Source organism: Marmota monax, unplaced genomic scaffold, assembly GCF_021218885.2.
Source record: "Marmota monax isolate L192 unplaced genomic scaffold, Marmota_monax_Labrador192_F-V1.1 WCK01_AAM20220418_F8-fsc00002, whole genome shotgun sequence".
Lineage (NCBI taxonomy): Eukaryota > Metazoa > Chordata > Mammalia > Rodentia > Sciuridae > Marmota > Marmota monax.
Window position 1 is genome coordinate 35,119,014 of NW_026693571.1, and position 144,179 is coordinate 35,263,192.

The following is a 144,179-nucleotide window of genomic DNA, read 5'->3' on the forward strand; positions in this document are numbered from 1 at the left end:
TTTTCCTATTGTTTAAGCCTGAGATAAAGATTTTTAAACCCTGCAGGATTCTAGGACATGTAACAGTGTCTGAATGTTACATATAGACTCATAATCTATAACCTATAGTTATATCAGAAATATTGGCCATGTAAGTTGAGGATATTTAAACGTTGAGGACTGAATGTGCAAGTAGAATGTTCGGTATGAATAAGAGGTTCCCCTCTCTCCCTCAGCAGGCTCTAAACTAAAGTTTCATGCAGAAAGTAGACCATGACCCAATAGTTTCAGAAATGGTGGACATCAGTTCCATCACTTCCATATTTATATGCAATAACTCAGTTAATAAATTTCCCCAGAGGATACAGAAAACTCTGGTCCTAATGTCTCACATTAGGACAGAATTTTAAAAAATTATATAAAAGAATTTCAATGCTATGATGGCTCCAAATTCAGTGCAATCTGGACTTCAGTTCTGCTTCACTTTCCTGACTGTCTTGGCCCTGTCTTCTGCTATTTTGTGTTGTTTCTAGATAACATTTTTTAATGCTATCTGTGCACCAGCCATAGTTAAAGTGCCCTAGATTTTCATTCATGCAGTCATCAAATAGCTTGATGAGATTGACTTCCTATTATTTAAATTTTTTACAACTAGGGAACTTTAGGTCCATATTAATTATTTTTCTTCTAAATATTCTGTAAAACATTGTCCATTTTATAAAGAATGGAAAGAAAGCACAGAGATTAGCTTACTAATGCAAGACCACAAGTTTTAGAAATGGCAGAGTTGGAAGCTAAAGCTAGTATTTTGAGTCTAGAGCTCATATTCTTATGCATTAGATCATCCAAGTTCAGTCCCAAGATGGAAGCACAGCAGCCGAAATTCCCTTCATGTGTGACAGGGCCTAAAGCAACAGAGGAACACATTGCATTTTTTTTTATTGGTTGTTCATAACATTACAAAGCTCATGACATATCATCTTTCATACATTTGATTCAAGTGGGTTATGAACTCCCATTTTTACCCCAAATAGAAATTGCAGAATCACATCGGTTACACATTCACATTTTTACATAATGCCATATTAGTGACTGTTGTATTCTGCTACCTTTCCTATCCCCTACAATCCCCCCTCCCCTCCCCTCCCATCTTCCCTCTCTACCTCATCTTCTGTTGTTCAATTCTCTCCCTTGTTTCCCCGCCCCTTTCCCCTCACAACCTCTTATATGTAATTTTGTGTAACATTGAGGGTCTCCTTCCATTTCCATACAATTTCCCTTCTCTCTCCTTTTCCCTCCCACCACTCATCTCTGTTTAATGTTAAGCTCTTGCTCTTGCAGGCCTTCACTTGGGGTTCACTTGCCAGAGCTGTCATACTTGCTCATCTGGACATTCCTTAGCCAGTGGGACAGGAACTGTGATAAGCTCATACTATCAGAACTTACCCCATGTGAATAGGATGCAACCAAGCTCCCCTGGAATAGGAAGACCAGGACAATATTACTGATCAGCCAGTAAGAAAACAGGGCAAAAAGCCTGTGGTTTCAGTAACCAACAGAGTGTGCTGTGAACATCCACTGTAAAGTTTAAGTTCAAAGAATATGGAAAAGTCAACTGAATATATAAAATCAACAGTCCTTAACATTGGCCCTCCATTAGGCACCAACCATGAAATCATTATGTCAGATATACATTAGAAAAGAACAATGCCTGGAGCAATCTCATTCCATCTTGAATAGTTACTGTGCTAGAAATCCTATTTTTCTTTAATATTTGCTGAAAACCTTATTTTGTACTATTTTTATGGTGCCAGAGATAGAGTGGTGAACCAGCACATATACTCAGATTTTGTATAATTTACCTTATACCAGAGGAAAATCTTCATATGTAAGTAAAAATATGATATCAGCAGCATACAGGACTGGAGAGAAATGGGAGTGACTTGGGAAATATTGTAGATAGAATGGTCAACAAAGATTTTCTAAGATGACATTTGGATAAAGGCTTAAATGATACATAGGTTATTGGGGGTCAAGGCTCTGAAGAGGGACTACATCAATTCAAATCCCAGCTCTGCCACACACATGCACGTCACATCGTGGCTTTATGCCTCAGCACAAAATGAGAAAATCCAGGCATGGGAATGTTTGTGGTATCCTGCCTATTTCCTCTCTCAACAACTCCTAGGTCTGTTGGGAACATTAAATAATACATTTCACAAGGCATGTGTGATACAATGCCTGGGGCATTGCAAGGGCTTGGCACTTGTCAACTATTGTTTACTATCTCAGAAAAAGTAGTTCAGACACAGGTACCAGCAAGTTATCCTTGCAAGAAATTGTGCTTTGGGGCAACCAAAGTCATGGGCAAGGAAGGGAGTGGATAGGTGTCAGGAGATGAATGAACATCAGATAATGCAATGGGAAATAGGGTCTAGAATGGGAGGCAGGAGCCAGATCACTCTGCTCACAAAGTATCAGCACTGCTGGTGCATGAGGATTACCTCGAGATGAAATAAATCAGAATTTGGGGGGTTGAAGTTCAAGCATTAGATTTTGAACTTCAGGCATGAGATTCTGACATTCAGCCAAACAGGAAAATCACTGATGTGGGCCTTGTATGCTAAAGAAAAAAGTTTGAATTTGATTCTAAGAGAAGAGCCAAGCCACTGGAATGTTTGTGGTATGGTGCCCACTTCCTCCCTTGACATCTTTTCTGCATATCAAATTCTGAGCTATCTTTCAATATGTCATATTCTCTGTGATTAGAGGAATCCTATGACAACCTCTGCTTCCTCTGGGCTTTCCAACACTTTTTCTTACCTCGTGATAGCACAGCACTTCCTGGAGAGCATTGTGATGTGGACATGCCCATTACCCACAAGAAGGTAAATTCCTTAACAGCGGGAACCGCAGTTCCTCCATCAGTGTCTTGCACATTAAGATCCAAAGAGGTATTTTAAAAGAACAAGTTTAAGGGTTTTGCTTAGAAACAATTGCTTAAACTGAAAACTAATGTTAAAACAAATATCATCCCCCATTACTTTGGAACAATAGACCACTCAAAAAGTGCCAAATGTTAAGTACCAAAGATGGTTTCATCAGGTTACAGCTCTTCATTTGAATTGAGAATAAAGACCTAGAATGTCAGGAAAAAATTAGAGACAGAATGACAAAATAGAAATATATGCTACATGTTCTAAACATAATTTCATCCAGCAAGTTAAGTAAAGTAAGTCATATGAAAAAAAAAGTTCTTGATTTTATATTTCTGTTTAAAATAATATCTAATGGTGATAGATTTAATTTTGGAAAAGCATTCAGAAAAATCATGCAAAAATATTCTCCTTATATAAACAGTTTCTTTTTTCTCTTTCTCTATTTTGTATTGGTTCAGTATAGCTATGCACAATGATAGGATTGGTTGTTACATATTCATACATACATACAATATAACTTGGTCAAGATATAAAGCAATTCTTAAATGTACACTCTACAGAATTGATGAAACTGCATCTAGAGTGTATACTGTATATTTATTTGTCAAGTACCTGATTTTGATGGCTGTGTTGAACATCCAGATTGCCATAGATTTACCCATGAATGAATATTAAAGGAAAAAGAAGACAAAATTACTTGCATGGGCTTCTAAAATATTTTGCAATGTAACATTCGAAAAAACAATAGATTGTTTGCTTAATAAATAGAAACGAAGTCTACATAGAACAAAGGCTGTCACTTTACAGGGGAACTTACCTTGAACAGCAGTCTACAAACAAAATAAAAGTTAAAAATTGCCTTGTGAGTTCAGGGCTAGAGGAGCATTTAAATGTCTGGCCAACTCTAGTTCACATGGTGATATATTGTTCTCTAGGGTACAGACTGTCAAACTGAGTTAGTGTCAATGAAAGAAAATGGGAGATGGACTTTCAGATGTTCTCATTCAGCTAAAAAGAAAAATACAGTTCAAAAAGCTTTTACCCGCTGAGCTTTTCAAATAACCACTCAGTAGAATGGATATATTGCTTGAAAGGGGAGGTTCATAAGAATACTAAAAGACACAATAGATATCACCATTTTAAAATGTGAATCCAGAGTATTGCATAGGTCCTTTCACTTCAAAGTGTGAACAGATGCTAATGATAATGTCATCAGCCCACTGCAATGTCACTTAATTGGTGATGTGCATTTAAAATAGGTGTTCTTAAAAACCTTACATTCCAATCAAGTCTCTGCATTAAGCAATCCACAATCTCTATTCTCTTCCAATACATACAATGATAGCCACAGTCTTTGGACTTCCAATTAATTCAGCAGACACATATGACCCTTAATGCTGATACCTTGAGACTCAAGGTCATCCAGGTGATATCTCTGTAACTTCTTTTTTTTGGGGGGGGGGTACACCACAAAGTCTGGACTTATTTGGGGGAAATGCAAGTTTAAAACTTAGACTGAAAATTTTTAACTTGTATAAACATGATAATTATATCTATTATTCATTGGCAGCCCTAAATCACCTTCCATTTGTCAAATTCAGATGTCTATAAAGCATCTGACAGAAAATATTTTGATCTAGCTCATTTTGGATGCCCTTCTGATCAATAACTAAATTTCAGAACATCACCAATTTTGTCAACAAAGCAAGGTCTTCATAATTATTTGAACGTTTTCTTGCCCTTTGACTTTTATAGCACATTTGCTCTGTGCTTTAGAAGTATAAAATAGAGCTGGGCATTGTGGCTCCACATCTATGACCCTTGAGACTCAGGAGGCTGAGACAGGAGCATGACAAATTTGAGACCAGCCTCAGCAACTGAGTAAGGCCCAGAGCAATTTATTAAGACCTTGTCTCAAAAAAGAAAAAAAAAAAATATACATATATATATATATATATATATATATATATATAGAGAGAGAGAGAGAGAGAGAGAGAGAGAGTGCTTGAGGATGTATCTCAAGTGATAAAATATTCCTGAGTTCAATTAATCCCTGGTATCTGGAAAAAAGAAAAAAAAAAAAATATATATATATATATATATATATATATATATGAATGAATGTGTATACAGATAGATAGATGGATAAATGGTAGAAAAAAGAACTAATGCTTATTATGAGAAACACAGTCTCAAAACCCTAATGAAGATGGACAAGATTAAGTCATCTTCCTTACTCAGCCCCCTCCTCTGGCCTCCAGTTATTCAGCCATGGGTTGAATTTGGAAAGCAAAGATCAAATATGAGGCCTCTATGGCAGGCTAGAAATAAATCTTCAAAAGTTGTGTCTTGAGACTTCCACATGTAGTTAAAGATTCTATTTATCTTTTCTCCCCTTTCTTCCTGGTGTCAAGTACAGAAAGTACATGAACTACACTTCTAGATTTTTGTTTATTAAATTATTAGGGTCTATATAGAACCCTTATTTTGTCTTATTCATGTTTTTTCTCCTATTCACTCAGAGATACTTCCTATATATGGATGAGAGACTAATGCTTTGCCTTCTGCTCTGAGACCAGATATTTACTGGTAGTAATGAGTCCCAAATCATTTAAATTGTTGTAGCATGCAAATGGAAAAAATGTTCCAAATAGATATAAAAGTTAAGACTAAATGCAAATAAAGTCTCAAGTATTAAATTATCAAGTATCTGTAGTGTAAGAAGAAGATTGGCTCCAAAGAGGAAAGCATTGAAAGATATAATAAAGACATTTGATGATAGTCAGTCTTAGCTCTAATGATAAAACTAAAAACTTAGGTAGACTCAGGGCAAACATAAATGCACTACAAGGATTTAATAAAATACTGAGCACAGAGTCAAATATGAATTCTCCAAATTGGCTGATCATCAATTTAGGGGATCTATATAAATATAAGAAAATTTAATCTGTATTTTTAGAAACTTGGAATTCTTAAGATGGGGAAATAGGGATAAACCACTCAGTAGGTTCTTGCTTTCAGAGTTGGTCTACTAAAATCTCCAACATAAAAAAAAAATTAAAAAAAAAAGATTTCTGTCCATTCTTTTTCTCCTCCTCCCATCATTCACTATTCAAAACAGAAATGGAAACATGACTTCAGAAATCTGAACCAGAAGCTCACAAAGAGGATACTAGTCATTCAGAATGAAAACGTATCAAGAGAGAAGGTTTGAGTCAAGTCCAGATGGCAATGTGCCGTGAAATACTAACAGAACTCTTCATTTTCAGCAGACAGCAAGAACAGGCAGTGTTGGTAATGACATGGTTACATCTGTCTGCAGATATCATCTCCATGGCACCAGCGCACACCACCCAAACAAAGGAAATTCACAGCAAGGCAAGACTGTGCCTTTTTCTTAAATAGGGAATTAGTGTTTGAAATGACAAAGAATCATCATCTATACTTGACAAGTCTAAACACCATACCTGAAGGATTAATTTCATACTAGATGAGAGGTGAAAAGCAAAGACAACACTAAGGAAGTTGTAGTAAAGAATCTGACAGTCCATCTCAGCTGGTGGCCGGATAATGCAAGTAGAATAGGCACTGGCTTGGTCATTATAGTTGCCTAAGTTTTATCCCATATCCATCATTCATATTGCTGTGCATCCTTGAGCAAGTGACTTAAAGTCTTTCAGCTTCAGTCTTTCTGTCTAAAGGAGAAGAGTAATGAATTATTGTAAGAATTATATGATATAGTAGGCAGACTCTTGGCAAACTACTTACCTATCAATGTGTACTCAATAAATGTTAGGTTCTTTTCTGCTTCCCTTGTAAAATAGCTTCTTCTGCTTTGATCTAACTTTATAATTGTTCATTCATTATAAAAGTTGTTTATTAGTATTATAAAAATGAAATGACTTTATATTTTTTTTCAGTCACTATTTTTAGTTATACTTATTTGAATCTCCTCACCCATCCCCGGATGTCATCTTGGACAATTTTCAAAACTGTATAAGCATTTTTTGTTATTGTTAGAATTCAGTCCAGTGCAAATTAAAATCACATTCTCATATCAAATTTCAATCTTTCCTTTCTGCCATCTCTGACTATGCTTGAGAAATGACCTAAGGAAGGGATGGATCTCTCTCTCTCTCTCTCTCTCTCTCTCTCTCTCTCTCTCTCTCTCTCACACACACACACACACACACACACACATATACACAAGCACCTCTCCTTGCCCTTGTAAGTTTAAGCCCCCGCTAAGCATGATGAAGAGATGGACTGAGGGAAGAGACAGATGTCACTGTGTAACATCTCTAGCTAATGCTGACTGGCTGTCAGACCCTCTGTGAGGCAGACACCTTGCACTGACTGTCCTTGAGCACATGTGTGAGATTCTTAAAAAGCCCTCCAGATGCTCCTGTGCATACTTCTCTGAAACAAGAAACCTGAATTGGTCCCCTGCAACTCCAGCCCCTGGTAGTCCACACTGAGCCCACTGCTCCCAAGGTCCCATCACAAAGGAAAATTCCTTCTAGAGGTCTCTGATGAACCCATGAGGAACACACAGTCTCCCTCAACATGGTAGGTGTAGCCTGCCCCATTTCTCTCCCATATTCTTCCCCTACGCAAGGAGCAAAAGGCAGAAAAGAGCAGTGTCGCCTAAGAGGCAACCACGTGTGGGACAGAACACCAGGCTTCCTTTTTTTTTTCTTTTCAGCCAACCCTCTCCATCTTTTATCTTCTCCATTAACCCTCACTGTTTTCAATAAGCTTGAGGTTTGGAACTGGTGTGCTGCTTCCTTCCCTGAGGATGAAGTGATTCACTGCTCACAGCTCACCCTGTACTTCCCTGTAGGCTGAGAACTCCCTCTTCCCTCCTTGGGCACCTCCTCAGTCTCCACAGGTTCTCACTTTCATGGTGCTGATTCTGAAGGTATCTGGCTGCTATCATACATAAACTTTCTAAATTGTGGGGCAATGCTACTGTTAGGTTTTAGGCAGGGAAACAGGGCATGGAATTTAAAAGGAAAAGTCCTAATCAGTGTTGGATTACAGCAACAGCACACTAGAAAGGATGAGAACAGAAAGTCTGAGAAACAGTAGACTTCAATAAATGGCAAGAAACACACATATTTGGTGTGCACAAATTGGCTTCACCCTGCATATTGCGCTCAAAATTTAATCCAGTTTCACGTGCATAAATCATTTTGTCTCACCTCAAGAACCTAAATGAGATGGTTGGAAGTCAAAAACATTATTATTTTTTTATTATTGTTCCCAAAGCCCTGTACTTCCCCTCTCTCTTCCCTTGATACCCTTGCTCTACTTTACCCATCTTCCTTCTCTTTATTTTTATATATTTTTTTAAATTTTGGCGTTATAATTATACATAAAAGTGGAAATCTTGAGATGCATTCATATGCACATGCAGCATAGGCTGGTCAATTTCATTGCCTGGTTGCTCCTCTTATTGACTCCTCCTCACTTCTCTGGATCCCCTTTCTCTGATTCACTAATCCCCCTTTTATTTTTGTGATATTCCCCCGCCCACATTTTTTTCCTTGTTTGTCTCTAGCTACCACAAATGAGGGAAAAAAAATCAGCCCTTGACTTTCTGAGTTTGGCTCATTTCATTTAGCATTAGGTTCTCCAGTCCTTCAATTTACCAGCAAATGACATAATTTCATTTTCTTTACGGCTGAGAAAACTCCATTGTCACTTTTTTTTAATCCATTCATCTGTTCAGGGCACCTTGGATGGTTTCATGACTTGATTATTGTGAGTTGTGCTTCCATAAACATCGTTATGCTTGTATCATTATAGCTTGCCAATTTTACTTCTCTCGATTAAATACCAAAGAGTGGGATATCTGCATCATGTGGTGGTTCTATTCTCAGTCTTTTGAGGAATCTCCATACTACTTTCCAAAGTGATTGAAGTAATGTACTGTCCCCAACAATAAGTAAGTGGAACTTTTCCCCAACACCCTCACCACCAATTATTTGTATTCTCGACTATTGCCATTCTAACTGAAGTGAGATGAAATCTCAGTCTAGTTTTATTTGCATTTCCCTGTTTTCTAGGGATGTTGAAATGTTTTTTTTTAATATATTTGTTGTCTATTTGAATTTCTTCTTTAGACAAACCTATTTAGCATAGTTATTAATTGGGTTAGGGAATTTTTATTAATTAGATTTTTTGGTGGTTTTTAAAATTATTTTCATATTCTGTATATTAATCTGCTGTCAGAAGAACAACTGGCAGAATATCTCCCATACTGAAGGCTCTCTCTTCTTGTTCTTGTTTCCTTTGCTGTGAAGAAGCTTTTTAATTTGATGCCTTTTTACTTGTTGATTTTTGGTTTATTCTTTGAGCTTTAGGAGTCTTCTTAAGAAAGGTGGTCCTGGCACTCAGATGTTAGGGGGTTGATTCTGTTTCCTTCTATTGGTTGAAGTGTATCTGGTCTTCCACCCACTCTGAGTTGATTTTGATGCAGAGTGAAAGATTGGAATCTAGTTTCTTGTTCCATATATGGATATTCAGTTTTCCCAGCACCATGTGTTAAAAAGGCAATTTTTCTTCAACATATGTTTTTGGCACTTTTGTTAAGGATTCTTTGTATTCTATTCTATTTCATTGGTACTCATGTTTGCTTTTATGCCAAGACCATGCTGATTTTGTTATAATAGCTCCATAGTAGTATTATTGTCACTGGTAATTTGATGGGGATTGTATTGAATCTGTAGATCACTTTTGGTAATATGTCTACTTTTTGACAATATTAATTCTGGTTACATAAGAACATGGTAGGTCTTCTCATCTTCTAAGTTCTTCCTCAGTTTTTAAAAACTTTTTTTTATTCAGTCTTCTATAATTTTTACTGTAGAGATCTTTTACTTCCTTGGTTAAATTTAAACCCAATTTTTTGTTTGTTTGTTTGTTTTTAGCCTATTGTGAATGGAATTGTTTTTCTGATTTCTTTCTGAACATATTCATTATTGGAATATAAGAAAGCTATGTAATATTGCATATTGACCTGTATCCTGATAATTTGCTGAATTTATTTTATCAACTCTAGACATCTTCTGGTGGAACTTTTTGGATCTACTAAGTATAGGATCATGTCATCAGCCAAGAAACATAATTTGATTTCTTTTCGTATTTATTCGCCTTTAATTTCCTTCTACTGCCTGGTTTATCTGCCTAAATTTTCAAGAACTATGTTGACTAGGGGTGGTAAGAGTGGATGTCCTTTCCTTGTTCCTGATTTTGAAGGAAATGCTTTCAGTTTTTCTCCATTCAATGTGATGTTGACGTTGGTTTGTCTTACATAGCTTTCATGATATTGGGATAAATTATTTCTATCTTTATATTCTGCAGTGTTTTTTAAAATAAATGAGTATTAGAGTTTGTTGAAGAATTTTTCTGCATCTGTTGAGATAATCATAGGATGTTTGTCCTTAAGTTTATTTATGTGATAAATTATATTTATTGAATTGTATATGTTGAACCAAACTTGCATCTCTAGGATGAAACCAACTTGATCATGGTGTTCAGTCTTCTTAATGTGTTTTGAATGTAGATTGCTATATTTCATTAAGAATTTTTGCACCTATATTCATCAAAGATATTGGTCTGCAGTTTTCATGATTTGTCTTTCTCTGGTTTAGGCATTAGGGTGATACTGGATTCATAGAATGAATTTGGGAATGTTCCCTCTCTTTCTATATCATGGAATAATTTGAGGAAAATTGGAATTCGTTCTTTAAATGTCTGGAAGAACTCCGCTGAGAATCCATCTGTTCATGGGCTTTTCTTTCTTGGAAGACTTTAATTGTTGCTTCAACCTCATTGCTTGATATTGGTCTGTTCAGGTTTTATTTATCTTTCTGGTTCGAATTGATCAGGTCATATTTGTCTAGAAATGTGTCAATATCTTTTAGAAATATTTTGGATAAAGAAAGAGGGATAAGAGAATATTATCAAAATTGAGAACAGTAGCATGAGTATCTCTAATTAACATATATATAGCATTATATATAAAGGGCCATAAGAATAAAACAAGGAATGTTATTTCCAATAGAATGGGGGAAATCTATCACAATCTTTACATACAATTATACCAATAAAATAATAATTTCAAAAGAGGCCAACATAAAAGCATCAGAATTTATTCTTTGCCAAAGTTTTGGAGATGGAGGGAGTTCTTAGTGAGACTTTCTTCTTTGGATTATGCCTGGTAAGGGGAGGTATAGTAGATATTTCAGACCGCCAAGGTATAATCTCAGGGTGTTTCTGAGTGTGGCAGCAGCAACTGCACTGTTCCACTTAGCTGCATGTGATTTCTAGATCAGATTTCTTTGTTCAAGTTCTTGTACTTCTCAATGATGGTCTCCACCTGTATGCCTTTATGTGAGCTTATGTGACTACAGAATTTTTATGATATTCCCTAACACCTAAAGCTCTGAGGATGGTTTGATAAAGTCTCTTAAGTGTCTTCAGTTTGTGGGCTTCTCTTTTCCCCTCCTGGAAGAGCAGATTTGTGTTCTGAATGAAATGCTGTATTCCAGGGGCTAACTGCAGATTGTTCCCTGTTCCCCTCTTGGGATGGTTCTGTTGGTTTGCAGGACCTGGGAGTTGAACCTCCTCAGTTGAACAGGGTCCTCTGTCCTGGAGGAGGGGTCAGAGGATGGATGACTTGGCAAGACCTGGTGAATCCCAACAGGTGCAACAGGTGCTCATTTGCTAGTTTCCCCATGGTAAACAGCCAGCCAGCCAATATGCATTGTTAGCTTCATGTGCTAATTCTCTGCAGTTGCCACTAGGTAGCTGCTCTGCTCTACTTTGGGCTTAAAAATGGATCTGAGCATCTCCCATGCTTAACCCCCTCTGCTGCAGTAGGTGTCCCATGGTAGTAGCTCTTAGAATCCCACACTATGCATTACCCCCAGCTTGATTGTAGTAGCACTTATGGTCTCTGTCTCTCAATCTCTCTCTCTCTTCCCCTACTCCTGCATAGGCAGCAGGGCTCTGAGTGTCCTGTTACAATTCCCCCTACTCAGAACTCTGGAGAGTTCAAACTGGGCCAGCCAGGCTGTGGCACAAAACCACCCAAGTCACGGGTCTTGCCTTCAACCTTTCAGCCTGTCAGATTGCAGAGTTCCCAGTGGGACTGCGCCACAGACTTAGTTCTGTTCCTGGATGAATTTGGCGGGGATCAGATACCTGTTGTTCCTGTGAGAGAGAAAGAACAGAAGGGAAGGGAATTATTGGAGTCTGCAGATTCTTGGAGATGTTAAAAATAGAATATTAAAAACATAGACAGAAAAAAAAGTATGATGAGCTCTGATCTTGCACACGTACAAAGGTATCCTTTCAAAGATGGATCCTGGACCCAGATCTTAGAGTCTCTAGGAGGGAGTACAGATCTGGTCCTGAGTCACTCTGGTTTGTTACACAGTATTTAAATCTCCTTCCTACTCAAACTGTCTATCTGTCTGATGGCGAAGTTTGAAGTTTTTCAGATACTTATGATTCTTCTTTTCTCTTTTTTAATTTTTTCCCTAGAATTCTGGAAGAGAATTTCCCCTCTCCCTCCAAACATCCATGTGACTGGCATTGCTGTATAATATTCTCCACCACCCGCCCCCTATCAAATGCTTTATTTTTCTTTAAAAAACAAATGTTCCTGTGTTTCTGCTGATCACTGCTTCTCTGAGTTAGAATTTAGCTCTGCTCCTAGATGTGAACAATTGTTAATCCAATTCACACAGTGGCCAACCAGAATGAAAGTGTCTGTTACATATCTACCATCTATCCTTTGTCTCTCCAATCTATTATTTCTCCTCTCCAGCCCATCTTTATGTTCCTTTCTAGATAGTGTTGAACATGAGAACACATGACACTCACAGAATCTTGAAGAAGCAAAGGAAATGGGTCCTCAGATCCATTTTATGTTCCTGATATCCATTTGCTTTCCGTAGGAACAAAGTGGGATTGGAAGTGAAGGATTTGAAGCCTCAGAACTAATACTTGAAAATTGCAGCTGGAGTAGATTTAAACCCATCTATGGCCTAAACTCTCTTTGAAATCATTTTCATGTATCTCACTGATTTATTTTAATATTACTTGAAATTTTAGGTTTGTGATAGTTATGCTACATAAAAACCAAAACTCTCAGTTATTAAAGTGTGACATAAACATATTCATTAAACCCATCACATAAAAATGTCTCAGAAACTGGATTGTCTGGCTAATCAGAAGAATAAAATAGTTTTCCCTTGATTCTGGTTCTTGTTTCTTTTGTGTAGTTTCTCATGTACCAACGAGAGTGTTCCTTCAATGTGTGATGCCTATTTATTACTCGTTTTAAATAGCAATGTTCACTTCTTCTCAAAGAATGATTATTAGCTGGAAACAAAGATGGGATTCATTCAGACAAAGAGTCTTTGGCCAGGTCTGTGGCAGCAATGAGAAGTGGTGAACAGAGGCAATTAGCAGCAATTCCTTAAGCCTCACTTCCACAAACCCTTCTAGAATGTCCTGTGGCTAGCTTTAAAGAGAGCAACAGTCTCAGCCATCATGTGTTGAAAATTAAAAGGAACAGCACTGATTCACATGAGGAACAATGCTAGCATTTTAGAAACAGACAAATGGAGAAGTCACAGTTTTTGTTTGTAGCACAACGGCTTTTGGAGATGAGAATATTGGTGCAATTATTTTCTTGTTTGGAACAGACCATCTAGTAAAAAAAAAAAATTGAGTGCAAAAAATACAAGGTCTTTGTATTTAATACAGAGGAATAATAACAGACTTCCAACATCTGAGGAATCAACAGTTTCCTGTATAATCTGTACATGGAACAAATGGCTTATCAAATTGGTAATACTATGCTCTTCTAAAGAGCTCATAAAATCCAATTCCATGATCACAATGCACAGGTTCCAGTGTCTTGTACAAGCTTATTGATCCGCCCTTTCCTGAAATAGAATCTTGCCCCAGGATCGCTTTCTGCATAAGAAAATGATACAATGCCTATAAGGCCAGAGTTATTCCTATCCAACCTGGGTTGTTTTAGGTATTGTTATGGGTAAATTATTATAGTCATCCTGTGGATACCTAGCCAGCCATTTAAACCAAATAATAATGATATCTTTATTTGTTTTGTTTTGTATTTCTGCAGTGCTGAGGTTTGAACCAAGGGCCTTGCACATGCTAGGCATGCTCTCTACCATGGAGTTACATCCCCAACCTCATGATAGCATTTTTGCTAATTACATCAGATATTATTTTCAACTGTTACAAGCATTTTTTGTTAATTGTTTTATCTTCAATAAAGGTATGATGTTGCTAATGGTACTATATCAATAGCTAAATAAATTAGGCTTCTGCTGTAATCATGCTATATAACAAATACCCATCATGTTTTGATGGATTTTGCCAGCCATCATTTTTTTTTTTTCACTAGGCTTGGTTAGTTTGGGTCTGCATTTAAGGATCCAGGCTGAAGGCTCCCTGAGGCATTTCAGGAGCACTGGCTGCAACTTTCAAAGCTTTTAAAACTTTGGTTTAGAACAGGAATATCATTATTTCTGATCACTGTTTCATTAGTCAAAGGAGATAACACTTGGCCAAGCCAATGGGGAGACCAAATGCCAGCTCTAGGGAAATTATATTCAGTAGGAGAGAGAAGAAAGAATTATGAATTTTTAATACAATATACCCCAATGATGCAAGTAAAGAGACAGAAGATAAAACCTAGTATCATGTAATAATATGCAAAAATCATGCTAAGAACATTGCAATTGCAAAAGAGTTTAGGATGCAGCCATTCAAATTGCTTAAAAAATATAAATGGAGCTTGTGTCCAGATCAGGAGCAGCTCTGTTCCCATGCAGTCAATCCTTCCAAGAATGGATGTGGATTCCTCCCTGACTCAGGTACATGCACTTTCCTTACCTTCATTGAACTTAGTATTTTGGCGATAATGTGACAAACAGCAGCTTTTCTCCTGGGCTTATTGCTAGCTTTTGCTTCACATATTCATTTTTGCCAAATCCCTTATTTTCACTCATTCACTCTGGGTCAGGCATTTCCAACATCCAAGGTCTCACCATCAGCATTTGGACTTAGAACACACAACTATGACCCCTGAGGCTGTGTTCTTTACCTTTAAATGATCCGACTTTTTTTTTTTTTGTACTGAGAATGGAATCCAGGAGTGCCTTATTTTTAATTTTGAAAAAAGATTAACATTAAACAGGGACAAGAGGTGGGAGGGAATGGGAGAGAGAAGGGAAATTGCATGGAAATGGAAGGAGACCCTCATTGTTATACAAAATTACATATAAGAGGATGTGAGGGGAAAGGGAAAAAAAACAAGGGAGAGAAATGAATTACAGTAGATGGGGTAGAGAGAGAAGATGGGAAGGGAGGGGAGGGGGGATAGTAGAGAACAGGAAAGGTAGCAGAATACAACATACACTAGTATGGCAATATGTAAAAACGTGGATGTGTAACCGATGTGATTCTGCAATCTGTATACGGGGTAAAAATGGGAGTTCATAACCCACTTGAATCAAATGTATGACATATGATATGTCAAGAGCTTTGTAATGTTTTGAACAACCAATAATAAAAAAAAAAAGAGATAGGGAGGGGGCAAGGGATTAGCAAAGATGGTGGAATGTGATGGACATCATTATACAAAGTACATGTATGAAGACTTGAATTGGGTGTCAACATAGTTTATATACAGAGATATGAAAAATTGTGGTATATATGTGTATTAAGAATTGTGATGCAAGAAAGGTACATGTATAAAGGCATGAATTAGCATAAACATACTTTATATAGAGATATGAATAATTGTACTCTACACGTGTAATAAGAATTGTAATGCATTCCACTGCTGTCATGTATTTAAAAAAATAAAATCAATAAAAGATAAAAAAGTAAAAGGCTAAAAAAAAAAAAAAGAAAGAAAAGAAAAAAGGTCTCACTAAAATTGCCCAGACTGGCCTCAAACTTGGGATCCTTCTGTGTAAATGATCCCAACATCCTGTGGAGAATAATAATTAACCTTGAAATATAGCAGTTATAAGTCAGCGAAAATGTTATGAATTTAGACAATTTATTGTACATAAAATTATGATGATTTTACTACATTGTATTTTTTAAAAAGTAAATATAAGTTGTGGGATATCCTAAATACCAAAGAATTCATGAGACATAGTAGAAAAAAGACAATGTATGCTTTTATCTTAAAATCTGTCATTCAGATTTACAAATTCTTTCTAGTACAGTGGTAGTTGGCTGTAATCCTACAGATTTAAGAAGCTGAGGCAGGAGGATCACGAGTGTGAAAACTTTTTTAAAAAATTTTAAAAGGAGATGGGGGTGTAGCCAGTGGTAAAATGTCCCTACATTTAGTCTCCAGTACCAAAAAATAAAAATAAAAATAATTTGCAGATTTGCAATCTCTCTTCATATGGTATATGTCCCATATTTGATTTCTTGGTAACCACATTCAAATGATGGCAAAGTGTGAGCTTTAAAGGGTCTATATAATCCTACTCAACTGATATTAAATATCAGAGACATGATATTGAAAGTCTCTTTTTTTAGTTTAAGACATATGTATCTTTTATTCAAAACTAATCCAAATATCATGCATATGCAAATCTTCCAATTTAAAAGTTTAGAAAATCCATACAAATCTAACAAATTTGTATTTCATAATAAAAACAGTTTCCAAGTTAGAAAATACTTAAATAACTACTTTATCTTTATTATTCAGATCTAACCATATTTTTAGATGTTTGGCTTCCAGTATGGGTGCTGCTTCAAATAAGGAGTTCAAAAAAGACATGGGACCTGAAATCTCAAGGAAGAAAAGGAGAAAGAGCCACAAATGTGGAGATGGTGGAGAAGAGCATTTTCAAGTTTAGTGATAAATAAAAGATAGACCTTCCTGGATGGATGAGCTTGAGGTCTTCATGAGACATGGGTAAGAAAAGGCAGGGTGCTGATGACAGTGAGCAGTCAGGAGCTCTGGACCCTGGACTCAGGTGGGCAGGGGACTGTTCACCTAGTGTGAGTTTTGACATGAATGACCATGACTTCCAGGGTTAGCGTGTATGCAGACCATCAAGGGCAAGTAGTTTGCCTCTGAATAAATAGTCAGGACTCAGTTTCTACTAATCACTCTCCCATTCATTAACTATGTAAACTTATTGAATAAAACACTGATGTGGATTTCATTTTTATAACTTGGTAAATGTGGGAGTCTATATCCTCTCAAGGTATTATAGATTTTAATTTTTTTATAGATTTTAATGGATCAAATTAAACGAAAACCTCTTGATTTAACATATGGATGAAACACTAACATTTGTATCAAGCCTCTTTATTTTAGGTCAATCATACTTGGAATCTGTTTTGTCCTTTGGCCTAAAATTATAATATGTATAGCTTTGTGGCTGGACCAAGTGGTATCCTAGCAACAAAATAATAAGCACTTTCTTTGCAGTAAGTTAATAACCTCAACAGGCTCATACATAGAGAGAAGGAAAAAATGCTGTCACTCTGAAAGAAACAAATTCTTTCACAGGATAACTGATAAAATTTATGTTTTCACTCATTCAACGCGTATCTGTTAAATACCTAATAAATGCCCACCACAATGATAATAATTGAGGATTCAAGGTTGGTGTCTAGCATGAACCTGGGCTTCTGTATTGAGCAGATTATTTTCAATTTATAAATTGTTGGACCAAGGATGCTCTGATTTCAAATGAAAATTCATTGAAGAGATATGTGCCTGTATTAGAATTCTCCAGAGAAACAGAACCAAGAGGATATATATATATATATATATATATATAGAGAGAGAGAGAGAGAGAGAGAGAGAGATTTATTAGGAGGAACAGGCTCATACAATTAGAGAGGCTGGCTAGTCCCAGGATCTGCAGGGTGAGTCAGCAAACAGGAGGCCCCCATGATTTTGTTTGTATGAGTCTGAAGGCCTAACAACAAGGAAAGCTGCTGCTGGGTAGTTCTAAAAGTAAGGCCAGCAGGTCGAAGACTCGGGGGAAACTAATGGATCCATTTGAGTCTAAAGGCAGAAAAAATGCCAGTGTCCCAGTACAAAGGCAAGCAGGCAGGAGGAATCCTCTCACCCAGGGAGGGTTAGTCTTTAGCTTTATTCAGGCCTTTATTGATTGGATGAGTCTTTCCAACATTACAGAGGGCAATTGTCTTCATGCAGTCTAAAAATTCAAATATCTTATCCAAAGTAGCTATCCAGAAATGTCTAGAATATTATTTGGACAATTATCTGTGTACCTCATGGCCCAGTCAAGTTGACACATAAACTATGTAATTAACTATGTAAATTTGTTGAATAAAACATTATTCAGCATAGTTTCCATTTCCAAGGCTAATGCAGTAATAGAGATGAGACAAAATGATGGACTAGGAGAAGAAAAGGATGACAAAGATTTGAAAGATATTAAGGAGGCAGAAGGAAACGGAGGACTGGATTTCTAGAGAAAACATGCCATTGACCTATACTTCCTAATAAGTGTTTATTGGGGAAGTTTGGGAAAGGAAAGTGCATGAGGAAAACTAGTAAAATTAAATCAATCCCCTGCCCCAAGTCCTCCCACTATGGAGCTACCATTTGTGAGTAGGTATTTGCATGATTCTGTTGCATATGTGGTTATATATAAATGCCATGTACCTGGAATTGGGAGACTGAGAAAAGGAGATTCAAAAATAAAACTGGGAAATTTCCAGGCAAAACCAACATGTGCCCTTCCATTGCTGCTGCTCCCTGGACACAGTGCTGCAGTTCTGAGACAAGTCACAAACACATGGTTGTGAGCAAAATATTAATGAAAACCTTGAGAAGTCACACAGTTCACTCTCCTGCCTTCAAGTGCACATTTAAGTCTTTTCACAAATGAGATTCTTTGTGTTTTTCTACTTTTCCAAAAAGGACCATTTCAGAGGCTCATTCATTATCAGTAATATTCAATTTCCTCCCAAACATCTTCCCACAAAATATTAACATATAATAAAAATAATCTTCTAAAATAGCTAGGTGCTTCGATAATGTAATTATTATTGCTACTCTTAATGTCAAATGTTCTTTGTTCTACCTTCAAAAGACATCAATTGAGTGACTGGACTTGCTAATTGGCCTCCTTGGAACTCCATTCCTTCAACTGGTAAGTGAAAATTTGGATAAGAGGATCATTATGGAGCCTTTAGTTTTAATTTTGTATCCATGATTCTTAATGGCTTTAAAACAATTTTTTTCTTCCAGCTGTATGCCTTATCATAAAAGGTACCATATTGCCCCCATGTGGTCAGAACTTAAATAGCACACAAATGATTAGTTAAACTAGCAAATATATATTTTGTTTTGTTTGAATGAACTGAACGTTAAGTGAAATCCTACACCTACTAGAGTAAATCCTGCACTAAAATTCAAAAAACGTCAATAACAGAATTAATTTGAAACACCCATTCACAAAAAGTGTCAAGATTTTACGGAATCAGTATTGCAAATTTTTCATATAGGAATAATAATCCAAATACAAATATTAATATTAGTCAAAATTAATGAGCACTACAAGTATTTTATATATTTCATCTCATTTGATTCTTTTTCCCTAATTCATCATTTTTCAGATGAGAACATTAAAACCCAGTGGGGAAATGGGCCAAAATGTCACAATAAACAAATGGTAAGGCCAGCATCGAATCCAAGTTGTCTGACCCCAAAGACCAAATCTTTCACCACTTAATTCTCACTCAACAATTATATATTTACAAAGTCTAGTTCTCTAACATTGATTTCTTACTGAGATGTTCATAAGAAAACAGACAAAATGCTTGAAAATGTAGGATAGTACATGCATAAACACAAGGACTATTATGAAAATTTGAGCTCAAAGAATGTTCACATTTTTTAATTATATATCATCTTGTTAGTCATATATTCTTCATTTGGTAATTACCATCTTTATCAATCATGATATGATTCAATAGATAAAATATCTTATGCAATTAATGAGTTAACAGTTTGGGGGCACCTCAAACTTTATCACTGGTAAGTGTGAAAATATGTATTTGATTTTTTTCTTTTCCTTTTGCAATACTGGATAGAACTGAAGGCATCATACATGCTAGGGACATGTTCTACCACTGAGCTATAAAATTTCATAATCAAGGTGAACTTTTTAAAGTTATATAGCTCTATGGAATGACTTCGTGAAATAGATGAGCAGTAGCAGTGTTTTAAGTTGTATAAAGAAAAAAATAAAGTCAGCTTTAGTTTTATAAGCAAGAAGGGCCTATCTACCTGCAAGATGCAACATATGACCTTGAAAGAAGGATGAAAGTGAGAGATGATACCAGGTAAAATTCATACTCTCCAAGCAATAGCTGGATGCCTTTAGGTGCTCTTTATTTCATCAGGAAAATTCTCATCTGCAAACTAAAGAGACAAGACTAAGGGTTTGTATGTGCACTGCTAGCTTCCACACTCCATTTTTGCAATGATTTTAAAATTGTCCACCTTATTTTTTGGCCCACTTTCATTGTGTCATAGCCCCCTCCATGGACCTGTGGGTTAGGTTTCAAAGGAAAACTCCCTTGGCAGGATGATGTTTGGTTAAGCTGCAGGGAACTCACTTTGCTATTTGTCAGCCAGTTCTGTAAGACTTGAGGCTACTGATCTTATCTCTGCCCATAATAACTTAATGCCACAGTACATTCCATCTGAGCTTCTTAAAGGATCATGCAGATACGGAGGGACAGGGGTTCAAAGTCTCTCTCCCCAAATCTCACAGCTGAAATCATGCTTCCCACTCTGCCATCCATACTATGTCTCATAACACCTCTTACTGTATATGTGTAATCTCAATGTCATCATAAAAAAATTCTCTAGGTTGCAGAGTCAGTGAGAATATAAGAGGAAATTATGACTGGGAAGGAATGACTATATGTATAAAACCTAAACAAGTTAAGGTCATTAGAAAATTACTTTATTTCCCTGGTGTTAATGAAAGTTGGCTCAGATACTACACAATTACAAATACAGCATTGATATTAGCAAAGATGATGATTAAGAAATAGTAAAAGAAGTCCCCCCCCATATTTAACCAACTCCTTGAAAAAGATGGAGGGGAAAAGAAAAGCTGTCAAGCGTTCATTTGGGAGGCAGAACAAACAAGTCCCCTGAGAGCTCCACTTAGTTCACAGGATAAAATCCCACAGCAGAACTTGGAGTCAGCAATGGCTAAACTCCAGGTGATTGTGGCTCCTGTGTTAATGTCTAAACTGTCTGTGAACGCCCCTGAATTTTAGACTTTAGGTTATTCTTCTAATTATACAGAATCCTACAAGGATGGTTGTGAGGATTATCCCACTCTATGTTCAGGATTTTTTGAATCATCTTACAGAGCAGCCTGGCAATTTTGAAACTGAAGTTGAATAGTTTGCAGAGACCCCAATGGCTGAGTTACAATAGATGATGCTTTGCAAGACCTGGTGGAACTCATCTACCAACAGGCTACTTCTATTCCAAATTTCTCTTATATGGGAGCTGGCCTAAGTAATTACCTGCCCCATCATGTGACAATAAGCCCACAGCATGGCAACTTCCGCCAATTGCTACTTCAAAGATGAAGTTAAAGATCAGGCTGCAAAAGGAGATGAAGCGACTCCAAAATGATTTCATGTGTTTGTTCTCTTTCTGGGAGAACTTGATCTTAATTCGGAAATCAAGGGAACAAATGGACAGGTTACAAGAGCAGATATCCTTCAGGTTGGTCTGTGGGAATTGCTGACTGCCCTCTTCTCTAATCTGATGGATGACAAGTTAATTTGTGCAGTGAAATTACTGAAGTTGACAGGGTCAGTTTTGGAAGATGCCTGGAAGGAAAAAGGAAAGGCTTATATGGAAGAAATTATTCAGAGAATTGAAAATGTTGTGTTAGATGCAAACTGCAGCAGAGATGTAAAACAGATGCTTTTGAAGCTTGTAGAACTGTGGTCATGTGACTGGGTTAGAGTCCATGCAACTTCAACATACAGAGGAGCAACACCTGAAATGATCCAAACACTTTATGAATGAACCGACATTTTATACATGTGATGGTGTTGCTTTCACTGCAGCAGCTGAACCAGATGACCCAGAGAAATATCAAGAACTACTTGAAATAGAGGACTCGTCTCCAGATTATGAAGAAAATGGAAGAGATTTATCAGGGAGTGGTGATCTATATTTGGATGATGAGATGGACCCAGAGATTGAGGAAACTTATGAAAAGTTTTTGTTTGAAATCAGAGCATAAGAAAAAACAGTAAAGTTAAATTTCAGCATATCAGTTTTATAAAACAGTTTAGGTATGGTGATTTAGCAGAATATAGGAAAGCAAGAAAAATGTGTCCCACTTATACCAAATTAAGGATGTTGAGTTATGTTACTAATGTATGCAATTTTAATGTTGTTTAACACTATCTAACAAAATCAACTTTTTTCCTATAACTTAAAATGTGTATATATGAAATAGTTTATTATGTACAGTTAATTCCACTGTTTTGGCTACAATAAAATTGATTTTGAAATTAAAAAAATGAAATAGAAATAGAAGGGATACAATCTTCAAGTATGAAATTATTTTTGTCTAAGGACTTAAACAAAGAATAAAATAATAGGCAGGGGTTTTGGCGCAGTAGTAGAGTACTTGCCTAGCATATATGAGGCACTGGGTTCAATTTTCGGGATCACATATAAACAAATGAATAAAATAAGGGTTCATCAAGAACTAAAATATATATATGTGTGTGTGTGTATATATATATAAAGTTGAGTACTGGTTCTGAATCTTTCCCCAAAAGGAAACTTTATTGCCAAACAATTATAGCTACCATTATGAATCAACTCCTATGATCCAAGCACTGTTTACTCATTATTTCTAATCTTCATAACAACTCCAGAACTAGAAATTAGTATTTCTAATTTATACATGATGACATTAAGGCTCACGAAGGATAAATAACTTTCCTAAGGTCACAAAGCCAGTAAACAAACAAGTGCAAAAACCCATGTTTATTCAAATACAAGAACGTGTTGCATCCACTCCATTATGTCATTTGGCATTACCTAGGGTCTTAGCTCAAGAACTGCCTTAGAGACTCTGTTGTAAACAAATGTGATATTGAGAGTGCTAATCAAATCAAATCATTTAAATCAAGTATTCCCTCAAAGCAATACTACCAAATTATTCTGCAGTTCACAGCCTGTGATCTGATTGCAAGTCAAATCTCTTCATCATATCTTGCTTGAGATAAAGGTTTTCCTATTATTTTTAAGGATAGGGTATGATTTACAGTCAGTATGGGTCACCCTTGTTTTCACAAGTTTCATCTAATTCTAGTTTTTCTGTTCGTCCCTTTGCTGTCAGCCTTTCTTTTTCTTATATCTCTCCCTTGGGATAAAGTGATATTTGTACAGGAAAGAGAAGTCCTAGGCATGTAATTCTTGCAGGATCCATCTAACTGGAGGGAAACAGATAGCTATTAAAGCAGAATGTGGCCTTGGCATAAATGATATTCACAGAATAAAAGACACCAGAATTACTTTCTTAGACTATGAAAATGTCAATTATCTGCTATTTGGAATTATTACAAGAATGAGAAAAAGGAGTTTTAGCCTCCTACAATATGTTCTAGTCATGTTAGAAGTACTGTTTTTGTCGACTGATCCCAGATTCTTTGGAAGAAAGGAGGAGTGTGGAATTGTGCGTGAAGACAGAATGACACTCTTTTGCTGCTGTGGTTAATAATGATTCTAAGGTAAACCCATTAGTGCCATCTCCACTGTGTGTGCACGCAGCAAAGCTAAAGCATTGGTCTATTCACATTTATTCAAATGTCATCAGAACAGAAATGGATGGAGGTTTCCATAGAAACCACTCATGGTTTCAGGTGATTCTCGGGGCATTTGTTCCATTAACTGTTTGGAGAAAGGTACATGCTGTGGCTTTTCATGGGTGCAGTTTTCTTTCATCATCAGAGCTTAGCTGGTGGATTTCTGCCTTCCCCTTTGATATTCTGCATTTCTCACAGCTTTTCTTCTGTGGCTAAGAAAATTGACAGAGCCAACTCGACAATTGCTACTAATACTGATAGCTGATCACACATTTCTTCTCTTTTGGCCAGAAAGAAAGTTTGAAAGTCTCTTACCTAGAAATTTATGTAACATAATTTCTTGTTCAGAATTTATATCATCTGTAAAGAATGTTGCCAATATAAAGGGCAAGGAAATGGCAATGATTTAGGTATAAAAACATTTAGGTATAAAATTCGAGGTTAAAAACAATAATTATTAAAAGAAAAAAAAAAAAACTTCAACACAGACACTAGGCAACTAATTGCCTAGAAAGTCCCTGGCCATAATAAAGAAAAAAAAAATGGAGGTGGGGAGTTACCAGAGATTGAACCTAGGGATGCTTAACAACTGAGCCACATTCCCAGGTCTTTTTATTTTTTGTTTTGAGACAGGGTTTTGCCAAGTTGCTTAGGGCCCTAATACATTCCTGAGGCTGGCTTTGAACTCATGGTCCTCCTGCCTCAGCCTCCCAAGTCCCTGGGATTTCAGGCAAGCACCACCATGCCTGGCGCTAAGGGAGAAAAATTTTAAAGATAAAAACCAAATCAACTCAAAAAGAACCCAGTGACTCCCATGAGTAATTGAATATCATGCTTTCCTGTAAGCTTTATGGGAACACAGAAACCCAGACTGCACTACAAAGACATGCTTCATAAAAGAAAGAAAGAAAATGCACAGCAAGAATTGCAGTAAGAAATAACAAGATAGGTCTTGGAGTACCAGAGGGCAGCCTGATGTAGGTGAAAGAACCCATATGGGCTCTGAGGCCTGAGGACTCAATAAATACCTCACCACGTCCACTTACTATTGGAGATCTTGAATGAGTTCCTTAATCACCTTACCTGTTAGTCTCCACATGTGTAATGTGAGGATAATGATTCCACCTTGGGCAATTATTGTAAGGATTAGAGATAATGGAGAAGTTCCTTCCTATCTGTGTATTTGTTATCTGAAACCCTGTAATCCTGAGGTTCTGCCCAGATGCAAAATTCCTCATAGCATGAGAACACTCACTGGAGAACTCATCTCTTATAAAATGGGTATTTATTCAAACTGTCCCCAGATTAACCCTTGCATCTTTCTCAAAGTACTTGACAATTTTTAGCTGATTCTGTTTGGACTCTCTAATGTAACTTGAGTACTCATGAATTAAAAGGAATGCCTTGAGAAAGTGCAGGATTCTATGAAACATATGATAGTATAAAGAACTGCAGAGGACACATTGTGCTGACTAGTGTCAGAGTCCACTAGAGTCAAATATTAGACCCAGCAGTTACTAGATGCATCACCTTGAGCAAGTAGCTTTTAACTTTTCTGTTTGTCAGTTTATTCATCTATAAAACGGAATGATGATACTATCTATTGTAAGGATCGGACAAAGTTGACAATAAATGATGGCAAGGATGTGGGGGAAAAGGTACACTCATCCATTGCTGGTGGGACAGCAAATTGGTGCAACCACTTGGAAAACAGTATGGAGACTGAAGGGAAAGCAAGGAATGAGAGACAAGTAAGTGAGAAATGAAAGACAGAGACCAGGCAGAGGTACACCAGGAGAGTTTATAGTCAAGCTGACAAATAAAGGCCATCTCTCTCTATGGCGGAGAGAGGCAAAACAGGCTTGGGTTCCAAGACTTTTATGGGACAGCCTCAGGAATCACAGCCCAGGGGGTCCGAATGCAGGCAGTTAGGGGTTGGGTTGGTATGAGGGAGTGGTGAAAGGCTCTTGGGTGGGAAAGCGAAACTTTTTCTTAAATTGGCAGCTGTCACTGAAGATGGCCATCCAGATGCTAAGCAAGGACCTTATGGAGATGCCCCAGAAAATTTGGAATGAAACTACCATTTGACCCACTATCCCACTCCTTGGTATATACCTAAAGGACTTAAAATCAGAATACTATAGTGACACAGATACAACAAAGTTTATAACAGCTCAATTCACAATAGGAACGCTACGGAACTTACCTAGGTACCCTTCAAAAGATGAATGGATAATGAAAATGTGGTATATATACACAATGGTGCCACAGTCTGGCTAGGCACAAATTACAAGCCACTCAAGCAGGAACAAACTTTATTTCCTAACTCCCACGAACAACACCCACGCGGCCTTCTCCGGGACACACCACACACCAACTGGAACTCCCTCTACTGGAACTTCACCAACCAATGCTAACTCTCCAGGAATCCCTGCTAGAGCTCAACTGGAACTCAAAAGTACTGGCAAAATGCTAGGCGCCATCCCAACTCGGCTGTGGCTCTCAACACAATGGAATGTTACTCAGCCATAAAGAAGAATAAAACTATGGCTGGTAAATGGATGGAACTGGAGAGTATCATGCTAAGTGAAATAAGCCAATCCCCAAAAACTGAAGGCTGAATGCTGTCTCTGATATGTGGATGCTTGCACAGGATAAGGAGTGGGGGAGAATAGAAGTTCTTTGGATTAGACAAAGGGGAATGAAGGGAAGGGGTCAGGAATAGGAAAGACAGTAGAATGAATCAGACATGACTTTTCTATGTTCATATGGGAATATACGACCAGTGTAACTCTACATCATGTACAACCACAAGAGTGGGAAGTTATACTCCATGTTTGTATAATATGTGAAAACACACTCTACTGTTATGTATATCTAAAAAGAACAAATTAAAAAATTGGTAAACTGATTAGAAGGCATGATGCTTGGCAATTTATTATAAACATGAAAATTTATTAAGTAAATCTGAAAGCAGACAGCCTAACAGCAAAAGCATTTAGGAATGAAGTAAAATGATTAAAAACTCAGAAAAACCTGGAAGGTTCAGGAGATGACATAAATTATAATATGTAATATATAACTATCAGAAAGTCTGAGAGGGATTTATGAGAATGGAATAAGTTCTGGAGTATTTTCCCAAACACACACAAAAAAATGACCATGTCTGTTACTGGGCCACAAACATCAAATATAAGGCTGTGGTAGCTGCCTCCAAGATGGTGCCCAATGGTGCCCACTTACTGGTATTCACACCCCCCATAATCTCCACCTCTCACGTTGTGTAACAGTAGTCCACTTATGTTTTTAATACAGCCCTTGCTTCCCTACCATTGCAATTTATTTTTAAAAAGATATGTTTCTCTTCCTCTTTTTCTCCTCCTTCTTAATCTCTCCCCCTCCCTAATCTCAGGGGAAATAGGATTGCATTTCTTCCTCTTCCTGGGCAGAGTTCTGTGCTTGAGCACACACTCACCACAGGAATGAAATAGTTCAGACTTTGGGGATGGTGCCAGAAGATCTCAGAAATGACTATCTCCCAAATTGAATCACAACTCCAGACAGAGGACATGTGGAATGTTGTCTTTGAATCACTTCTTAAAAAACACTCTGTTCTCCCAGAAGGGCAGAACACAGCCTCTGGGACAGGACTTCTCTGTGTCTTTTGCTAGTAAAACAATGAAACTTATTTTTTCTTTTTTTCTCAAAACTGTGTCCCAGTTATTGGATTGGCACTGATTGGGGACAAGAAGTGAGTTTTCAGTGACAATTGTACCAGGCTAAGTCTGAGTAACCAACTCCAGAAGAAATGATATGTTCAGGATTCAGTTAAGAACACACTCCTATTTAGTCATGCCCCCTCTCTTAATCTCTAATCACCCAGTCGGGAGGAAGATAGCTGTCATGGTCCAAGCAGCCCTCAAGAGAAGCCCGGGTGATGAGATTCTGGGGGCTTTGTCCAAAAGCCTCAGAAGAACTGAGAACCCTTGTCTACAGCTTGAATAGAATCCTCTAAACTGAAACTTCCAGGTCACAGCAGCCCTATCCAAGAGCTCATCTATAACCTCATGTGAGACTCTGAGATGAAAACACCCAGCCATTGCTCAGACCCAGGTCCTCAGCCCACAGAAACCATGTGGGATAATAATAACAATAAATATTTTGAAGTTGCTAGATTAGGAGCTTATTTTTTTATGGAGCAAAAGATAACTAATTCAAGGTCAAAGGAATTACCATGTGCTATTTTGCAAATGTGATGGGAAAACTATATCCTACCATATGTTCCTTAAAGTATTTACTCTAAGAATTAGCAGATATTTCTCATTTCTACTTTCCCAGATGAAAACTTTTGCAAGCCACTGAAAATTTGTTTTTAGTTTACTATTTAATAGATACTTCTGATCTCCTTCTTAAATGATCTATAAAGACCTATGTAATCTGTGTGCTTATATTTATCTCATCTACCACTTTCCTTCTTTTTTTTCTTCACATCATCCACATTAACTTTCTTTATGTGTCTGGAACATTCCAAATACTTCTATCTTCAAGGTCCTCGCAAATATTAGTCTTTTTATTGTCACTTCTCTTCCCCTATTTATCTGAATAGCCATGTGGCTCACTTTCTCTTCCTTCAAGTCTTTGCTCAAATATCTCCTCATGAGCAGGGCCTGTCTTGGAACATCATACTAAAAATTATAACCACACCCCTTCACACTCCGGACTCTCCTTATCTTGTTTTATTGCCCCTTACCAGTTGTAATGATTTTATTGAATGCTGCTTCTTACTGGAATGTCAGATCCAAAAGGTCAAAGATTTTTGTCTCAGTAGCCCCTTATCCACTAATGTATCCTCATTGCCTAATACAATGACTGACACTGAGTAGGTGCTCAATAAATATTTGTTATTATGTAAGTAAGAAAAGTTCTTTTTTTCTTTCTTTATTTTTTACAATAGCTATTACCCTGGAGAAAGGGTGACTGCCTATATTTAAATTTCCTAAGAGGACTGCCCACAAACAGAAACTTTGCTCCAAAAGCAAACCTTAGGGTTTTTTTTTTTTTTTAAAGTATGCATTTGAATGAGTTTCAAGAAAGGGTTAAGGTGCAAAAGAACTGCTGAGGTTAACATCAACATTGACCTGTGAACTTATTATCTCAATTAAAATTTTTATCACCATACTTTCCAAGAGCAATGTGACTTAGCAGAGATGCACACAAAAAGACTCCCAGGTTTTCCCTCTCAATACCCAGAACAGATGTACATAATTTTTATTACCAATTTTGCATCAGAGAATGTTACTCACTGTACCTAGTAAAAACGAAAGATGTAAAGCAGATGTTCGTTCTAAAAAATCTAAGAGAGCTAAGACAATCAATTGTGAATACATCTGGAAGCCTTATTTAAAAGAGATTATAATGAAATGAAAGGCCCAGGAGAACCAGCTTCATGGATATGTGCTGTGTGACAGGTGCAGGAGCCTGTGCTTAGAAGGGCCCGTCACTTTTACTGTTGCCATCTTGAATTTCTTAATACTTTCTGAACATGGAATCTCCATTGTCATTTTACACTGATCACTACAAATTATGTAGCCAACCCTAAAGCCCATGAGGATTGTATGTTTTACTCTTTCACTGTCACTTACTGCCTAAGGGGGTAGGTAGAGATGGAATGCTCAGAAAGTCAAACAGGAATTTCTCTCAGATTGATAATCCAGGTGTATTAGCAAACTTTCCATTACTATAACAAAATACCTGAGACAGTTCACTTATAAAGATAAAAGGTGAAGTTTGGTTCATAGATCTATAGGTTCTAATCCAAGACAGGATAGTTCTACTCCTTTGGACATTTGATAAGGACAGCACATCATGATGTTAGGGAACAGACAGATGGGAATGGCAGGAACATGAGGTTAAGAGAATAATTATGTAAAATGGGCCCACTGTGCTGACCCTCACATGCTTTCTTTTCCAAGAAGCAATTTACCTGCAGCCCTGCCTGGCCTAAGTGGACAGGATATATCACATTCCTCAGCAAATCACCTGTTGTCTTCAGGAGAAATGCAGGCCCAAAATGATGTCAATAAGAGGAACTCAAGTTACCCTGGTGGTGAGTGGGGGGACTTTTGCATGCCCTTTCATAGATGAGATCCCCAAACTCAGAGAGATAAGGATAATTCTTCCTAACCATACAATCTGCAAAAATTTATGGTTCTAATTATAACTGGCCAGCATTAGAGCCAGGCGTGGAAGCCACTCTGGAGGCCCAGACAGGAGGATCACGAGTTAAAAGCCAGCTTCAGCAAGGGCAAGGTGTTAGCCAACTCAGTGAGACCTTGTCTCTAATAAAATACAAAATTGGGCTGGGGAGGTGACTCAGAGGTTGAGTGCCCCTGAGTTGGATCCTGTTACCCAAAACAGAAAGAAAGCCATTACAATTGGTCAGCATGGGCTAAGGTGACCTTGAGTTGTCGTAGCAGTGGGTACTTGCAAGCCTGACTTCATCATGTTGTCACTCAAAAGTCAAGAGGTGGACCTAGGCAGGACTCTCTGAAACTTCTCTGGGATCCCCAATAAAGCCGGTATGAAGAAGAAGCATGCTCTCTCCTTCCGGAGGAGACAGCTAACAGCTCTTAAAACGTATCAGGTAACTTATAAAGCACTTGACATGATTAACTTAAGTAAAATTTCATTACAAACTTAAGAAGTAGGTGCCATCTCTGTCCTTTGTAAAAAGGAAGGTCCACAACATTATACATGAACACTTGTTTATTTTCGCACAACCGTAAAATTTTGTCACGTGTTTATAAAAATTGGCTTCATGGATGCCTCCGTGTAAGTTCACGCACTATATTTCAGGTCTTGAATATTAGCAAAGCATCATGGAAAGAAATGAAAATGGGGCCAAGTTAAGTTATGTAATGTTTTGAACAACCAATAAAAAAAAAACAAAAAAAAACAAATTGATATCCTTATTTCTGCAAAAAAATTATATCTATAAAATGCAGTGCAATATGTAACATCACCTAAGAGGAATTCATATTATATTTGTGTTATTTGCTAAAAATATTATTTAAAAACCAAATTAAGTTTCCTAGGTTCTGAGTATGTATGTAACTATTATACAGAATCAATTCCCACTAAAGTAATAAAAAGATTTTCTGCTATTAAAAAAAAAAAAAATTCAACAAACAGCCAGAATCATCAATCAGAGATAAAGGGAAGAGAGATAAAGGGTCTCCGTCTAGAAGTGCGGGAAAGGCAGTTGTCCTTTCCTGTTACTGTATACAACGTGCTCCCAGGGGAAACCCTGACACTCAAAAGCGCGTGGTCAAGTCCTTGAGTATCTTTAAGATTTACAAATAAAATAAAAACCCCAGCAAGAATCCCAACAGCTTCCAGCTCTCTGGAGTCCCAGGTAGGAGCCATGGGGACGCCCACGGAGGGTCACCTCCCCGGGACCCGGGACCGCGCTGGCCCCTCCCGCTGGCCGAGCCCACGGATGGGGAGGAGCCGCGAAAGCGAAAGCCGCCGCGAGGGCAGCGGCCGAGCTCCGCGCGGGATGGGGCCGCGGGCGCCGCGGTGGCTCTGGACTCTGAGCTTCTGGTGCCTCCTGGGCCGCGGCGAAGCGGGTCCCCGCGCCAACGCCATCCGCACCTGGCCGCGGAGCCGCGAGCAAGAGGCAGCCGCTTTCCGGGTATCGCGCCTGTTTCCTTCTGTCGCCTTCCTGTCCCGGATCTGGGCGGGGAAGATGGACCCCCGCGGGTGGACGCTCCCAGAGGGTTCGCGGTTGCGTGATGCGCCCGGGGCTTAGGAGCCGCGTGTTCCGGGGGGGTTCTGGGTGGCCCACGCGCCAGGGTCTCTAACATGCATTTCTAACCAAAAGATCTTTCACCATGGACTTGTCAACCCAAGGTAATCGATGGATATAGCTACAAAATGTTGATGGACAAAAGCACCCCCGACCCCTTTTAGCCGTCTCCTTTTTGCTCCCTCTGGCTTCCAAAGGGATAGACTGCACGTTTACAAGAACCAGAAATGGGGGCTGCCTGTCGGCGGAAGAAGCGTGTCAGCTTTCTTCCCGAAGGGGGCGCTAGTGTCCTCCTGTAATCCAAGTTGATATAAACACAAAGTGCAGACTCCTGCTGGTTAATGATTGTCCTGCGCTGGGGACTTTTTGCTCTGAAAATAAATAAAAACATACATTTTATTTTCGGATTATTTAGGCAATTTTCGTAATAATGCTGTGATTTTACTGTAGCATCACAACTCTCAAAAGGACCAGTTTTCTGAGTAAAGATAAAAGATTTTCACGAAACTGAGGAAACTGCAAGGGGTACGGCTTTAGAGTTTTCCTTGCTGTTTCTATATTTGATATTATTTAACTCATTCTTAAAGATCTTAAAATATGTCATTATTATGATGTAATTTGTTATATAAAAGAAAATTTACTCGTTCTGAATCAAATAAGTCTGAATGCAGTGATGCTGCTTATTGGAAGTGTATGTATACTTTCCCCTAATATTTGCAGGACTTTTCTGTTTTGTGTTCTAGCCTTGTCATGAGCTTGGTTGCATTTCCTGGTGAACCAAGTCCCCAGGAGGAAAATAGTCAACCTCACCTATACTGGCAGTGTATTCATAAGCTAAAAGGGTACTGGGTTTGAGTGGAGATAGATACCTTAATAGTGCTTGTATCCATGTGGCTTGTCTGGACCTGGGCTAGAGAGCTGGACACAGATGGATGGAAAGGGCCTAGTCTCTTTGGTAACCATGAGTATTAGGAAGAATTCTTCTGACCTTGCAGGATGAGTTAAAATATGTGGCAAATAAAATTCAGAATAACTTATGAATTGAGTTGAGAATTCATGGTGTTTATCTGCCAGTTTAATTATATATAATGAAGAGAATTTTTTAATAATCAAATTTTAAAAGTAGAGTAACAAAGCACTCTTTGTCGTGCTAGAGAAAACCTATAAGTTATATCTTGAAAAAGTGGAGATAGCAGATAGATCCCCTCATATTTGTAGGCTAATGGATCCACAGCGACTTTCTGAAATGTGCAGCATTGAAAATATTTGGAGATCCCAACTGGAGACCAGAGTCGGAGAAAGGGCCTACTCCATTAGTGATGTCTTTCATGACCATGGGTTTAGAGAAGGATGGAGGTTTTTGTCATCACAGCTGCTGTTGTGAGCAGTGAAAGTCCTGAAGGTATTAGGGGAAAATACACATACACATGTCTCAAAGACACGTGGCCTAAAGTCTTGGTCACCAGCCTGTGGTGCTCTTGGGACTTAGTAGAACCTTTAGGAGATGGGGCCTAGAGTAAGGAAGTTAGGTTTGGGTGGGAGAGAATGCCTTTGAAGAAGATATTGGGACTCTCGCCCCTTTCTATGTCTTTCTGTGCTTCTTGGCAGCCATGAGATGAGCAGGCCACCTCTGCTGTGTGTTCCCACCCTGATATACTCTGCTACCACAGGCCCAAAACAACAACAACAAAAAACCCCACATGATCTTACAAAGAACATTATGCTTCTCTAACAACTTCAATATATAACTTACCCCTGTATGCATGGATTCATCATAGAGGAATACTACAATATTTTATGTATTTAATGAAAAATAAATCACCATTAATAGAAGAAAACCTAGATACCAATGAGGAAAAGAGATAAAATCCCCCAGTGCCTTTTCAGTAAATAAAAGAAACATAAAGTCCCTTAAAGTCTTTAGTTCTTCTGAGGATTCCCTACAGGCAGAATGGCCACATCCCTCCACCAAACACCCCTTGTGTGACTTTAGGCAGATTGTATATCTGCACCTCAGCTGATTCTTCTGTGAAGGAGAAGTAATATTATCAATTGCTTCATTCAGGGCTAAATTAATTTATATGAAGCAGGTAAAACAAATACTTGCATTAAATTTAACAATCCCTCCAAACACTTCCACTCTATATTAGTGTTATTGATGACTGAGAACTTTCTTTTTCAAAAACAAAAAAGACCAACAATTGGTGTTAAAGGATTTGTTTACTCCCCTAAGAGACAGTTGAATAAATGCAAGAAAAATGCATTATTTAATTTACTTTTATTTAGAGACAGTCTGTGAGAAAGACTGAGTTGATATTTCTCCCCCAGCCTGTGGGTTCAGGACCACCAAATAGCTCCAAATCCTCCTACTCACCTCCACAGGTTTCTAATTTTAGAAGTAGCCATTTCCCATTTCTCTCTCAACTTATCCTAATCAAAGCAACTTCTAAGACTGTTGTTATCATAGTTGGAAAGTTTGTTGGGGCTCAGGATGCCTGAGATGAAATTAAGGGCTTTCTGATTGTTTTAGAAAAATGTTGCTCTCTAAAGAATTTTAAAACTTGAGTCTAATCTCCATATTCCACTGCTTCTGTTCTCTTATCAGTGGAGTATCTTTTTTTTTTTTTAATCATTACTAAACTGAAGGGTTCCTGTTTCTTATTTTACTCTTCCTTTGTGATTGTGGGTGGGTAAGAACTTCAGAGCATTAATGAAACAGTTTAGGTAGATCTGCAAAGCAGCAAATTAGAAAACTGAAGAGGTTGCTTGGGGATATCTCACAGTTAAATTTTATTTCAAATATGTGATCAATTCAACCACATGAGCACACTTCTAAATACACATGCACACATACACAGAGACAACTTGAAATTCCAGTTCTTAGAATCTCTATAAAGGTAGCTTTATCATCAGTATTTTAAAGGATCAGAGTGTAGTGTTGATTAAGATTTAGGAAAGAGGATATGTATTACCATCTGGAGGACATGTTTTCACTAGTTTTATAATAATGGGTTAAGTTACTCAAGTTATTCAACCAACCCTGAGTCACCTTCCAGGAAGAAATCTGGCATCTCTGCTTGTAAATCAATTAATCCCTTTTACATCAAAATAAAACAAAAAGTATATGAAGGTAGCTGTTTTAACACTTCTATTTAAAGGCTGTTGTGGTTTATCAGCTTTAATTTTTCACATGTAAGAGCTATCTGATTTTCAAACTTTTGCACCTTTTACAACTACTAATGAGAAGTTTCCTGTATGTTCCTCAAATCTTTCCATCTTTCCCTCTTAGATGATATTAAAGTTCAGATCTGAGGGTGTAGCTCAGTGGTAGAGCATGTGCCTAGCATGTTCAAGGCCTTCAGTTCCATCCCCAGCACTAAAAACAAATTAAAAAAATAATAAAAGAAAAAGGTTCAGGTCTTTCAGTTTAATATCTTTAAGACTTTAGAGATAGTAACTCTATAGTAGCTCACTGTTATGTCCTCTATTGCCCTATGTTAAGACATATGTTAATTAATCACTTTCTACACTTGATCCTATGATGTAAGTGGTTGATATGAGGGGCATGAAGCTAATATACACTCACAGTTGGTGATGCTTTTGTGCAGTCTGCTTTAACAGCCAGAATCCAAGTCAACCAGGAAAATCACTTGAATGAACAGATAATTCAAGAAATGAAATAAAGGACTTTTTAAAATTTAAATAATGTGAACCCCATGTTGGATGGATTTGATGTGGGTCCTACTGTTACAGCAAAGAGGAGAATAAATGTTGTTGGATATACTTTACTGATAATATGATTTTCTTACGAAAGTAACAGATTGCTTTTATTCAATAATTACTCCTCGTTTCTAATACCATGAGAAAAATTTGCTCCACTTTAACCCAAATAAAACTGAAAGAATGATCTTTGAATGATATTTTCTATAATCCAAATGTTTAAACCCAAGGAAGATCTAGCATGAGGATATTTAAATTGAACTTTTACTCTGCCAGCCACTGTACTGTTTTCCAAACATTATTTTATTTAACCCCTACATTCTGTCAGGTTAGAATTACCTCATTTGTCAATGAAAAAGATAAAACTCAGAGAAAATGAGCAGATAGCCAAAGATTGTATTGCAACAGTAAGACATTTCAATTTGCCGGCTAAGAAGGGTTTTGAGAATTCCATCCATAAATGGATGTGTGTGTGTGTGGGTGGGGGGGGTGTAGGTAGATGTGTAAGAGAATTATGCTTTGTTCAGAAGCTTCCAAGGAATTACATTTAATGTTATTAGTGGCCTGATAGAATCAAAAGTGGGTAGAGATTGGTAGTAGGGAGAAGGAGAAGCACCACACTTTGGGGTTCAGAATATTTTGCTCTTGGCAAAAAGTCAACAATTATAAATACTGAGTAGCCCTGAAATGGACCATGAGAGATCTGAAGTGACAGGAGTAATTGCACTGAAATGACATTCAAGTCTAACAAATGCAATTCTTTTAGAAGCTGACCTCTACTTAAACAAGTGGCAGAGAGTGACATTTCCACAGGCCCTGAAAATATGGGTGCTGCTGACATAAATCAAAGAACTATATATAAAGTGGCAGTACAAAGAAAGTGTCCATATGGAGAGACAGTTGTATAGCCAGAGAAATGAGAAGCTGTGCTCCATTTGTGAACAATAAGTAGTTGAAATGCATTCTGCTGTCATGTATTGGGGGCCACAGACAAGTCAAGATGGCACCTGGCACTTTGCCAAGAGGAGTGGTTTGAGAAGTAACACCAGCGAGCCATTAAGATGATGGAGATTCCTTAGTGACTGACTACTGTGTCTAGATTATGTCAATTAAGTTAAGCTGTGTATAATTATTAAGATGATGAGGATTCCTTAATGACTGATTGCTGTAACTGGATGATGCTAAATTGAGTCAAGCTGTGTATTCAGTTATGTATAAATACCTCTGCTGTCCTACAATAAAGCGGCTCCTGCTGTATCAACCTTGACAAGTTGCTTGTCACCCCCCGGTTATTTTGCCCAGCCAGAGTGCGGCAGTCATGTATAACTAATTAGAACAAATAAAAAATAAAATAAAATACCAAAAATAGGTAACTGTTTTTAAAATCATTGTAGAAAATTAGGGACATGAATATTTAAAACAAGCCAATACTATTTCATTTCTTTCATTGTTATTTTGGTGTTGTTGTAGCTGCTTCACAAGCAGGATGACTAAAAACTGGATGATAAAATGACATTCCTAAGGCAAGGAGATTAAGAGAGGTACTTGGGAATTCACTGGGAGCAAGATGATGTGTGAATTTGTTGATTTTTAAGTTTTTTGGCTTTAGCATGACATTAGTAACTCAGTGATAATATGTTCTTTTTATCATAGGATAACAAAAATGATCTAGAAAAGATATTGCATTATGTCTCAAATGGAACATCAAGAGTGGGGCCAGACTCCTGCCTCCCCTTCCCAATTGCACATTCATATGAATGCCCACAAATACATCCATTGAATGCTTGGAGTTACAACACTTCCCACACCCATGAATCTAAAATAAAGTTCTAGGCTGGGGTGTAGCTCAGAGATAGAGTGCTTCCCTAGGGTATGTGAGGCCCTGGGTTCCATCCCCAGCACTGCAAAATAATAATAATGATAATAGTAATAATAATAAAATAAATTACAATATTCAGACTTCCTTGGTTAAACAATTTGTGCAGTTTTAAGGATTTTGCAAGGCTGTACTAACTTACAACTTATATGTGTGTGGTATATTCTAGTGTCCTATGACTGAAGAATGTGTCTTATTTTTTGATCAATTTGCAAATTTCATAACCAGAAATAAGATGCTATTATTGTTTTATTTAGCATCATTTTACTACTGAAATTGAAGAAATTATGTATTTACTAATCAATAGTTTTTCTATTTTTGATGATATTTATTATATTTTCATTCTATTGGTATTTTATTTTTTTCTTATTCATTAGAAGAGGCACTTGAATGATAATATTCTTAATTTTTACTCATGGGCCATTTGCATAAACTTGCTTTTCCTTTTCAGTTTTATTTATGGTTTTTGTGGTATGCTGAAGTTTTTATTTTATTTTATTTTTCAGTCAATTCTGTTGATTTTGACATTGTTTTTCCTTTGGTATCAAACTGTAAAAACCCTTGCCAAGTGATCAGTTTCTTTAAAAAAAAATTAAGATTTTAATTGGAATGGCATTGAATATGTAAATCTTTTCAGGGAAGATCGCTGTCATAGACAATATCGAGCCTTTGAAACCATGAACATGGTATGGATAACCATTAATTTGGATCTCTTAATTTTTTTTTGTAATAGTTTGTAGATTTCAATGTCCAAATCTTACAACTTTATTAAATTTGCTCATTTTAAAAAATACTTAAAAAATTCATTTCATTTTTCATATTAATAAAAATCATTAAATTTTAAAGTCTTATTTTTCAATAGCTTGTTGCTAGTATAAACAATGCAGGCCTGGGGATGTGGCTCAAGCGGTAGCGTGCTCGCCTGGCATGCATGTGGCCCGGGTTCGATTCTCAGCACCACATACAAACAAAGATGTTGTGTCCGCTGAAAACTGAAAAATAAATATTAAAAAAAATTATCTCTCTCTCTCTTTCTCACTCTCTCTTTAAACAAAAAAAAAACCAATGCAATTAGTCTTTTACATTGACCTTTCATCTTATCACGTTGCAAAAATTTATTTTAATAAATAAATAGCATTTTTGCATATTTTCTTGGATTTCTACTTATATTACCCTGTTTCCTAGAAAAACAGACAGTTTTACTTATTTATTAAAATGTTTTTATTTTACTTATTCCTCCTTTTTATCAAATAGAACAGGATTTCCAGTACCTTTGTAAAATAAAAAAAGTAATGAGAATAGGCATTCTTCCTCTTTTTTCTGTTTTGAGAAACGAAGTTTTGGGTCTTTCATTATGAGATAAGATATAAATTTTTCATGAATCTCTTCAATCATGAAATGTTGTCATTTTTGGTTTTGGCTGAGAATTTTTTTTTTTTAATCAGGAAACAGCTTTTAGAACTTCTTATGCAATTGAAAACATTCCATTTTTGTTACTCCCTTAGTTTGTTAATATAGTATATTAATTGATTTTTAAATGTTAAACAACCAACCATTTTTAATAAGCCTCACTTGATCATGATGTGTTGTCATTTAGATATATTATTGGACTTTATTTGCTAATATTTTATCGGGTTTTCCACCTATAATTATGAGAGCTATTGGTATGTAGTTCTGTTTTCTTGAGATTTTTTTTCTGGTTCAGAATTAAGATTGCATTGGTCTTGTGTAAATTGTATAGTAGTCTCTTCTCCTTTATATTCTGTGAAGTGAGTGTTATTTCTTTCTTAATTGCATAGATTCACCAATAAAGCCATCTGGGCCTGGAATTTTCTTCATGGGTACATTTGCAGTTGTGAATTCAATTTCTTTAGTTGATTAAGGGCTGTTCAACTTTTCTATTTATCTTACTTTCAGCTTTCTGTGTTTTTCAGGGAGTGTGTCTTATTTTATACAGGTCAAAACTTATTGGTATAAAGTTCTCAAAATACTATTTTTCTAATGCCTGAATCATCTGTAATCATGGTTCTTTCATTCCTAATATTGGTCATTTATATCTTCTTTTTATCTCTCTATTTTTTTTCTTTCTTTTTTTGGGGGGGGTTAAGTCACAGGAGCAGTGCCTGGGAGAGACTGGGGAGTGGGCCAGAGGGAGCTCTCTGGCTGCGTTGTAACTCCAACCCTGAGTGAAGGCAAGGAGGTTGGGGAAGCATCCTGTACTCTGTTCAGTACAAGGGATGTTTGAAGCTTTGGCAAAGCCATCTGGGCATCATTAAGAATCAGCTGTCGGGAGAGAGTTCCATGTTTCCCCCAGCCAGTCAGCCTCAGTGCTCAGTCACTAGCTATGTGCAGGCTGTGGGGACTGTGGCTTCCCTTTGTTCCATCATAAAAATTCAGTGAGCAGCAGGGGAGACCTCTGTGGTCTGTGAGGTGCATCCTCATGGCTGCCATGTTCTTACCTGTGCCTTCTCAACATCTTGCATTCTGAGGTGGACACCTGTGGCTCACAAAAGATGGTCAATCCTTGTTGATTGAATGAATCCTCAGAATTCCTTAGTAGTCTGTGGGTCTGTGGTTTCTGCCTGCTATCTTCCACATACAGAATTGCTTTGCATTTTAGTTCTGTGTTTACATGAATGGATCCAGATTATCTTCAGAGTTCTACTTCATCAGTATTATTTTACATACCTGAAACTCAAAAACTATATTAATTCATTGATTAACAATCTTTCTTGGCATTAAAAAAAGAAAAAAAAATGGTTGTGATAACTCCTAGAAATAGTTTCCTTAAAAATAAGTAACTTAACATGATTAAGGGCATGACATATGGGAAATACCATTTATCTGATTATGAAGTATTGAATTCTTATTGAGGATCTGTTGTGTTCCTGGTCTGTGTCAGTGTGGGTAACACAGTGGTGAGTAACATTGATAAGCTTGCCTTTTTTTTTTTTTTTTTTGCTTTTTGTTTTTGAAACACATACAATAAACACATAAGTACGTAAGCCAATACATAGAAGAACTAGAATCAGAGACATATTTAATGATGGTTGTGTTAGTGATACCCTTTGTATCACTGTGACCAAAATACCTGACAAGAACACGTTCGAGGAAGAAAAGTTTATTTTGGATTCATGGTTTCAGTGAGTCCATTGCTTTGGGCCTGAGGTGAGGCAGAACATCATGGCAGAAGAGTATGGTAGAGAAAAGCTGTCAGCTTATAGTAGCCAGGAAGCAGAGAGAAACACAGCAAGAAGGCAGAGACAAGATAATAGTCCAAGACTGTGCCCTTAGTGACCTGCTACCGCCAGCCATGCGCAACCTGCCCACAGTTACCACCCAGTAGTCCATTCATATTATTAACCCATCAAATGGGTTATCCACTGATGAGGTTACAGTCCCCATAATCTAATTAATTGCCTAAGAGTCCCACATCTGAACCTTGCTGATTGGTAACCAGGCTTTCAAACCATGAACTTTACAGTGGCAACTAGAGGTCCAAATCTTAACAGTAGTCTTCTGAGGTCTCATTTATCCCATATCATATGTTGGTGTTAAGAAATTAAAGGACCTTCATAGAAACAGCAAGTCTAAAATAAATCATAGCAAAATTCAGAGTTTATGAATCTATAAATAATGATCACATATTTTCCTCCAGATAGAAAACCCTGGCTAATCTTCCAGGAACATTTTCAAGTTTGCATCCCTTTCACAAAACTTTTTGCTCCAAATGAGACAGAGCTCTCTCTAACTTTAATTAGAATTAGACTTATTCATTCATTTATTTTCTTAATCCTTGTTACACTCTTCACTACTCAGCCACTGAGGAAAACAAAGATGAAGAGGGCACTTGCCATATTCATAATTGTTTAATCACCGGTAACAGTCCCTCAGTGACATCTTGCCATTATTGTCTCACCAAGCAATTCTTTTTTTCTTCTATGTCAGGAATTTTCCAAATATGTTTGTAATGCTCTTAATGTGTGGTGAAGAGGAACTGTTAAGGGATAAGACATACATTGCCCAGCTTCAAAAAAAATTTTTTTAAGTCTGTAATTACATACAAAATGTTCATAAATCTGATGTAGATGTCATGTAAAAATTTTCACTATAATCTGCAGGAAATAAATCAAGCGTTAGCTTTTGCACCTGCAAAATGTATCTAAGTTAGCTATCAACAGATTGCTTTGGAGAGTTGATATAATAGATATAAAATGGCTTATTTTCTCCCTTTTAGGAAAGCCTTAATAGACATCAATACTTGAATTCTTTTTTTCCTCATGAAAACTCCTCTGCCTTCTATGGAGTCAATCAGTTTTCTTATTTGCTTCCTGAAGAATTTAAAGGTATGATCTGATGGTACTATTTGTTGATTTATTTACCGATTTTAATTTCTTTGCTTGATTTTTGAGGAATTGTTTAATTGTAAATTGAATAAATAATAGTTGACATTTATTAAATAATTACTGTCAAACATGTGCCGTGAGCTAACCGTAAGATAAATAAATTAATGGCTATTGTCTGTTAATTGAAGCTTAAGAACTAAATATTATATGTATGTCTATGTTATTATAAAGGAAAATTTTTAAGTACCATTTACATTCAGAATACCTTGATTTCTTGGATTATGGCAAGAAATGATTTCAATTATACTCATTTTTGTTATTGACCAGTTTCTATCAAACAAGTCATTTTATGTGTCAGCTCCAAACTTATTATAGGAATTCTCTTCTGTAGCCTTCAGAAGAATGCATTTCATATTATAAAAAAAGAGAGAGGGGAGGGGGAAACCCAAGTGGCAGGTTTACCAAAAATCTATTTTTGCTTGAAAAGATGCTCCAGAAAGAATCCCAAGGGCCCTCCTTATAATAGACTATTGGTTGACTTTTTTTTGTTTCCTGTTTCTATCAGCCATATATTTAAGAAGCGCATCTACCAGGTTTCCCAGATACCCAGCAGAAGTACAGACGCCCATTCCCAATGTGTCATTGCCACTAAGATTCGACTGGAGGGACGAACATGTTGTCACACAAGTGAGAAACCAGGAGATGGTAAGTTTTATATTTTCCTTGTCTTCATTAGTTAAAGGTTGGAAAGTGCCTTGAAGGTCAAGTTCAAACTTATGGTGGATCCATTTATGTGAGTAAAATCGTACCTCCATCATCCAAAAATGACAAAGAAGGGGATCTTTGAGACGTGAGAGGAAGATGTCAATCCCAAGCTTTCCTTCCTGAAGGTAAATCTTCCTTGGTATATTTGCTCATTAATTGCCATTGTCACTAGCATACTATCTCAGTAACTACCCATATTTCACATTTGTTCACCTGTTATAGACTCACAAGTGAAAGGCTGGAGAAGGCAGACCTGGCCACTAACTGAGAGATTCGAAAGGGAGTACAGTATGATCTGAAGAAGTAAAATGAGACTGAATACATTTATCAACAGTCTAGCCAGATCTTCTGGGTTCTCAGCTTCTTCCTATGAGCTCAGATCACACAGCTGTTCATCAGTGCTCTTTACAAGTACAGTCAGTTCATCCATAAGGTGACACATACGTTGCTAAAAATCACCATCTGTGCAAAATTGTCCAACAAAATTGCAGGGATTATGAGAGAAATTAGGTTAGGTTGTGGTGCTTCAAAACTTAGTGCTACATTTTTAAAGCAGATCAGAAACTAATAAACGTGGTAGCACAATTTTATATTTGTTGAATTATCAAGAAATGTATAAGTATTATAATAAATAACCAAGTTACCTTGAAAAAGACCCCACGTGTGTTTGAGGAAATGAGAGTTGGAAGGTCTGCAGCTGTGGGTTATTGTGAAGTGGTAGAAGGAGGGTGATCCCAAATGAGAAGGGAAATGGTAACACTGGCTGTGCATGGGCATGACCTGCAATGCAGGTAGCAATCCACCTTATGCTCCCTGAGTGTGTATGTGTGCTTGGCATTCCTTACACCTGTGCACCCCACCAAAGACACAGGGAATGCAGGCCACCAGGGAAAGTGAAGCCCCAACCACACGGGATATTCTGTTTGTTTACAATGGAAACCTCAACAGGTCATTCAGCCATCCCTTGTGTAAAAAGTATTATGGACCCGGAAGTTTCTCAATGGCTATCAATTTAGAATGAATTTTATTCATTCTCAAATTCAGTATTTATTGCTGTGCATTAAATTTTACGACCAAATCATCTGCATTATGATTGGGTTCATAACAACTCAGTCCTTCCAAGAAGTTTCACATTGTATTGGAGGGGGACTTTTAATTATGAATCTTTTAAAAGGAACCTATTGGAGAGATTTTTGATAGTAGGAGTTGCCTTGTGATTTGACTAAAGCTAGCTATTGGTATGGTGTCAGCAACCTGTACTCACATTTCTCAAGGTTTAGAGATCATACTAAAAGGTCACTTAACAGATGGCACTGGCATCCTAAGGTTGTTCAAAATATCATTCCACAAAGGCACCCAGTTGTTCTTTTTTTATGTTAACTCTATATCACTTGGTTTTATCATTAAGTTAGTTCTGTCCAGTTTAAATTCTAGTGTATTCTTTGCCTTTTCTGTGAATCATCCTCTTTTAATGTGATCCTTAATTGCATTCCTTCTGTCCCCTTCCTTTCTATTAGGATCAGCCCTTTTTATTCTTTTGTTCTTTTTTTGTGAAATGAAAGCAAGCTAATAGACCCATTAATTATCAAAAATGGTAGCCAATATATGGGGAATGACTAATATAGGTTTGTATGATTAGGATATTTCAAGTACATACCTAATGGTATGCATACCTAATAGGTATCTGCTGGCATCTTGATCGTCCTAATAGTAATTCCTTCAACTCCTGTTTCCATTGCACAATGAGTATAACATGCATTCTCATCACTGACTCAACCCTTGGGATGGAGGTGGTGTATGAACAAAGAAGCAGAGCACCCGGGGGGGGGGGGGGAGGAAGCAAGAAGGATTGAGGTGTAGTGTGAAAGTCAGTACACAGCGTCTGGGAGTGGAGCCACTTATAAACAGAAGTTATATGCTCAGTCAATGTACTAGTCTTGGGCTGGGGCTGTAGCTCAGTGGTAGAGTGTTTGCCTGTGTGAGGCACTGGGTTTGATCCTCAGCACCACATAAAAATAAATAAGTGAATAAAGATAGTGTGTCCATCTACAACTAAAAAAAAACTTTAAAAATGTGTTAGTCTTTTAAAAGATCATCAGGCCAAGTGTTTTCTTAATCTCTAATGCTTCACTTTATCTTGCATCATCTGATTTACAATTATGATCTTACTAATTCAGCTTCAATTAAGAGATGTTGATGCTCAAAGAGGATTTTGGTTTTCTTTTCTTTCTCAATTTGAAAATTCAGAGGATGGTCATGTATATTTTGTAGATTTCCAAATTTTGGAACCTTTGCTGGATTTGATAAGTTGTTATATTTAGAAACATTGATAAATTTGACTTGGACATTACTACATAATAAATACAACCTGTCTTTCTACTTTTGAACAGTGTGGAGGATGCTGGGCCTTCAGTGTGGTGGGTGCAGTGGAATCAGCATATGCCATAATAGGGAAGCCTTTGGAAGACCTGAGTGTGCAGCAAGTCATTGACTGTTCATATAATAACTACGGCTGTGAAGGAGGCTCTCCTGTCAGTGCTCTGAACTGGTTGAACAAGGTGACTAGTCTCTCAGCCTTTTGAATCTTGATTTCCTCTTCTCTTGTTCAATGTGTGTTCCAAATTCAATTACTCTCATATATTTAATGTTGTTTCGATATTCAAAAAAGTAGATGACCAAAATTTAAATTAATCAGAGGATCTAAAAAGTACTTGCTCCTAGGAAAATTAGCCATCAAGATATCAAAGGATGAAATATCTTATCTGAAATTTGTTTTCAGAAGGACATTTATGCTTATGTCTAAGCACTCTTTTTGGCTGGGGGTAGCACCTGGATTAAACTCAGTGCACTCAACCACTGAGCCACATCCCCAGCCCTGTTTTGTATTTTATTTAGAGACAGGGTCTCAATGAGTTGCTTAGCACCTTGCATTTGCTGAGGCTGACTTTGAACTCAGAATCCTCCTGCCTCAGCCTCCTTAGCTTCTGGGATCACAGGCATGCACCACCACACCAAGATTAACAATTCTTAATAGGTATTTTTTTGCATGATTGCATAATACATAAGCCCCAGAAAGTAATTAGAGTATATTATTACTCATTTCTTTAAGATTTCTGAAAGTTACAGGGACAATAGAGATCAACTAATTTTGTAACTCTGATGATGAGATGAGACCCGAAGGTCAAGATTATGTTTCCTAGTCAATCACTGAGCCAGAACTGCACTTTAAATCCCCTCCCTCCAATTTCAGGGCTTTGTTCAGTATTCTCAGTTTTATGGATACTCTCTGATATTTTTCCACATCCAACATCAACCACATGAAACGAGCCAATGAGGGTTCTAATATAGTTTTATAAGAACTTGTCAAGCTAGAATTCCCCAAACCCAAGGTCCTTCCATTATACATTTGCTGTATTTTGAATCACTATATGCCAGGATCTGCTGAACATTCAATATGGACAATAATAGAGTGTATGTCCCTTCCTTTCCATTAAGCCTGGCATTCCTAAAGGGAGGATTCAGTAAGACAACCTGAAATGACATGACATATTCTAGAGGAGTGGCAGAAAGAGGAGTGATGGAAAGAATGCTGGGCCTAGCCATCGCCTGTGTATGCACCACTGTGCTAATCTCCAAGACTTGCTGACAGAGTCAGAAGTCCTGAAAGGAAAGTGTGTTACCATAGTTACCATATGGTACCCCCCAAAAAAAGATGATGAGACTTTATTAGCAGATGGGTGCTAGTTCTAAGGAGGAAACATACAAGAGAAACAGGAGTAGAAGAGAAAGAACTGTGCTGATTCTAGTTGTCCGGGATGTCTACAACAAGAACCTAGGATTTAAGATCATAAGAACCCAAAGTGCGCCCATATGATGGTGGTGTGAACATGAGCCTGGTTTGACAACTGAAGTTCTCTTTGATTTTCAAAATAACTAACACATGAACATGTTGGGTGATTGCTTTCTTTTAGACTCAAGTAAAACTGGTGGGAGATTCAGAATACCCGTTTAAAGCCCACAACGGCCTGTGTCATTACTTTTCCAGTTCACATTCTGGAGTTTCAATCAGAGGTTATTCTGCATATGACTTCAGGTAAACATCCTATTTTGGTTTTCTCTATTTTTTTTTTTTTTAGCTATCAGTGAACCTTTATTTTATTTATCTATTTGTGATGCTCAGAATCAAACCCAGTGCCTCACACATGCTAGGCAAGTTCTCTGCCACTGAGCCACAACCCCAGCCCCTCTCTACATGTTCTTAATGTATGATATCCTGGATATTTGGGACCCCTTGATTTTTAAGGACATTACTACATACTCTTAATTACTTTAGAACCTACTTTCTACCAGACAGTCTCACTGGCAGTCATAATGGGGTGTTATAAGATGTTTCTTAAAGGTAATCTTATTTTTCCAGATGCCAGTAAACTAGAAATACCAAATTCAAATTAACAAATTTAAATCAGCTTAAGGTATAATTTATATTTACAGCATACTTCTTACCAAATTTACATGTTATAATGCCATGGGCATATTTCAGTCTTACTGTTGAATCAATTCAAAATCACTTTGTGTAGATTCTCTGGCTAACATCAGGTAGGCTATACACCAAGAAGCACTGTTTGAACACCTTCTATTTTACCAGTATTTCTCAAGGCTTCAGTTATTTAGAAAACTGAAACTTTTTCTGAATATACCAAAATTCTCAGATTAAAAACAAGAGGTGAAGATGTAATACTGAAGATAAATTATGTGGCACACAGTATGAGTGCCATGGGAGTTCCGGCATGGACAAAGATGGGGTGGGAAAGCTCTTGTGTCAGAGACTGAAGGGCAAGGTAACTTTGGGATAGGTTTAGGGGAAAACAGGCCTTAAAGTATGCCTGAAAAACACATGAAAATACAAAGCTGAGCAGAGAATCACTAGGACCATTCAGTGGAGTACGAAAAAAAAGTTCAGGAGCAAAAGGGCCCAGGAAAACTCAGCCACCTCCTGTTTCACTTATGATGAGAAATTTACACCAAATTTTGAAACAAAAAATAGGAAATAAAATGAAATTTGGATTAGATAACTGATCCCAAATATAAAAGAATCTCTTTCTTGATCCAGATGGTATCTACCCATGGGATCTGAAGAAAACCAAGGGTGAAATTAATCCTTGAACAATATGTAAGCCTTTTAAATAAGCTAAGTATGCCAGAGGACTGGCAGATTGTCATGTGGCTCCTGTCTGAACCGGGGCCTGGGGGTAGCTCTGGGAACCACACATGAGACAGCCTTAATTCCACTTCTGGCCAGCCATCTAGCATCTATGATAGAATGTGCAGGCTCACTGTGTACATTGATCACTGTCTCCTTTGGAGGTGAAGGTATGCCCTTCCCAAAGTGAAAAAGTGTTCCTTGGTAATCTGCCAGTTCCTTGAGGTAGAAGGAAATGTGTGCAAAAGGAATTACATTTCTGAAATGTGAGTGGAACAGATCCAGGGGATTCCCTGTTATGGGTAGCAAATTGAAAAAGTTAAGAAGAAGGAAAATAAAATACACTAGTCTGAATTAGCAGGAAGATAAAGAGCATATGCAAATATCACTGGCATTTGATATTTGATTAACAAGGAAGAAACCCTAATTTTTTAAGTATGGGGGGGTCAAATCCAGGGCCTACACACGCTAGGCAAGCACTCTATTGATGAGTCACACACCCCGCCAAAAATATATTTTAACCTTGAGCATTATACTCTCATTGTATTCTGTGATAGTACAATCTTCAGATGATAGCATTAGACTTCAAGAAATAACTCATTGATTTATTCATTCATTCAGATATTTACTGAACATTGTTTAGGTTCTGAGGATTCAGCAGTGAACAAAACGGACATAACCCCTGCTTTCATGAACTATATTTTAGCAATCAAGACAGGCAGTAACAATGATATGTTTGGTGTGTTAATTATAGTAATTTCTCAGAGAAATTAATAAGCTTGTGAGAAAACATTAGAGGGAAATGGAAGTTTGAAATTTTAGAAAATGTTTCCAGGGAGGGCCTCCCTACAAAGGTGACATTTGAATGAATATTTGAAGATGTGTGGCCACATGACCAGGCAGTCATCTAGGCGAATATTGTTTCAAACAGAGACAACCATAAGGGTAAAGTCCTGAGGCAGGGACATGTCAGGTGTGTTTGGAGAATAGTGATGAGACCCAGTGGCCACAGTTAAGAGAAGGACAAAACTCGCATAGAAGAAGAGGTCCTATTGACCACCAAAAAGTGACCTTAGAACAGGATATCAGCAGAATGGTTTTGGAAAGAGACAAAAGGTAGATAACCCATAAAGAGGGTCAAGCCCTATGCAGACTTTATGGTAGGGAGGAGAGAAGAGAGACAAAGAGGATGGAAAAACTAAAAACAAGAGATTTAGAAGGAAATATCAAGCATTCTGCTGGAATGTGTAGGAAGTGATTCCAGGCGACTCTGGTAGGAGGTAGAGAAATGAGACAAACTGGAGAAAGGGCATCTTTGTGAAACTAGTTTGATTGTTGGTGACCTGCTGTTTAACCTGTGAACTCTGGGGCCAAGGCAAACCGTGCTCTATGGAGCCATCCCATCCAGCCAATGCTTATTGGCTTCTAGGATTCCTCAGTTGAGGCGGCAGGTAAGGAGTTGGTTGATTTCCTAGCTCTGTAAGAGACAGAGGCAAAGAGCTCAGGGTCTCCTTGTTGGAAGCCAGCTGGCCTGTATGACAGTGGGGAGGGCCATGGCATGTGGAAGGTCTTCCTAGGCATCTTTCCATAATGTGGCACTTCACCACACATTTCCATCTGAAGTGTGCGTCTGCCTGAGGCTTGAGAGTCACCTAGCTGTTAAACTGTAGGGCTGGGCGAGGACTTGGATCTGTCCAGCCCTTAACCTGTTTCCTCCTCTCTGTTCTTAAGATCAAGAGGTCATTGTTTGCAGGCTTTGAGGAAAATGTCATTTCAGTGCACAGTTCTTAGCCAAAATCTTGATAAAACATCATGCAGAAACTGAAAAGATCTAAGTGTGTGTGTGTGTGTGTGTGTGTGTCGGGGGTGGGGGGATCATAACACAGATAACATCATCTAGTCTAAAAGCAAAATAACCATTCATACTGAGCCTTTGCTTATCAGACCCCAAGAGAGGCATTCCAAAACTCAAAATTAGAGTATGAGAATAACTGACAAATGAAGGAAATTTACTATATAGCAATGGAGAAAATAAAAGAAAAATAGGACACAGTACAGTGCACTGAGTTTTAGGGGAGATGAGATCAGGAAGTGGTGGTGACATGGAAGATGTAGCTTAAGCAACAGATCTTAATGACAATAAAATTTAAGGGAATTTTTTTTTTTTTGGTACAAGGGATTGAACCCAAGGGAACTTAACCACTGAGCTGCCATCCCTAGCACTCTTTTTTATTTTGAGACAGGGTCTCACTAAGTTGCTTAGGACCTCTCTTACTTACTGAGGCTGGCCTCAAACTTGCAATCCTCCTGCCTCAGCCTCCTGAGAATTATAGGTGTGCATCACCATGCCCAGCTTAGGAGAATTCTTTAAAGATTCTATAGTTTCTATAAATTATTGATCTATGAGATGAATAGTGCATGCCTGGAACCAAGGCTTGATTATACACACACACACACACACACACACACACACACACACACACACATATATATATCTATATATCTATATATATATATATATATATATATATGCAACTGTGCATTTTTATATTAGTTGTATATGGGGCTAATCATGGAAATAAAGATGCTATTTGGAATATATTCCGGCTTTCCAAAAGGCAATGTCTTTCTATATGTCAAGTGACAACAATGTCACCCAGTTCCAGGCCCAGGTGGAATGTTTGTCTGCTGGTGGTGACTTGGTGTGTCATCCCATGTATGATTTTTTTAATATCTTTGATAACTCTCTTTATCCTGGCTCAAAGTAGCGATTTTTGCTAGTTATATGTCTGAAGCTACAAAATTAATAATATTTTACATTTAAAAAAATATTTCTCCTTCTTAATCTTTCTGCTTCTCCCTTTGTGTCCCAATAACTGGATCATCTGCATGATGTATCTATAGTGTACCTTTAATTATCTCAAGTAGATGTAAAACACCGGTGTTCTAGTAATACACAAATTATGTCATATGTCATGTTTAAGTTACAAAATATTCAAAGAATTTAAAAACAATAAATTGTACATTATATGCTAAAACCTGTGCTCAAAAGAATTGGTTATTAGATGACATAAATGTGGGAAAGAATGTTTCTTATAAGCTTATTGTATAACTCATTCTAGGCATGTTGCATAACACAGACCATAAAATTATATAATTTTATGCTTATGTTCATTCTGCATGGTGGGTGGAATAACTCCAATGTACAACTGGAATTTGAACTTAGGTTTGGGAAAAGTCAAAGTCTGTATTACTTTTTTAATAAATTTATATATTTTTAAAAAGTAATATCCTATCTTTGCATAATCTTAATTAATACCATTTAGGAGAGCAAAAATTAGAAACACCTGCTTACAAACCTCCAAAAACAAATTTCATGAACAAATGTTTTATCTAATATAATTAAAGGAAAGAAACCTGCTACAAATTAGTCTACAAAAGTAACACAGGACACAGTACAATGCAATCAATTCTAGGGAAGATAAGATGGAAATATACAAAATTATGAAGTGGCAGTGACAGGTAAGATGATAAGATAAATCTGATGAGAAGATTATGTGCACAAATATGAATGCAGTGTTTCTATTTCAGTGAATTCCATTGTTATGCATTCATGATTTTCCTCCTCTGTGTCCTTGCTAGACACTGTCCCCAGCAGGGCAGGAGGAGGGATTATTTATTCTTTAAAGCCATTAATCCACCCATGGCTTGCTGAAGCAATAAGTTACCAAATGCTATCTTAATGGCCTGAACTATCAGTAACTTGGTTTCAGTGTGCTTTACCCACAAAGCTGGTCTTTGAGAAAGGTAAATAATGGTTTGATCACATACTTGCAAGATCAATGAAAGCCAAATGTTGTGTAACATGAAATTGTGCTGGTAGCTGTCCAGAACAATTGTGAAAGCAATAATTGGGTCTTTTGTAGCCCTGACAATTTAGCACTTCCCTAAATCTTAGCACTTTTTCCCTTCCCCCTCTCCCTCCTCTCCTTCCTTCCCCTCCTCCCCCTCCTCATCTTCCTCCTTCTCCTCCTCCCCCTCCCCTCCTCCCTTCTTCTCTCTCTCTCTCTCTCTCTCTCTCTCTCTCTCTCTCTCTCTCTCATCTTCTATTGTATAATTATATTAGCTAGTTTGAGCAAATCTTCCCTATAATTTCTGTATTTGACATTCATTAACATAAATTCATCATCTCTTGATTCTCACATCCTGTGGCAGTCTTTCCAAATATATAGTCTTAACACTTTCATTATTAAAAGAATCCCTGTGTTTTAGCTAGATATGTTGGTGCCAGCTTCAAAAATCTATTCCCTGTCTTCCTTTAGGGCAGATGTATCCATAAAACTGGATTATGGCCAGTGAGATCTATGCATACATGTGCAGAAATGTTGGATGTTATTTCTGGGAAGTCTTCTCAATGGAGGTGTAGCACTTCTTCTCTTTTCTACTTTGTGCTGTTCGAAATATATGTTAAATGTCTGGAGCACCAGCAGCTGTATTGGGCTATGCACAGATGTTGAGAATAGAAATCTCATAGCAGAATAATAATATAAGAAGAATGTGAATTACTAATATCCTGGAGCCCCATACAATCCTGAAATAGTAATCTGTGAGATGACCTTTAGTTTCTGTTGTTTAGATCTTTTGGAATTGGAACTCAGCCTACTCCTAATCATATATGGATCATTTTTATTTTTACCTTAAACATTAAATTATTTACCTAAATAATTCCTCTTTTGGTAGTGACCAAGAAGATGAAATGGCAAAAGCACTTCTTGCCTTTGGCCCTTTAATAGTGATAGTAGATGCAGTGAGCTGGCAAGATTATCTGGGAGGCATAATACAGCATCATTGCTCTAGTGGAGAAGCCAATCATGCAGTTCTTATAACTGGATTTGATAAAACAGGTAAGTGCTAATAAGACACAATTGCTTGCTTTCAAGATTGAACTGTGCCTGATTATGGACAACCCATAGAATATTGAAATTTGATCTGCTGTGTCCAAGAACCACCTTGTCAATGATTTATGTGTAAATTTCCAATCAGGTTTCACCTACCAATTTTTGATAATGACTTTTTCGTTTTGTTTGTGGTGCTGAAGACTTTATGTGGGTCTTGCACATGTTAGACTGGTGCTCTCCCCCTGAGCTACATCCTCATCCTCATAATGATAATGTTCCTATTTAAAGAGTGTGCATTCTCCATCTGAAATATTTAGGATAATTTTTGGGAAAAGAGAAGCAGTAATTAATTTACCACATATTGAGTGATTTTTTCTCTTTCCCTAAATCCCTGGAAATGGTGTATTGTTTTGATTTTTTATTCTATACCATCTGTATTAAGCAAAATGAATTCAAACACATATTTCTACTGATTGGAGTGTGACACAAGTTACAGCTCAAGTTTAACTGACTTACTTGTATTTATATAATATAACATAATGAAAATGATCATATGACATTGATAATCTTTTCCTAAGAAGTACTAGACTTATAGGAAAACAAGATTTAACTACAGAATTCATGCATTCATAGCAAATGTGAGTTTTTGAGAGTTTGTTACCATTTTATGTTTTGTTTTGTAGGAGGTATTCCATATTGGATTGTGCGGAACTCATGGGGAAGTTCATGGGGAGTAGATGGCTATGCCCATGTAAAAATGGGAGGTAATATTTGTGGTAAGTAATGAATTTGTGTTTAAAACTTCAGACTAAATATCACGTAAGGTTCTTTGAAAATATTAAAAATACAAACCTGTCTAGTTTATAGAATGTTTCCAGTGTGCTCAGAGCACTTATCATGGTAATAATTTTCATCCTTTAACCAACTGATGAAAATAAAGAATGTTTTAAAAAGAGGCACTCTTGCACTTATTCACATTTTTATAAAGGAAGAGGACTACACTGAAAATTTATATGTATTATACATGTATATGTCAAAATACAAGATAAACTAATGACTTATTAAAGTCGACTACTTCAAACCACATAAGCGCTTGACTTAGAAACAGAACTCCTCCAGAAATGTCTCCTTGTTCCTAATTTACTTTTTATAACCCTCAATTTCTCCTACTTTTTATCACTATGATTATCAAGAGTCTCTAAGGAAGTAGCTCAGTGTTAGAGTGCTTGCCTAGCATGTGCAAGGCCCAGGGTTCCGTCCTCAGCATGGAAAGGAAGGAAGGAGGAAAGAAAGGGAGGAAGGAAAAAAGGGAGGAAGTCAGGCAAGCACTCAGGCAGAAATCATGATCAATAATTTTTCTTTGTATTAAAATTTGAAAATCTGAGCAATAGTATTGTTTCTGACTTAATTCGTCTGTTCTTGCCTACAAAATTCTAGCAAAACACCTGCTTGAATTGAGAGGGTTAGCCAAATACCAAACATACTTTTTAATTGAACTTAAAAAAAAATTAACCATAGATGAGACTAAAACAAAAAGCTAACTATTTTAAACTGTATTCTTATAACTACATTCAAAACTACATTCTAAAATTTTTGGTTTCGAAAATCAACTTTTCTGAATTAAACTAGGTCCAAACTAATTTGTGTGTGAAAACAATCATCTCTCATTGCAAGTTTTAACATCTGTAGTGTATAACTTTAAAAAAAAAATGCAGAACCTTCGAGATTGTAAGACTGATAAAAGAGTCATAGAAAAATCTGTATGTATGTCAATTCAATCCAATCATTCCATACGTAGAAGCCATGAAAATTAATTATGGCCTGTTCTGTCACCATAGTAAAATGTTTTTCTTAAACTCATTGAAAGGAGCCAGAAGTCTTTTGGCCATAGCACTAGAAATCCATTCAGGCCTCTTGTTTTCTATATCACTGGTGATTTTATATCATTAGAACTGGCAGATAAATTACTGCAGTCATTCTTTGAACCTCTACTATTGATGTACACTATCCCTAACTGTGGAAGTGGGGGCACCTATATTTGTCCAAGCAGTAGCTGTTTTCAAAGCTCTGACAGGAGAGTTGGGAGAACATAATTCAGACATTGGTTCATAATTGCTTCAGCTACCAGGGATGATAGCTTCTATCTGCACTCACAATGTGACTCTCCAGGGGCCTACCTGGCTATTAATTACATGGGGGAATCCATATATCTTTCATAAGAGTACTTCCTCAAGTTATAGACTATATGAAGGTCATAGAACTCTAGTGAATATTGGTGTAAAGCAGATAGTATTTTATAGCCTCAAGAGATTTTCAAAGATGTGGTAAGTTACAATGAAATCCGATCTTCAAGTAGTCCATTTATTACATTCACCATGATGTTGAGATCTCTGTTTTTTTTGTGTTAAAAAAGTAGAGGACACTTGTTACAAGTTCAAATCTTAGTTTAAAAGTTTAAATTATATTTAAAATAATATCATAAGTTATTTTGTTTCTTTTGAGAAATACATATTAGTGCAATGGAGATCTTAGATGCATTCAACTATTGAATTAGCAAATCTTTCAGTTATTTTGTTTTGTTTTCGTTTAGTTTCTTGAAACAAATATATTAGGCATCTCTTCTAATATGAACTTTTGAGATTGTCATTCTTTGCCTCCATTACATTATTTTCTTGGTAGATACTAACTCATTCTAACCCAAATGACAACTAAGTTTTAATTTGCTGTTTAAAAGGTATCTGAAGAGGGAATAGGCAAGTAGTAATAATTTCTTTTTTTCCCCCCTTAGGTATTGCAGATTCAGTTTCTGTTGTATTTGTGTGACATATTGGAGACATCAGGAGATAGCTACAAAAATGAAGATTTTCATAATGCAATGTAACATTCTAAGCATCACTCAGCTTCAAATTTAGCAAGTACCTACAAAATGCTATCGGGCCTAGTAGTATTGAATTTACAGAATGTCTGTTCTTTGAGATACACAGACAACTAAAGTCTGAAGGAGTTCCAGTGCCTCAGCCTTTAGGGGAATTTATGAAGCAAGCTGGGGAAGAAGATCAGATTATGAAAAATTTTAGATCCCACCACATCTGAACAAACTACTGTTTGTTTTGGTTTGCTTGCTGTCTTTCTTTTTTTTTATCATTGTTGTCTGATTATTTTTAATGAGGTACTTTGATTAGGTGAAATCAAAGAGACTCTAAGAATTTGTTTTCCTTTGTGGGATATAATCACTAGCCTTAGATTACCCCTATCTACACGAATGGCTGACCTAAAGTGAGGCAGGTGTGCCGTTCACAATTATACTAGCAACTTTTTGAGATGGAATATCATAAAGACTCAAAATACCAGGTGCTTTTCCTCATCAAATGGTGCTTATCCCTTGAACAGTAGAAGGACCATGTGCAAGGAAACAGAAGACCAATCCCTTCCTAAAAGAAACAAACTGAAATTCAATGACCATTATGGAAACTGGGAGGTCAGAAGCCTCAAGTACCACTCCCTGCCATGCTGGAATTTTCTTTGCCGGGAAATTCTTATTGTTGAAAAGAATCCAATAGATTTAACTTCTTACTTTTTTCTAACTGTATTAGAGAACAAAGTATTTTCCTACCTATTCACTCTCTCTTAGTCTTTACTGCACAATTCCCACATTTTTCTCATGGTTTAATGCACTTGACTAAAGAAGTTGCCCTCAATGTTTACCTTCCTTTTCTATTTTCTAATCACTTGGCTCCCTTGGGGTCTGGGTTTTTATCCACATAGGCTCCACCTCTTTCTTTCTCCCATGATTCTGGGCACCTCTCCTCTCAAGAGTCCTATCTCCTAACCCAGCCTGTCAGTCAGAATGTGAGCTTCCCAGGCCCTCTGACTTCTAGTTTTTCATTTAGTTTTACTGGTCTCCCATCCCAACTGCCTCTTTGTGTTTCCCCTTGGCGTTCACTTGGCTCCTGGATCTTAATGCCCCGTGATCATTCTGGTGTCATTAATTACATAAGTGATTTCAGGTGCTATGCTGCTAATGGGGTCATGATTAACTTGTGTCCTCAGCAGTGATTGATAAATCTGTGTGCACAGAAGGGACAAAAAAAACTGTGTGCAGCTCCTACTCTGCAACCAGGAAACCAGCTACTCCTTGTATAGCAGTGTTAAGAACCTCATAGTAAAAGAGCTGATCTTCCGATTGAATTTTAAGTAGAAATTTTTTTTAAACATCAAAGTAATAAATCGTATCAAATATACACTGGTTACCCATTTCTTCTCTCAAATCCGTGATTGCTTTTTATTGCAGAAGATGTTGACAAAAATTTAAAAAATTCTAGGACATCTCATTTTTCCTCATTTTTTGTCCTTTATCGTTCTCCTTTATTAAGAAAAAAAAATTTGTTTACTTACACCAGAAGCAAACACAAAAGAACATTGTGGACTTGTTTAGAAATATTACAGGAGGGAAAATATTTACATTTCAGTCGACAAGTATTCTAATGATCAAGTAAGCTAGGAAGGAATTGTTTTTGCTGATCTAGTTTGTGTCAGGTTACATATAATATAAATGCTTTGCTAATATTCTTTTTCAAATACTAAGGGATTTTTACAATTTCAAAATGACTAATACTTCTCAGCTGTTCTGGAATTTGATAACATTAATAAAAAAGCTATATTTTTGATCTTGGGTTAAAAAGATATTTTCTTAAGTGTATGACTAACATTTTGTCAACGCAGTATTAATGTGCTTTACATTCACACACAATTTTCCAAACTCCAAAGACATATATCCAATTTTTGGTTTTCTCCATAAACAACTTTAACCTCAGTGCCTCCAAAACTCCATCCTCCCTGTCAGTAAATAAATAAATAAATAAAACAACCAAAAAACTCCTTTTCCTGGAGTTTTGGTCAAGGGTATCGCTACTATGTAATCACCAAATCAATAAATTTAAAAGAAATCCTACATATTCAATCAAGTAAACTACACTTTGGAAACCCATACTTTCCTCCTCTGCCATCTCTCCATTTCTGTTGTCCTTTGTGAAATAAATGGTCTTTTAAAATCTCTTAACACCATTTTTCAGTAGTCTATTGTCAACCTAAAATAACAAGCAGAAAGAGATTCTTCAAAGATAATGAATTTGTTCAGGAATGGAAATTGTAATGGCCAGATGTGTGAGCATATCTTCAGGGGCAAAGGAAAACAAGGGTTTTTAGAGGTAAAAGGAAGAAGATTAAATTACTTTGAAACAATTATCCTTGGCTACCAGAGTCAGTAACAAAGGAGGCATCAGTCCAAGGTTAACAGTTACTGTGCAAATGTCCTCACAGAAGTACTTTTGCACAGAGTTATGGTAACATTTCATGCAAGATGGTGGTCCTGGAAGAGCGTTTTGATAGTTTTGTTATTAGGCATAGATCCATAACACACTTTATTACCTCATTATCTTGTACAAGGTAAAAAGTATGCAAATAGTTGTCATACTATATTGTTTGGGAATGATGACAACAGAAGAACTATACATGTTCAATACAGATGAAAAATATTTTTATATTTTCAAACTGCAATTGCTTGTATCTGCAGATGCAGAACTCATGGGTATGGTCAAATTAATAAATAATTTAAAGACAAACTTAGAGGATATGATCTTTTTAAGAAAAAAAATCTTGTAATTGAGATCAAAGAATAGTTCTGTTCCATCAAGAATTACTGCTTGCTCTTGCTAGAGATAATCCATGTACATTAAAATTGATATACATTTCATTTTTTTTTATTTTTTTGCTACCAGGAATTGAACTCAGAGGCACTCAACCACTGAGCCACAACCCCAGCTCTATTTTGTATTTTATTTACCCCATGGTTTCCAGGAATATCAAATGATAGGAACTGAGTTCCTTAGCACATCACTGTTGCTGAGGCTAGCTTTGAACTTGCAATTCTCCTGTCTCAGCCTCCGGAGCTGCTAGGATTACAGGCGTGTGCCACTGTGCCTGGCTGATGTACCTTTTAGATTCCTTTGAGAAAATTATATACTACTTCCCATAACATAAATTTAACTGAATACTGTCAATATTTGAACAAAATTTAAAAAGGAAAATGAAAACATATATGATATGTAATCACCAAATCAATAAGTTTAAAATAATGATTCATTTAATATTTTGAATTAGATTTGAATGAGGTCATTATTTAGTCTGTTTACATCTCTTTTCTTCTGGAAAGAACATTCTTCTTTGGGAGAACATTTTGCTGTATAGTAGAGTTGACTGTATCTCCCACACCATGGGCCCTGGAGCTGGGGAAAGGTACACTATTGCTCTGTTGTGGTCCAAATGGTTGAGAGTTGGGACACAGCCTGAGGAAGGAAGTGGTCTCCAACAGGAAAGACTAGAGCTAACATCCACATAGAAGAGACAAAGAGTTCCCAAGGTCTCCAGGAATATCCCATGACAGAAAATGAATCCAGTTCCAGACTCTTTTGAATTCTGTGAGTAAATGGACTAAATGTCCAATGGATCCCCTCTAGATAAGTGTCAGGTAAATGTCTGTTATAGGTCATCAAGAATGTTAAGGAAAACAATGTTTCAAAAATAATATACAATGAAAGACTAAATTTATTATTTTTGAAGTTTTGTTTGAATTAATTTTGTACAGAATGACACTTATTACATAAAATATCAGAAAAAGCTGGTTTACAAGTTATGAAGTATGAGGTAAACAGAATGATGATATTCAGTGATTACATTAAAGAAAGTATCAGGAGAAACTGAATTTTTAATAGGAAAACACCTGTGTACAATATTACAATTTAACTCAATTATTTCTTATTTTAATGGTTAAATCTTATCATTACAAACATGCAGTAATAAAGTCTTTTCCAGAATTTAATCAAAACACCATGCTGCAAAACTATGTATACAAAAATACTCTTCATGCTCATGAAAGTGTAGAAAATAAAATATAGACTGATAAAATTATTCAATGATATTTCAGATGACTTTAATCTGATTCATCACTGCTGAAGTAAGAGCTGTCACAGTATTCAGCTGTGTAAAGGAATTTATGAATGATTGGGTTCATCTTTGGTATCCAGTGTCGGGGAACTAGATATGTTGAAAGATTAAATAAATCCACAAACACCTTGTACCTGTCACTGAAAAAACATACATGTAGATGTGTTAGATTTGTTGTCATGAAATATTTAAAATTTGCACCCCCAAATTTCTTTCCTCAAATATTTTTCATTAAACAGTTAATATTCACTACCACATATTGCATGTTATATATTCCATATGTATCATATTAGTTATTATGTAGTATTTAGTATTAAGATTACTTAGTTTAGAAATCATATCTAAAGATTATTTTCATAAAACAATATTATATATTCAGTAGATTAAGCCCAGAGTGATACAGATGAAAATCTGGAGTCATTACTTTCATGCTACCATTATAAGGACAAGGGTGTGTTCTTCCTATTTTTAAAGGATGGTACACAAAGTGATTTATTTAAAAGCATGCATTCTTGGTTGTTCATGGAAGAGTATTTCCCAACTGCAAAAGGAGCCACCCTGTAACTGCCATGAACAGAGTAATAAACTAAAACACCTTCTTGGATTGATTAAAATGTCTATAGAAGTGGTTTTTATGTTAAAATTGCTTTTGCATTCTTTAGTGAACTATTTTAATGGTTGCACTTTTATAGACAAAGATATTTGCTTTGAAGTCAAATAAACATGGGTTTGAATTCTGGTTCTGTCACCCCAACCCATTGGGCCTTGGACTTGGTGTTTAAACATCAGTGTTCCAGTTACTAACTGTAAAATGAAAAACACAATCCCTTGGTTTGGCCAGATCTTTTTGAAGATTAAATGAGATGATAACACACTTAGAAATACTACTATGTGTGTTCATTATTCCCAGCACCTACTGATGTATGTGCTAATTTTCTACAGACAACTAGTATTTCATGCATACAGAAGTTATTCCCATGGAAAATGAAAATATATAAAATGTATAATCACAGTTTCAACCTGTGCATTTTATAAATCAGCCAATCAGGTAGTAAGATTCGGGATAAAAGCAATGTACTATAAAAAAAATGCAGGGACAAAAATGTGAATGTCTAACTTATTGAGCTGATTCTTCTTTTCCACAGAGCTGTTTCCTCATTTTTAGGTATATCTGCGTGCGTATAGTATACATCTATCTATAATAATGAGCATATTAAATAAAATAAGAAGGCAATTGTCTTAAAACCTGCTCATTGTGTTTTTAAGACCTCAATAAATATTGACCTCTTTCTCTGTAAAGACTGTGGAAAAAGAACCCTCTGGAGTAGCTGAAAGTAGCTTCACAATATAAAACAGAGTTGTATCAGGAAACAAGGAACTAGTCTAGCTGTGTTATTTATCTGACCAAGAAAATATTAGAGGAGTTAGTGATGAAAGTTTTAGTGTAGTTAAAGATTGAGCTAGAATGAATTGAAGACTTTTCTTCCTGGACAAAAAGACTGTTAATTCTTTTATGTTCTCACTAATCATGCAGCCCTGGGTAGCAACACTCCTTTTCATCACTGGACCAAATGAGTGAAGCTTCATAATTGAGGATTTTACACAATTACGTTCGAAGGATCAGTAGGAATATAATCATCTAACTACAAATGTGTTTTTAGCAGTTTAGACAGGAACAAACACAAATGACTTTTCCTAGCTAATGGGCATAGATATGGAGAAACAAAGGACTGGTGACTTCCACCAGATGAGAAGAACCCCCTAGGCCCACTCACCTCACGGTTGAGCGCAGGTACTGATAGCCCGAGGAACCCCCAGTGCCAGCTTTGCTGCCCAGCATTCTGTGCACCACGCACACATGGTTATCTAGGCAAACACACAAATTTACTCCATGAATGTTTTTCTGCCATTAGTTCACCATGTTCTCAAAACAAGTGTTGGTAATGATTATTTCTGAAGAAAGGCTGACACTTGTAATCACTTAGCCATATGGGAGGTTCACCTGTGGGAACCAGCGAAACAGTAAGGTTGCCTAGCACCCCACATAGTTTAGGCTACATGCATTTCACTCCATCCATCATTGTAGTTAGCCTGTGAAAAGAATACAAAGGGCAAGACCACATAATGACTTTCATGAGTCTATGCCAATTTTGCCTTATGGGTCTCTATTTTCACTCAAAAAATAAAGATAATTAAAATTATATTTTAAAATTGCATTGACATAAAGATAAGCATATTACTATTAAATATTACAATATTTTATTTGACCTAAACTTCACTTTTTTTTTCTGATTATAAAATTGAAACATTTTCTTGAACCCTCAAAAATATTGAGTAACCAATCAGAATGAATTGGAGAATAGAAGGAGGACTTACATCTCCATTTGGTCATGAGACTATCTATGTCCATAAGGAATGTCAGCAGCTGAAAAGGAACCTGGAATCTAGGCTCTTCCCTGAAGGAGAAAATAATAAGAAGATATCTACCCAAGAAAATTCATGGCTTAAGAATGTATGAGTTTTATAATTAATAAGTTGGCTCTGGCAGCAATGTCATATTTGCCTAATAGGATCCGTAGCATTTTTGGATTATTCTCCTGGTTTCTGTTTCTTCATCTCAAAAATGGAAATAACAATACTCACTTTGCAGTATTTGTTTGAAATCTAGAAAGTTCCAGAAGTATACACAAAACAACCAGGAAGAATATAGATTCTAATTAAAAGAAACATATTTATACTACGTCATATTTCCCAGCTAGTACAGGTCAAAAGCTTCTAGGAAATACATACACACAAAACACACACACAAATGCTTTTTATTTCCTATATTTGTTTTCTCATTTTCACCTAATCCTTCAACTTTCTCAGAGCATTTTTTACTTAGGACATCTAAGTTTCAATCATATATATGTATTTCCAGTTTAGGAAAAGAGCTTAAAGGTTTTGTTTATGCTGACACTCTGAAGAAACAGATTTGAGAGGATATTAAAAATTAAAAGAGCCAGGCACGGTGGAGCATGCCAGTCATCCCAGGTACCCAGGAGGCTGAAGCAGGAGAATGCCAAGGTCAAGTCCACCCTGGGCAACTTAGTGAGATCCTCTCGAAATAGAAAATAAAATAGGCTGAGAAAAAAGCTGAATGGTAGAGTATTTGCCTAGCATGAGTGAGGTCTTTTATTTTATCCTTAGTTCTAAAAGAAAAATTAAAAATATGAGGTGGCAAAACATCCTGAAAATACAAGTATTGGAATCCTTTTTGCTAGCATGTTACCCTGTTTTTGACATGGATGATTCGGATGGAAACTTCACACACGTGAAGGAATATGTGGACATTTAAGGAACACTTAAAACATTTTAGACAGTTAAAAAATTATCTGAAATTGTTGAATAAGTAGAACAATGGTTAACAAAATGTTTTCATTAATTCTTTTTCATTTTATAAAACAGAAATAACCAAGCAACACTATTTAATGATAGAATATATTTTGTAACTGAGTTTCTCAGAAAAAATTGAATTTTAGCCTGTTAGGACAATTAATAACATAAAATACTTTGAGAGAGAAAGAAAGAGACCTGCTGCAGAGATAAAGTTATAATTTTATTCCTTGCCATTTAAATGTAAAAATTTAAAAATAGAATTTAATTATTTTGTTTTCTTCAAAAATTAAATTACTGTTTTAAACTATAATTATAATATATAAGCTATTCATTTGTCTTTACCTGTAAAAATATATCATCAATGCTCCCTGGAGAGCTTTGTATGACAGTCGTCTTTCACCTGCAAGATACACAATTGTAATTTAAATGGTAGTTTAGGGCAGTCATATTAATATGGTGTTATTACCTTAGATAATGATATTAACTTTTTAAAATGGTTGATATGCTATTAGAAAACATTGTAAGTTTTAGCTTAAATATTTCATCCCTTGCTTGAATTTGAAAACATTATCATTCAAAAAATTATTTGAATATTGAATTATAAAAGGCAAACTAAAGATTGTACATATACAATACAAACACATTTATACATTTTATTCCTTCATTATAGTTATACATTATAGTCAGGTTCATTTTGACACACTGATAAATGCATATAACACAATTTGTTCCATTTCATTTCCCATTGTTTCCTCTTCCCTCCCCACTCCCTACCACTGAACCCCTTCCTCTACTCTACTGGCCTTCCTTCTATTTATTTATTGTTTTTGTGTGTGTGTGTATTTGAAATAGGTGTATTTCAATTATACTTAAAAGTGGAATTTGGGCTGGAGTTGTGGCTCAGTGATTGAACACTTGCCTAGTACATGTGAGGCACTGGGTTCGATCTTCAACACCACATTAAAAAAATAAACAAATAAAATAAAGGTATTATGTCCATCTATAACTAAAATTTTCTAAAAGTGGAATTCATTGTATATATTTATATATTCACATAGCATAATTTTGTCCATTTCACAATCTTTCAATGTTAGGAAAACCTGGTATGGAAGAAATTACTTAACTTTCATGAAAAATATATTTTCCATGTGAAATAGTATGGTTATTGCCTTTCAAAAAATTAAACAAGAACTTTCCTGTCTTCATTTTAAAATGTTTTTCTCCATTTCACTTAAAAGCAGTTTCCTTAGCTTTAAGGAGTATAACGACCACATCAAAGCATCTGTGTGCTCTTACACAAGGCTTCACTAACTGCATTATAGAAACAAAATTTTCCACACTTTACCAAGGTTTGTGAGAACACTGAGGATAACAACTTTACACCTTATAGAAACTATTTTCACACACTGCTATGCCTTGTACTAATAAAAATTCAAAGTTGTATCTATTCTGCCTATTTCTTTTTTATTTTTAGTCATATAAGACAGTAGAATCTATCTTGACATATTCATACAAACATGAAGTACATTTATTCTAATTAGGATCCCAGTCTTGTGATTGGACATGATGTAGAGATTCAAGTGGTGTGTGTATGTGTATGTATATATGTATATGTATGTATACACACACACATACATATGAAAGTCATGTCAGATTCATTCTACTCTTTTTTTTTTAATACTAGGGATTAAAGTCAGGGGCACTCAACTACTGAGCCACATCCCCAGCTCTATTTTCTATTTTATTTAGAGACAGGGCATCACGGAGTTGCTTAGCACCTCACTTTTGCTGAGGATGGCTTTGAACTCATAATCATTGTGCCTCAGCCTCCAGAGGTGCTGGGATTATATGCATGCACCACTGTATGCGGCTCTACTGTCTATTTCTAGTTTTGAGGTTTGAGTTTTGAGGTACTTGACAATAAAAATTCAATGAACACAATAGACTGAAACAAATACAAGAAAAAATTGAGTAATGAGGATACTGATTTTACTGGTCAATTCGTTTCAGTAAATTATAGCACAATATAAATTGCACAAAAAATCATCTTGGAAAACATCTCTGCCAAGTCATCCTCATACTCTGAGTAGCTCTTGTGTCCTCTTATCTCTACCAAAGTATGTACAATTGCAATGATTTTTTTTTCTTTCTTTCCCTTTTAGGCTGTGAGCTACTTGGAAAAAAAAACACTTTAAATTTACCTTGCTATCTCTCATGTATAGCATATACTTGAAAATATTTCTATTATCTTTGAACACTGGGCATAGAAATATGTTAACATAGAACCATGAGTGACAACATTACCCAATTCTTGTTCCTATAATTTCCAATAAGTAGAATAGCAATTTTCATTCTATGTTCCCCAAGTAAAGTTTCCTAGTCTTCTAAAATTATATTGTGATACACTTATACATTCCAGGAAAAGGAACCTTAGGGGGAAAAAAATACCTACCTTTACTAAGGAGATGTTCATGACGTTTCTCATCAAATAAGGACAGTAACACCTCTTTCTGTTTCTGAAATTCAGCCATCTGTTCCTCTTTTTCTTCAGACTCTTCTTTAGCCTTCATGGAAAATATTATATTAATACTCTCTAAGAATAAATTTATTTTTAAGCCAACTTCACTTAGGAAAAATATTCTGTCAGATTCAGAAAAAAGTATACTTGGAATATTTATATTGTCATTTTATATTACAATTTGGAAATTATTTCTTATGAAAAGGAACCTTTAACACATGCACTGGTTCTATGAGTTTATTTAAGTTTAAATGATGTAAAAATCTGAAATTGTATATTTATTCTTCCTAAATATCATGAAAATGAACCAAGATGACAAAATTGCAGAAACAAGTGATCAATGATGATTGAATTTTAAATAGCAATTATTTATAATAAAACTAAAATAATTGTGCTTAAGAAAAAGTTCAGAATTCTTGGTCAGTAAAACATGAACTCCATTGACATGCTATATCCAGTATTGCATTCTGTACATATAATTTAGATATGTTTTTATTCATTTGATATCTATTGGTTTTTTTTAAAATAAAATTTATTTTTCTGACCACTGCACATGTTCTAATTACAACTCAATTAACCAAAGGGGGTGAACAAGCTAATATAATAATCTTCTCTTCATCAGAACAAACACACAGAGTGGTAAAAGAGGCTGCCTGGGTATTATTGTCAATTAATTTTTCATTTATGCAGTAAATGTTCATGTGAAGTTGATAGAGATAATAATTATGAGCAAAAAAATGAGTTCCCCAATCTCACACCCTTATCTGGTATGAACAATTACCCAAGCATAAAATTGCAACCATGAACAGTGCTATGTAGTATATTAGTGCCATAGTAACCCATAGTAAGGAGATTAGGGAAGGCTTTCCTAAGTCAGTCTTCCTTGAGCCAAGACCCAAAAATGGCACAGAGTTACCTGGTGAAGAATATTCTAAACTCAGAGAATAACATACAAAAATATTGTGTAAAGACAAAGAAATAGACTCTGCTAGGGAAATAAGTTCAGTGTGGTTAGACCAAGTGAGATCATGAAAGTAGTGTAGATGACATTAAGGATTTTTATCTTTATTCTAAAAATAATGGGGAAACACAAAAAATCTTTAAGCAATTGGGAGATGTGATCAGTTGTGCATTTCAAAAATGTTACTCAGGCTATAGCGTCAAAAATGAACTGGAGTGGAGCCATACTGAGGAGGTAGACAGGACAGTTGAGATACTACCCCCTCAGTCCAGGTAAAAAACAATGGCAATTTTTGCTTGAGTGGTGGTGGTAGGTGAAAGAGAAATATTGAGAGTCATGCAGAAGACAAAAGTAGTAGAATTTGGTAATAGCTTAAGGAAGTGGCTCAGGGGGTTGGGCACAAGGATCATTTGCAGTTGACTATTGATAATTACATGTTTTATATGAGATTAACTTTGAGAGGATCTCATTGGTATGAGAGTGGATGGAAGGGGCAATTTTCTAAGTTTTGTTTTATTGGTGTGTTTTTAAGAGGACCAGGAGGAAATATAAAATAGAATTGTAAATGTATGATCTGAAGTCTAAGGAGATATCCAAACCAGAGATAAATGCTCTATATTTTTTGATTTGTAAAAAAGATAATCATTGGTAAATAAAAAGATATTAAAACCATGGATATAAAAGAGACCTACTAATGAAAGAACACAGCGATCGAACAAAAAGGATCTAAGTCAATGTGTTCAAAACCCCAGCATTTATTGCTCTGTGAAAAAAAAAAAATAAGTAAGAAAAGAAAAAGAAAAAATAAGGATGGAAACAATATTTATTAAAAATACTATTTTATTTTATTGAATTTTATTTTAATTATTATTTCATAATAATAAATAGTCATTGATATTGAGTGTTGTTGGGGTGCTAAATAAAATTAATGTTAAAAATGGCCATTTGTGAATTATGAGGTGTAGGTTGAGAGTTAGATGGGAGATAAGGAACTAACCATTGTTCTAAATGCTTTACAAATGTCAATCTAATGGAATGCCCACAATAATTCTGTGAGGTAGACTCCTCTATTTTACTAATAAGAACTGAAGCAAAGAGAGGTTATGTAACGTGTTTACTATCACACAGTTCCACAGTGGAGGTGGAATTTGAACCCATGCAGTATGACTTCAAAGTTCACCTTTTAAGAACTATTCTGATACAATCTATCAAGATAGAGAATTTAAACAACTCTTTTAAGAAATTTAGTCATGAAAAGAGGATGAGAGATTTGCAACTTGAGGGAAATGAAGAATCAACAGTATTTTTAAAGCAGAAATAATTATTTCTGGTCTAAAGAAAGAACATGGCAAATTATAAGAAAAATCTAAAGTTAAATGGCTAAATATATTTGGTTGACTACTTCTTTGTTTGATTAGTTGTGCCTAGAATTAATCATAATTTGGAATTTTCAATTGAAATTGAAAAAATCTACTAAACTCAGCTTTTCACCACACACAAAATTTAGTGTCTTTATTTAGTGGATTTTTATTGCATATGAAGAAAATTTTATTAATCATGTAATATAGCCCAGAAGATACATTTGTGAAAGAAAAAAATGAAAACTTAAGGAAATAGCAAGAAAATATTAAACTCTTAATTCTCCTTCTATAATAAATTTATATTAGCTGTCTTTATATTTATGGCATCATAAATACCTGGATTTTTATAAATTCCTCTTCTAGGCCTTTGATGATATTTTTTTCAAGCTTTCCCCAGAAGTTAAATCCAAGTGGCTCTAAACCAGGTGTTCTTTCTAGCCATGCCTTAAGTAAATATTATTTTTTAGGTTAATACACAGTAACATTTAAAATAATTAAAATACATTGTAACTATCATTTATAAATCAAAACAAGAAATATTCATAATTAAAAAAACATGCCACAGGTTCATTTGTAAATATTTTCCTTGCTCTCCAATTTCTTCTCTTAGGAAAGAGCAATTGATATATTTCATTTTCTTAATCATTAAGACAATCATCATTAATAATATCTACTCTTTTTTTAAGAAATACCTTATTACAAAAGTCCCAATATTCTGCTAGAAATCCATGAACATATCTAAACATTGTTTTAATGATATATTCTGGTTTATATAAAAAAGCAGTTTATGATTTAGGAACTGAAGAAAGCATAAGGATATGATCTATTTTCATTTCAGGACTATAGTATACTTAGAAACTTTAAAAAAACATCCAATCATTTTTATATTCCACAAGACTTCGTAATCTAAAAGTAAAAATGAATTTTTGCACACCTGTGAATTATCATTTAAGCTACATTTAATTTTGAAAATAGCTTTGTGATTTAATTTCTCCCCATCTTTATAAGCCATTATATCATAATACATAGAAATGTAGTAATCTAGACACATTTATAACATCCAGGGGATTAATAAGGAGAGTGTAATTCACTAAGAGAAAAGTTTAATTTGCAAAGTAAAAGGCTTTGTGAAAGAATTCAAAATAGTACAATTCTTATTTAGTAATTTACTTATGAAGAATCAAATTAATAATTTCTGAAGACTAGGTGTAGATATATCCCTAGGGAATTTGGATATGAAGGGAAAAAACTCTGAAGAGTATGTTCTTGGTAATTAAACTTAATTAAGAAATGGAAATTTCCTATTACATTATATTTTAGAATAAAATTTATTGAACAATTCTTCATACCCAGTCTAAAAATCAGCTGATTAAAAGTTGCTCAGCAAGGATGTTTAAAGGTATTGTTTTAATAACATGAGGTTATTAAATATTAACATACATACACTTGATTTTAAAAATTTCTGGATTTCCCAAAAAGGTATTGATGTTTTCAAAATTATAATAAATTGAATTTAGAAGTTTAGCATTTTGGGAAATTTTATTCTTTCCTTATATACCACGATTGTATCCCTATTTGATATGAATTTTAAAATTCTGATGTGGCAGACACTAAATCAATTAGATGCATTGAATTAAACTTTACAAGCAGTATATGAGCCTGTACCTCCACGAGCTTCAGAAGTGTTTTCTCCTGCTCAGACTTAAGCACCAGTTCATTGTCTTCTCCTTTGAAGTTATCACGGTAATGTCTTCTATTGTAAGGGACTCTCATACTCTGAAGAACACCAATCTTGTTTTCTAATAGTCGGAACTGGAAACTCTGGAAGCCTGATGCTGGAGATAAGTACTCTCTGAGAATAAATGCAGAAGGGAAATGGGTTAGCAGTATAAACCACTGCAATGGTTTCTTCTGTTGTGAGGGACTGTCAGCATAATACCAAGAGCACACACATGAACCACCTGGAATTGTACCTATGATTGGGCCATTATTGAAATAAGGAAAATGAACTGTCAATCAATTTGAAGTCAGACAGATTGTAGATTTGTGAAATATCAGATATATTTCACTATGTATAATATATAGTTTGGAATATATGATACTATGTATTATATAAATTTACATAAATATATTGAATACTATATACACACGTATCTATATATATGTATGTATACATGTGCATATATATGTCTGTGTGTATGTACATATATACTAGTAATTGTGTGTGTGCATGTATGTGTTTGCTAATTTTTTCTAAGATAAAGATAGGTAGACCATAGGCAACTGTTTCATTCTACAATGCTAAAAGATGTTTTACAAGTATTATTTAATCCCTTCTATGAGTTACATTATTGGATATTATCATTCATCTTGTTTTCTAGTACTATTGTAAGCATCAGTGTGATAATGGACATTAAAGAAATAAGATACAGCCTAGTACAAAATAGGAAATATAAAAATGTGACTACTAACTCCCTAAAAATCACCCCCAAACTCTTATATCCTTATAAATGTCCTTCACCTAACTGATGTTGAAAATAAAATTTTTAATCTATCACAGAGAATTCTATCACTGCTCCTTTGATTGTCAAATATGTTTGGGACATTGCACATTACAAGATATAATGCACTCAAAGTAAATTTCTGGAGAAAAATTTTCTAATTTTGGTGAGAAAAAGCATACACATATGCACACACACAGCTATAATTGCTTGAAATTTTTGAGCTAAAATTTGTGGCTCAATACATAAGTTATGACACTTTGATTGACATGTTTTTATATATATCACTACTGTTTCTTGTATTTTCAGATTTTGATTTTTAAATTAATTATACATATTTTGTTAACTATTTTAGCCATTTATTAAATTGTCTAAAATGCTTTTTGGAAAAAAATATGGCACACAATGATAAATTGAAACCAATTGATCATATTATTTTCACAAGTAAAAAATGAGTCATAAAATATTTTAATAATTTTCCAAATGCTTTGTGATTAAAGATCTCAAAATCCTTAAAGTGTCAGCAGAACAGGTTCCTCATGTCACATAAACCCTACTATGTTGTTTTCTGAATCCCACGGGTGCACACCTGAAGTCATTGAAGTCCAAGGCTGTCATTGTTTCCAGGACAGAAAACTGCTGCACCAGGAGCTTGAGGATGACCACCACTCGGTGCATCCGGGTCACAACCTTGAGCATGTTCCTTTCATCCCTGACCTGGAGGTGAAGATATAAAACTCTGAGAAGATGCAGAGTAGAGTTAAATGACGATGCATCCTATTGATTTTATGTAGATATTAAAGATGAAAGTTAGAACTAAAATGTGCCAGAATATATGTTGAACTAACAGAAATTCTGCAAGATCAGAATTTTCTTTCTATTTCTTTAGAATAAACAGAAAGTACATGGAAGTAAAGTAGAAATAAATTCTGGAATACGACTCCCACTGATTCCAAAACAAGTTTCTCTTTTATTTTTGCTTCAAAGAAGAAAGGTCAATGCGGACTTCTAGGAAAGGATTAAGTAACATGTGAATAAATCTGCTCTTCAGAGAAAGCAGAAGTTGCCAAAGATAAAACTGGGAATGGCACTCGTATCCTGAGAGGGTGCTGTCTGGTATGTGTGCTGTCTTTCCTGTTTCTGGGCACTATCCTGAAAGGGCTTGAGAACGTGGGAAACTGCACTTGGAACTTCTGCCTTCCCCTGAAGCACTGCCCTGCCAGCCTTTCACTTGTTTTGTTCTCCTTGTCATTTTCTTCCCACTACCCTTCCTCCTCTTCTTCCCTTTACCTTCTTCCTGCTCTTCCTCAGCTTCCTGCTCCTCTGTCTTTTCCACTTTCCTCATTATTGCTCCCACCTTCCCACAGCTGCTATTCATTAGAATACAAACCCACTGCCTATTAATTAAAGGATCTCTATTAGTTAGCCTGGTCACCTGCCAATACTTTGAAACTTGATTTTTTTTTAATTTTCCAGTATTACTATATAATATTAATTGTTCTGGAAAGAACCATAGCAAAATTATTATATTAGTCAGCTCTATGTAAAATTATGTGTGAATTTTTTTTTGCTCTTTTCTGCTTATTTGTAATTTCTTTTTATTCCCCCTAGCTTTTAAGAGAAAACTATTAAGTTCTAAGCACTAGATCTCAAATTTGAATCTTAAAGCCATGTTACAGGGAAATATGTCTAAACTGTCTCCTCTGGGGAAAAAATACTGTCTAAACTGTTTTTTTTAAAAAAATAAATCATCAAAAAGTGGTTTCAATATTAAGTTTTTCACATTAATAATTTCTACATTTTTCCAAAGAATATCATGTCATAACTTACATGGCCATTCTGAAAGATCTCTCGAACAGAATCTAATTCCCAAAGGATTTGCTTAAACCAGAGTTCATAAGCTGTTAAAAAAAATCTCAATTTGAAAATTACAAGAAACTCTTGGACGATAATTATATAAAAGATACATTTAACATATTGAAAAGAAATGAAAATATAACTTTAAAACCAATCAATATCAATATAGACCCATTTAGGCTATAAATATTAATGTTAACATTATAATAGCCTCCATTTATTGATTGTTTTAATATGTCAGGCCTTTTACCTATATACTTTATATTTACTATTATTACACTAGTTCCTCTTAACCAAAATATTGTTTAGGTCTTTTAGAACATAGCATGCAACCTAATTCTCACTTCTTATGTGGAAGCCACAGGCATGCAGGGAAAAAGCAGTGATACTCAACTTCAATTACAAGGTGATAAATTAATAATCATTAACTTAAATGAAATAGTGTAGGATAGTAAAATTGAAAAATTAAGGTTGAGTTACTTAAAATGCTCTGTTCTGTTTATTTGCAAAAAAAAAAAAAAAAAATCTAGCAATTCACAGGCACAGGACAAATGGGAAAGTCACCAGATGTTTGTAGTAAAATGATAATGACAAAGCTTTATATTAGTCCTAAGGGTAATTCCAGGGGCAACTTCACAGCAATTGATTCATCATTGTCCAGTACATCTTCTCTGATCAAACTCATTTGCTTAAGCCAGAGTTCTGTCAAAGCATCTCTGTTGGAGGATTTAAGCAGGACCTTCTGAATGAATTTGTTTTCCCCTTTCATGGGGAACCACAACAATAAAATTGTCATTAAAGAAAAATGACAGGGCTGGGGATGTGGCTCAAGTGGTAGTGTGCTTGCCTGGCATGCCCAGGTTCCATCCTCAGCACCACATACAAACAGAGATGTTGTGTCCGCCCAAAAAAACTAAAAAATAATTTTAAAATTCTCTCTCTCTCTTTCTCTCTCTCTCTCTATCTATCTCTCTCCCTCTCTCTCTCTCACTCTCTCTTTAAAAAAAAGAAAAGAAAAATGACAGATATACAATCAATCAACAAATATATGAAAAACTGCTCATCATCTCTAGCAATCAGAGAAATGCAAATCAAAATTGCTCTAAGATATCATCTCACTCCAGTCAGAATGGCAGCTATTATGAAGACAAACAACAACAAGTGTTGGTGAGGATGTGGGGAAAAAAGGTACACTCGTACACTGCTGGTGGGACTGCAAATTGGTGCAACCAATTTGGAAAGCAGTATGAAGATTCCTTGGAAATCTGGGAATGGAACCACCATTTGACCCAGCTATTCCTCTCCTCGGACTATACCCTAAGGACTTAAAAATAGTATACTACAGGGACACAGCCACATCAATGTTTATAGCAGCTAAACTGTGGAGCCAACCTAGATGTTCTTCAGTGGATGAATGGATTAAAAAAAGTGGCATATATACACAATGGAATTTACTCAGCATTAAGAAAGAACAAAATCATGGCATTTGCAGGTAAATGGATGGCATTGGAAAAGATAAATGCTAAGTGAAGTTAACCAATCTCCAAAAAACAAATACAGAATGTTTTCTCTGATATAAGGAGGGTGACTCATAGTGGGGTAGGGAGGGAGAGCATGGGAGGATTAGATTAATTCTAGATAGGGAAGAGGGGTGGGAGGGAAAGGGAGGGGGCAGGGGATTATCAAGAATGGTGGAATATGATGGACATCATTATACAAAGTACATGTATGAAGACTTGAATTGGGTGTCAACATACTTTATATACAAACAGAGATATGAAAAATTGTGTTATATATGTGTATTAAGAATTTAATGCCAAAATGTACATGTATAAAGGCATAAATTGGCATGAACATACTTTATATACAGAGATAAGAAAAACTGCTCTCTCTATATAATAAGAATTGCACTGTTGTCATGTATTTAAAAAATGATAAAATGAATAAAAAACAAAAATGACAGAGCAAGGGGTATTGGAAGAAGCATATTTAGAATCAATGCATTGGAAGTTATTAACAATTGTAAGAGGGGTGGAAATCTTAATTTTCCTTAACTTCAGTTGACTCACTTGTACAATGATCCATTAAACACCTACACATAAGCCTATGTTTCAAAATATTAAGGCTTGTAGTAACATGATGGAAATTGGAAACATTTTGAATCCTTTGTGTCACTAGACTATCCAGGATAAGCAAAAATGGTTCTCTCCATTAACTTATCCTACCCATAATACTCGAAGTACCTAGAAAGTACAGATTTTGTCATATTCATCTAATATTTTTCCTCAGTACTTAGCACAGTGTTTTATATAATATTAATACTGGGTAATTGTATAACAAATAAATTAATTAAATAGTCAATGTAATAATTAGTGACCACTGAAGTCAATTACTTAGATGTCTCTGGTGCATTCTATTTAGCTCTATCATATGGATAAGGGATATGTTTCTATGATAATGGGAAAATCCAGTTATAATCTCAATCTATGTTTAAGGAGATATGGGGGATCTTATTTTCATGTTTGGGTAAAGAGAAAATATTTATTGATAAGATTATTTATCTTCTGTATCCCTTTTGCAGGTCTCACCTTGCAGGTGGCTTGTCCTATAACCTACTGCCTATATACTATACTTAAGGGTGGAAGGAAAGTGTCCCTTTCAAATAATGATAGCCACCATTCATTGCATGCTCATTATGTGCTATAACTCAGGCTAATTGCTTAATGAACATTATCTATTTCATTTTCCTAGAATTTCTATAATGGGAACATACAATTATTCTCTCCATTTTACTGATGGGGGGAAAAGAGGTTCTCAGACCTAAGCAACTTGATTAAGGTCACATAATAGTAGAGATAGTGTTCTAAATGATTCTGAATTCCAAGTTTGTGATACTATGCCATGATTCTTCTCTCATTGATTCCCCCCCCCCTTTGGTATTAGGGATCCAGGGGCCCTTTACTAGTAAGCAATATTGCCAGCCCTTTGTATTTTTATTTTTAAATTTTGAGACGGGGTCTCACAAAATTACTAAGTCTCTTCCTGAGTTGCTGAGGCTGGCCTCAAACTTAAAATCCTCCTGCTTGAGATTCCCAAGTCTCTGGGATTGCAGGTGTGGACCACCATGCCTGGCTTCCTATTGATTTTGTGTTAGGATAAGCAATTAGTAAAAACACACATATAAAAACAGGATTAAAACACATAAAACCAACTATTTTACACCTTTAGCTTCTTTACTTGGCAGAGTTTGACATTTTAACCGGCCAGTGAGGCAAGCACCAATTTGAGAGAAGAACACAATGAATTAGTAGGAAAGGGGAAGATGTGTAGACATAGGACATGGACAAGCATGAGTTACTGGGTCCTGGTCGATACAGGACTGTATTATGGCACTGACAATCATAGAGCAAGTGTTCGTGATATCTTGTGTCATAGAACTCTTTAAGATACATATTCATGGAAATTTGCACACAATTTCAGAGTGCAGGGAATTTCCAAATTTAGAAAGTCTATAACTCCTTGAAACTGCTGCTCAGAAACTGGAAATACATAAAGGATAAACACATTTGATAATAGATTTACATTTTTGCCCAGTACCAGATTTTTCTAAAATTATGTAAATCTTCAATAAATTTAAATGATTTATTTCTTGAAAGTAGATTTTCAATGTTACAAATCAAGAAATAGCACCATCTTAACTTGCAGATTCTTTGTGAAATTCCAAGCGATGAAAAGTCCCCTTGGAGTTAAGGATAAAACTGAAGTCCTATTTGACCCAATTAGCAGTAAAGGGACATAAAAATGACTATTGTGATGTCCCAAAAGGATACTATGAGAATTAATCTGTCAGCAAAATATTTTCAAGCACCAATAACAAAAACAACTCCTTGATCTTTCACCATCTTCTAGATAAAAGATGGTAGCTGTCCTCATTTTCAATAATAAATACCCAACAAATATTGTCCAGCCCTTTGCAACTTACCTTGATGAGTTATGATAAAAAGATGTTCATCATGGATTTTATTTCCTTTCATTTCACTTTGAAGTTCTTGTGCATTCAAAACTTTATCCAACTTTAAATGAAAAATAGGAAGACTGATTTTAGAATTACAGAACTTGAGTCTTTTTAATCAATTTTAATAAGAAGTAGAGTATAACTCTGGAAAAGGTCCCCAAAGTCCCAGATTCTCAGAAACCAATCTAGTTTCTTTCAAAAAAATGAATGTAGGAAGTTTCATCATAAGAAGTGAGTTGAATTTGGGATTTTTGTCCTTAGAAAAATTTGATTTGGTAGAACTTTGTCATAACAAGTGCTATAACATCACTGAGAAGTCTCATCTTGCATGTCTCATGATGGGAGTGTGACAAAAGCTTAGCTGACTACATCTTCCTGTCCTTTGTTCTTTTATTCTACTAAAGAGCCTGGTCTGCGAAGGTCTTTACATTCTTTATCAGTTCATCCTTAGAAGCCCATTGATGAAAGCATCAAAGTCCCTTATTTTTGCTTTTTAAAAAAAAGTAAAAAAGACAAACAGGATGAAATTTAGCTCAGAATAATATCCACATACCTCACTTGTTGAGACTTGAGATTTCTCTTTTATTTACTAATGATTTCAAGAAGATTCTCACTGATCTTTATATTTCTCCTTTAAGAAGAGAGTGTATAAAAATAATTCATTTTTGAGATGCACTTCCATTTACCTATGTTGAGATTCATTGACCAGGTCTTATTTATCTACATTGTGCAATGTCTGCCTGTTATCTAAACTGCAATTTATCTTTTATACTCTTCTGCCCAGATTCTGGATTCTGTGCTTTTTACTACACCTCTATCAGAGAGGTGACTTTTCATCTAGAATCTCCTTTTTTTTTCAATCAGAAATTGAAAAAGCATAAACTTTCATGAAAAGAAGGTATCTTTAAGTCTGGTCTATTGATGATGCATGAAAAACAAAGTCATATAGCAGAATTTAGAACCTAACCCTGGAAGTGAAATATCATTAGGACCCTGCCGCTTACCTGCAGGTAGTCCCCATAAACGAGACCCCCTTTGCTGGCTTTATTAACACCAGCTTGTGATTTGTCTTCTTCACTGCCTTCTATAGATAGATTTTTAAAAGCATATCTGTGGATTTAATAAATGAGGAGAAAAAAAAACAGAGCTTGAGAAAACACAGTTAACTAATAATTGAGTGATTAAACTTCTAATTTAAGAAAGGTGATAATTTTCAATTCTCCTTAAATTCCGAGATTAAAAATGATCATACCTGGCACCTGTAAGAGCTAAACTCCTCTTAGAATGTAGGTCAATACTCACCCAAAGTTGTTTCCTAAAAATGGGCACCCACTCATGTTAACTGAGGAGCAGGGAGTTGAGTCTAGATGGACCGTATCATTGACCTACCCAGATGTTATACAGCTGCCTTTTATGCATCCTGCTTACTGTGACCCAGCCAATCAGCATTCTTCTTATATTCCCAGCTAGTTTCTCGTTTCTACTGGTACAGAGAGGGAAATTCAGAGTGGACTTTTATTGGGCACAATTTGTTTGCTAGTACAGCAGCTATTCTGCCAAACTTAATCACCTGATTTGCTAAGTTCTGCTTTTATTTTCAAAGTGAAAAAAAATAAATTTAAATAAATCAATAGTCCAATTTAAAAAAAAAAAAAAACATTCATTCAGTTTCAAGTAACAATTTGGTGTAGTGTTAGGGTTTGTAATGATGATCAGATTATAAAAAAGAAACAAGTATTTATTTATTCTTTCATATTTGCTTATTCTTTTGAATTTTAAGCCAATAACTGAATTTGAATGTCTCTGGGGAAAAGAAAGCACTCTACAACAGAGGCTAGTACCTGCTCAGAGCTCACTTGCATTTATTATCAGAGTTATCCTGGCCAAAATCTCCTCTAATAATTAGGAGCAGTTAAGCTCTCAACACATTGCACTGTAATTGAAGTGGATTGCTTCATCCTGTCACACCAATGACAGGTAATAGGAGTCATCCACATCAGGACACATTGTCTATAGAGAATTTAAAAACAATAATAGCTGTGGGTCCACAATTTGAAACAATGTCAGCAATAAAAAAAAATGCTTTCTAGAAACAATGAGCTAAATTTCATCCTGTTTGTCTTTTTTACTTTGTTTTTTTAAAAGCTCTAAAGAATTGTTGCAGGGACCCCCACATCAGGGCAGAAGCTCTTAGCCTTGACTTTAGCCTGCCTTGGCTGCTGCTCACTAAGAACTGTCCTCGGAGACATCACTTCCTCTTTACTCCCCCCCTCCAAAAAAAATGATAGGTACTTTTCCACTTTTCCAAAGTCAGAAACATCATTTCTAGTCTTGACCTTACCATTTACTGTGTGATATGGGGAAACCTGATTAACTTCTGTACCTATCAACTTCCTCAAGAAAAGGTAATGAAAGTGTTCAAATTAATTGTAATTTTGAAGATCCTGTTATACCCTAAAGTGTTGATTTGTATCATTGTATAATAAATTATCATTTTAATGTGTAAACATTGTCGAATAAACGGCATAAAAATGCTATAAGAGAAGCAGGAAATCATCAAAATCATATCCTACACCGGTCCTAATTCCTTTGGGATTTTCAGACCCTGGTAATTGATTGCACATGGGACAGGAACTTACATGGGAAAGGGATGGTGTCACTGTTCCTTTTTCTGGTGTCCTGGGCCACAGTTTTTGAAAGCAGAGAATATCTGATTGTCCCTCTTTCTCCATTTGGTTTTGCAAGTAGGTATGTGCTTTTAAAGAACAGAGCTAAATAATTTATTGCACTCTCCTTAAGCCTTTTGAGCTGAGAAGTGCTCTTCCCCTATTGGTAAACATACTGGGGAAACTAATAAGGAAATTGGCTTTCCCCCTGTAAATTAGAAAGAAATGGATATTCTAGGAAAAAAAATAATTTGCCTTTTTAAAAAGTAGCTTTCTACTTGCATCTCCCAAGTGGTATTAGTTTAGTGGTGTGCTTTTATAACTACAAAGACAGCCTCTCCAGCACATGCACTCCTGTTAATTTTTGTCATTGCAAGCATTATAAAATTTATGATTGGTTATATTCTGGTAATTATCTAGGCAATACGGAAGTTTTTTTAGTTGGAACCCAATTTGTCAATCTGATGTGTACCTCAAATTGGGAGATTTTTCTTCATGATCATGTTTTAAAATTCTTTAAACAATAATATCTACTGTTCCAAGTACATTTCATATACTGACTTTTTTTCTTTATTGCTGGAAATTGAACCCAGAGTCCTATACGTGCTAGGCAAACTCTCTATCACTGAGCTACACCCTTAGCCCCTATAATGGATATCTTCCACAGACATTGTGAAAATGCACTTTAACTCATAGAAGCAAATCTAATCAGAAACCTCAGGCATTCTAACAGACTCCAAAGAAAATATGAGTAGAGGCAATGATCTCCAGTAATCTTCTAAACTTTTTATAATATATCCACATGCACTAACTCTGTGTACAGATGGATTATGGAAGTAATATGCTAGAAGCAAGACTGGTTGATGATCTAGCTTGAAGAATGCAAATCACAATGAATTCTGGGCTCAAATGGTCCCCAGAAACCATCTAATTTGTTTCAGAAGTAAAACCACTGAAAAGGTAAGAGATAAAATAACTTTTTTCCTCAGATATGCAGTAAAAGTATCAAAAGAATATGAAAAATAAATTAAGCCCATTAAAACCAAAATGTTCATCTCATGTTTTTATCCTTGTGATTTCTTAAGGCTATGCTATAGAACAGAAGTAAGCTCATGAGAATAGAGCAGAGAAGAATTAACAGAAACTGGTCTTGGGGCTAACTTGGAATGTAAATAGGAATTTGCAAAAACTACTTTTTTTTTAGCCATCACAATATTTGTTTCTGCAAAAATCATTTGTAATCTATTGTATTAGGTACATTTTCTTCTTTCATCTACCCCTGATGTATTATAACTGCTAAAATGCAACCCCACCAACCCAGTTGTCCAAATTTTTCCTACTCAACAGGTCATAACAGTCCCAGAAACCTGCCCAGAGGAGCAGTCCAGTGGATAAATGATCCTGTTTTCCAGAGATAATTCTGAAAGGACTATGTTTTAGTCAGCTTTTTGTCACAGTAACCAAGAGATCTGACAGGAACAACATAGAGGAAGAAGAGTTTATTTTGGCTCATAGTTTCAGAATTCTCATTCCTCAGATGGCTGATTCCATTGCTCTGGGCCCACGGTGAGACAGAACATCATGGTGGAAGGGTGTGTCGGAGGAAAGATGCTCAGGACATGGCAACAAGGAAGTAGAAAGAAAGATCCACCCAGAAGGAACAAAGTGCATACCCCAGTGACCCACCTCCTCCATGCATACCCTACCTGCCTGTAGTTATCACACACTTAATCCATATCAGTGAATTAAGCCATTGATTAGGTCATGCCTCTTGTAACCAATTAATTTGCCCCTGAATGTTTCTGTATGGTCTCACATAGGAACTTACGGGGAACACCACATATCCAAATCATAACAGAACCTTCCTTCAAATATCTTTGAGGAACTCCTAGCTGCTCACAGTATTGACATAAAGAATTTATTCTTATTTTGCTTTTCCTTCTTGTCTTCCTATTTCTACTTCCCTATCCTTCAGGATTTCTTCCCAGAATCACCTCCTAAATAAATTCTCCCTTTAAGTCCTTATCTCAGGGTCTGCTTGGGTGAAAGCCAAACTGATATATACTTATTTATACTTAGATCATACATTTAGGAATTGAATGGTTACTTTTCTTCAAAACATTTGCTCTTTCTAAGCAAAAAAGCATTTATGAACATAGATGCCATTCAACAAAGTTTACCTGGGACAGTGACTCACCATTTGTCGTGTGAAGTCATTTGTTATTAGTGGTGTTATGTTTTTGTCTCATGCCACATCTCAGAATCTGAAGATAATGAAAATTCCTTAGTTAGGTTTTACCTTAGTCATACATGTAAGAGCTTTTCAAAGTCATACTTGGTAAAGTCCAGTACCAGCCATTAACAAGTAATGTTTTTTTTTAATATTTTGCTTTATTTGGACATAATACCTTTATTTTTTATTTTTATGTGGTGCTGAGGATTGAACCCAGTGTCCCACACATGCTAGGTGAGCGCTCTACTACTGAGCCACAACCCCAGCCCTAACAAGCATTTTGCTCAGTGATAATCATGGCCTACTCCAGAAAAGGCAGATATCAGCAGTGGGAAGCTGACGCAGGAGGATGGAAAATTTTGTGGCTACCCTGGGCAACGTAGTGAAATTATTACAAAACAAAAAACAAAAAGAGCTGAGAACGTAGCTTAGTGGTAGAGCATACCTGAATTCAATACCCAGTCCAAAAAAAAAAAAAAAGAATTTAGATACTGATTTCAAGTGAAGAGGACTTGCATTGCTAACCATAGATCAATTACCACACCATTTCTTTACTGTTTTCCAATGGGGGGCAAAATTCTTGGAAGTTGTGTGTAGATAAGGTTAACTTAAGGAGTCTTATATATAAAGAAATTCAGCTGGGTGTGGTGGCACATGCCTGTAATCCCAGTGGCTTGAGAGGCTGAGGCAGAAGAATCACAAGTTCAAAGCCAGCCTCAGTAACTTAATGAGACCCTATCTCAAAATAAAAAAAAATTAAAAAGATCTGATATTGCTGATATTGCTCAGTGCTTAAGCAATCCTAGGTTTAATCCCTGGTACCAAAAAAAGGAAAAAGAAAAAATAAAAAAAATTATATGCCTCACACAGCAAAAATACCACACACACACACACACACACACACACACACAAATCTAAAAACGAGAGATCCTTTTCTTACTCTGAACTGTGGAATATGTGTTTGCAGATAAATACTTACAGATAAACTTGTATTTTTCTTCTTAACTTATTAAAAGCCATGAATATTACAAAAACAATTCCACTGAGATTTGAAATATAAATTGCAGCTATTTCAAACACAGGCTTATGAAAATTGCTTTTGTTTGCTGTTGATGAAGCACTTTGTGGTAAAATTCGAATCAACATTCATTTTTTTTCAAGCCCTACATTTTATATTGCCATTTAAAACTTTCTAATAGATAATGTTCTTCATCTAGTTGACGAATTTTATAAATAAAATATATACATTTTCAATTTAGTAGAATTTTAAAAATGAATGTACTATTTGTAAATCAGAAATGATTAAAATTATCTACATAAGGTAAACTGTATACAAATTAGTTAGTATGAAGTTTTCTTGAACTTGCAATCAGATATTATGTAGTTTTTAAAGCAATAAAAAGCATCTTTGTTATCAAAATAAAACTAATTTCATAAAATATGAATAACTATTATGAATTATAAGACAAATTATTTTATTATTATAAAAATCAGAATGATGAAAAAGTTTCAGTCTTGTTGTCATAACATACTGTTGGAAACATATGAAATTTATAACTTATAGGCCAAAATGTTTAAATGTCAGTGATTTCATATGATTCATCCTATTATTACTATTACAGTCATAATAAACATGACACAGGAAAAATAATATTAAAGGCAATTTGAAAGTCAAGCATATTTTCATAGGGCTCAAATAGAGAAGTTTGTTTTTGAAGAGGAAGGGGAAAGCATATTTTGATGCTTCCATGATAAGTTATCTCCTTAGAAAATCAACAAAATATGCATGATACCCACATGCATTTAGCAGAGAACCCAAGACTTCTCTCTCTTATAGTAGACTGCATAATTTTCAGATCTGTGTTAGTTAGCTTTTCACCTCTTTAACCAAAATACCTGACATAAACAACTTGAATGAGGAAAGATTTATTTTTGTTCATGGTTTCAGAGCTTTCAGTTCACTGTTGATGGGCTCCATTTTTTTCTGGGCCTGAAGTGAGGCAGAAAATTATGGCAAAAGAGCCTGGCAGAGGAAACCAGAAGCTCATGGCAACCAAAAGGAGAGAGGTTGGGAGGAGAGAAGGAGGAGAAGGAGGAGGAGGGGGGGGAGGGGGAGGAGGGGGAGGGGGAGGAATAAGAGGAGAGGGAAGAGTGGGAGGAGGAGGGGGAGGGGGAGGAGGGGGAGGGGGAGGAATGGGGAGGGGGAGGAATAAGAGGAGAGGGAAGAGTGGGAGGAGGAGGAGGAGGAGGAAAAGGAGGAGGAGGAGGAGGAAAAGGAGGAGGAGGAGGAGGAGGAAGAGGAGGAGGAGGAGGAGGAAGAGGAGGAGGAGGAGGAGGAAGAGGAGGGGGAGGGAAAGGGGGAGTGATGTTGAACAAGATACTGTCCCCAAGAGCATGCTCCCAGTGACCTATTCCTCCAACTATGCCCCACCTGCCTACAGTTTCCACCACCTCCCAATAGTCCATTAAAATCATAAATCCCTCATTGATGAGTTCAGAGTTCTCTCCATCTGATCACTTGCCAAGAGCTCCACCTCTGAACATTGCTGAATTAGGAAACAAGCTTTCAAGACATGAGACTTTTGGGAACATTTCTGATCCACATCATAATGAGATCTTATTTCCCATGGCTTCCCAGTGAAACACCTGATGATGAACCCAGAATATAAGGACTAAGTCCTGGAATCTTCTAAATTCTTCGTGCTTAGATTGACCTCCTTCCATTTCATCTGAATTTTACTGTAATTAAAATACATTTCAAATACCCTTTCACTGGGATGCTTTCCAAGGTGCCTCCAAAAAGAGCAATTTCTTCCCTAGTGATTCAGCGAACTTGGTTCCTATTCAAATTCTTAGCACTTATCACATTTGATTCTCATCTTTTGGTTTGTGCCTGACTTGCTCATAAGCCTATATTTCCTTTTAGTCAGCACTATGCATCACTTTTCTTTGAACTCAGCAGAGGTCAGGTATATAAGAACACAAAAAAATTCTCAAGAAAATTGAATCTCATCTTTCCATCACTCTTTGTTCAAACAGAGTCAGGATGAATTCAAAAGACGAATTCTGCAGCATGCTAATAATATTTGGAATCCTGGGAAGGAATAAACCTGGGGACATGCAAAATACATCAGCTGAATTTTGTTTTAAAGTTATGAAGCTTCAAGCATAATGGAGCTCTGTTTATACATAACATTGCAGAGTGGGGTGTCAGTAAGTCTACAACTTTTGCTGAACTCCTTCTCATTAAAAGTTCAGATATAATTAACTCTGATTTGTGCATTTAAAATTCTCATAAGTAAAAGATTAAATTGATTACTTTCAAATAACTGGAAATGTGTGAAATTATGTGGACATATTGGTGCAGAAAATTTAAAAGTGGAAAAAAGAACTATATTTTTGAAATCTCTTTTCATGCCAGACACTATGATAGAGCTATTTCATATGCTCATGCATTTATTTATTAATATAGGTTTTCATTTTTTTATTCTTCAGATGGGGGCTCATTGTGTTATCCAGGCTGACCTTGAACTATCAGGCTCAAATTTTAGCTTTCCTAGTATCTGAGGTATATACCACAGCAACCAAATATATATGTACACTTAGAACTCTCAGAACTGACTTTGTGTGGGTTATATATACATGGTGCTAATTGATGGAGTCAGACATAAACTTAGAAATTTCTCATCTGAAGTCTGTATTCTTTCTCCTTCAAAGGTTGCCTTAAATTCCCAACTGTTAGACTTCATGACATACTTTTCCAGATTCTGTTACCTGCTATCACGCCAGGGAAGCTGACTAGATCTCAGCTGGCTAGATTGGGTTGCCTATCCCCATAAGAAATAAACAAACAATGTAGAAAGAACAAATAAATATAAGGCAGTTTGTTAAAAACTGGGGAGACTCAGTCTGTCCCTTCTCTGGTTCTATGGAAACAGGTACAATTTATAGAAACAAGAGCCAAGAAATATACATATGTAGATTTAACTAGGCCGTGTTAGCCAGAAAACACATTATGAATCTTGTTTTTCTATTCTTGCTGGTACTTTCCATACGTTGAGGTCAAATTTTCACCCTCCACTGAGATATGGAAAATATAAAGGAAAGAATAAAACTTGGAACTTTTAATTTCAGTGGGGCCCTGTTATCATTTTTTGTATCAACAATAAAACCCAGGTTTTATATTGCTATACATCTAGGAGTATTTCTAATGACCTGTGTAATTTAAAAAATATATTTTTACAATGATTATTTGCTCATTTGACTTAGATTTCAATTTTTATTTATTGCATGATCAAATTTGTAAGATCCACAGTCTCGTTCATATGACAAGTTCACTGGTGTTTGCAGGAAATAAGACATTTGTGAAAAAATAAGTCTCATTCACTCCAAATTTGCCTTAAGAGAGCCTTGTTTAAACAGCCAAATGGAGAGAAATGTTTCCAATGTTAATCGAATAAAATACTAATAGGACACCTAAAGATTCATGTTTCTGATACAATAAAACGTGAGCTGGTTATTATTCTGTACATAGTATTACTTTGTACTTTTTAGGCATTTTAAATATGTCACAGGTTGTAGAAAAGTTCATGATCTATCCAATAATGGAGAAACCTTTAAAATAATGTATCAAAATATAATATGTGTGTGTGTGTGTGTGTGTTACAGGAGATGGAAGATAAGGCCTTGAACATGCTGGGCAAGTGCTTTTCCCCTGAGTTACATCTTTAGCTCATATTCTTATGTGTTGATTTAAATTATATTTCTATTTACCTACAAATGCTATGATTTTTGTTTTCTCTGATATAAAGAAGATGATTCATAGTGGGTTTGGGAGCGGGGAACATGGGAGGATTAGAGGAAGATGGTGGAATGAGATGGACATCATTACCCTAACTACATGTATGAAGACACAAATGGTGTGACTCTACTTTGTGTACAACCAGAGATATGAAAAATTGTGCTCTATATGTGTAATATGAATTGCAATGCATTCCACTGTAACAGAATAAAAAATAAATTAAAAAAACAAACAAAAAATAAATTATATTTCTAAAATATAAATATAGATTTTTTTTATACCATGGATCAAACATAGAGGCATTTAACCACTGAGCCACATTCCCAGTCCTTTTCATTTTTTATTTTTTATTTTGAGACAGGGTCCCACTAATTTGCTTATGGCCTCGCTAAGTTGTTGAGGCTGGCTTTGAATTTATGCTACTCCTGCCTCAGCCTCCCAAGTTGCTCAGATTATAGATAGATTTCTACTAAAAATATACACTCAGCTCTTAAAGACAAGCAACCTTCCAGATCTTAAGATTAAAAAGATGAAGCAAGACAGGAAAATAATCTATTCTATCACAAAACTAAAATCCATGAGGGAAATTACAATAAGCTAAGGAAAAAAAAGAAGATGACTTTAGATTACAGTATAGCTATGAGAAAAATGAAACAGTGGATAAGATGAAATAATAGGGGTCAAAGGAGATGAAGAAAGTTCTCTTAGAGAAGGACCCCAAAGGATTAGGAATCAGCCTGGAACAGATCTGAGTGAACATCAGATCCATCAGATCAGATGGAATGATGCTAGTACCTTTTATAGCATTTTAATGTCAAAGCAAATTTATAAAGAAAAGATATACATAGAAAGTTGTACAATCGATATATTTAAATTCACAAATATAATGTCTTGTGTGGTGGAACTGTGGAATAAGCCACAGTGTGACTGTTTACACATATTGCAAAATAAGTTTTCCTGAGTTTTGCTGTCCTATAGTAACAGGACCACATGACATCTCAATTATCTCAGTACTTTTGTCTATTCATGCAATTGTGAAACATCTTTTCTGTTAAGGCACAGTGTTGAGATCTGGCTTCTGCTTGCTGTGGGCTGTCATATACCTACTAAGTTCACCTATGTTGTTGCCTCATTTTCCCAGAACAGTTTAGAAATAGGCCCACTGTGTCACTGATAAAATGTAACTGGAGCTTTTCTCTGCCAACATAGGGAGCATCCTCAAGGCTGGGAAGGCTAGGGGAAGAATTCTCATTAGCCCCCACCTATTTGCAGTTGAACATTCTTGGTCATTAGCAGTTATAGTGCAGTCAGCTAAAATGCTGAGACTGAATAAAGCACAAATATTGCTGTTTAGTAGGAATAATCATTTTAATGTCATTTTAATTCTTTTATGCTAGTTTCACAAGAATTTAAAGGTGGAAGAAAAAATAAAGATACTGTTTCTGAAGTTTTCCAAACTACTCATTGCATTTCAGATATTGGCAATGAGTTATATGTGAATTTTCACTTATTTATTTTTTGTACCAGGGATTAAACCCAGGGGCACTTAACCACTGAGCCACATTCCAAACCTTTTTTATATTTTTATTTACAGACTTGCTCTGATGAATTTGCTTATGCCCTTGCTCAGTTGCTGAGGCTGAGGCTGTCTTTAAACTCATGATCCTCCTGCCTTGGCCTCAGAGCTGCTGGGATTACAGGTGTGTGCCACCATGACTGGCTACTGTGAATCTTTTTAAAAACAATTCTGATTCAATGATAACTTTTTTTTTCCTTGCTCTTGCCAAAACAAAAAACAAACAACAACAACAACAAAAACCCCAAGAAATAAAAACAACATGTATGAAGATTTGAATTGAAGTGTCAACATACTTTATATACAAACAGAGATATGAAAAATTGTGGTATATATGTGTATTAAGAATTGTAATGCAAAAAAAGTACACGTATAACTGCATAAATTGGCATGAACATACTTTATATACAGAGATATGAAAAATTGTGCTCTATATGTGTAATAAGAATTGTAATGCATTCCACTGCTGTCGTGTATTTAAAAAAAATCAATAAAAAATAAATAAAGCCTGTACAGGCAAAAGGGAAACAAAACAAAAAACAAAACAAAACAAAAAACTCAATCTATAAAATGTCTATTTAGATAGTTACTAAACTTTTTGCTAACTCTAAGTTACCCACATAGCAGACCAACCCTATTTCTACCCGACATCTGAAAAAAGTTAGCCCCATCTTATTCTATTTTCTTCTCTACACTTGAGGCTTCATTGTGCCTATCAGGCAAAATCACTTGCTCTGTAATCTTTAAAAGAAGTTATCTACCTCTAACACGCTCACTCACTGATAGAAAATGAAAGCCCAGAGAATTTCAGAATAGCACATAAATGCATCAGCTAGGCAGAGGAGGAACCAGAGACAGTCATTCAAAAATGTTCTGGATCCAAGTGCGCAATGATCATTCTCCTCTGTTATCCTCCTTTGCTAAAAGGACAGAGGGCTTCTTAAAGAAAATGTATGTATGAAGGTTCTGTTAAAACAGAGTTGTTGATCATTTATACCCTTTTTGTTCTCCCCCCCCCCCCCATAAAAAGAAAGAAAGAAAAAGAAATCTTTAAGGACATGTGACAACATACATTTAATGAATATGAAAAAAGAAAAAAATGTAGCCAAAATAAATATGCACAAGGTTAATACCCTTCTGTCTTAAGCATGTAACAAATTTTGTGTTGTCTTTTTCCTATCAAAAAAAAAAAAATAGGCACATAAGGAGGAAAGGGCAAAAGAATAATGAATGTGGAAAAATTATAAATAAATGAGGAATAAGACAGCTGTGATTCAAGGTGGAAGAATATGGACAGTTGGTTAGTCATGAGCCACAATATTTTTTTCCAGTTCTCTAGGAGCCAAATACAAAGAAGAAAATTGCATAACTATATGATTTACTGTCATTAGAATGAAAACAACCCAATTGTCAGGAAATCCACCAAAGTTTCTGCTAGGGACACAAAGTAAAAAATTATTGTCCTAATATGAAGATAATACTTAGAATATGGATGATTCAGGCATTAATCTCATTCTTTAGCTCTCTCTTTTTGTCCTCTCTCTCTAACCCAAAACCTCATGTAGTTTAGTCAAGTGTTCTAGCACCAAATTACATCCCAAATCCTCAATTTCTGTTTATTTTTTAAGGGTTATGCCTCAAAGTTTTATTAATATGCTATAGTTTTAATTCATCATTTTAGGGAGGGGTCTGGAAAAGGATTTGCCCCATTACCTTTAATAGGAATTATAGAAATAAAGGCTCTACACAAGTACACTAAGATCCTGTGAGGTTTCTTAAAACCTTTATAATTGCCAAATATATGGTGAATCTCAAATTTAGGAACTCTCATTTAAAAATTCAAAGGAATTTATCAATGAACTAGTGTTGTATTGGGCACAACTGGGGTAGTCCTCTACTAGAAATTCTAAATACTACCTCTCTCACATTAGAACCTTGGCATCTCATTTGTAAATTTACATTTTCCTGTGCAGGCAGGGTAAAATAAATGAAAAAAAGAAAAAGGAGAGGAACTATGATTATGCTCCTATTGGTGATTGTTGGTTGGGTGCTGTGAATTTTTCTCCAGGAAGCAGGATGAAAAAGCAGGGCTGGAGCTTTCTTTGAGAAGTAGGAGTCTCTGGTGTTAGCAGCTTGAATTCATTGGATGTGATCTCCTTTGCTGCAGAAGGAACAAATCTAACCTTGGAAAAGCTCTTCACTTAGTGTGAAATAGTACTGATAACTTTCTAACAGTGTCCTTAACTGTCCAGGATGTGGTTGAAATCCTTCCTTTACCATGATGTCTTCTTGTAGCACCACTAACCCACAGGGAAACAGCTCCAGACTTCAGAGGGCACCTACTTGTAAAACTCATCTGGCAAATGTTTGCTTTACCTCTGGATCCTGAGAGCAGTTTTTGCATCTCTTTTTTTTTTAATTTTTTTTATTGGTTGTTCAAAACATTATAAAGCTCTTGACATATCATATTTCATACATTAGATTCAAGTTGGTTATGAACTCCCAATTTTACCCCAAATACAGCTTGCAGAATCACATCGGTTACACATCCACATTTTTTTTTGCATCTCTTGGTGAAGACTGAGTTGTTGTTTGCACTGTATAGACTGAACACTCAGAATTGTTATTGACTATCTAGTCATTGTGGTTTACTTTGTATGTATTATCTGAGTGAGTATTTAAAAACAAAAACAAACTCATTCACTTAGAAATGCTTTTGAAATCCTCAGTATTTCTTCAGGTTATATGAATTCAAAGAACTTCAAGAAAAGACCTGCTATTTGAATTTTTTTAATTATTGAAACACATATATACATTTTATGATAAAATAGATTAAAAATACACAATTTTGAAAATAGAAGTTACCAAAGCACCACCTTCCAGAAATAAGCAACTATTGAGTTCATTCTTATCTTTTCCAATGTTTCATGCTTAGAAAAAACAATTATTCTTTTTACAGATTAATAATTATAAGAAATTTTATATAATTTTATATGATTATAATTATAGGAAAATTTTCATTTCTGTTACAATTTGTAAAAAGCAGCTCAATTCCTAATAGCTTAGCTATGGAATCAACCTAGGTGCCCTTCAACAGGTGAATGGATAAAGAAGTTGTCTCTCACACACACACACACACACACACACACACACACATCACTCAGTCATAAAGAAGAATGGCTTTATGTCATTTGCCCATAAAGGGGAGGATCTGGAGACTAGCTTGCTAAGTGAAATATCCAAGTCCCCAAAGCCAAAGGTCAGATGCTTTCACTGATACGTATAAGCAAATCCATAATAAAGGTGGGGTGAGGGGGGAGAATAGATATTCATTAAACAAAGAAGAATGAAGGGAAGAAGCAGAGATAGAAAGAGGAAAGTCTTTCTTCATTTGCATTCAAGAATATTTCATTTTCCTGGTTATTCTCATATCTACTGGACATCACATTAATGGTTCTTCCATTTTCCCATAGTATTTTGAAATGGGGGGTTCAATGGTCATCTTCTCCAGTTACATTCCCTGCCTTGGTAATTCATTTTACTAGCCTCAAATCCATCTGTTTGCCACCATCGGCCAAATGTCTATCTCCACCTTAGACCTCCTCTTTGGATTCCAGAATTATCTCTCCAACTTTCGACTCAACATCTCTACTTGGATGACTAACACACATTGCAAGCTCAGTGTGTCTAGAATTGAGTTAAATTTTCCCCTTCCACAAAACCTACTGTACAGAAAGATTTCTCTATTTCATTTGATTTTAATTTTATCTTTCTGAATTCTCAGGTCAGAAATCCCAGACTCAGGGGCTGGGATTGTGGCTCAGCAGTAGAGCAATCCCCTAGAACCGGTGGGACCTGGGTTCCATCTCAGCACCACATAAAAATAAAGGCAAATTGTGTTGTGTCCATCTACACCTAAAAAATAAATATTAAAAAAAAGTTTCCCAGAGTCAACTTGAAGCAGACCCCCTTTAAAATGAAAAGCTCTGAATTGTTTTAATTGTTTCTGGACTTCCTCATAGGGAGAATGAAGGCTGAGGGGGGCTGCCTTCTGGCCTTGACAAGTGCCAAGGGACTTGAGATTATGACATGACATGTTTCTGATTAATCTAGTCTAGCTAAATCTACACGGTCTATTCCCTAACTTTTGTACCTCTGTATGTTCTCTCCTCTTATAAAATGCTAAACTGAGCCCTGGAAGATTGAAATTTAAGAAATAAAAATGTCTCCTATCTCCTAACTTTCTCAAAGACTGCCTTAAAGAAAATTCCTTTTTTTCCCATGTAAATTTGTCTCCTGATTTTTTCATGGGAGCACAAGGAGCAGTAAAGTCTTCCCCATCACCCCTCATTCTAATTCTTAACTTGTTTCTCATACAACTAATATGTAATTCACCAGAAAAGCCTCCTTGCTCTACCTCTAAAAATGTATGAAGATTTTTTCCCAGAGTGGTGGTGCATGCCTATAATCCCAGGGGCTTGGGAGGCTAAGGCAGGAGGATTGAGAGTTCAAAGCCAGCCTCAGCAACTGCAAGGCGCTAAGCTACTCACTGAGCCCTGTCTTGAAATACAAAATAGGGCTGGGGAAGTGGCTCAGTGGGAGAATGCCCCTGAGTTCAATCCCCTGTACTCCCCCCCAAAAATGTATGAAGTTTTTAATAATGCATTCTCTCTTTCTCTGTCCTCAATAACCCAAGAGTAAATGGAAATTGAATCATATCATTTTTATTTAAACAAACTTTTCAAACAAAGTCAGTAAATCTGACCTTTGGATACTTGTCTGTTCTTGTCTCCTTTCTGTTACTTACTTACTATCTTCCAGTCATATCAGCTTCTTTGCTCCTCCTTGAAGCCTGATATCTCCACCCCAGGGCCTTGGCTCTAGCTCTTCAGTGTCCTGGAATGCTTCTCTCTGTTAAACAATTCCCTTGACTCATAAGAATTTTCTCAAATCTCACCTTCCCAAGTAAACCTGACCACCATAATCTGCATTGTCGTCTCAAGCCCAAGACTATCTCTCTCCTACAATGTTACACTTCTATTTCTATAACATGTTCCATCTTTTGACACAGTGGGTCATTTATTTATTTATCAGGTTCAGTGTCATCTGCTAAAGTCAAAAGTTCCAGCAAAATAGAGATCTTTCTTTTGCTCACTGATGAATTCCACACAGCTGAACCCAGTATCTGACCTCCATCAGGTGTTCCATGTTTGTGAATGAAGGTAATTGTCCATGGGAATGCAATGCTAAACCCAAATAAAATGCAAAAGCATTTCACATGGTTGGTGATTTACTGAAAACAAAACAAGGATTCAGGCCTCATCCTGTGACTTGAGTGTTCATGAACCATTTCTTGTCATTACATTGTAACAAAATTTATTCAAAATCATTGTGTCTGTATCTATCCCTACATTCTACCAGATTCTTATGAGTTTTGCTCTGCAGCTGTGCAAGGGATTCATCTAACATAAAGCCTCAGTGGTCATCTTTAAAAGTCCTAGCAAAACTAGATTATATTACAGATAAAAATTCTTACAGTTGCCAAAGGGACTCAAATTGTTTTTTGACTTCCCAGTTAAATTCCATCTGCTCTCTCTTCAGAGAGTGTACTACATTTTTAGGACTAGTGTAATAAATTACCACAAATTTGGTGGTCAGAAGTTCAAAATTAAGGTGGCCAGGAATCCAAAAATCAAGTTGCCACCAGGACCATCCTCCCTCCTGTGACTCTGAGGAGGGTGCTTCCTTTGCCTCTTCTAGCTTCTGGTGACTCCTGGTATTCTGACAGGTAGCAGCATTAATCCTAGTATCTGCCTCCTCTTCTGTATATCTATGTTTCCTTATCTCCTTCTCCTGAACTGTCTCTTCTACAAATGCAAGTTGTTGGATCTGCAAGCCACCATAAATTCAGGATGAAGTCCTTAAATAATTATGTACACAAAGACCTTATTTCCAAATGAGGTTCTGGAGAGACATGAATTTTGAGAGATACTATTTCACTATGATGTATAAAATTTACATGGGAAAATTTTAAAATCATTTATAGTATATTATCCTCCATGATTTGTGACTTCTTAATGTTCTATTTTTTTTATTTTGCCTTATTTTTTTTGCTTTGTTTCGTTTTGTATGTTTCAAAAAAGGAAAATAGCATACTTTATTAGAACAGCCTCCAAAGATTTTAGAGTAACAACAAATCAATATTTTTGTTCTAAGTAGTTGGAAGTAGGTAAATTTCTCCCAAATGTTCTATAACCCATAAATAAAAGAGCAGAGTTGAGAAAACAGGGACATAAAATTTCAGGGAGAATACTTGGAGAAACCCTGCTCAGGAAACCTTGACATATGATGTCATGAACTATACAGAGACAACATTTTGCAACATCATGGGTCCCAGGTTAAGCATTAGCGGAGTCCTTCCCCCTACCTTGACCAATGGCAGGATCATTCTCAAAATTCCATGGGAAATCACAGAGGTGTTTAAACAGGAGCTTTCCCATTATGCTTGGCTCTAGCTGAGTGACAAACAGAAACCTCCCACAGACTGAACCAATAGCAGACCACGGCAGAGACCTGGAGTGATAAACACCTCAGCAGAGTCCCAAAAGCCTTTCATTTTCAGAAGATTGGGCACAATGTCTAGGTATGGACTTTTGGGTTGTACAAATAATTAGGATAAGTCCATGGCACATTCAACACACGTTTATTAATGGCAATGTCACAGTTATGTAATGTTTTCCTATGTATATTACTCTTGTGTATATTATAAAAACAGTTGCTTTCTATATTGAAAGATCCAAAGATGAGGATTTTGTTCAATAAGAATATTCAAGTATAATTGAGAACAATTCTTTTTGGATAGCAAGTTCAACATCTTGTTAGTTACAATGATGTAATAAAAATAAAATAAAGAAATAGAATGAGACTCATTTTTATTCTGACCTGAGAGAGTTTAGAAGTTGGGTTACTAAACTTATCTGATAGAAAAGTATTATATATATTCTCATAAATATAAATTTATTGAGTTATTTAAAAGAAAATCCAGAAGTTCTTGTGCCTATGTGGTGTCTTATATCTCCATAATCACTCAAATAGGTGAGAACTAAAATGTTCATGAATCCTGTTTCTACAACTAAATATGTTGGTTCTTTAAATTGGTTAACTAGAATGTAAAACATTACAAATTTGAATTCTCAAATGATCAATAAGTTTCTTCTATACCATATTTGAGTTATTTACTATTAATAGGTAATTTGAAAAATAAGACAGCAGTAAGCACAATAAACTTATTTTAATTAGCCCTTTCAGGAAAAGTATCAGTGGAAATAATCTCTTAAAAATTCATTAATGAATTAGGCTACAATGCATAAAACTGGGAATTAACCCGTGAATCCACAAATAAATTAAATTTTGTTTTCATCAGGAAGACCATAAGATAAAGCTCTTCTTTACAAAAGCATGCCAAAAATACATACAGAGAACAACAGAGTTCAAAAACCATTTTGTGAACACCGTAGTAATAATTCTTTCAGATGAGATTCATTGATTTATACAAGTATCATTGCGTAAAAGATTGGGAACAAGATATTCTTATTTCAAATAACATCCTCTGCAGATTACTTATTAATTACAAAGGGTAAAAGGTACATTCAAAAAGGAGAAACCTGGCAGACATGTCCTTCACGAAGGGTCCAACTTAACCTCCACTAAATGTAGGAGAAACTGAGACCAAACGTTTTTAGACGTGAGGAACTGTGAGGGCTACAACAGCACCTGACACCTACTACAGATATTTGACTGGTACCTAATCATGAAAAAGAAACTGCAGGACTCAATTGAAAAGTGTTCTGCAAAACATCTGACGTGGACCCTTTCAAATAACAATGAAAGGAGAAGATAGAAAAACAACAACAACCAAAAAAATAGATTAGTGCCTGGGGATGACCTCTGGAATACAGAATTGTATTGACATGAAAATTAAATACAATTCATGTTCCATTATTGGTTCTTGGATTGGTGAAATTAAACATCATATGGTTGATTTGGGGAAGAACTTAGAAAACTTGAGTACAGATTGCATTTTAAACAGTAGTGCTCTGTTCAGGTCAAGTTTTCTGATCGAGATTCTTATATTGTATTTATTTAGGAGGATGTCTTTGCTCTTAAGAGATAAGACTATGCATTTTGAGGTGAAGATAAAACAAAATGTAGGAAAAAAGTTAAAAATTGGTGACTCTGGTGAATTTTGTATGGATATTTGTTGTATAATTTTTCAGGAGAAAAAGTGAACAGAGTTATCAATATGCCAAATGAGAAAAATCAGATCATAGGGGATAAATCACAGAAGTGTAATTTATTAAAAGCCCAACATAATTCAAAAACTTAAATACCCCTTTTTCTATAGGGCAGGGGAGAAAAGAATATTTCAGAGGAATGATAAATGAGGCTCTTATGGGGAGCTTGATGGGTTTGGAAACTGTACACTCTGCTGAGACAAAGTCCATTGGGGCCACAGAACAGAAGATGGATTGTAAGGCTTTTCTTAGACTGAAAATAAAAGGATAATGGTATGTGGCAATGTCTGCTCAGGTGTGTTGAGGGACCTTAATCTTTCTTCTTATGATATAAGTTTAGTTAATAAAGCCCAGAGAGGGGACTGTAGACAATTCTTTCTTCTTGGTGGGTCTGTACTTTGAGTAAATAAGAGAACCCTGCAAAAAGTTTCTTCCTGCACCTTGATTCTAAGGGACCTGGATTCCAAGATTCTAAGGCTGGTTCTATAAGGTCTTTTAATTTCCTTTAGCTCAAATTGCTCAGAGTGAAATATATGTGTGTGTATATACTATATATTATATGTGTATATTATAAAAGTATTCTTTACTTTTGTGTATGTTCCCTGAGTTCTAACAGTAATCTTTCCTCTGGTTTTCTTTCACTCAATGTAGTATTTTTTAAATTCACTCATTCTTTTCTTTATATTCACTTTGTTCCTTATTTATCCAAAGTATTCCCTTGTATGGGAATCAATACAAATCATTACCATATAGATACCTAGCATCTATCTCTCCTTTGTACAGATAAACAGTCAAAAGGAATAAAACTGAAGCTTGGAGAGGGAACACCAGATTCCAAAATGGACGTAAGCATTATATGATAGTAAAAATGAGCTATATGCAGTAATAATATGAGCTATATTTGAGGTTCCCAGAATGCTCTTGGGAACATAGGTAAGGATATATGCTGAATTGGAGTAAGAGAGCAGTGTCACCTTACATAAGTTAGGACCACAGGCTCAGAAGACTCAGGCCATCTAGATGAAGTGACAACATGTTGCTGGGGAGACAGGTCTTGGCTCCACCCTTAGGTAACTGGTGGTGTTGAACTTCTTGCTTTTGCTGAATTCTATTAACTTTTGTTTTCTTGAGGTTTTCCTGTAGTTCTTGAAGAAAACCTGCAGTATTGTTGTATCTATGTTCATCTTTGTGGCCATTTCATTCTTCATGCTGGGGTCTGGGTGTTGTTTTCTTTCTCTTTGTGAATGATTCCAGTCCTTGCCTTTAGGGAGGCCCACAGAGCCTGATATCTTCTCATTCAGAAAAGTTTCTATGTTTAGCTCCAGTGGCAAGCCAATTTTTGTACCTTTGTTGGCACTTTTCAAAATAAAATGTACTATGTCACATTAAAGTATTTAATGAAAATAGAATGAGTCTTAGTCATTCAATAAGTTATCTATTGATTGTCTCCTGTCTGCTATACATTTTTCTATACAGTTGGATAGATCAAAGCAGACAAAATACTCACCTTTGTGGAACTTCTATTCTTTCTCCTTATTTCTGAGCTCCCTTGTCTGTTAAATGGGTGAGAATGGGTGATGGCAATAAGGGTTGGACTAATGTCACTTATGCTTGAAACACTATCATTTCAGATACATGAATTTATTTGATTTAAATAGATTTGATATATTGGCTAATTTCTTTCTCCTAGTCTCCTATAAAAATAGTATATAACAAACACACTTATACATAACCCACAATAGAACATCATTCTGTCATTCTGTCAGCTCCACTTTTTATCTTATTATGGACCAAATGAGTGCACCATCAGCTATTTATTTCTTTAAACATATGCTAAGCTGTGAGTTCACCTTGGTTTTCTTTTTCAAGATTATTAAGAAAATAATCTATTTTAGGAAAAAGTAAAGTATTATTTATCTTGTCTACTTTTCCAGTGCCTGTAGTCTCAAACTTGTCTGTCTAAATCTAAAAAGAAATAGCATCACTATTAATGGCCATGTATTACCCCTAAGAGAAAATAAAATACAAGATTATAATTCAAAGCCAAGTGTAATAGTGAATCCAAAGATGGATATTTTTATACATTTACATATTTGTTAATTCAACAGAAGGGAACTTTTTATTAAAGCACATTAAAAATTAACAGGAAATACTTGGGCTTGAATAACACAAATTTACTTGTCTGTATAACTTATACTGGGCCAGAATAAACATACTTTACTAGACATTGCATATTGATGCTCAGCTTTGTTCATGCCCTAAGTTCAAGTGCAAGGTCAGATAAAAAGTTTATTTCTCTGTGCACTCCTTTTAGTTCATCCTTTGCATCTAACAATAGTAATGAGTTTTTTTTTTTTTTCTGTTGGTGCTACTAGTACTAAAGTGGTGGATGATATAAATGCAGAACTCCTTCAGTTCTCATTGGATTCAGGCTTTTAATTTAATTATCCACTATTTGTTTGTTGTTGTTCTTCTTTTTACTTATACCTGACAGTAGAATCTATTTTGATATAGGAATACAAGCACAAAATATATCTTATTCTAATTAAGACTCCATTGTGGTTGTTCATGATGTGCAGATTCACTGTGGTGTATTCATACATGTACATAGGAAAGTTAGGTCAGATTTATTCCACTGTGTTTTCTTTTATTATGTAGGTATGTGGGGGTGGGAACATGCAGGGGAGAGGAAGGAACTTGAAATTTTATCTTACATCATGTGCTTGCTACTCAAATTAGCCATCATGATCAGAGAAAGCAAAAGGCAAGAAAGTGTGAGCTTCCATGTTTATTTTTATGAGATATTGTAGAAAGTTATCAAACTTGTGTTAGCAAAGGAACAAGAGTTAAAAGTGAATGGGGTCCTGAGCTTTGATGTCAATGGAGACAATGTGTGGAAAATAGAGGGGATTTCCTAACTTGTGTTGAAAGTTGAAATTTAAATTTACTAAAGCCAGTAATAAGGTAGGGGTGAAGAGGGTATTTTTTAAATTTAATCATTTTAGATATATATGACAGTAGAGTGTATTTTGACATATTATAGATACATGGAGTACGATTTATTATAATGAGGAACCCATTCCTGTGGTTGTACATGATGTAGAGTTTCACTGGTGGTGTATTCATACATGAATACAGGAAATTTATTCATATATGAATATAGGAAATCTATTGTCTTTCTTATTTCCATCCCTCCCTTTCCTTCATTCCCCTTTGTCTAATCAAGTAAACTTCCATTCTCCCTACCCCCTTATTATGTGTTAGTATCCAAATATCAGATAAAAACATCTGGACTTTGTTTTTTGGGGGGAATTGGCTTATTTCACTAGCATGATAGTCTCCAGTTCCATCCATTCATCGGGAAAGGCCATAATTTCATTTTTCTTTATAGTGAGTAGCATTCCTTTGTATATATGCATCACATTTTCTTTATCCATTCACGTGTTGAATGACTCCTAGGTTGGTTCTATGGTTTAGCTATTGTGAGTTGAGCTGCTATAAATATTAATGTGGCTGCATCACTGTAATATTCGGATTTTAAGTCCTTTGGGTATATATTGAGGAGTGGGATAACCTGGTCAAATGGTGGTTTCATCCCAAGTTTTTTGAGGAATCTCCATATTAGTTTCCATAGTGGTTGCACCAATTTGCAGTCCCACCAGCAATATGAGTGAACCCTTTTTCCCACATCTTCACCAACATTTATTGTCACTTGTACTTTTCTTTTTTCTTTTCCTTTTTTTTTGATATGGCAAACAATATTTATTTACTATTGAGATTTTTCTTTTTTCTTCTATGACACATTGACTAGAATATTTATTTTAAAACTCATTCAAAGCTCATGATCATATTTTGACATATTATATATATATGGAGTATAACTTTGCATTCTTGTGGTTGTACACAATGTGGAGTTACACTGGTTATGTATTCATATAAGATATAGGAAAGTTATGTCCAATTTATTCAACGGTTTTTGTATTCCCATTCCTTTCCCTTCCCTTCATTTCCCTTTGTTTAATCCAATGAACTTTCTTCTTCACACCCCCTCTCACTTGTATGCTTGATAATTGCCACTCTGATTGGAGTAAGATGGAATCTCAGTGTAGTTTTAATTTGCATTTCTCTAATTGCTAGAGATGTCAATTTTTTTTCATGTATTTGTTGACAATTCTTATTTTATCTTCTGTGAAGTGCCTGTTCAGTTCCTTTGTTCATTTATTGAGTGGGTTATCTGTTTTTTTGGTCTTAAGTTTTTTTTAGTTCTTTGTTTATCCTAGAGATTAATGCTCCATCTGAGATGCAGGTGGCAAAGACTTTCTCCCATTCTGTAGGCTCTCCCTTCACCTTCTTGATTGTTTCCTTTGATGTGAAGAAGCATTTCAGTTTGATACCATCCCATTTATTGAATCCTAATTTTACTTCTTGTGCTTTAGGAATCTTGGTGAGGAATAAAGTTCCTAAGCTGACATAATGGAGAGTTGGATCTACTTTTTAAAAATATATTTTTTAGTTGTAGATGAACACACAGTATCTTTATTTTACTTTTATGTGGTTCTGAGGATTGAACCCAGTGCCTCATACATGCAAGGCAAGCATTTTTTAATCACTAAGCTACAGCCCCAGCCCTGGGCCTATTTTTTGTTCTAGTAGATGCAGGGTCTGTGGGCTAATTCCTAGTTTTTTGATTCACATTGAGTGGAGTTTTGTTTAGGGTGAGAGATAGGGGTTCAATTTCATTCTAGTACATATTGATTCCAGTTTTCCTAGCACCATTTGTTGAAGAGCCTATCTTTTCTCCAATGTATGTTTATGACACCTTTGTTTAGTATGAGATAACTGTATTTATGTGGGTTTGTGTCTGTGTCTTTATGTTTGTTTTTGTGAGGATGCCATGCATTTTATTACTAGAGCTGCATAGTGTGTTTACGTTCTGGTATTGTGAGACTTCCTCTTCACTTTTCCCTCTAAGGATTGTTTTGTCTATTCTGGACCTCTTATTTTTCCAAATGAAGTTCAGCACTATTGTTTTCTATCTCTATGAAGAACATCCTGGGAATTTTAATAGACATTGCATTCATATAATTTATACAGTGCCTTTGGTAGAATGGCCATTTTGACAGTACTACTAATTCTGCCTATTTAGGAACATAGGAGATCTTTCCGTCCTCTAATCTCTTGTTCAATTTCTTTCTTTACTGTTCTGTAGTTTCCACTGTACAGGCCTTTTACTTCTGTTGTTGGATTGATTCTCAAGTATTTCATTTTATTTTTTGAATCTACTGTAAATAGAATAGTTTTCTTAATTTCTTTTTCAGCTTTTTCATCATTGATGTATAGGAACACAATTGATTTGTGGGTATTAACTTTATATCCTGCTCCTTTGCTGAATTCCTTTATGAGTTCTAGAAGCTTCCTGGTGAAATTTTTTGGGTCTTCTAAATATAGAAGCATTTCCTAGGAAAATATGGATAGTTTGAGCTCTTTTTTTCCCCTATTTTTTGTCTAATTGCTCTGGCTAGGGTTTCAAAGACTATGTTGAATAGCAGTGGTAAAATAGGGCATCCCTGTCTTGTTCCAGATTTTAGAGGGAAAATCTTTCCCCATTGAGAATATTGTTGGCTTTGGGTTTAGCATATACAACTTTGACAATGTTGAGGTATATTCCTACTATTCCTATTATTTCTAGTGCTTTGAGCATGAATCAATGCTATATTTTATCAAATGCTTTTTCTGCATCTGTTGAGATAATCATGTGATTCTTGTTTTTAAGTCTATTGATGCAATGAATTATGTTTATTGATTTTCATATGTTTAATTAACCTTGCATCCCTGGGATGAACCCCACTTAATCATGATGCACTATCTTTTAATATGTTTTCATATGTAATTTGCTTTCATTAAGAATTAGTACTTTATTAAGAATTTTTGCATCTATGTTCATCAGGGATATTGTTCTGAAATTTTATTTCCTTGATGTGTCTTTTTCTGGTACTAAGGTGATACTACTAGCTTTGTAGAATGAGTTTGAAAGGGTTCCCTCTTTTTCTAAACCATGGAATAATTTGAGGATTGGTGGTATTTCTTCTTTGAAGGTTTTGTAGAACTCAACTGAGAATTCATCTGCTTCTGGACTTTTCTTTGTTGGTAGGCTTTTGATGGCATCTTCAAATTTCATTGCTTAAAATTGATCTGTTTAAATTTTCTCTGTCTCTAAATAAAATACAAAAAAAAAGGGTTGGGGATGTGGCTCAGCAGTTGAGCACCCCTGTATTCACTCCTCAGTACCCCCCCCCGCCAAAAAAAAAATTCTATGTCCTCCTAATTCAATTTGTGTAGGTCATATGTCTCTAGAAATTTGTTGATGCCTTCAAGATTTTCTATCTTATGGAGTATAAATTTTCAAAATAGTTTCTGATTGTCATCTTTATTTCAGGTATGTCAGTTGTGACATTTTCTTTTTCATCACTAATTTTTATAATTTGAGTTTATTCTTTCCTTTTTTTCATTAGCATGGTTACGGATTTGTCAATTTTACTTATTTTTTTTCAAAGAATAAACTTTATGTTTTATTGATTTTTTTGAATTGTTTTTGGTTTAATTTTAATTATTTCAGCTCTAATTTTAATTACTTCCTGTCTTCTAATGCTTTAGGTGTTGGTTTCTTCTCCTTTTTCTAGGGCTTTGAGATGCAAAGTTAGGTTATTTATTTGTTGTCTATTGTTTTAATGAATGAGCTCAATACAATGAACTTTCTTCTTAGAACTACCTTCATAGTGTCCCAGAGATTTGATATGTTTTGTTGTTATTTTCATTTACCTCTAAGTATTTTTTTATTTTTAAATCATTCCTGATTTCTTCAGCTAGCCACCGGTCATTCAATAGTATATTATTTAGTCTCAGGTGTTAGAGTAGCTTCTATTTTTTTATCATTCACTTCTAATTTCATTTCATTATGATCTGATAGAATGCAAGGTATCGTCTTTATTTTTTTTGCATTTGCTGAGAGTTGTTTTGTGGCCTAACATATGGTCTATTTTAGAGAAGGATCCATGTGCTGCTGAGAAAAAAGTGTATTTTATCATTGACAGATAAAATATTTCATATAAGTTAAGTCTAAATTATTAATTTTTTTTTTTAGTTTTACAACTTCTTTTTTTAGTTTCTGTTTGGAGGACATACTCATTGTGAGAGAGGTATGTTAAAGTCACCCAGTATTAATGTGTTATGATCAATTTGATTCTCAAAATTGAGATCTGTTTAATATTTGCAGATATCTATTATTTGGAGCATAAATATTTATCATTCTTTGTTGAATGGCAATTGCTCTGAATATTTTAAGTCAGCTCACCTCCCTGGCCCTGCTGGTTCATGGTGGGAGATTGCCCTCCAGGAAGTTGCCCTGGATTTCACTCATGGGGTGAAGGAGCTAATCTTTGTTCCCCCAAGTCACTCGTGGACCCTGTTTTCTGGTCTCAGGTTTAGTCTCCAAAATCAGTCGATTCCTCCTCTGCCCTTTAGAGTTCCAGCCCAGGGTCTCTCCTATCTAGTCCTTCAAGTGGCCAGTCTGGAAGGGTAGATTTCCTTGTGATGAACCCAGCCTAATTCCATTCTAAGATTGGGAGCCATCATGTCACAAAGTCAAGAAAAGTTGATTTATGTTTTACTATAAATTACTGAGATTTCTGAACTTGTTTGGAATTCCTGCCTGTGTTCTGAACTCATCTGTGCCTGGCTCTCCTTGACCATATAACAACCCTCCCTAAAACCTTAGTGGCCCCTCATAAAATTCTGGCTCTCCTTAACCAGATAACAACCTTCCCTAAAACCTCAGCAGCACTTCATAAATTCCGATGTTAAAATCTCAATTTACTCCCTACTTTGAAATGTTAAGCCATGTAGATTATTAACCTGCTATCTGCCTTTGTATTATGCTTGGCAAAATCCTGTTAGCTGTAAGTTCCCAAGACACCCCTCTTTGTAACTCTTTGTGCTATAAAACTTTTTACCTAGAGGCTGGGCTGCTAATGTCTAGCCCAGCTTTGGGAGAGACAGTTGCTGGTCAGCTTTTGTGTACACAATACAAGCTTGCTTTAATTTGATTTAAAATTGGAGTTGGTGGTCTTTTCTTTGCGTTGTGGCTCAACACTCAAGCCTGTATTCCCATGTGTAAACCTCTCTCCACTTTTGACTTTCTCCTGGTCACTTAGGTTCATTTTATGTTGTGTAGTATGGGTTTACCAGGCCTATATTTTGGGCCATGCTCAGATGCAGGGAAATCATGTCCCAGAGCTGCTGGCCCCTGCTTCAAAATGGTCCCTTCTTCCATCCTCCCTGGAAGCCTGGAGAGATTCAGCCTCTTTCCCACATCAGGACATTGTGCAGCACAGCTTCCAGGTTAGTCCAGCAGTGTCTTTGATCTCTGATCTCTCCATACCCAAGATGTGCCTCAGGACTCCAAGATATGCAGATTCCTTTCATTGATTTATTCTTCCACTATTTTTGCTTGTGCGTTTCGGGGTGGGGAATCACATCTGGGGATTTCTCTTTATTTTGTTATATCCAAACTCTAGTCTGATCTAGTCTGATCGGAATGTCCAGAATTAGTTCCCAGGGAACTCCCCCCTTCTCACCTTGCTGCAAACCTGCCTGTCTGCTTTCTTGGTTTCACATCACAGAGCAGCCAGGAATACGACCTTCTCCACTCCTCCGTTTTGGTCTTCTGGGGTGAAGTGATTTTAAAACTAGAGACAGAAGAAGACAAGGAAACAGTTTTGGAAAGTTCACTCTAAAGTAAAAGAGAAATGGAAAGTTATCATTGGATCACTGTGATTAGGAGCAAATGCTTTTATTATTTTTTAAACATCATACATGAGAGGAACACATTTGAACAAGTAAAATTAAGAAGTAGCTTGTTTTCTTTTATTTTTTTTTTCTAGCAAAGGATAGGCAGGAAGTGGGGAGACCTTGGTGGCCTGCCTTTTTTTCTACCTTTCTCACTTTTTTCTCCCTTTTGCACAAAGGAACTGTGAGAAAGTGTTGACAATTTGGGCCAAGAATAAAGAAGTGAAAAGAGTCAATGAAGTTTTAGCCAATCACACTTCTGCCTGAGCTTTGGTTAAATGACAAAGTGTATAGGGTGCAGTTTTGGGGAGGCTCTGTGGTGGTTTTCCTCCTTGGGAGCCCCAGCTGCCTCCTATCTCTTTGTTTCTGTATCTCGAGCCTGGCTGGCCCTTTATGGACTTGTCTTATTTCCTACCAGCAATCTCCAAACTTAGAGCAACTAATCACTCTTCCCCAGAAGGTCAAATGGCAGATAACCAGTTGACAATGAGGCCTACTGAGCATACCAACATATAACTTCATGCATCATAAGGACTCCACCTATGCTGGGGAAAGATGGTGGGAAGGATAAAGGAAGACAGACAAAGCAAGGAAGAGAGGATGGGGAGGTGAGTTGCTTGTTGTTCCTTTAAGGAGTACCCAAATTCTAAGGTTTTATGTCAAGATTTATAGCTTGAACTCAAAGGAGAAATATTTCAAGGAGAAACTCATATATTACGAGATAGACCCCATTCCTGAATTCTTAGAGAGTTGAGGAAGTCCCTCCACTTCAGCTTAGTTTGCCTGCATGTAAGGATAATTTTCAATGTATAACACTTAGAATTATGAAATTTCCCAATATATGTAAAAATATATGTAACCATATCAATAATAGTTAGATCTTTATATTATCATGTTAATGCAACAAGATGCAAGTAGAGGTGCATGCAGTTCCTGACATGCGTCAACAGATGGCACCATTTATACACAATTTATTACTTAATATAAAATTCTAAAATTCTCAAAAGGATTAATATAAAAAACTCAAAATGATTAATATGAAAAAAAGAATTAACATGTTTAGTTAAATTTGTATGCTCTCTGTATTCATTTCTTCCAGAGGTAATGTTTCCTGGTCTTTTTCCCAGACATTGGCAACTACTTCTGTTACAAATAGCTTCATCTGATACTAAGAAAGAAATGTCCAGGGAAAGATACTTTTCCCAGAACACATTTTTTTTTTGTTTCTTTTTTATCCCACCGGATTTTGATTCACAGTTGTATAAAGATAGAGATAGAGATAGAAACTGAGGAGATTTCCAGATTGGCCACTTAAGTACCTGCCTGGTTAGAGGCCACTATTAATGTAGACATTTGACAGGGATTATTCCTTTACTTATGAGAAAATGATTTCCTAATGTTAATTTTTAAAATTTTCACTCTATATTAGCTTCTCATCAGTTCATAAAGTCCCAGAGCTGATTCAGTCAACATTTTTGGTTTGTAGATTATGTGCTTTATGAGGCACAACATAGCAACACAAATATTTAAATTGCCCCCACATTTTACAACCTCAACCTCTGTATTTTATATAAAGGCCACAAAATGAATATTGTCATAATGAAAATTTGATACACCCTGAGGACTCCTGCTTACCGAAATCACAAATGGAGCAGATGGAGAAATCAAAAGGATATGCTGAGAAAGGTAGGCAAAGAGTAAAATCTTCTGAACAGTTTCAATTTTCATTCCTAAAGGCTAGAAATAAGCAAAGGGAAAAGGATTTTTTAATCCATGTAGGAAATTTGATTTTCAATATTATGTGAACGTAATGTAAGTAATATGAATTTTTGAAAATAAATAATAGAGTTTTACTCACTTTTTTATTGAGAAACTCAAATTTGTATTGAGAAACTCAAAATTAGTTTTAAAATATTATTATATGTTAGAATTCGGTTTTGCTTCTTTCTTTTGGTCTCTATTTGTCATGTGCTGCAAGTTTCACTTTAAATCCAGAATAATTTGTGTGATGTTCCTTAAAATGATTCTGTGGTGATCAATGTTCTATGCCAAACCTACCTGAAATACTTACACAGGACATACTTCAGTCAGGAGAGGAAGATTCTGCTTTGTGGACTGGTGGGCAATTTATTTAACCAATTCTGATCTTCCTGAAAGGCATACATCACCATATTTCTTCACTATTCTTCTAAAATAAAAGTTTTGCAAAAACCTTTACTAAATCCCTAGTCAATAGCTGAGAACACTTCAGTAAGGCTAACTCAATGGTTAAGGAGTAGATCTTTATTCAATGAGCTGATTTTTAAAAGCAAACTTGAAACTAAAAATAAAAATTAAACATTACTACAAATAAAACTTTGCCTTTCCAAGACAATGTTTACCAACAGCTATACTTTGCTTGACCAGTTACTGGTTATTAGACTACTTTTCCTCTTCTTTAACTTTAATCCCTATAATAAGAAGAATGCTAGTTGCCTAGAGACTGAGTTGACTTTTTATCAGAATGAGTTCTTCATTGTAATTGATGACTAAATAACACAAAGATCATAATTAGATTTACCTTTCTAATTAGTAATGACAATGACTTTTTTCACACTGCCAATTTTTCCATGGGACTCTGTCATATATTTTATATAGACTGCCTAATTTGATACCAAAAATATTATATATTTGTAATATATAATATTACTATATAATATTTTATAGGTATTATTATAAGATTTAAGTACAACTTCAAGCTAATGATATTAATACAAATTTTCCTGCTTAGTGCATAATATCTTTAAAATTATAATAAAATAATTTACAAGTGTCCAATCACTAGACAGTTCATGTCCAAATGAAATGTATCACTATTAGAAAATGTTGATAATTATTTTTTATGTATATTTACATATCCCATAACTGTACAAAAAGTTTAGTTTATTAAATGCTATTAATTGCAACCTTTGGGAAGTAAATTAATAGTAAATAGTTGACTAAAATAATATTTTTGAAACAAATTATACAAAAGTTAAACATATTGTGAGCATCTTGTGACAATTAAAAATCAATTTTTACGTGAGAATTTTGGGTGGATTCCAAAACCCAGGATATTTTAGCTTTTACTGCATTACTACTAAACTAGTAGAATAAAATTATCAAATACTACTGAGTACTGATCACGGTCTAGGTAATGTGCCAGCCATCTCCAAGTATACTTCAGTTAATACAACAAAGTCATGAGGTCGATGCAATTGCTGCCATTTGATAGAAGAGACATGAGGTTAAGAAACTCAGCTGAGGTCATGCAGGTTGTGAGAGGTGAGGCCTCTGTCAGAAGCCAGAACTTCCCATTGCAAAAGCCATCTCATCCTCTTAATTAAATAGGACTCTTCTCCCAGCCAACAGTGTCTTTTCATCTTCTACTGAAAAGCAAAAACAAATTAAACCAAAAGAAAATTCTGAATGTTACATATTGTCAACAATATCTTAATGCAAACCTCAGTAGTCCCTTCCAACTTATGTCAATAAAAATATTTGATTAATTTTTGATAGCACTGAATGGATGAATTCACTTTCTAAAAAGATAGAAAATAGATTACATAACAAATGATGCAATTTTAATTTAAAACACTAAATAACGAAGAAAGAAATAAAATAGTTCTTTACCAAATCTTACAAAATATGGAAGTTGCAATCACCATAAATTACGACATTGTTGGACAAAGATTAATTGAAGAAGTGACTGTTTAGAGCCTCACTTATTCTCAAAATCAGAATGAGCCTGATTTTTTTCATGACATCTAAAGGATCTTGAGATTCACTAGGGAAAAACACTATTTTAAAAATTCACCCTAATTTTTAAAAAGATTATCATTTATTGTAAGCAACCAATTCAAGATGGATTGATTTTGAAGCTGCAGGTAACAAATAATGTTATTAACATCTTTGCTTTAACATTGGGTATTCTTTGAATAGCATTAGCATATTTTCATTAGACCTGACACTAGACTTCTTGACTTTTGAATAAATCACCCAATGAACAGGACATAGAATAATAAAAAGGAAAAAAATAATGACAAGGAATAAAAAGAATTGCTTGATCAACCACTTGTCACTTGTGTTTTTCACAGATAGCATTAAGGTTTCCTAACTCATGACTTTTTTGTTTAATTATATTTTGGGCAAAATCTTAAGGACTCTTAGGAAAGATAAAGCTTTACCTTTCAAAGAAACCACTGCCATCTGCCACTGACCGAAAGAAGTTTGACCATGACTTTGCCATCTCCACTTCGTTTCACGGGGTGCATAATATTGTTCGGAACCGAAGCAGAATTCGCAAGGTGATCTGGTTGGTGGTGGTGTTGGGCTCCGTCTCACTAGTGGTGTGGCAGATCTACAGTCGCTTGATCAACTATTTCACATGGCCGACCACGACATCCATTGAGGTTCAATATGTGGAAAAAATTGAGTTCCCATCTGTGACATTCTGTAATTTGAACAGGTAAAAATTATTTTTTTAATAATAATTGGTCCTTATAATTTTGCTAATATAACTCTGACAGTTTTCTTATGCAGTATTCCCCATATGTAAATCCAAGGAAATTCTTTAACTATACATAAAAGCACGTGTTTAGGGAAGTAAAGAAACTTATTATCTTCTTTCACTTATTTTTCTTATTGCTTTCCTTCCTCCACAATTATATGCTAGTTTATGTAGCAAGCCTCATGGTTTAAAAGATGTAAAAGTCTTGATTCCTGCACTTAACAATTTTTGTCATAAAAAGGGGAATATGAGTCATCGTGATGCAAATAATGAACACACAGAGAACAGAGGGGCAGTTACTGCCTGGGGTATGGAAGTCTAGGTGTAAGGAGGACTAGAAGATGCTAGGTAGAGATGAGGAAGGACTGAGAGAGGTGACAGGCATGGAAATATGAAAAGTTCTCTTGTACATATGATGACATAGTCAATGTAGCAGACACAGGACCAGCTCCCGGGGAGTTGCACAGGGGCCTGAGCTTAGAAGAGCATTACCCTTGACTTTACACTCTGCTTTCTTTCTTGAGTCCTCCACTGTAGCTCACTGCAGAAAGCTACAGTTCATTGACTGCACCAAGTCTGCTGAGAAAAGGGAAGTTTCCCCTGTGAGGCCTGCAGCCCTGTAGCTGCCTGTGGTGAAACTTAAAAGATTACAAATAGGATTTTTGCCTGGGTAGGCAGAGGAGCTCCTTAAGAACCCCGACTTATCAGCTGTTTGACCATGAAGAAGTCCCTTAATCTTCTTAGCTTCAGTTTTTTCAGTGTGTCAAGTTACAAATCATCTGCTTTACATACTTGCCATTATAGCAGAGGAGGTGATATGTACTTCATATTGTTTTATTTTGGGGGATAATTCCAGGAGAGGTGCTCAATTTTCTAGTATGTGATACAGCATGATTGTGTGACTTAGTAGCTTGAGAACTTAAGGTATATCAAAGGTAGATCAATCCTCTCCCAAGAAAAAGACTTTCAGTACTCACCACCTGTTTTAAATGTGCTCTAACAAAGTTTGTTTGCAGCAACCCTTGTTTGAAAGCAAACGTAGATATCACTTCCAGAAGTACTATGTGAGGGTTCCAGATTCTCTCTAGGGAAACAACCATGACCGACTAGTGAAAACTACTTTTAAAAGCAACATTTAAAGTATTTGGAAATATTTATTCAGGAACATATGCTATCTCGGTAAAAACAGGATCTTCAGAACTGGAACCACACACCTGTTTTCTTCTCCCTTTTTATCTCAAAATGACAGAAAATATACTCCAGCTGGGTTTCACTGAGAAGACAGGGCCTCAGTTCCCCTCAGCTCCTAGCCACAGGCCACAGTGTGCCCCCCGGGAGGTTCAGGCTGCCAATATGACTCATCCAATTCAGCTTTGTAGAGAGTAAATTCCCAATTGCAACAACTTACACTCTTCCTCTGTGTGATTCCCATATACACAGTGAGATTATATGAGGAAGAGTAGGAGAATACTCTCCCTCACTCTCACCTAAACCTGCTTTTGTGGAGGTCAGAAGAGGAGAGGCAAGGTCAGAAGACCACAAGTCACTACCCAACACAGAACTTCTAAATATTTTTCCTGGAAGGAGAAGCAGGCCAAAGGTAGAGAGAACTTCAAAGCTCTCCCTAAGGGAACGGATTTTGTAATTGAGTTTGATGAGGTTCAAGTCTAAGGGCACACTTAAAAACCAGTATAGCCAGGAGTGCTAGGGCTTACTTGAAACCCCAGCAACCAAGAAGACTGAGGCAGGAGGATCGCAAGTTCGAGGGCAGCCTCTGCAAATTAGGGAGACCCTGGCTCAAAATAAAAAGGGTTAGTGATGGAGCTCCTTGGTAACACACCTCTGGGTTCAATCTCCAGTGTGGCAAAAATAAATAAATATTAAAAACAATATATATTTTGGTGGTAAGAAATTAAGAGGAACCTGATAGCTTCATGAGAGCAACAAGCTAAATCATAATGTATCAGTGATAATCTAGGAAAGAAGAGCCCATCTAAAGTCAGAATAACTCTCAAAGCCTGGTCCCAAAAAGTACCCCTGCAAATTTAATCAGATCAGATTCTGGAGAAATTTATGCCCAGAGTATTGGTAAAAACAGCAAAGCTTGAAACGAGTAGATCCTAACAACTACTTGGGCACCCAACAGAGGCAGATAGCTACACAGGTAAATTAGGAACACAGATTAAAATAAACCCTAGAACAAGAGGGTTTATTTTTCACTATAAGCACCAAAGGCTATTCAATAGATTATTTTCTAATCCTATCCTCCCCTACATGACAAAATCATTTTAATAGTCATGCAAACAAGTGATGACAATGTTCTATATACCTTTATTGCAATAAAAATTTTTAAATGAAAATAAATAATATAAAACAAAAATAAGGGAAACAATGCACTAATACTTTCTAACAATCCTCCTGCCTTAGCTCCTGAATCACTAAGATTATAATCATGTGCTACTGTGCCAAAGCCAGTAACAGTTTATTAATGAATACTACTTTAATTTTGAAATGTTTCCTTCATGTAAAGCAGTGCCTATTAAAATAGGAAAACAAACTCATAAAGATGCATTTGTCAAACATTCATTAAAATCATACTTCACAATAAATTCCAGAAGTTGAAATATCCCATGCCCTTTCAAATACCTCTGTGTCAAAAATTTCCACTAAAATATCTTTGCCACAAAATTCACAATAAATTTCCATTATATTTAGTTAAAATTTCTGAAATATATTTTCTTCTATTAAAATAAGAGAAAAAGGCAGATGGAGTGACTTCTGGTATAAATTAATCCATTGTTTTAGAACAAATAACTTCTGTCACTGTATTTTTACAATCTGTGGGCTATTTTCGTCGGTTCAAATCTGTGTGAATGAAAAAATGTGTGGGTATGCATATTAAAGGAGTTTTAACAAAAGTAAAATCATACCTCTGATACAAATATAAAATAAATGTGTCAAAGATTTTGTCAGTTAATGAAAGAATTGATAAGATGCTGAAATTGGTTCAAAAAGGAATCTAAAGAACAGATATTCTTCCCTATTTTTCACTCCACAAAATTTTCTGTAAAATATAAATTTCTTGTTAATACATGATACACCTGAACCTGGTTTGGCAGGGCTCAATGAAAGTCTGAGTCAGGCATCAATTTTCATATCAGATGAAATTTTGCTTTTGGAACATATAATTTGGGGAAGTGCATTTAGAACCATTAGTTTACATAAGAAGAACAAATCTAGTCTAGTTATTAGTTCACCATTATTAATATAATAGAAATATTTTTAAAGGACATTTTTTAAATGACATCTCTTTCAACAGTTTTACCTATTGCACTTACACCTCCCACAAATGTGGTAATTCCCTCATTTCTCTGCATAATGGTTTTGACAAGAATCTATTGAACTTGATGCGAGGGAGGACTGCCTCTTAGCCTATGCAAGATTCCAAAGTTGCAGAGCTTTGGAACAGATCCCTGGCACCCTGTCAGTCATTCAGAGTTAGGAACTTGAAGTATCTTAGTGGCCCATCCCTCAATACAGAGTTAGCCCTGCACTTTTCTTTCAAATCTATTGCTAATCTAAACTTGATTCCTGAAAAGATCCCCAGAAATACTTTCAACCATGAAAAGTAAGATTACTAACTATGCTAAGTTAGAAAAAATTCCACCATGATATAGGCTACTGAGGAAGGCAGAGGAGGTTATTTACAGTTTTTTAAGATGTGGACTGGCTTTATGAGAACCAGAGCTGGTTATATAAGGCACAAATTAGGTGCTTATCATGAAAATAGCTTCTAATCTCTGAAATATAATGTTGGTGTAGGGTTTTGTTTTCTTCTCTCTCTTTTTCTTTTTTCTGTTTTGTGGATACCCTCTCTTGACCAGGAAAGAATTAATCGTGGCTTATATTAGAAAGAAAACTTATGTATGTACAAAAGATAATATAAAGGAAAATGAAAATAAAATATAAGATATAACCATAATGAGATATCAACTCATTCTAGCAAGAACTGATACTAACAAAAATACAAAAGATGATACATACTGGTGAGGATATGGAGAAAAAGGAATCCTTGTCCACTATCGGTGGGAATATGAATTAATACAGCCATATGGAAAGCAGTGTGGAAGTTCTTCAATATATTGAAAACAGATCTACCATCTGATCCAGCAATCCAACTACTGGGTATTTTCCCTAGTGAAATGAAATCAGTATGTTGAAGAGATATAAAAAATCCTCAAGTTTATTGTAGCATTACTCACTATGGCCAAGAGATGGGAATGACTTACATGCCCATCAGTTGATGAAAGGATAAGTCAAATGTGAGGCATGGACACCATGAAATGCTCAGCCACAAAAAGAATGAAGTTCTGGCATGTGATACAGTGTGGACTTAAACAGAAATCATGTTAAGTGAAATAAGCCAGGCACAGAAAGAAAACTATCCCATGATCTTACTTACATGGAGAATTTTTTAAAGTGATCTCATGAAGATTGAGAGTAGTTACCAGATTCTGGGGAGAGCATGGGGGAGGGAGGGATGAGGAATGGTTGACCAGTGGGTACTAAGTTACGCTTAGGAAGAAGTTATGGTGTGCTGTTGCACCAGAAGGTGACTGTAGATAACAATAATGTAGTATTTGAAAATGAGAGAAGAAAGGTTTTGAATGTTTTCTCCATAAAGAAGTAACAAATGTTTGAGGAGATAGTTATTTTTAACCTGATTTAAACATTACAGAAATATACAAGTGTTGAAACATCATGTTACTCCATTAAAATGTATAATTTTCATGTACCAGTTGAAAATACATGTAATATTACTTTAAAAAAAGAAAGCAAAAAAAAAAAAAAAAAAAACTAGTGTAGAAAATAAAGGAGATCCTTGAATGACACACAACTTGACCCTGTAAACTTGCTAGGAGTGGACAACATATTCTGTTCTAGGCTTTTTATCAGTTGGAAGAGACAAAAATCTGTTCAAGGTCAAAATATATAATATCCATAAAATTCTCAATTATATTTTGAAAGAAACATAAGGCATGCAAATAAAGAACTCTTTGTAACTATAAGGCAGAATTTGCTTAGCAAAACTAGAGTATTTTAAGGTAATATGGTGGTTGGATTAAGTAGATCATTTCTGCTTTGATTGCCAAGAGGACACTTTGACAATAATGAGACATTTATTTAATAAATATTTACCTAACATTTATTATATTCCAGGCACCTGTCTAAAGGCTTTAAGAAAAATAATTAATTTATAACGCATTGAGGTAGGTTATATTAACATGTATCAATTTTACAGTTGAGAAAATGAAGTGGTAAAAAATGAAGAAATTTGCTAAGTGATACCATTAAGTAGCAGTAACAACCAGAACTCAAAGAAGAAACAGCACTGCCAGGAGTGACATATAATAAAGAATTTACAATGGGGGTTAAGCCCTACACAGTTGCAGGCCTGGTTAAGTAGCCTTTGTAAATCTGTTGCTCCCGTTTCTGGTGCTGGGCCTGCTCTGGGCAGAAAGAAAAATGGATGTGAAATGGAGAAAATAAAGAGTAAATGGAATTATGTGCCTATTGTTCACCACCGCCAATCTTCATGGCCTGAGTGACTCAAGAGAAGTTGGCACCTTGATCAAGCTGCACTGTCTCACCTGACTCAGCATTTGATGTGGTTGAAGGGGAGCATACAGGACTGGAAGAATTGCCATCTGGCTGCTGCTCCATTCCAGCAAGTTGAGTTGGTAGCTAAGCTATCATGTTTTGGGGTTCCTGCCCTATAATTCACTTCAGAATGTAGCCACACACATACAAGGAAGGGAATGCTCAAAGATATAGTGACAGCTCAGCTAAGCAGATGTAGAACTAAGATATGAATATAGCAGAGCTGGGATTTGAGCCCAAGAAATATGGCTTCTGAATATTTGTTCTACTTTCTCAACTCTGCCTTTTAAGGAAGAAAGAATTAGGTCTAAGATCCATTAGGATTCATTCAGAAAAAGGTGTGAGAGGTATTTCAGGGGATTAAAATTATATACTTAAATATAAGATAACTTGTACAGTGTGTTAAAGAACAATTGACCTGAATATCTTGCAAAAGTGAAAGAATGTAGAAGATATGAAGAAATTAATAGAGTCCAGATGTTTTGTTTCTGTCTTCTAGATTGTTCCAAGTCTTTATTTTTCTAATGGTTGCCTTATTCCTACTAATAGGTTCCAAACAGCTGCTGTAGCCAAATTTGGAATCATTGTTTTCTTATGGCATACTGTATCCAAAGTTCTCCATCATCAGGAAATCGGTGCCAATTCTACTGGTTTTAAAGAGGCTATTGATTTTATTGAGAGTCACCAAAACTTCAGTGTCACAGATTTTATCAAGAATAATGGTTTTTATCTCAACAATAGCACTTTGCTGGCATGTGAATTTTTTGGAATACCATGTGGCCCAAAGGTAATGATTTGATAGTTTATCATATGATGAATATAATAAGCTGCTTTTTGGTACTGTTTTACATTGAGATAAAGTTTACTTGCTCATAACACATGTAATTCTGTTATCATCTATGAAATTAATCCACATTTAAGATAAAAAGTAGAATATCTGGAGTCCGCTAATAAAGAGATTTGAAGGCAACTTGGTCCCATATTTTTACTCCACAGCCAATTCTGAAGTCTGTGTTAAAGGAGTCTAAGTAAACTTCACAAATTCATAGTTCTGGGGTACAATTCCTTAACCTTTTGGTAGCATATAGTAGACAAATAGAAATGCCTGAGAGATGGCTGTCAGAGATGAAGAAATTGACAAGATATATCCTATATTCTTCTTAAGGAGGTTTTTCTATCTTGCTTTTTACTTACCAATATATTTCAACTCACCACCAGGAAATTTTGTACCAGAAATGAGTTTTTCAGTGGCATATTACAGAAACCCAATTCTGGTAAGCTGAAAAGTACAAGGAATAAACTGGTTTAATTGGGTACTCCTAGAGGAGGAAATAGGTTCAAAAATGGTACATAAAGGGACTACAAGGTTATCCTGTACTTTCTATCATTGTTTCTGTCTCCTAACACAGGTTGGCTTCTTTCTGTATGAGTTCTCCCTCCATAGAGCAAAAATGGCTAAAGGGAACCCTTGACTTTCATTATGATAGGCTAGAGCTCCAGTTTTCAATGCAGTAATCCTATGGAAGATTGATTAGCTCTTATAAGGACACATGAATTCATGAACCAATCACCAAAGCCACAGGGTCAGGGTCAGGTACTGAGATCAGCTCAGCTTATATCACATGCATGCCTCTGGGGTGGCTGGAGGAGGTCAAGGGGTAGATAATGTGATCGACACCTCCCCCATAAACATATGAATGAAGGACAGGTGATTCCTCAAGTGTGGATTATGGAAGCTGTTCTTCACCAGCAAAAGCATGTTTCCAGAAGCCTTGGTAATAAGGTAGGTAATAAAAAGAAGTAATTTCTTAGTAATTTCATAAAAACATGTTAATTTTATGTGAAAATGTCTCATTTAAGGAATAACATGCAAATTCACAAGTATATATTAAAGAGAAATAAAAATTATTAATGAATACACACATAAGTCACCAGAACATTCTATCTAGTATTTCTGTATTGTTTAGACATCATGATTAAAAAAAAAAAAAAAAAAGGTATGGCAATTTAAACCTTAGGAGTGATGAAAATACCCAACTGATTGTGTTTTATTTGGTTCATTTTTATATTGGAGGACTTTAAACATGTATTCACTGAATATGGAAATTGCTTTACTTTTAACCATGGTGAAAATATCCAAGGATGGAAAAAAGTGAGTGTCTCTGGAAGAGGCTTAAGCCTGCTCTTCGATGTCAATCAGGTATTGAATTTTCTTCAATCTAGCCAGGATTCCAAACAAATAGGGGACACATGTTTTTTTTTTTTTTTTTTTTTTAATATTTTACCCTGTCAAATATCTCTTAACAGTTGGACATTATTTCTGTTTTTATCAGTTCAGCCTAGTGTCCTCTGAGTTCTATGTAATAATTGACTTAGAGATTAAAACGTCCTAATTTTGAGGTAGAATCTCAAGAGTTTTAGTTGTCCTACTTATCTCTGTTAATGTAACTCCAAGAATTCTTCTTGCCACAAAATAAGGAAACCAGAGATTTCTAAGTTGCAAAGTATAGAGTTAATTTAAGATGACTCTATGCATTTAAGAAATAATTTTGGTTAAGATTTTCATGAAGTATATTTTAGAGAGGAACCATATATTCACATTTGATAAATCATAGAATCTGAATCTGGAAAAATTGATGAGAAAATAATTGCTATACATATATTATAGACTGGACTTTGCTCAAGTCTAGTTTGGGAAAGTTATAGTTGGACTAAGACATTTTATGAATCTAGACCTCAGAGGCAGGTGTTGAGACTCCTGAGAAATGCAATGGTGATGTCTTCAAGAGTGCCTGGTATAGCTCCAGTTCATGGTTGATTCTCATTTTGTGTCTTGCGAACCTCTTCCACTATTACACATGTAGAGGTTTTCTACTCTGTAGATTTATAAACGAGGATTATAAAATACTTATAGGTTAGAAATTCAGAATTATGCAATCAATTAATGGCAAAGATGACAAATAAGCCTGGTCTCTTGAATCCCACCAAATTATATAATCTCCTAATTGACATAAAGGAAGTCATTGGCTATTTTGTTTATGTATGTATGTATGTATTTACTTTTGGTATGGGGAATTGAATCCAGGGGTGTGTAAACACTGATCAACATCCCTAGACCTTTTTATTTTTTTAATTTTATTTTGAGACAGGGTTTCCCTTAATTGCTTAGGTATTCACTGAGTTTCTGTGGCTGGCTTTGAACTTTTTGCCTCAGCCTCCATTGGCTACTTTTAAGGAATTTCTGTTAAGATACTTGTACTCACCTTTTGTATCCAATTAAAGATATTTTTATTTATGTCCAAATACAACACTGCACACTACAATGCCCCTTCCTATACATATATTTCATATATATATATATATATATATATATATATTTGATCAATATTTTCATGTCATTCAAATATTAGCCCTGTGGTCAGTTCAAATATTAATTACAAATTTTACAACCTAAATTTCTTACATAATTTCATAATCCAAATAAAATATACATCTTCAATGCAATGCTGCATAAGTAATCAATCAGCATTGAGATATTTTTCCAGACTTGCCACTTAACTGCTTTTTAGAGGGTTATAACAGCCCCAGGAGATACAGCATTCTGTGTTGTAAATAAAATATTAAGCCTGTTTATTAAAGTAATTGCATAAGCAGTTATTCCCACTGAAAAAAAAATCATCTTATCCTCAACTTTATTCTTGGTACTACGTACAGCCTAAAAGTACAACTAATGACAAAGTCACTGAAAATATCATCTTAAATTTCTTTATGGGGCCGAAATTTTATATCAAAATAACACTAGTGTTACAGAATCAGGGTCAACCTTCACTAACATGGGAAAAATAAATTTGAATTTTGAATAAGGACAGGGATTTTAATACCAAAACAAGTGACAAAAGATTCTCTAAAACACATGAATCAAAGAGAACAGCCAGAGAAAGCAATGAAATGGCAGTTGGGGAGGAGAGGAGCAGAGGAAATCAGATTATTAGCCATGACCAGGGTCCCAGCTTCCATGTAGGGTGAAAAGTAGAAAAATGCAGAGGTCGAGAGTTGTGATTCAAACATGGAAAGTATGTCATAGCCATTTAATTTTCATACCTTTTATATAAAAGATTGAATTGGAATATGAAACAATTGATTTTACGTAAGTCCAATACCATCATGAGATTTGATGAAACTCAAGCTGTGTAGAACTGATTTAATTAGTCTGCAATTTGAGGAAACCTGCATTTTCATTTCAGGAGGAGTTTACTGACTCCCCAGGCCTGGGTTTTGCTGATGCTGGGATCATCTTTGTTATTCACTCACCCAAGAAGGAGCCACAGTTTGTTGGCCTAGGGTTGTACTCTCCCGTGGGAATGCACACCCGGGTAACAATCCGCCAGCTGAAGGTAAAGATGGGATGGAGAATGAATTAATTTTGTAAAGAGTACTTTTTCACTAGAAATCCTTTTCTTTATGCTTTTACACCATGGTGGGAAATTCCAAAGTTTTAATTAAGTTCTTTTCCTCTATCTGGAGACAAATATACAGTAAAAGCAATGAATCTACCTATACAACATAGAGAAAGTTGGGAAGCCTATCCAAACCAAGGTGACTGAGCTTCATTAGAAATTAAGAATGAGGATAGTCAGGAACTGGTGGCACACACCTGTAATCCCAGCTGCTCTGGAGGCGAGTTCAAAGCCAGCCTCAGCAAAAGTGAAGTGCTAAGCCACTCAGTAAGACCCTGTCTCTAAATAAAATACAAAATAGTACTGGGCATGTGGCTTAGTGGTCAAGTGCCTCTGAGTTCAATCCCGGGATCCACCTACCCATGTTCCAAAAAAAAAAAAAAAAAAAAAAAATGAGGATAGGCCTAAGCTGCTTGAACTGTGTGTTCTCATTGGAACTATGTGGGAAGGAGAAAATAAAAGAGACAAGTTCAGGCAATCTTGGAGTTGGGGCTGGTCCTCCAGGTTTCCATTTTCCAGCCACTTACAGTCATTTATTTCCTTAATTATATTTATGAGTTTTTCATCTCTTCTCTTTTGCAGTTGAGGAGGGTAATACTTCCCTTTCATAAGTATATGAAGCTTAAGTGAAGTAACACAAAGAAAATACTAGCTTTATTGGCTGGCATATAATTGGTACTCAATAAAAGCTTTTTTGTTTGCGATTTTGGTTTTGTGGTTGGGCTTATCTATATGCTAATATAATATTTACATAAATGAGTTTTTTTTCCTTGTATGTGTCCTTTTTTGAATGATTAGTCTGCTGATATTATAGATTGGCATTTGAGAAAAATGTCAATGAAAGACCACTAAAAATCTTCAGGGACATTCAGGTTAATTGGGTAGAAAAAACAGGCAAATGTACTACATTTAAAAACATCATGGAGCTCTGAGAGAAAATTTTAAAAGTGTCTGGCCTGGTACCATGGTGCATGTCTGTAATCACAGAGGCTCTGGAGGTTGAGATAGGAGGACTGAAAGTTCAAAGCCAGCCTCCGCAAAATTGGAAGGACCTAAGCAATTTAGTACAATCCCATCTTAAAATAAAAAGGGCTGAGGATGTGGCTTGGTGTTTAAGAGCCCCTGGGTTCAGGTTCAATCCCTGGTACTACCCTGTCCCACCAAAAACAAAATTAGTGTCTGCTGTCTCTCTAATGGAAAATGGGTATAATGACTGAGGTAAATCTCCTGCTGCATCAGGTCTTAATTTTGATCTTAAGACAGTTCACCAAGAATACCCTTGGGGAGAATGCAAGCCTAACATCAAGCTCCAGAATTTTCGTCACTACAGCACTTATGGTTGTTTGAAGGAATGCAAAGCCCAGCTCATAGAAAAGCAATGCGGATGTTTGCCTTTCCTGCTTCCAGGTAAATAAACAGTGACCCTCCCACACTCAATTATATTTGCTTAATTTGATCCTTAGGAAATCAACATGTAATTAAATTGTTTTCCATTCTGGTGAAATTTTATTCTGGAGAATCATCCACTTGCCAAATGTAATCTCAACTGATAAATTTGAAATCCTGGAGTCATTGCAGAGATTTAGAGAAAAGAAAATTGTGTTATCAGGATGGGTCCTATATTCTTATTCCAAAGGTTAAAATTGGATGCTCTCAAATATTTAAAACAACCACATAAAGGTTTTCATAATTTGAAAGAAAAATAAACTCATGTATGTAGAGTTTTTGACCCTGGAGATTTCTTTGTGAGCGTGAAGGTAGCTTCAAACCTCCTTTGCATACAATTGGAGACATTTCCAGGATCAGGGATATGAGGCAGGCCTTGAAGAGGGCAGGAGAGCAGGATGGTTATGAATCAAATCCAATTGTGAGGCATCTCAGCCTCACAATTTCTGATCTAGGTGATCTTGACCAAGTCATGTAACCTCTCTATGCTTATAAAATGGGGAGAAGGTTTTTCCACCTTATAGGGTTGTCTCAAAGACGGAAAAAGCATGTAAGTGGTTTTAAAAGTGGCTGACACGGAATAGAATGGAGTCTAGATAAATGCTGGGCATTTTCATTCAGTTTTCTTCACCTTCCTCATGGAGATGGGGGCTGGAGTGGGGCAAAACCTGTTTGGCTATACCAGTTTGCCATTATGCACTCTTTGCTTCCTCTCCCTCTCTCCCCCTCTCTTCTTCTCACACACATACACAAAGACTTATAATAATGCTGCCTCTTATAACACGACTATGTAACTGGCAAACTTTTCCAGGGAGTTCAAATCATCATTTCCTTCCTTCTTTCTAGAATCTAGATGACTTATCTCTGAACACCACCCACATCCCCTGCTCCTCCAAAAAAACTGACACTTTATAAAACTTCTGTCTCTGGCTCTGATATGCCGTTCCCAATTATATTGGAAACATTAGTGGAGATAAGTCTGAATTGGTTCATGCTGCATGATGTTTATATTTTGCTGAGAGCCACAGCCGAGTCGGAATGGCCCCTGGCATTTTGCCAATAGTATTGATTGACAGGCGAGGCGTTACTATCTGCCTCGGCCGCTATTTTGCAGTTCTCACGATACTTTGGAGTTCTCCTGGGGATTCCCGGAGAATTCCCAATATTTTAAAATTTATTATGTTTTACAAAATACAAACTGAATAATTAATAAGAATCAGCAACTAGGAAAGATGCTGCATAAAATACAGAGCATGGCATCTGTGTGAACCTCAGGATGCATGAAGTGTTTACAGGACTATCATGTGATTTGGTTAAATCCTCACATATCCCTCCCTATGCTTACAGAAGAGAAAACTGAGACTTATAAAGTGAATTAGCTAAAGTAACACCATTAATAATTTGAAGAAGCGCAACCCCAAATCAGACAGGTAGAAAATCTGAAATTATGTATCTTTTATACTGCTGCCTCTAATATATACATCTCAGTATTCCATTGTAAGGTGGGAAACTGATTAGCTTATAGTATTATATTGGTTTTATTTATTTGTTTATTTATTTATTTCTTGGGTACCAAGAATTAAACTCAGGGGGACATCAACCAATGAGCCACCTCCCCAGCCCTATTTTGTATTTTATTAGAGACAAGTTCTCACTGAGTTGCTTAGTGCCTTACTTTTGCTGAGGCTGGCTTTGAATTTGTGATCCTACTGTCTCCCTCCTGAGCCACTAGGATTACCAGCATGCACCACCTTGCTTGGCTTGTTATATTTAAATATGACTGAGAAACGCAAGTTTTGTGACATTTGGCTGTTCCAGATTCCCTGAGATATGAATTGTTTCCAAAATTCCATTGTCTCTTATCATGGAAGAAATATTATTGTGAAAATTAAGGAACAATCTGGAAAAATCAGGTTTTTTACTGACAATGTCAGAGGCAAATATTCTGTTTTTCATTTCTGGCAGTTCCTTCACAAAGAACACTTTCTTGTAGTGAGGCAAGCATTTCACAAATTGTTCACAAATTCTAAGCGGACAATATCCTGATTTTCAGGATTATTGAATAAACACTCTGGCTAACCTTAGAGACCACATGGGTTATAGCAATAGAGAAATATTAAAGTTCAAAGTCTAAGGATTTAGAATCATCCCAGGGATAAAACTCAGTTTGAATGTATATTGATTTTGTTATTTGTCTCACGATCCACAAAAGGTGCTTAACAAATATTGGTACTTTTCTGCCTCCATCCTACCCCTAGAAGGACCATCAAGCAAGTTGTGTGTGTGTGTGTGTTTGTTTGTGTGATGAAGGACCAAGAGAGATGATAACTCTGAAAGCAATTTTAAATTATTATTTAAATATTATCAATTTTAAATTATTTAATTTAAAAATTTAAAAATTTTTAATTATTTAAAAATATTATTCCCACTTAAAGGTTTTAGAATTGTCTAGACAAATGGAAAGAAATAATAAAAAACTATTTTCCTCTCAACTTTAACTTTCATTGGATCCTAACATTTTTTTCGTACTCACATTACATAAATATCCATGTGCATGGATGGAATCGGTGGATGATTGGAGGGATGTGGGTATGAAATGTATTTTTGCATTAGGCTGCTTTATTTTATAAAATGCAAAGTTCTAGGCCTGGAGGTGTAGCTTAGTGGTAGGGCATGAGGTCCTGGGTTCAATTGCCAGCAGTCAGTCAATCAATCAATCAATAAATAAAATAAAAGTAAATATATATTACTTGTTTTTAAGGAAATGGGATAGAATGTGACCTACAAAAATACTACAACTGTGTTTCTCCTATGCTTGGTAAGTGGCTTAATTTTTGTTTTCAGGATTTATATTAATGTTACTTAGAGTAATATAAGACCCCAAATCATAGTTTGGATAGCCCAAAAATAAAACAGAAAATAGACAATAGCAGGGAATTTTTAACATTCTTAAACAATTTACATAAACATAGACAAACCAAACAAAACCCCTCTGATTCCAAGAAATATGTCACTGAAATATACACAGAAGCCAAGTAACAGTACCAGTGTTCTGGCTTTTATTTTTAAATCTTCATGTCGTTTTTCAATTTTTGTTCTTTTAAAATAATAAAATAGACTTACTTTTTTACATAAGTAAAATATTTTTGTGAATAGTTTAAATATTACCAAATAGAAAATAAATTATGTAAAAATCAATAAAAGCTCTATCCCTTCAGGAATTATTCTGAGAATTATTCTTTCATTTATTCATTTTATTATATGTTCATATTACATATGAAATTTTTACATAAATGAAATCATAACTGCACACACTTTATTTATTGGGAACAGCTTCTTCCTAAATAGCCTTTTATTTTTCTTACATACCTGTCTCAATTTTGAACCAATGTTAACATTCTTATGGGTTCCTCCATAACTTTCTCCAGATATATAGATTCATATTTATGACCTTAAATCATTGGTTGTTTACTAAATGGAATCCTAATACATACACTTTATGAAAGGTGGTTTTCTAATGCATTATGGAAATATCTCCCGGACAGCAGGAATAGATTTAACAGCTTCTTTTAAATAACTGTAAAACATTTCAATATATCAGTATGAGTAGAAAGGATCTTATATTTTTCTATAGCCCACAAGCTAAATGTGCAAAGAGTTCAAATTATGTTGCCAAATTTCTTCCAATTTCCCATCCCTGTTGGAGGCTGGAAGGAGAGCTGGTGGTGGTGGTGGGGTGTTGTTACTCCCTGTAAGCATTTCTTCAGGGATTGTTGTGGGATGACAGGGTCACAAATGTGTAGGGAGTGTGTGTGTGTGTGTGTGTGTGAGAGAGAGAGAGAGAGAGAGAGGGAGGGGGAGAGTATCAGTGTATAAGAATATATTAGTGTATGTGAGCATGAGTGAAAGAGTGTAAGGGTATGTGTGCGCATGTGTGAGTGTGTAAACAAACATAGTGACAGTGTGAGTGTATGTGAGTGTAGGCAAAGAGTGATGATTTTACTAATAATCTTAAAGAATAAGAGGATGTATGCAAAGTTACACACCAAAGGAGTATCAGTGTTAGAGAATGGAAAACAAGCCCAAAGGTGGCCCCTGATCAAGGGGTTTTGGTGAACAACAGGTTCACAAAAACAAAGGTTTTCTGCATTAAAACCAAGAGAAAAAGGTGAGTCTGAGTAGAGACAGGGTGAGGAGCAGTGAGAATGGGCTCTGGGAGGTGGTGCAAAGGAAACACCTCCTCCAGAGACCCCTTCCCTCCCCCCAGACACATGTGCATTCATGGCTTGGTGGAACTAAAGAAGGACAGAAGAGAATCTAGTGGCTGATTGAAAAGTTACTGGTCCACAGAAATAGCACTCCAAACACCAGCAACACTGTTTCACACCATTATGTATTGAAACAAGATGAATTCATTTTGTTGAAACAAGATGAATTCAGTTTAAACCCAAGTCATTGGCTTTCTGATTATATTTGAAAATTCCTCTCAAAGTAATACAATGTCACACACACACACACAAAAAAAAAAAAAAAAAAAAAAAAAAAAAAAAAAAAAAAAAACTTCTCATCCCTCTCTTGTGCAAATAGGTGATATTTTATGGAAATATACCCAGACATTTGCTGAAAAGACTTTATTTCTAATGAAGTTTCCAGTGACTCAATGAATTCAAAGTTAGCAACTCTTTGTATCCTGTCTTCTTTGCTGCATTAACAGTGAAATATAAACATCATTTGTTCAGAAAATAGTGACAATATCTGATATTTTTTTAAAAATTAAAAGTAAAATTAACATTGGACTGGGGTAACATTGGACTGCTCTGTGGTAGAGCAGGCTTGCATAAGGTCCTGGGTCCAATCCCCAGTATTGGGGATACACACACACACTTTTATATATGTGTGTGTATACAAACACACATATATAAATAATTGTGTGTATACATATATAAACGTATATATATATATATATATATATACTTTATATATAGAAACATATAGAAACATTTTTACATTATTTATTTTAAAAGTTCTGTTCTCCCCATTGTGAAATATTCTTCCCTAATATCCTGTCCTGATTTGCATTTCAGACCACATTGAATTTAAGGGATTATGTACGATGGGAACCCACAATTCTAGCTGCCCTGTTTCTTGTGAAGAAACTGAATACCCTGCTACCATTTCTTATTCATCTTTTCCAAGTCAAAAAGCTTTAAAATATCTTTCCAAGAAGTTGAATCAAAGCCGCGATTATATCAGGTAATCTTATTAGTCTCATAAATCATTCATTTTTATCTTCATTGAAAACTTCAAGTTTCAGAAAATAAAATGCTGATCAATCAAGGGAGGGAGTGGCTTACATAATTGAATTAACAATGACAGCATAGAAATTTATCAGTAGGCAAGATCATGTCTTTCATCTCCTTACTTTAATTGTGTGAAAATCAACTGATATTTGCTGAAAGCATTTGCTCAGTCTGTTATTGCCCTGGACCCAGGAACTTCTCAATCTTCTGCCCTCTCCTGGTGCCTTTAGCTCTATCAAATCATGAAATCATGTCCCAGGACAAGGGCTCTGCTTGTTGACGTCATTTAGGAGGTACAAGATCACACTTTCATCGTCCCAACTGGGGAAATAAGAATGCTAACTAATATCATTTTGATGCCTAAAAATATGAAAATTTCCTAACTTTATATTTTATAGTTTGAGTCTCCTAAGAACTGTGTAAGGTAAATTGGAACAGAAATTACTATTGTCATTGCACAACAGAGGAAATTAAAGTACACTCTAATTCAAGTAACTGACCTATCAAGATAGTCAATTGCACAGAAAGCAATTATGCTTGAAAACTTATCCACAGGTCTTTTTCACAAAGATACCAGATTGCAGTTTCCCTGGTTAACTGAATATTAAATTCTCCAGTTATACCATGTTGCTCTTAGAAATTATAAATGAAATGTCTTATGGATTTCTTGCTTATTCTTTTAAACAAGGGAGTAAACTTAACATTTTTCTTTGTTTCTTATTTATATATTTTAGTCCTAGACCTGAAACAATGACAATTGCATATTGGTATTTATAATTTTATCTATTAAAATAATTTAATATTAACTAATTTAAACTTGATTTGTATTTGCACAGTCAAGTAACTAACTTTTGAAAGCATGTTTTGATTCAGCTTTACCTTGGAATTTATTTTAATTAAAATTTAAAAGTTCAACCATGTAAGTAGACAATAAAATTATCTTTACAAATCAGAAAGAAAAATGTATTTGTATCAAGATAGGGCTCTTAGGGTATGATTTCAAATACTTAGTATATTAAATGATAGAGAGGTAGAAATTTGCAATTAGTCTTTATTTATAGTGCTAACTCCAATACAGATATCTTTTTCTATTTCATTTTAATATGGGGAACTGATTCATTTGTAGTATTATGTCTGTTATATTTAAATATGTCTTAGATGATCTCAGCTATTAGAGATCTCCTGAAGTTCAAAATTGTTTAATTTGCAAGGAATGTAGGCATGATTTTGGAGACTTACTGGTGAATTAGAAAAGAAATCCATGAATTCCACAAGATGATACTAGAAAATACTGAACTCAGATTATCATGAATAGTTCTCTAACTAATCCTATCATTAGTGACTTGCAGGGAACTCAGTGGTTGTGAGTGGTGGAGGCTGTTACCACAGGCCTAAGACAGATAGATAGCTGAGCAAATGTGTGGGACTCAGGGCTTGCCCTGATGCTAGAAAGAGAAACTTGTCTGTGTAGTGTTATCGGAAATAATAGAGTCATAAATCGGCAAACACATATACAATTAGTCAGGAGAGAAAACATGAAATCTTAGCAGAAATATGATTTAAAAAGAAGCAATCTCTAATTTAACGGTTAAGCCTCTGTATGGCAGAAATCAACCCCAGACTATGGCAGTTCGGGGTTTCATGGGGCAGCTGCTGAGCCTCATTATTAAGGGGAGAAGATCAGCCTTACAGAAGCATGCAGTGTGGAGGTGACTAAAGTGGTAAATTTGGCTGAAATAAAATTGATTTCATCAGTTATACAAATGAAGTTTTAAGGTTTTTCTGTGTTAACAAATTTTTAAATTAAAATTGAATGAAATCAATTTTTAGAAAACCAGTTCACTCCCTTTAATGAAGCACTTATGTTCAAGAACCTGGAAGCATTTCCTCTGCATTTAGTAACATAATAAATACTCATTTTTATTTGTTCTCTTTGCCCTTATTAAAACCCAGATTTTATTTTATACTTGTGCCTTTCAAGCAAATGTTATTGGACTCCATTGAATAAACTCACTACTACCAGGCGTCATACGTTTGGTGAGACTCAATTATTGGTCATATCAGCTGTCTGAGTGAAGTAGAGTAAATATCACAATATTTTTTATAGGAAAGGAATTTATCTTATATCAGAAACACAGATGGATAATGCTTGGAAATGATTATGAATGTTGTGCTTGTGAAATTAAACAATATTATCAGGGTACATGCAAATTAGAGTACAATGGAGGACAAAATGATTGGAATATTACTAAAATTTCTGAACTTCCAAGACAACTTGATTATTTCTTTCACTTTGCCAACTGCTTTATTATTTGTAAACATTACTATGCCCCCTGATTATCTCTTTAAACGTTGCAAATTCTTCTGTTACTCATGGTTACACCAATGGAAATTAAGTACACATATTAATGATGCATTTTGAATTAAGTATATTTGGGAATATTGATTAAAAAATCTGTAAACAATAAAGAAAATGATTTACAGCCACACTCCTTAGATATGATAAAGAACATGACATAATTCCAGGAATAATTACTAATAGGATCCATTCTCAGTCATAACTATTATCCAGCTAACAATCATGAGGAAGCTGGTTTCCAGTTCTGCTTATCACATGGAGAAGTTAATATTTATCCACTCATATATTGGTTTCATCTTTAACTTGTTATCTTCTACCATTTAAAAAAATTTTTAGATGTTGATAGACCTTTGTTTCATTTATTTACTTTTATGTGTTGATGAGGATTGAATCCAGTGCCTCACATATGCTAGGCAAGTGCTCTACCACTGAGCCACAACCCCAGCCCATCTTTTACCATTTTTACAAATATAAATGAACACCTCTTATGTGTGTTAAAATTCAAGGGATATTCTAGGCATTAAGGATACCTCAGTATAAGAAAGATAAGAATGCTGCCTTATTATGCCTGATTCCTTTGGGATGGAAATAGACATGAAGTGTACATACTCACATTAGATGGCTCTAGTTGCTATGGCAGGAGAAACGGTAGAAAGTGGTCTAGGAAGCCAGAGTCAGAGAAGTTATTCTTAGGATTATGGATTATGATCAGGAAAGACCTTCCTGAGAAGGTGACAGTGAGCAAAAACCTGAAGCAGTGGTTCTCCAAAGTTCATGGAGGAGTTTCATTAAGATTACATGGGAAGTCTCAGGGAAAGGGTTGGGTTGAGCAAAAGTATTATGATCCAGCAGTTGCAAGAGTACATTTTGGTTATTATATAAAGAACAGAGCATGTGTATTTGTTGAGATAAAGTACCTTAAAAGTGGAAGTCAGAAGGCTAATGCAAAAATCCAGGTGGAAGACTAGGGCTGTTTGGGCAAAGATGCAGCAATGAATGGGCTGTGAGCTGGTGGGACACTAGAGGTATTCTGAAGATGAGACAAATAGGATTTCCTGTTGAATTGGCTATGGGGTTTGAAACTTTATAAATGGGGAAAATATCAGGAGTTTAATTGGAATGTGTTAAACTGTTAGGCATACAAGTTGAAATACAGGAAGCATTTCAATGTGTTATTGAAGTTCAAAGTAGACTTTTGCAAAAAAGTGAGGATCTCCAAATTATAGAGAACTCTCATTTGCAAATAATGTTTAGCCACTCTGGTCACCTGTAAAGATTTCCAGAGGACATTAAGAAAACAGTCTTGGCTTAATTTTATCAATGAAAAAAAAAAATCAATAACATTTACGGGGCATTCACTATATGCCAGGTTCTTTGCCCATTCTACATGTACATTAACTTAATTTCTCCCCAACACAACTCTGCAATTTCAACTCAAAACTCCTGACCACTGATAAGGAAACCAAGACTTGGGTAAAAATGTGATTTCTCTAGGGTCACATAAGTCACAAAGAAAAAAACAAGGATTTGAATTGAAACTAAACACACACATAAATAGTTGTAAATACTTCTTCAGTCTATATCAGTACATGTTTACAATTAATGTCTTTTTCTGATAGCTCAGGAATGAGACATGGAAAAATTGTTGGGTCTGGAAAAGAATGTTTCTCTTAATTCCAACAAGACCAAAGTGCCTTTGAAATGATGCTAATTTGAATTAATGATGGATAGACATACTGTGTCTAATTCAACATTAAATAGCATCTGAATTGAAATGAGTGCTACTTTTGTAAGATAGGAAATAAAAGTAGAGCTGTCAGTGTTGAGCTGCATTAATTCTGTTTTCATTCCCAGGGAGAATCTTGTGAACATTGAAATAAACTATAGTGACTTAAACTATAAGATAACTCAGCAACAAAAAGCAGTGAGTGTATCTGAGTTACTTGGTAAGAATTATTTATATCTTCCTGGATGTTCCTCTATTTTCTATTTTCCTTTCGTATTTACAGCTTAGCTTATCAATGGAGGAGACATAATCAATAGTAATGTCATTTGACTGCTTTTTAAATCCAACATTTTTGCACTCCCTAGAAACACTGCGAATTGATCCCAAAGGCTTTGACAAAGAAATGGCTGATGCTCAGTATTTCAGACTCACATTTATATTTTATTCTCTTGATGGACAATCCTGTCATCAAGGGTATTGTAATGTTTCAGCAGGAGGAATTCAGCCTCTGCATACCCCTACATGGAATTCCACCCCAGGGTGGGTTAAAAAGAACATGAGCAAGCAAAATTGGGCATTTGGTTGAACAACCACTGCTCATTTTCTTTCATTATACATCCCCTAACCAACATACTTGCTGACTTCCTAGATCTCATTGCCTTTTCAAGGAAGCCAGGTAGAAGACAGAAGACAGCATTACAGTCAGGCAAAATACAGCACTCTGATCTAGCAGCTGAGACCCAAGATAGTGAGGAAGTTTACAAACTCTCCAAAGCTCATGGAGAAACCTATACTTCATTACCACACTTTACAAAATTGGAAAGATCCTGAGAATGACTCGTGGCAAGAAAGTAATGATTAATAAAGTAATGTGCGTGAGGAGGCAGTGTTAGAATTGTCAAATTCACTGAGACAAAAAGTAAAAGGGTGATTGACAGGGACTAAAGGAAGCTGGGAGTTACTGTTTAAACAGTTTCCATTAGGGAAAATGAAAATGTTTCAGAGATGCATGTTGGTGATGGGTGTCAAAAAATACAAATATAGTTAATGCCACAGAGCTGTACATTTCAAAATGGTTAAAATGGTAAAATTTAAGACATGGATATTTAATCACAATAAAAGCATAAACAATAAAATAAACATAGATTTAAAGACATTTTGAAAAAGCAATGCTGTGTTGATATATTTTAGTTCAATTAAATATTATAAATGTCTAAAAAGAAATAAAGTATGGACTTTTAAATTTCCAGTTGCTTGGAAATTAATTTTCCAGAAAACTCTAATGTCGTATGGATGTCTCATTTCTTTTCATTTAACATATAGAATTGGATTTGAAATTATCTAGGAACCTTAATGAATTTACCTTAGGCTTCTTATCTTCCAAAGTCTGAGTTAGAATTTTGGAAATTTTATGTTTACCTTAATTCTCCATTTAAAGGTGGTTTGGACTAATATTATTGTCACCTGAATTGCTATTACTTTATTTGTACCACATTTTATGGTAATACAATTAACCTATCTTCATATAATGTTATTCATTAGTTTAAAATAATTTCACTTCTAACAATGTTTAACTTTCTTTCTATGAAAAACCATGACAATTTATGTATTGATTTTGATTACAGCAGATGTTGGCGGTCAGCTGGGCCTGTTTTGTGGAGCCAGTATGATCACAATTATAGAAATTATTGAATATTTATTTACCAATTTCTATTGGATATGCATTTTCTTTTTGCTGAAGATACCTGAAATGACTCAGAGGCCTCCTCCATCTCAGAATCATCTGGGGAATAAAAATCAGATAGAAGAGTGCTAATGTTCAGTTAGAATAAATCAGATAGAAGAGTGCTAATGTTCAATTGGAATAAAAGTCTTTGTTTTTTTTCTTCTCAGTACCTTCAGATTTTTCATGGCTAATTCATTGTTATGTTACTTTATGCGATCATTTTGATAGTTCAATAAAAGGCATTGAAGATATCTATATGTACTTTTATTGTTTTAATTATAGACATAAAAGAAAAAGGCCTTGTCTACATTTTTTTTCCTTAAATGATTAAGTGTTAAATATTTTGACTGTAAACAATAAAATGGAAGGGACTATTTAGAGATGGTGCTAATCTTCAGCTTGTTACAGTACACACAGCATTCAAATAATTCCTCAGAATTTTAAATACATAAATGTTACCATTTAAATATTGGTGAAAGAATCCAGGGAGTTTGTATTTTGAAAGGCAAGATTAAAGTTCTCTTACCTACAGGAAAAAATGGAAGAGATTTATGAAGATTTTAAAATATCATATGTACAAAAGACCTTAGGTTTACAAGATTATCAGCAGTAAGTCCCAGTGATATACCCTGAAACAAACATCATTAGATATCATAACAAAGATAGAGCCCCTTATGCAACACACCTCATAAGAAAAGATGGGTCATATCATAACCTGAATCTGTGAATGACCTGCTGGGTGGCTGCTATGTATATGAATATTAACCTGTAAAAACCAAAAAGACTTGAGTCAACTAACAGAAAGAAAATGTCTGACAGAAAAGCAAGAAAAGTAATAAACTGGAATAAGAAATAGCAAAAACAAGTGGAATTTTTGAGACAGTTGAAAAGGAATGGTATACAGACAGAAAACTGAAAAGATGGTTACAACAGACCCAGTGATGCTTCATTGTCACAATTTGTTTTTCTTGTTATTTGGGGTTTTGCAAGAAAGGAAGAAATCCCATCTGAACTTGGACAATTATTTAGTCTAAAGGTACACATCACATTCATCAATTTACCCCCCATGGATGAATTTAAATGTGGTGGTACCAAAGTATAACAGAGAGAAAGGCTTTAGAAGCTGGAGCTATATATGACACGGGCCTAAGTGGACCCAGGACCCCCAGGAACAGCTTCTCATGTGCTGGAATAACTCTGGGTGATTGTGAAGGTCCTCATTTGAGGCAATCAATTAAAATTGAGTGAAAATTGAAATCGCTCCAATTGAGACTTCAAGTCCAATATGGCAAAGCCCTTACTGGCTTTGCTTGTGCACTGGAAAGCATTGGAGCTAACAAGCAATTGCAGCTTGAACAGGAAGAAAGCATAAGATACCTTGTGGTGTACTCAACTGTACTCAAGCCCATACATGAAATGTATTCATTATACAAATAGAAGGATTTGCCATTCCTGGCTTATAGTCTTAGGTCAAATTCACTTTTCACTCAGTTTTAATTGGTCACATTAAACAAGGATCTTCACAAATTCCTGCAATAATTCCACCACATTAGAAACTATTACTGGAAGTTGTGAGATTGCTAAAGTCTTTGGTGTAAATTCTTCATTGTTGTGAAGTGTGTATCTCATCTCTAATCATGAAATCTTCCCCTTTCTCCTGGATATTTTCTCCAGTTTCTCATTTTCTTTTCTGCCCCACTGTCACTATCTAATTCCCACCTGGAATTTGAAGCCAATCCCTTGGAACTCTTCATTACTCCTCAGCAATTTATAGCATGTGTGGAACAAGTTTTTAAAATGTTTCTTGTATGATGACATTTCTCTTATTCCAAATCATTTTTGGCTTTAAGTTTCTTATCATCTTTTATTAACTATCTATTTTAGATATTCAGCATCATCTTTTACCACTTTTCCCAACATACTTACTCAGACCAGTTCTTTCTCATAGTTAGTCTCATTTCTCCCCTTTTCAGTTACATCTTTGTCTTTCATGGAGATACCTCCACTTGCCCATTTTGATGCTTCCCTGATACATTTCTCCCATTTTTTCAATCCCAATTTAATTCCTTTTAGTCTAAACATAATACAGTATTTAATTGATACTAAACATTTTAAAAATTTATTTAAATATTGCAATAAATCAATAGATTCAATTAGCTAATTGAATACATTTTTACTTAGTGATTAACAGAAGATTCAATATATACCAATTATGCTTTCTCTTCTTATTTGTTGATTGTTTTTAAAAAATTGAAAATTTAAGAAAATAATAATATAAACAGCCACATACTCACCCTTCAGATTTAACCATTTTATGTTTTGACTTATTTCCTTCTGATTTTTTTATGTATAAAATTATTCTATGCATCTCAATCTGAAATTTCATTGACATACTTTTCAATGTCATGTTTACAGTGTATTCATGCTAACACATAAAAGTATAGTTTACTACATTATTGCACAAAATTGCTTCAATAAATATGCCCCAATAAATAAAATAAATTTGCCTCAATAAAAATTGCCTCAATAAATAAATATTTATTTTTTCATTTTCCCTATTCATCTATATTTATATAGTTTCAAATTTTCATCTCTAGCAAAAATTCTGAAATGAAACTGTGTACATTTCTGCTTGGTTATATGCCCAGAAGTCAAAATGCTGACCTTTTTTTTTTTGTTGTTATATTCACTTTGACTATATATTAGCCAATTATCTCTGACACAGGTGATCCAATTTATGCAACCAATATTGGCATAGAATTCAGATTGATCCATTATCATATGAGACTTTCAAGGCTTTTTCCCCCCCCAGTCTGATTCTGATACATTGGCATTTATGCTATAAGAATACAGGGGGCATTGTTGAATGGCAGGCAGGATGGAATTTGAAATGTCCTAGACAACAGGTAATTGTGGAAAAGTACTAGAAGCTATAGCTGAAAAATGAGTTGGTATTCAAATAGTTTTGAATTCAGAATTTACGAAAGCTGCCTGAAAGGTTGTGATGCCAAAAGAGTGAACAGAGCAAATGACGGTCCCACTAAAAGCTCCATCCTCTTTAATAGGATGCAAGAATGTACTGTTTGGCTCGTGAGTAGGTACCAGTCAATCTACCTAATATAGATTTTAGCCACATTTTTGGGTTATTTCACTGCAACGTGAGAAAAACAATCAGGGTGAATGTCACACATTCTAGATGGAAAGAGTTTTCCACAGAAGAATTGATTCCGGAAAAGTGTTGGTGAATGGTCTGTGTTTTTAACTATTCTGCAGGGGTTTCTGAAATTAATTATTGTATAATAAATAGAGAAGAAGAAGAAACTATACTCAGAGAAAGAAACGAATATTTTAAAGCATTCAGAAAATTAATAAGTGATATGGGTCAGCAAGGCTGGCTTTGGAAAAGATACCTAATGTGGGGACTGTTGTTTTGTGTTTCTCATCTTAATAAGTCATCCCATTATTTAATTCTGAAAGACTGTTAGAGTTTCACTACTGCCTTGAAGACCTAACTAATGCTAGCATGTAAGTTACTACCTTTAGACTTAATTAGATGGAAAGTTTTCTTCTAAGATTTGGCAGGAATCAATCAATGTCTGTCTTCAAAATAATAAGGATGGGGAATGGAAATAACAAAAATCAGATAGAAAGGATTTGTATCTTTAAATATTACTGAATTAATATTTACCATATTATACGAGAGGTATAAGTTGCGGTTCGGGGTAAGTAAGAAAAAAATAATGTACTGCCAAAGATGCTAACTAATTTCCATAATTAATTTAATTACCCTATAACAGTGCCCAGCAAGTTTTATAAAAATCCATTATCATATCATATGTTATATGCCTGTTTTAATTAAATGCCTGTAAAAGAAGTCTGTAAGTATATAAACTCATGTCAAATTTAAATGATATTTAAAAATTTCATAAGCTAACAAACCATAACATACATTCATTTACATATGGCTTTGTCAATGGCTATTGAGATTTCATTAATAAATTAATGTTTTTCTAAGTCACTAGCAGAGTTTGTCACTTTAATAAAAACAAGTCAAGCTCTTTTTTATGACATCTTGTAGGTGATCAGCTGTGTGATATGACCTGGATATTTCTTTCCCAACTACTGGATATGAGGTACTTATTGAGTGGATGATCAGCTCAAACTTCATACTTTTTAGAAGCATATGGCCACAGAAGTTGCTGTTGATGCTTTGGATGAAAAATAGGGTGGTTATGTTTTCAAATTCTCTGTGGGAATGACAGACAAGATTTCCCCATGAACAGATTGTCTTGACCTATGATCATGGCTGCCTGCTACTGAGTAAGGGGTATTCCTGTTATGGACCAAGGAGAACTGGAGGGATAAAATGCAAATCTCTTCAGGGTTGCATTGTGGATGCCAATCTGATGGTTCTCAATATGGTTACTGTGAAAAAAAAGAGGAAAGAATATTTGTAAAGGACACTACTGTGTCTTGTCACCTGGGACCCAAAAGAAAAAGCAGAATCCTCAGACTTTTTAATCTGCCTATATGTTGTCCAAAAACCTTGAAACAAACAAGATAAGAAACCTAGGACCAAAGCATGGAAGATTCAGTGTCTTATTATTTCACAGTGTCTTGCAACACAAACACCAACACATTACTCTGAAGTAATAGTGTAGGAAAAAAGTGCCCAGAACATATTGCCAAGAGTTGTAGGCTGTCCTTTCTGAGAGCTTCTACTCTAAAATCTGAATGCAGTCAAAAAATTTAAAAAAAAAAACAAAACATTTTTTTAGAGTAAGAAATGTAAAAAATCAAACAACCTTTTAAAAACTTTAAATAAATAAAAATAAGCCAAAGCCACTTTTAGGCTACATGCTCCTTATTTAGCTGATTCCAAAGAATTCTTGTTTACAAAGGAAATGCATTATATTATTCTTTCTCCTGAATTATAGTTTCTCCTGAAGTAGTGCCCTCACATAGAAAAATATTTTTAAAAGAAGAATAAAAAAGAAAAGAAAACCAACACATGATTAAGTTCCAGAATATTTATTGCAAACACAAAATGTTCAAAGAGGTGAATAATTCCAGTTCTTGAAGTACTTGAAAGAGAGTTAAATCCTAAAGATCAGTTTTCCAAAGGTAGATAAACATTAGAGAGAGGCCTACAAGAAGCTTGATAACAAATGTTAGTAGCTGCACAGAGGTGTATTTTTATATTGTATATTTGTGTAGTGTGCTTGCAAAACAGCAAGGAGATTAGCTTTGAGGGAGTAGAAGGGAAATTATTAAATTGAGGACTTGGAAATCCTTTTGGAGTAAAAGAGAATGATGGTAATCCTTGAATCATTATGTGTGATCGTCACATTGCAGCAAAGTAAAAAAAAAAGCTTGATAGTTTATTGAATGGGGTACTTAGACTGTGGCTGATGTCAAAAAGGAAAAATAGGCAATATTTTATATCCAAGCATTGTCAAAGAATATGGGAATATAAGAATTCTCATGCATTGGTGAAAGTAATGTCCACAAATACAGCCTCTGGTAGTCAATATACCAGTACTTACGCAAACTAAATATAGGAGCCAGCAGTATTACCCTTGGAGAACACACACACACACACACACACACACACACACACACACGACCCTGGAACTTGGTGAAAAGACACACTAGAGAGATTGAAATGAGGACTCATTTGGCAGGCACTATACTGCTTGTGATTGAGGATAGCCATGTTATAAACTTAAGAATAATAATAGCTTTTTGTCTTTTTTGTATTTTGTATATTTAATATCTCTGACTCTTCTGACAACATCCTTCAGGTCTTCCATGACTCTGTTAAAAAACTACAATTTGGTATGGGTTATAGATGTGCACGTGTGTGCTGGGGGAAGGATGTTCAAATAAATAATCTGTAGTCAGCACAAGAAATTGACCACTAATTGGAAAACACAGATGCTTTACATATTATATAAATAATTTATTTTTCTCCTTCAACTGGTTCTACAGTATCTGGGAAGGACCTCTGACGATCCTAAACTCCTTCTGTGTGGCAAGGCTCTGTGTTAGGTGCATGGGCCATGGAGTGGATGTGCAGTCCAGACCCACCTTCTTATAGGGTCTATTGGACAAGAAGATAAGAACATCAAAATGATATAAAGAATATATAATATACCAAAATACACTCTAATGTCATTATATGTAAAAAGAACAAATAAAAAAATATACAGAGAGAAGAATAGCAATGGTATTATACCCAGGTATTCTAGGGACACAGACCAAAATCAGAGTGGGAAATGATGAAATTTTCATGTGTAATTTCTGGGACATCTTGTTAGAAGAAAGAAAACCCAATCCAAACTAAAAAACAAAAATGCTTCTTTGGTCAGAAATCTCTACAGTAAGACTTGAATGCTAGTCAATGGTGGCAAAGTACAGAAGAGCAAAGATGACCATCTTCATGGAAGATTCCCTCCACACTCTTAGCAGAAGTTTCACTGAATGGTACAGTAAATGCTATTCTTTCTCTACTTCTATAGTCCATCAGGGTTCACAGTTGAGTTGTGAACATCAGGATCAGTTGGGTTTTCACGCTGAAGAATACAAGCCTTTTATACTTATAGGGGCCAGTTAGTGTTGAGATGTCTTTCCTATGGCACATCATTTGGATTGTTCTGATCTAGCCCTTATGATTACTGTCATGTGACACACATATAGTTTCATCCTGTTCTTCTCTAATTCAGCTTTGATTCCTGCCTTTGCCCTGAGCCTCTAAATCTTGTTCTTCAATGCTAGTCCTAAGATGCAGGATAAAGCCACCTGCTATATCTTCTCCGAACTCTTTGCTCACCTGTTTGACTAGAACTTCTGCACCTGAAACATAATCATCTTATATAAAGACACCCACCAGGCATTTACTACTGTTTGCTTGTTTCAGATTCAAGAAGCGTTGACACATGGTTGGAATCCAAGCTCTAGTATCCAGTTGCCAGATACTGACTGGATCAGTTACTGATTCTGTTTGACTTTGCAAATTACCCCAAGTTCATACACTCCAGTAATATGAAGACGATAATGATAGTTTCTATGCAATGAATTGCTACAAGGATTAAACACATGCAAAATATGCAAAACTGCATTTGGCACATAGTGACTATAGCTTTGTTTCCTGATCATCAATTTTGCTGCTGATCTAGAATTTCCTAAGAGCTTAAAGGGCAAGAGGGATTCTGTCCCCATTTATTGCAACTCACTCATGCCTATTAATTTTGATTATACGTTACAATACAGTCTAATATTTAAGGATACGTATATTTTTAAAAAGGAGCTCTGTGACTTTTATTATAGTGTTAACATTATTTTTTATAAATTCTTTTTAAAAGGACTTTAAATGTCAAGAAATACAATGAACAGTATTCCATGAATTTTGAATCTCAAGCATTCATGAATCAGGAACAAATATTGGTTAAGGGTCCCAACAGGCATGTGGTCCCTGAGGTAGGGGCACGTGCTCCCTCTGAGATTTCTATAACTTTGGAATATTTTGTTGAGTGAAAATCAAGAAGTGTGTAAATGTTCTAATATTCACCTTTTGTATAATGCTCTCTCAGCTAACACTTGGGTAATATTCCTCCTGTCAAGTGCAGAAAGAGCAGGTTGGGTTGACAGGGAAAGGACAACCTTTAACAGGAATACAAATGAAAAGAAGAAATATAATGTGGGTGGTAATTGAATGATGAACTAGATCTTTATAAAGAGCCTTCACTTTGTCAAAAGATAATAGGTGTCGTTTAGTGCTTTGTAATTGCTTCTCATTAAAAAATTGCAAAAGAATTGTCAAGTGAAAATGTAAGATCTTTTATTATCTCAAAATATTAAGTTGCTAAAGTTAGAAACCCATAAATTTCTTTTTCTTAAATATTTTCCTAAAATCTCCCCTATAGAACCATTTTTAAAATATTCTTCTTATCACCATTTATATTACGTTGAGGTATATGGAGTTGAAATATTCAAAGTAAATGTTCAATTTGGAGCTACATATTATAAATCAAAATAAAAAGTGCAAATATGTGTACATATTTTTTCTTTATGTAATAATCATTTTCCCTTTCAATTACTCAGGTAATTTTCTCCTTTTGTTTTCATAAATAACAAAATTGACTCAATTTGTTGGCATGAGGAAATATATATGTAAGATATCTTTGTTTCTTATGGAAGATCTGAACAGTTGTCTGTATTACATCTAGTCCAATATGATGACACCTAGTTTCGTGTGACCATTAGGCATGTGGAATGTAATTGGTCTGAATTTATATATGCTGAAAATGTAAAATACACAATGCATTTTAAAAACTTACAACAAAATAAAGAATTTAAAATACCTGGTTACTAATTTGAAATTTGTTGCATGCTGAAATGATATTTTGTTTATATTGTGCTAAATAAAATATGTTATTAAAATAAATTTCTTTCCTTCCTTTCTGTTTTTTGAAGTGTGGCTACTAGAGATTTTTAAATTTAAAAACTCACCGTGTCATAGGTGACTCTTTGTACCTTACCTTTTATTTATATTAGACTATTTGGATAGAAACTACCCTTATAATTTTCTAGACAGACTTAAAAATTATTGTGATTTGAAAAAAAATTATACTAGTATATCAAGGAGTGATATCCACCCTGTTATTTAATATCATATCTCATATCTACAGTGGAAGACATAAAATAATTAAACAGTTATTATCCAAGAACATCACTGTACATGCAAATTGTTACTGTCTAAAAAATTTTAAATGCCATACACCTGAGTTCCAAATTTCTACCTGCCTCTAGCACCCTAAGCTAATGACTTCCTTTGATAGGTTATTAGGCTTTCTTGTCAGATCCTGAACCCAATTCTTCATATTCCCTAATACTTGTTTTCTTCAGGTCTTATTCTCACCTTCTCTCAGATTCCAGGGCATAAACATCTCATGGGCCCCAAGTCCCATGTCCATGTAATGAATTTTGCATAAAAATAAAGGAACTCTCTTCAGCTGTGTTATTTGTGCTAATACATTCAAACTTAGATGTACAATGTTAGGTGTGTTGTTGTCCAAAACTTTATGATTACATTTTCTCTATGGCTATATGTGAATTCTATTAAAGTGTATTCATGTGATGAAGAAAGGAACAAAAGGAACAATATTTATGCATCTTTATCAGGGATGTGTTTTGTGAGTTAATACTAGACTTTCATAAGACTCTTTTCCCCAAAGACTCAAAACTGTTTGGTAGACAACTTCAGTCATCACTCTCCAAAATAGGCAATCTATTTCATTAATCATAGTAGTGACGATGACCAACCTTTATACCCAATTTTTAAGAGGTAGTTTCCAATTCAGAAGGATGACTAAAATTTGATTACTTGAGCTCTGTCTGGGATATAGACTGTACCAGATACACCATATGGACTGGAAAAGAATGATTGAATAAAAGGACATTTTACCTTTCTATATAATAAAAAAACATAAACCTTCATTAAAGAATTTGAACTTAGGTAACATAATTAGGTCAATATCATAGGATACACTTTTAGCAAAAACACCTATATTAATACTCATACACTAATCTAGTCATTCTGACTTTAGCTTGAATACAAAGTCCTCACCAGATTTGTTTATTTTGTTTATTTCTTAGAAGCTGGCTTTCAAACCCTTCAGTAGATCTACTGGATATTTCAAGGCTGCTAAAATTAGTATAGTCAAAACTTAAGATTTTATTATGAAAGGGTCAGATCAAAGTCATAGTGCACCAAAGTCAAGGTGCACTGTCATTTTTACTGCCTACCCTCAACCCCTACATACAAAAAATGAATTTTGGAGCAGGAATTAACTCTACATACTATCTGGACTGGAAATATTTTTACAGATTAGGAAACTGAGTGATAAGGAGTTAAAAGACTCAGGGCTGGCCTTGCCACATTGAATTCAGGGTCTTGCATCCTGTCCATTGTTTTGTTTTGTTTATCTTACTACATTTCTTCTCTTCAATATAGTAGAAGTAGTAAGAACTAGAAATGCAATTTTTATAATGTAAAATAGGGGAGTTTTTAAATTTTATTATTGTAAATCAGCAGTAAATTTTTATTGGTGTCTGATAGCAGATATGAGCTATCAGAAACTTAGTTTGCTTATAATAATACTGTACAGATCTACTACTTCTGTTATAGGTTACTTGTTCTAGAAAATTTATACAACTTCCTTCAGAATTAGCTATAACTATTTGATTGCAGTTTCTGAACAAGTTGTGTGAATGGATTTGATGTAACACAATGGACATAAGGGGTGGAAATAATTATTTTTGAACCCATTAGGGAGTTAGGAGTGAATTCAAGTCTGCACACAGAAAGTGACAGTTAATTGACAGTTAAGATGGTGAACTTTCCTATCACAAAATCTGTTCTTTCTGAACTTTGATTCCAAATAGCATTATCTGCTGCCCTCTGGTGGTCCTATGAACCATTGTCTGGGACTACAGAAAAAGTAATTATCACCTCTTCGGTAACAAAGAAAATATGAACGTGCCATTTCATAAATCAGTAATATATTTCTTAAAAATGAAGCAAATGCTTAGTTCTTAAATTATATATATATATATATATATATATATATATATATATATATATACATATACATATTTAATACACATATCTATGTGTATTAAGTATACTATATATGTGTGTGTGCATTCAATTATGAAAGCATAGAAATACACACATTTAAAAAATTTTTTTTAGTTGTAGATGGACACAATACCTTTATTTATTTATTTTTATCTGGTGCTAAGGATCAAAGCCAGTGCTTCACACAAGCTAGGCAAGTGCTTTACCCCTGAGCCACAACCCTAACCACCCCCCCCCCCGCACCCCCCCCATATCTTTTTAATTCAAACCAATAAACTTCTGTCTTTCATCACATTTGATTTTAGTTTTGGGCAGAGTTTCACTGGGTTTGTTTCAGGATTCAGCAAACTTAAAAACATATTCTCTGTTTTTTCTCATTGACCTTCTTGTTTTCTCATGACACGTGCTGTCCCTGATTTAGCTTTAACAATATCTTTTCTCAATGATTTGTAAATTTACATTTCTTCTAATAACTCCCAAAATGGTAAGCCAAAGTTCTAACTCTTCTGATTTCTCTACATGTTAATTAGACCTAACAGGAAACCTGGTGAGTGTTTACTGTAATTCCTGTTTTAACAATGAGAATCATTTTGAAGAAAAGATCTGAGACTTTAGGAGAGGTTACAGGGCTGGTAACTGGCTGTTTGGAAATTTGAGTTGGTGCAATTGGAACAGAATATGCTCTTTTCTCTACACACATTAATGCCACCTACAGAGAATAGCCATTTCTCTCTTAAACATATTCACAAGAACTTCAAACCCATGTAATAATATTCTATCCCATAAGCTCATTTCCCCATCTTTATTTTCCGTCCTGTTTAATGGCACCATCATTTACTTACTAATCAAGCCAGCAGTCCTCTACTTGATTCTTACCTTCCCCTCTTCCCCAGTAACCCATAGGTATTATGCCCTTTTAATTTTGAGCCTTGATCACTCCTCAGTTAGCTTCCTCCCCTGCTGTCACCTTAAAGTAGGCCCATACACAAAGTACAAACAGCACCATAAATACACACTTGCTCCTTCCTATTAAACCCTACACCAATGACAGCATGATTCTTTGCATACACTAATAAAATAATGGAATTTTAAAGTCTCCTCTTGTTTCCAATATCACTTGTTATTCCTCGTCCCCTTCAAATCTACTATTTAGTTCCACTGCTCAGAATAATCCCTCCATCCCTTCACTCAACAAAAGTTTGTCAAGTGCTATTTTTGTGAAAGATTCAAGGGATATTAGGGAAAGAGCCTTAAGAAACTTACAGCCTAATAAAAAAACAGATGATGTGTTAACCATTCTAGGTATTGCAGGACAACAAGGTACACAGAATCTACACTTGCTTTAGAGAGTTTGGAAAATCTCCAATGAAACATTAAGGAGCTAAGTGCTTAAAGAGAAATAAGAGTTTGTCATCAGAGTATGGACATAGCATTTCCAAACAGAACAAATCATGCTTGCAAAGGTAGCAGTGATCAGAACAGGCTGTTAAAGGTGATGATTCTTGTATCTTTACTAAGTGGAACAGCAATGAATAATAATCATATGACTTTAGGTAGCAGAACAATTTGGATTTGTGAAAGATTACTTTCTCAGCAATTTGGGAGTGTGGAGTGGAGAAGGTAAAAACAGGAAATAGAGAGTTTATAAGGAAGATCTGGCAATTGTTCAGGAGATGATGAGTGCCTGAACTAGGAGACTGTAGGCATAATAAGCAGATGTTAAGACACTTCCAAGAGGCCAAAATCGCAGTGTTACTTCCTCAAAGGTAGCAATGATTTACTCATCAATACACTCTGTTGATCATACTTGAGATAATTAATAAAGGAAAAAAATATTTTGGATTATGGTTTCAGGGGTTTCAG

The 144,179-nt window shown here is 35.4% G+C and overlaps 3 protein-coding genes and 1 pseudogene across 10 annotated transcripts; 3 read left to right on the forward strand and 1 right to left on the reverse strand.

The window, feature by feature from the left end:
• Positions 1-21,197: 21,197 nt before the first annotated feature.
• On the forward strand, positions 21,198-22,286 carry LOC124102451 (polyadenylate-binding protein-interacting protein 1-like; annotated as a pseudogene).
• Positions 22,287-31,367: 9,081 nt separating this feature from the next.
• Ctso (cathepsin O) lies at positions 31,368-57,523 on the forward strand. The gene is made up of 8 exons (XM_046458794.2): positions 31,368-31,545; positions 41,493-41,601; positions 42,167-42,306; positions 44,757-44,924; positions 46,338-46,459; positions 52,307-52,470; positions 53,148-53,240; positions 55,253-57,523. The coding sequence occupies exons 1-8, from the start codon at positions 31,411-31,413 to the stop codon at positions 55,285-55,287; spliced, it is 966 nt and encodes a 321-aa protein (XP_046314750.1). The 5' UTR covers positions 31,368-31,410; the 3' UTR covers positions 55,288-57,523.
• A 1,526-nt stretch (positions 57,524-59,049) lies between these two features.
• Tdo2 (tryptophan 2,3-dioxygenase) lies at positions 59,050-77,495 on the reverse strand. Its single transcript, XM_046458793.1, has 12 exons — positions 77,360-77,495; positions 77,062-77,167; positions 76,025-76,115; positions 72,016-72,086; positions 70,775-70,902; positions 69,350-69,536; positions 68,021-68,128; positions 65,297-65,408; positions 63,187-63,244; positions 61,843-61,922; positions 61,242-61,332; positions 59,050-59,606 (listed from the first exon to the last, which is right to left on the reverse strand). The coding sequence occupies exons 1-12, from the start codon at positions 77,392-77,394 to the stop codon at positions 59,453-59,455; spliced, it is 1,221 nt and encodes a 406-aa protein (XP_046314749.1). The 5' UTR covers positions 77,395-77,495; the 3' UTR covers positions 59,050-59,452.
• A 16,328-nt stretch (positions 77,496-93,823) lies between these two features.
• Asic5 (acid sensing ion channel subunit family member 5) lies at positions 93,824-131,925 on the forward strand. 8 transcript variants are annotated; one of them, XM_046459213.1, is made up of 12 exons: positions 93,824-93,976; positions 104,890-105,079; positions 106,048-106,157; positions 108,651-108,957; positions 115,210-115,447; positions 116,735-116,860; positions 118,905-119,054; positions 120,377-120,524; positions 123,325-123,381; positions 125,648-125,816; positions 130,077-130,168; positions 131,574-131,925. In XM_046459213.1, the coding sequence occupies exons 2-12, from the start codon at positions 105,027-105,029 to the stop codon at positions 131,762-131,764; spliced, it is 1,641 nt and encodes a 546-aa protein (XP_046315169.1). In that variant the 5' UTR covers positions 93,824-93,976; positions 104,890-105,026; the 3' UTR covers positions 131,765-131,925. The 8 variants fall into 8 exon arrangements, with proteins under 8 accessions (XP_046315169.1, XP_046315168.1, XP_046315172.1 ...); XM_046459212.1 differs by having other exon boundaries at positions 104,929-105,079; XM_046459216.2 differs by having other exon boundaries at positions 104,929-105,079; positions 131,577-131,925.
• Positions 131,926-144,179: the final 12,254 nt, after the last annotated feature.

Excerpts from the sequence above, each read along its gene's own strand:
- Ctso (XM_046458794.2), top strand. The coding sequence starts at position 31,411 with ATGGGGCCGCGGGCGCCGCGGTGGCTCTGGACTCTGAGCTTCTGGTGC. Across the intron at positions 31,546-41,492 it reads AAGAGGCAGCCGCTTTCCGG|GAAAGCCTTAATAGACATCA; the intron begins GTATCGCGCCTG and ends TCTCCCTTTTAG. Across the intron at positions 46,460-52,306 it reads TATTCTGCATATGACTTCAG|TGACCAAGAAGATGAAATGG; the intron begins GTAAACATCCTA and ends CTCTTTTGGTAG.
- Tdo2 (XM_046458793.1), bottom strand. The coding sequence starts at position 77,394 with ATGAGTGGGTGCCCATTTTTAGGAAACAACTTTGG. Across the intron at positions 68,129-69,349 it reads CACTTCTGAAGCTCGTGGAG|GCATGGCTAGAAAGAACACC; the intron begins GTACAGGCTCAT and ends TATTTACTTAAG. Across the intron at positions 59,607-61,241 it reads TACCTGCGCTCAACCGTGAG|TGACAGGTACAAGGTGTTTG; the intron begins GTGAGTGGGCCT and ends ATGTTTTTTCAG.
- Asic5 (XM_046459213.1), top strand. The coding sequence starts at position 105,027 with ATGGTGGGAAGGATAAAGGAAGACAGACAAAGCAAGGAAGAGAGGATG. Across the intron at positions 115,448-116,734 it reads GAATACCATGTGGCCCAAAG|GACTTTAAACATGTATTCAC; the intron begins GTAATGATTTGA and ends TTTATATTGGAG. Across the intron at positions 123,382-125,647 it reads CTGTGTTTCTCCTATGCTTG|ACCACATTGAATTTAAGGGA; the intron begins GTAAGTGGCTTA and ends TTTGCATTTCAG.